The following is a 144,179-nucleotide window of genomic DNA, read 5'->3' on the forward strand; positions in this document are numbered from 1 at the left end:
ATGTGGCCCCTTGCTGTGACCAAAGTTACCCATCCCTGGGCTAGTAGGTAGGGCATGCTTTTATTCGTATTTGATAAACAGCATTGCTGAATGTAAAGACGATGCCAAGTTTGCCTTCTCTTTATCAAAACACGGGCCTGCATGCAGCCACAAGGCGGTGGTAAGGAGGGCTGTCCGTGTCACGTCGTCTCCGAAGCTCCATGCTGAAGAATCATTAACCTCTTACGGCCCCTTTAAGAAAGCAGCGCCGAACACTGACGAAATTTCTTCGGCCCTGCTCCCTGCCCGTTTCTGCGAAATCTACTAAGAGACCAGCAGGGTAGTGTCTGCAGCCTTCTGGCTTAACGGTGTTGATCAGGGGAGACCTCGCAACAGATAGGTGGACGTAACTGGTATACCAGCGTTTGCTTGCCTACCCCTCCTCGACACTCACCAGAAGACATTTAGTCGGTAAACAGAAACAAGCGACTACTGTCGGGATGGATGGACGAAATGAGCAGATTTCGCTGTGAGGCAGGCGTCACTTCAGACGTCCTGAGCAGCAGGTGTACACACGGATAAAGCAGACTAAAGGCAATCACAGTGTTCATGAAACTTTGCTACGATTTACGCGCTGGGTAAGAACACCCCCCCCCCCCACCCCATATTGTTTTCTTTAACATGCTGTATTTGTTGTGTAAGAGCTTCTTGTTTTTCCACGGCGAGCTTGTCTTTTTGGGGTAATCCAGAAATTATCACGTTGTGTCTCTGCTAATGTTACAGATACAATAATCCCCCGACCGTATGGAGGGGTTATTGAAACAGTATGTCGAGGCCTAACGTCAAACTGTTTGCGTTGGTTTTCCGTCCCCGACACAATTGCAACAACATAAAGGATACATTTGAATTAATTAATGCGGCGACACTTAGCTACCAGCTATTCTGTAAGTGTGTCACATTGAGAGGGAGTCATGGTGACGCTAATGGTCGCAGCTGTTAATAACGGGACGGATATTTTTCATCCTCTGTGACGCCCTACGCTGTTTTTTTTTTTTTTTTTTTGTTAAATTATCCAGGATTTTACTATCATAAACCTACTGTACCACGTTAGAATGAAAAAACAAACAAACCTGTATACACTTTCGGCTAATATTATTTTAAAAATGCATTTTGTAGAGCTCAGGTCTCATTGATAATCATTGGACTGAAAACTTTCGCAGAAACACAGGCTGTAGATGTAGAAAGAAATAAAACATGCTTCTCTTTTTCCTTTCCTTTTAAAAAAGTTGCGTAATGCAGACAGGAACGTGTATTCACGTTGGTTTGTTAATGGGACCATAGGGTGTTTAGTCAGCCTACTTTTGTAAAACAAAAAAAAAAAAGTGCTGTCAAACCACGTTTAGTTTCCGGTTGTATCTGGGTTAAGTGAAGTAGGAACAAACATTTGTTTCCTGCCCTGAATGTACATGCCATTTTCTTCTCGTGTTTGGTTAGCTTGGTTTCTCTTCGAGTTTATATAACATTATAGATTTGAAGGAGGCTGAGCAGTTGTTCAGGATGTAAATAAAGTGCCTTGAGTGCAGCAGTGTAATGTTATCAGCTTCTTAAGTTTCATCACAGCTTTTGATTGAATCTCAACTTGTCACCTGTTCCATGTTTTAGGCAATGCTGGTTCATTCAAGTCTGGATTAAGATGAGTGGAGGCCTGCTCTGTTATTGGCAATTGTTAGTGTCTTTACAAGATAATTACAACACTGTAAACCAGGGGTGGGCAACTGGTGGCCCGGGGCACATCAACCCTCAACGTGGCCCTCAGGTCAATTTTTTTTACACATCAATTAATCGGGAACATGAAAACATGACTAAATCTGCCATGAAATCATGAAAACCAGAAGTATGTCCATAATAATATTTGATCACTGGTATATGTTGAGTTTTAATAGGAGACAAAAAATTGACTGTAATCGTTTTTGTGTCCTACAATTTGGCCCTCTGGCAGTGAGAATTAAATGAATGTGGCCCCTTGCTGTGACCGAAGTTGCCCATCCCTGCTGTAAGCCAAGAAGAGTTAAGTCTAAAAATATGTAAAATAAAATCAAAATATTGAGTTGAGTTAAATTAACGTGTAATCAATTTAGGTTAAAAAAAAAAAAAAGAAGAAAAATGCCAAGTTCATTTATCAATTGCTTTGCATTTAGCAGATTTAACTGAAAATAACAACTCAAGTTTTCACCATCCGCTTTTAGAAGGAAACATGTTCACAAGATTTTCTAGATAAACTCAACTTATCAGTGATTACCGATTTAAAAAAAAAAAAAAATGCTTGCGGATGTTTGACCTCCCAACTTGAAGGCTTCTCCATGTATGAAATGCAAGTTCAGAACTGAAGAAGCCTTTAAGGGAGGAGAGGCTAAACATCTGCAAGAAATTCTCACTAAAGCCTGGCTCAGACTGCAGGATAATCGTGCCGTGAGGTGGTCAGTCCTCCATTGGGCACGATGATACTTGAGATAATCGAGAAGAATGTCTGTTAGGAGGATTCTCCTTAAGTGTGCTGCTATCCTAATTCAAAAATCGAGAAGGATTTTAAAAGTCCTGCCGTGTGAGCCAGGCTGAAGTGCTCTAAATAAAAGCCGGTGCTTTCTTTTTTGTTCCCACCAATTCTTTATTTGTGTGTCTCTTGACTTGATCACGTGTTTTGTCCCCCTTTTAGCCTGAGTAGAATGTGTCTAATAGGCCTGTGTGAAGTTCATCATAACAGCTCCCCCCCACTTCCTTCTGCTTGACCCCAACTGTTGACGTTGTAAAAGGGAGGCTTGTTTAAAAAAAACGTGTTGTTATTCATACTTGCGCCTAAAACAAATGAGGCACGATTGTTTTGTCCTAACTCTGAAAAGCACCGTGCACACTTTGTTTCATTACAGACATTTATTATTCATCTCGGCAGGAGCCCATGTTTTTTTTTTTTCTACTTCTGACCATCTGTTGCCTTTCTCTTGATAATCAATCCAGGAAAGTGAGTCATACAGAAGTTGACGCTGCTGTCTGAAACATTCAGGTCAAGGTCTGAGCAACATGATAAGAAGGTCATGTTAACATGTCTTATGAAACTTGTGCAGATTAGCTCTACAGGTGGGTCTCTTGCAGTAGTGAAACTATTGTTAATGTAGAGACACAAAGCACCATGGGTAACAATGACAGGATGGCCTTTTCTGGTTGAACTAAGATCAGCAGTATAAGGACAGAAGGTTACACTATCCCAATTATCACTGTGACTAATTAAAAATCATGCTGTAGGGCTTCAGAGCAGCTTCCTGAATTATTAACTGATATAATCTGAAACAATAACAATATGTTTTCAGCCACCGTAATATGATGATATTATATCTGCTGACCTTCTTTATCCATATCATCGAGAGAGAGAGTGATACAGAGAGAATTCCCCACCCCAGGCCAGGAAAGGATAGAGTTGCTCATGTGACCTCCACCAGCTTAGTTCCAGTTCTGGACTTTGTGTGTCATGAAACAGTTGCGCTAGAAGTGGTCCTTCCTTTCCGACATCGCAGCGGGCGCCACCTGCGATCTACTTCAGGCACACCCCCTCCCCCCACCTCCCCTGGACAATTTCTCCTGCTGTCCCAACATTCAACTCGTTCAGGGTGAAGATTTCTGTGCTTTTTCTCTTCTTTCTCCCCTCAGGAGACAATCAACGCTGCACGCTGAACAACGGCTGTTGTTCGAGGAAAATGTTGAAGCATTATTCCATCTCGTGCTGACATCAGTCTTGCGCTTGTGTTGCCAATTTTCTGTTTTCTTTTTTCCCCCAAAGTGGGGTTTGCAACCGTGCCTCTGTTTTAAAAAAAAAACAAAAAAAAAAAACTTCCCTCTGAGCCTGGATACCGCAGGCAGGTTTAACACCAGATTTAGCATGTGCACAAAACACTTGACATTCAAGTATCCCACTAACTGAAAGGCAATTGTCATATTAGCAGCATTGTCTAAAACGACTACGGGTATTTGTCTGCAATTCCCCTCACGCCCCCGATTTCCTGCGCTGCATTTGAAAGAGGTTTTGCAATGTTCCGGAGTAACACTGATATGTGACTCTAGTCTGCAGAGCATGATACGGCAGCTTTAAGTCATCTGTCACACATTTAAATCCTCTGTCTGTGACACTACCTATTCTGCTGTACACAAACTTTCCTCACCTTAAGCGTCACTGCTCTGTGTAGCTTTTGGTATGGCTGTGTCCAGAATGTAACGTCCACGTAGCCAAGTGTCTTTAGCATGTAACTAGATCCCTCATTCTCCACACCATTTTATGGCCGCAAGTCTTTGCACATGATGAACGTGATGGCTCGTGTAGTTCTCTTCACTCGCTCTGAGTAAGGAGGCAGCTTTGACAGGCTCATCGTGTCCAGTGTAGGCTGGTTTTTCTCAGTAGCACTGATCTAGCGTTGGCTTTGCCCTCATTGGCTAATGCTATGCCTGGACGGTGGCTGGTGAGGTGACCCTGCAAAATCGCCGTATTCAGAGTATTTTATTTCCACGCGGTACTCCTTTCAAACTCGACACGCGTTTGATTTTAAACACGGACTTTGCTTTCCTTATTCCTTTCTCCGGGGGCCTCCATCTTTTTTGTACCAACTTCTTCTTTCACGCTGACCGTCACCTCAATTGACATCACAAGATAAAAAAAACCAAACTTAACAGCACCAACTAGCGGACTGAAAAAGCGATAGATTCCATTGCTTCAGTACCGAAGACTTAATTTCCTCATATCTGAATCAATGAACGCTCTAATTAAGTTGTTATTCTTCTCAACCGACTCGACCCCTGTGCCACAACAGGCCCCAGGCCCCGGTCAGCTCCATTCAATCACATACTTAGCCCTGGATTGTTGTTGGTGACAACTGTATAACACCCCTCTGGCTGTCCTCCATCATTCAGCTTGGAAAGTGGGATAGAGGGAGATGCAATAAGACAGAGATTGATAGAGACAAACAGAGCAACAGCAGCAGTAGACTGATCAGTCTAATGTTAACATGAGCAAATGTAATGATGGTAAAATGGGGAGGACTGAATATGTTAATCATAGAGGTTGAAGTTGAGCAGCTCTAAGCTTCACTTTTACATTTATAATAATGATAATAGATGTAAGGCTGATGTTAATAGTTGTATTGTTTGAGTCGGAGGGGTCCACAGCAGCAAGGCCGTCCATCCAAAGGAAAGAGTATCATACCATAGAGGATCCGTATGACCCGCTTCATTGATGAAATCCTGATGATTTCCATCCCTAGTACTTGCATCCTCTTGATCAAATGCGCTTGTCTAAATCCAGTGTTTGTTTTTTTTTTTTGTCTTCACAGGATAGCTGTCCGCCATGTTAAGGTAAAGCCCAGGTGCGCGGTGTTGACCATGCTAAAGCGGCTGGATAAGATCCGCTTTCGAGGCCCCAAGACGAGAGACGACTTCTCGGATCTCGCTGAGTCACCACCTGCCTCTGACAACGAATGTGCCGACGACATGCAGCTGAAGCCCAGATCAGCTTTGCGTGACACAGAGGACCCTGTGAGTGCTCACTGTAAATATACACAGTATGTTTGTGCTTGGGCTTAGGGTTTGACTCCGGATATTTAAGGGGGCCGGACATTTTCAGCCGCGATCACAGCCATCTTGAAAGCAATTTCTAGAACATCTGTAGTCAGTATTTCTACCCTGTGAAAAGTACTGTCTTTGTCAGACAGGGGTACGATTTCAAAAGCAGATGCCACGTCACTTTAATTCTGGCATCTTCCGTCACTTCATCCACAAATGCTAGCACGCATTCTGTCGCTACATCCAGTTCTGGTAGGTGCTAGTCTGTAACTTTTTTTTTTCGGTTCCTGCAGTGATAGAACTGTTTCACAGGTTTTCAACATAGTCAAAATAATGGAAGATTGTTTTTCCATAACCTCCATGTATAGAGCTGTAAAAGTATAAAAAAAAAAAACACCGGCATTCAAGTTTCTCTCAGTGCCATAGTTGTTCTGGATTCAGGGCTGAGGCAGTCCTGTATTGGGTCTCAGGATGCATACACACTGCTGAGAGAATGTGGCCTAAAGCTGGATCTTAATACAACTTCGGTGCTTCTTGGGTTCATTCATACCTTTTTTTTAAATAGAGCTGTGCACTATTGAGTCTGAGTAAACAGGTCTGCTGTGTTGTGTATTTGTTGCGGAGTGTAGGGAATAGAAACAAAAGCATAACTTTAAAGCTCGACTGTTTGCAGGATGTGTGGATATGTGTTCATGTACCTGCATTGTTTTCCATATATCAGTGTACCTATTGTAGAGGGGATTTGTCTGTGTACATATTTAAAAAGGATACATCACATCATTTCCAGTACTTCATTTTTATAATTTTCCCTTCCTTATTGCGTGTGTCCAGACTCAAACTCGCAATGTGTCAAATTTCATGTAGAAAGACACAATTTAATTCAGTTTGTACACGAAGATTCCTCCGCTCACGAGCCAAACTCACGCATGTGGGAGAGGGGGAACACAATAATTAATCGGCTAATAATAGTCCAGAGTGACGTCAGGGCACGACCTACTTTTGGTAATCAGGAGGTTCCGACTGAGGGTTGACAACATGATTGAATAACACAAAGGGGAAGACAGGTATTGCCCTCGGACTGAACCATTAGCGATTTGACATTTAGAAAAAAATAATGCCGCCATATTTCCTCGTAGTGCATTGAAGTCTGTTGTACTGGTAAGTGTAATGCAGCAAAACTTTGTTTCACTCCCACCAACTGCAGTAGGCAGTTTCCTTTTTCTCTCACTGACACACTTCTAAAGCAGGCTCCTGTTTTTTTTTTCTGTCACATGCTTTTTTTTTTCCATTTAAGAAGCAACATGTAAGATATCTACTGAATTAAATCATAAAAAGACCTTATTTTAAAATCAGACATCAGGAATGTTGAAGTGCTGGCTTCTCTGTCAACAAAGAGTCCTTCTTCTTATTTTCGAATCCATTCCTGTGTGGTCTGTATTTGTTTTGACCAGAGAAGGTAGGCGGTTTTAAGACACCCCCAACAAGCCCGTTTTAGATGCATCCTCGGTTTGCCAGATACGAAAGCTGCAGTTACAACAGCAAACCAACAGGTGTTGCAGCGACGGAAGCTGGCAAGCGAACTGGTTTTCTAATAATAAGCTCCACGACCAGACACATGGTAAAACTATGATAAATATTGGAGACGCTTTAGAAAAATGGAGAGAGATTAGATCGCCGAAGGCTTTGAAGGCCGATGCATAACTGGCTAAACACTGAAGCTTCCAAGTCACCTACATGGCAACCTGCGTTTGTTGACTCTACGGAGGAGGGGGTGACGCCTCTCTCCAATGTTTTGAATTTGGACCGCAGTACCAATTTTAAACGCTATACCAGAGTTACATATTGTTCCTTTTATGGGACACTATCTCTCACCTCACTTGTCTGTGTTGTTTGGCTGTGGGCTCTTTCCAAAAAAAAAAAAAAAAAAAACAATTTTTCAGGTCGGTACCAGTTTTGTGCTCTCTCTTTCTTGCCTCTCTGTCTCTCTCTCTTTCATCCTCTCTGAGTCTGGCTGGCTAAATGGCTTCTGCCTGCGTCTTCTTTACCCCTCTGTTTCACGCGTTGCAGTCTACTCAGCCTCTGATACAGAACATGTTGTTTTGCTGTCAGGGGGAAGCTGCTGCAGCATGTGCGTGTGTGTGAGAGTGTGACAGGAGTTTTTTTTAAAGGGCCCTTGCTCCAATTCAGCAGCTATGCTCAAACTGCAGTGCTCATCATCCGCTAGCACAGCCGTCTCTCCTCTTCTCCGTTTTCTTTTTCCTTTCCTTTCCTCCATTACCTACTCACCCATTTTTTTTTCCTCACACGTGTGTCTTCATTTCTTTCCTCTTTTACAAAGTCATTTCTCAATTATTGATTTGTACTTTGTCCACCTACATGCATTTTGTTGCGCGTGGTGTGTGTTTTAGCCCTTTGTCAGAGGGACGGGCGTGAGTCATCACTGCTGCTGTAGTTGGGATAGGGGGGATTCTCCTCTTTTTATGCCTCCCTTTTCCTATCTCCCTCAAGCTGAATTTAAATGGAGAGAGGAAACATTAACGTGAGTCTTGGTGCAATGCTGATCTTTGCGTATGTGTTAGAATAATCTGAATCTTTCTGCTTGTGTTCTCTGCTATTTATTTATTGTACATTTGTTCTAGGATCGAACCTGTCTTTGCGTGTTTGTGTTTTTTTTTTTTTTTTTTTAAGTTTTATATTTGGGCCATTTATGCCTTTTTAATGAATAGGACAGCTGTTAAGAGACAGGGAATGTTGGGAGGAGAGAGTGGGGGACGACTGCGACGAGGATTATAGCCTCTGTACATGGGGCATGCAACATAACCGCTGGTCTGTCCGGTGCCCCCTTGTTTGTGTGAATAGAAATGTTCATGTATGGATTTGTGCATTGACCACTGCATGTACACTTGGGCACATGCTGTAGTCATAGACTTGTGTGTTTTTGTGCAGGCTGGTTCAGGGTCTCCCACCATGGCTGCAACCATCCAGGACTTCCAGAGATCGGACACAGACAGACTCAATGAAGTAAAAGGTCACCTGGAAATTGCCTTATTGGAGAAGCACTTCCTACGTGAGTATGCACATTGACATGTTCACTTACCCATAACACCTGACCTACGCTGTATCCAAGCAGAAACCACTGGTGTTGAATAATGAAGCCAATGCAAAATCCTGCAGCCCGTCGAGTGTTCACTTGAGACTGGCTGCAGAAGCACGTACACACCCATTCAAAAAAAAGAAAAGCCTGATTTTACAGCAGAAATTAATGTTTACAGCCTGGTTCAAAAATCCAAAACAGGTCTGATTAGCTCATGTCTCGACCAGCACACGTTGTACAGGGCGGCAGGCGATGTAATGGTTTGTCAAGAGGCTTAAAACCCACCTCAGCTCCAGCTCTTCTGTGCTCAGGGAGTGAACTGGAACCTCTCCAGCTACCAGACACATATCCAGATTTTGTCCCCAGTGACCCTCCAGTTCTCAACCCAAGTCCCTACAGACTTAGCTACTGTCGCCCCTGTTGACTTAAGGTTAGGTTGAGACAGTATTTCAAGAATGGTCATCACCATCAATGGGCTTCAAAGCCCCCTATAGTAACAAATTGGTGACGTCACTCAGGTTTTGTCTATTTACGGTATATTTACATTCCATGGCTCGATCACAGTGCCACTTCCTTTTCAGCGTTTCAAACATATTTCAATTCAGATGTCAAAAATGTAGGTAGATAAGATGCCAAAAATATTTCTTTAAGTTGCTTTGTTGTCGGGTGTAGATAGGCAAAAGAAAATATTTGCTGCATGTGCTAACGGTTCAAACTGAAACAGCTCTGGTCCGCTGAGATCGTGGCCTACAGGAGACTCTGGAGGAGAGAACTCGTCTTCTTTAACAGCATTTCTGCTGCCGTGACTCATATATAATACCCTAGCTGAACTTGCTAATCTGTTTATGCGTGAGTGTTTCTGTGTGTCACATGGGCTGTTTAATGATGCCGCCGATGGTGTATGCACGAAGGAGTGAGTGGGTGTGTCTTATCCCACCCAGATGCACTCGACCAAAAAGGCCTATTCTGTTGGGATTTTACCAATTAAAACATTTCGATGTTCATTTTTGACAGCGATGTATAACTGTTTTTTTCTGAAAGGTACAGCCTCCCGCTGTGAGGTGCATATGTGAACAGCCAGGTCGGAGAATTTAAGGAGCATTCCTGAAATTAACTATTTCAGGAATGCTGTGGGGGGGTCCAATAGTTGGGAACCACCTATCACAGCCCTTAAAGGACACTTAAAAGACCCTGGTATTTCTCAACCAGATCTATAGAATGGTCTATTTCTACTTTAAAGTTGGGCACTTTATATTCGGCTTTATGGAAATCGACTGGATTTGGAGAATGCCTCAAGTGGTAATGTAAGGTACTGCTGCTTTGGGCATATTTTAATGCCTTTTCGTTTTCAGTCTCAGTTAGTATTGAACTCAGACACAATTCTAAACATAAAACAATATTTGATAAAAACATTGACCTGAATTTTAACTCCCTCTCATGTTTCACCATCCTCTAGTGAAACCTTGTTGGAATGAACACGCTTGGCTCCTTTTCCTTGTGTCTGTGTACTTTATTAACAAGCTTGTCTAACCTGGTACCCATCAAGGGTTAATGGTTGTTCTATACTGTCTGCATTGAAAAATGCCACGGTGTGTAATCGACCGTGTAGGTTTTTGCCCCCTTCCTTTTTGACAATTAGTGTCTCTCTTAAAGAAAGAATGAGTAGGGGGGAGCATGCAAAAGAAGGAATACCTGAGGCTATGTCCTCTTTCAACATGCCTGAGCTAAAAGGGATTCATTGTCACTATGCCAGGATGTTTGCTTGATGATTTCTTCCTTCATAAACCTTTCTGCCTCTCTGTTTTTCTCTTCCTCTCTCCCTCATTTGTTTCCTTCCTCCCTTTCTTTTTAAAAAAAATATCCTGAAGATACATTGCCTTTTTTGCATTCCAGCTTAGCTTCCCTCTCATACTGTGCATATCATTCCCTTATTTACATTTCTGGATCAGTCACATCTCTGAATTCCTTTCATTGATTCTCTTTCTTTTATTGTGATTTTGATCTAAGAAAGATATTGGCCGATAAATCGGTATCAGATTTTTTTTTCTCTCACCAATATCAGTATCAGCCCTAGAACCTTCATGTTTTTTCTGATATTGATTTAGAAAGGCTGTACGTTTCTCTAGTTACTGTTCTTCAAACATTACCTCTTGCTCCGTAAATGTATTTCAACTTAATGTCTTGCAGCTTTCAGTTGATTGTTCCTTCCCCTCTCTGACTCTCAGGATATCCAATAAACTGAATGCCCATTTGGGAACATGTCGGCTTTCGGACAAATGTAAAAGGAGAGTCAGCTAATTTAGATGAGGCAATTTGTCAAATCGGCGCCAAAAAAGATCCCTTAGAAACGAGGAAACACAGAATTTGTATACGGCCTGCAAGATTACTTTGATTGTGACTTCTTTGATTGTGTTCTTTTATTATTTTCTAAACAACAATGTCATGACAATCAGTGACAGACAAACACATTCACTGTGTGCGAGCTGCCGACAATGGACAGTGCTGGATGCTGAAATAAAACACTGTCATGGCAGCAATAGGTAACACCAGAATCACCTCCTCTTTTGCCCTTGAGTCTGTCACTGATTGTCATGGTGGTGTTTTTAAGAAAAAAATAAAAGTCACTATACTCTTTCGGGCCAAATATTTTTGCTGGCGTCCCGCTTTGTCTTGGGGGCATACGCTGAATCACCACATGGGGAATTCCTTCACTGCAACAGCCCTACTAATAGATAAGTGCTAGGCATTCGTTAGGTTGGTTACCTTGAAGTTAAGAAGTCATATTAAGAACTGTCAAATGCAGAGCAACTGGCAATAACAACTAATGCCTGAACTGCAAATTTCTGAAAGGGGAATCCCAGAATCAGAATGTCGCCTATAGAAACTCTGATCAGAATGTCTTGTAAAAGAAGATTTACATCCCCCCCCCCCCCCCCCCCCGTGTACAAATGTACAGTATACTGTATGTTTACACAGTTTGCTATGAGGTCAAGCTAATGAGATTAGTGTGAAACAAAAGATTCCTTGTAGCGAGACATTATGGTTGTGTAATTGCTTTTCTGGATTATAGATACTGTAGGGAACAACAACATGACAGACTATGAGAGGACAAGCTCTAATCAAGATTCAAGATTACGTTTGTCATTTTCCTTATGGATCAAAATACTTTTAAGATAAAATGCAGTTCTCCTCAGAAAATCTTGGGAGGAGTAAAATCACTCCTTAAGTCTGCATATTGGAAAGAATGGGACATTTTTTTTCAAGACTTCAATCATGGTTTGTCAACATCCATGGTATTGATGGTGATAGCAAATGGTAACGGTAAGTTTGATATTGCAGACCCACAAAACTCTGGTCAGTCAGAAAACACTAGTGATGGATTTTGACTTCACGATTATAGTCTGAGGAAAAATCTCTGTTTCACGATTATCACAATACGTTACCAATAACTAATAACTAATCCATTCATGCGCATTTATGCTGATGAAGCAATTCAGGGTAAAGTGTCTTGCCCATCAGACATGTGGCTGCAGGAGCTGAGGATCATACTCCAGAACCTTTTGGTTTCGAGAAGACCGACTCTACAACTGAGCCATGTCCACAGAGTGTAATGCCAGAGTATATTAAGTAAGCCTTAATCGGGAGTTCAATCTTTATCCCTATCATAGTGTAGTGTCTAACACTGTGATTCTTTTACTGATAACCTTAGTTTTAATAGATCCGTTTAATATTATTCTGTTGATGTCCATCTCAGTCCATCGCAGGCTTAAGTGTGTACTTTTATGTAGGGTTATATGGTCACATCACTCTATGTAAGACTGCACTGTGATTGGTTTTACTGCTTCTTGTTCCACAACATTTAAGAGGGATGTGTGTTTGAGAGTCAAAGAGAGGCGACTCTGTTTAAGGTCAGGAATTGAAGGTGACTGCTCGGGATCAGGCCAGGCTTTTTTATACTACAGTGCCTGGAAGATCAATACAGCATCCTAGCTGCTGCCCTAGTTCACACTACAGTAAGCACTGGGTCACACATAGAGGCTACGCACAAGCATTCACTATGTAGCAACGGCTGAACTAGTACATTCACTGAATCGGATATGATGGAGCTTTAGGTTTGTGATGCAGAACTGACCAGTGCTGAGTATACCAACACAGTTCAGAATGAGTGCATGCCACTTACAGGTGCATGGAAAGCAAACAGAAATTCCTGCTAAGTTGCAGAGAGTCTTGGCCAAGCATTTTGGGCAGAACTGTCCAGATAACATTTTTAGTCATGCATCTTGAGGATCTTTATCATCACCAGTCTAGAACTGGTCCTCTGGCCACAAAGGACACATTGTGATCATGTTGACCTGCACATACAGGGTTTCTCCTGCAATAACAACTTGGAGGCAGCCTTCTCCGCCTTTATTGTGTACTGCCAACGGCTCCATGTGTGGGAAACACAATATGTAATATGCGACGATGATTGTTGTTTATTTTGAATACTTCCAAGCCGGACAGTTTGGCCATTAGTATGTTTATCTGCCAGACACTCACACGTGATACAGGCCCATAAGCCTGTGAATACCGGATGATGTAAAACTTTAACTGTAATACCCTACGTCATATGCAATATAATACTGTTACTGCAAAACGCAAAAAAGAAAATGTATATTATACGTCATTACATACTGCCACCACTATGACATCTCAATGTGGAGCAGCATATTTCTCTCTCTTACTCTGCACCGCTCTTTGTGTGTCACTTGCTGTCACCCCCTGCCACCCCCCCCCCCCCCCCCCAATCCTGAAATGAAAGGAGCCATTGTCTCTGACCCGGATTGAATAATTCACTCAGTACTTTCCCTTTGAGCTCAAGTTTGCTTGCTTGAATGAAAAGCAATTAGATTGGCTTGCGTATGTACAGTACTCCTGCACGCATTGTCATCACATTGTGTAACATAAGACAATGTCTTTATGTTTTTACAAAACCACTCAAAATAACCAACATTAACAAACAGACATTATGGGGTGTGAGTGTGTGTGTCTAAGAGCTCTAGAATACTCAGAAATCACAGATTCCAGACCTTCTTAAGCTGCCGGCCACCCAGCAAAGCTCCGCCTCTCTTGTAACTTTTCTGATTCTCCAACAAACTCAGACTAACTCTGGTCAACGACCATTTCTCTATAGTTATGTCAAGACCGATGACAACAGTCTCTGTGGTTGTTAGTGACAGCACCAAGGATCTTGTCTTTGACCGCTGCTTTGTCTCTGGATCGGACATGTAAGCATGGAGTACATACCAAGAATCCAATGGGCTATGAAAATCTTTAGGTCAGTAAGTAGTTGCTAATCAGTCTGGACTCGACCAGGAGTTACCTGAGCAATGGCTGAAACTCAAGGAAGAGCCAAGTCTGCCACACTGCCATCCCGTTCCTGCTTGAGTTTCCCAGAGACAGGCCAACTGCAAAGACGTACAGGTTCATGCAAGACGGAGAACTTCACCTTTGACAGCTTTGAGCTGCTTTACAGTGGAGCTGTCAATAAGATCAAAAGCCACAAAAGCAACCTCAATCTCAGTAAGTTTTTTTTCTGCTTCAAAATTAAGGAATTAATTGGCATTATTTTTGCAGACCTTAAAATAATGACTAATTGTTTGGCAACAAAACTGCACTGTATAGTCAGTATAATAATTTGTCAGGGTATTGGACAAACCTTTCTAGGTTTCTGACAGTGTACTTCTGTCAGGCTCATATGCGGGAACTGCTCTAAGCAACAACTTTGCAAAAGGATAAAGAAGAGTTCATAAACTTGGGATTCAAAGGAAAGTAAGAATAATTTTTCCTATGTAAAGAAGAGGCATTTCAGAAATGGTGTTTTGACAGTGGAAAAGTTAGTTACGTAATGTTGAATTTTACTTAGTTATTATGTATCACTGGTTAGTTGGTGGACTTATTTTAGTATATCTAGGTAGATCATTTAAAAACAAAAGTTTTAGTGAGTCCGCCGTTGGAGACTGTAGGTACCACGAGCAGGCCTGCATTTTGGGAGTGTCATGTTGTGGAGTGGTAATACAGCACTATTGGCTCTTTAGGATAAGATGGTGCCTGTCCACTAAGAGCTTTGTAAGTGAGAAGAAGGATCTCAGATTCCATTTTAGATTTTATAAGGAGCCAGTGCCGAGATGCCAATACAGGAGTAATGTGATCTCGTTTCCTAGTTCTGGTAAGTACACGAGCTGCAGCATTTTGGACCACCTTAAGAGTCTTTAGAGACTTACTAGGGCAGCCTGATCAAAAGAGAATTACAATAATCCAACCTGGAGGTAGCAAATGCATGAACTAGTTTTTCTGCATCATTTTGCGACAGGATATGCTGATTTTCGATATATTCCAAAGGAGAAAATAGGCTGTCCTTAAAAAGTGTTTTATGTGGGAGTTGAAGGACACATCTTGATTAAGAAACAGTGGCGCTGGATGCCAGATTCATGCCACCAAGGACAGTCATATCATCAGAAAAGTCTCTCTGAGGTTTTTTAGGACCAAGCATAATAACTCCAGTCTTGCCTGAGTTAAGCATCATAAAATAATCTGTACATTCCATCTGTAAATCTCTTTTTCTCACTCAGAAGCTGCCTTAACCTGGTGCCATATTGTGCCCCTTTCTAATTACCGTAGTTCACTGGCTTCTGTTCCACTATACTTAAGAAAACCTTACCGTCAATGTTCATGAGGGATATAGTCCAAAACTGGCTAAAACCTCAGGACTTCTTCTCCTTCAGAGAGAGGATTTCCCCTGCTGTACATCAAAAGTCTTCGTACTACTTGGTTATACCATACTATTAGTAGTAATCTACACAAGAATCTAAGTAGGTCAGGTGCACTTTTATAAAACCTGCAAAGGGACTCCATTTGGCCTTGGGGCTGAAGAAGCTGTTGCCTTACTACTGCCTCCATCTCCTTCCACCTTGGTGGCCTAATAACCATAGATAGCTCCATCTCTCATAACGGTAGTATATAAGGAGGAAGCCCCTTTTCTCCCCTGTATCTGAGTCTTCATTAAATGTTCTGCTTCTAGTTTTCTAGTTCTCTTTTCTTGACCAAACTTTATAATAGATCTCTATGTAGTGGTATCCATTCTATTCCTTTCTTCCTCATACAGTTGATTCGAAGGGCTCTTTGTTTACCTTGTGATATTGGGATTGTCAAGGGTTGAATATCACGCCATGCTTCAGAGCAATGAACACTGATTTCAGAGCTCCAGTTTAGCATTTTATCCAAGTTTTTGCTATTGAGCTTACTAACGATTGTTTCCAACAGAGCCACGCACTGGCACTGTTTGAAAACGCATCATTTTATTTTCTTACATGTCAATCAACATCATGAATCAACCAAGCTTTGTTGTCAACTTTCATAATTGCTTGTTTCTTCATTGTCTCTCTATGATCCCCTGACTGGGATTTAAAAAAAAACAAACAAGAAAATGCAGTGACCCCTGTAAATGAAAGGTTTTAGGTTATTGGCATTCTGGTTTTGAGACGCTGATATAACCTCCAGTGAGGGTGCTCTGCATGGCCAGGGGAAAATATATCATCCATGGCGCACACAGTTGGCCGACTGTTTGCATTCATAACATGTTCTATGTATCTGACACACTGAGCTGATGAAGCATGAGCTCCAAAGCAATCATTGGAGTGATATCCAAAGGGTAACAGTTCACATGTTGTCTTTAGTACTCAATGCATTCATACCTTTTTTAAAACATGTAATTTATCTGTTTGTGTTTAATCACTTTTCTGCTGACGGATTAGGATACTACCCGTTCATGAAACGTATATGGTTAAGTTTGGATAGTAATAAATCTTCGCCCTGTGTAGCACAGCTTGCTCTTCTGTTATTACCCCATTGGTGTGTAATAGAGTTTCCCACAGGTCCATTTTTTTCTTTAAGAGAAACTTCCCTAGCAATCAGATGTAACATTTTCATGTGGATGTTATTTTGTGAATGTTGTAATAAGAATGTAATCTGTCCCTTTTAGTGTGCCTCATTTAGTGTGGGTACATTGATGTATCATTTATTTGCACCTTTGCACTTGTACTTTAATTGCCTCCTCTCCTCCAATATTCATGTCCTCCATTAGTCATGGACAATAGATGATGGGATACACTAGTGCAACAAGCCAGGCTTTGAAAGCGCTGATACCTAACACCACTTGAGGTTAGGAGATGATTGACAATGGGGACGTTTTGAAGTCGGACCTTATGGAAATCCATTTTTATTCTTTCAAAATGAAAGTTATTTCTTTAATGTTTCAAGTTTTAGGGCTGGGACTACATGCTTTTGTCAATTATTGTAGTTTTCTTTTCCTTCTTAAACTAAAAAGTGGACTCATATTTTGGAGAGAGAGTAGATCATCATCATCATAAGTAATATTTCCAAACACAATGGACTTCACATGTCAGTCAGTCTTTGCTTTTATGCTGCAACTTCCAGGTCATCTGTTCGCACAAATTCGCTTTCTGTGATCATCTGGCAAGCGTGGCGACAAGAAGTCCCACCCCATCTAGTATTTGATTGGTCGCCTGGAAAAGCAACATCACCTTGCTGAAAGGTTGACACTTGAGTTAAAGCTTTATTAATAACGGAAGACTCGGGGCTTTGAGACAAAATCACTAATAGGGACAGAGCTGTACACCAGTGTAGCTTTAAAAAAGTGAACTTCTTCCTCTAATTTCACTTTCCTTCATCTTTGGTGGTTTGGCAGCATGTTTTCTGTTGAACTGGGTTGATATGGAGTCACTGCAGAAATGACAAAATGACCAGGTGCTGTACTTGAACTGTGTTCTATATGAAACACAGCAATCAGGCTTTGATGATGGCATGGGGCTGCACAAAAATGACATGTAGGCACTCACCTCCAATTTTTGAACGCAGAAAAAGCCCTGATGATAGCGTGTTAGCTTAGCCTTAGCATTGACAGTGAAAAGCTTAGCCTTGTCATAAATGAAACAACAAAATACTGTTTGTTGGACTTACGCACTGTATACAGCTTTTAATAAGACAAATGATGAATTTAAATCACATGGGCATTTTTTATTGTGCCATTGTATAGTTTTAGTTTTATAGATTCCATCCAATGCCATCCATCCACATTGCCAAAAAAGCGTTCAGTCCTATTAAAGTTAAAGGTAATATCAGATACTCATCAGATGAATTATTATCTAGGGCTCTATTGGTTGCAGAGTTTTCATATTAAAGTCTGAGACGCTGATCCCCCAGAATTTCTGCTGTGATTTCTAGAGGAGGAGCTGAGGAAGCTGAGGGAAGAGACCAATGTGGATTCTCTGCGGCACGAGCTAGAGAGGGAGAGAAGCAAGAGGATAGACCTGGAGCAGAAGATAAATGAAGTGCTCAAGACAAGGTAAGACAGAACCCCAGAGTGCTAACTGCATGACATGGGGGACAGGAAATGAGGGCTTAAACTGCGAGACGAGCAGAGGCGGTGTAACGACGGGGAATAATGACTTTGCACTTTCCAAACGTTTCAGTTCAGTTGAAATCGATTAAGTGTGATGGTGTGTGGGTGCGTTTGTGTGTCAGTCCCCATCCAAGTTTTATTTTAATAAAAGAACATGCCTTAGCAGTCAATGGAGGAGCATTCAATTCAGCATTTTGCTAATGAGCTCAGGAAAGAGAGTGGCTAAAAAAATGGCCAAGTCTATCCCATTTTATTAAGTAAAAGTTTTCCCCTGCAAGCATAGACCACATGTTTGGTGGTTTTCTTCCCACCTCGGAAAAAACAACGGCAGACACGGGAATGTCCACCACAACCAAAAATAAACAAATACATTTGGGAACTTGTTGTGGATGCCCTAATGAATTTTCGAGTCAATGCAGTTTGCAGCTCTCGCTCTCAACCCAGCCAGCATCACTAGCCAATCAGAAACAAGAGTAGGGCAGGTTTTAGAAACACTCGAACTTTTAGGGATCTGAATGAAAGCATCACTCATTCATGTTTGATGCACAGCTCGTTTCTGGTAGTTAGGATGGACCAACAGATGGCGACATTTCCCCCATTAATAACATTTCCTCCATTGATCTGCAGTTTCACATTTTTTTTTCCCAATAATAAATGTTTGTAATATGTTTCTGCAACTCTGACAATAGAAAAGGGAGGACACAGTATCACAGATGTTTTCTGTTAACCTCTCTCTCTCTCTCTCTCTCTCTCTCTCTCTCTCTCTCTCTCTCTCTCTCTCTCTCTCTCTCTCTCTCTCTTTCTTTCTTTCTTTCTTTCTTTCTTTCTTTCTTTCTTTCTTTCTTTCTTCCCCCCCCTAGACTGGAGGACTCTCCGCCACAGCCTCCCAGGAAACAGCAGTCACCCTCAAACAATGGAACAGGTGAGAGAATAGAAGGAGACAGACTGTGTAATAGAAGAAGAGTGGTTGGTTGGAGTCAGGGGAACTTCAAGAAAAAGAGTACAGCAGGTGTGTCTGTCTGTGTAAGAGGTCGAGGCTAATCCTGGGAAGTGGGTGAGAGCTTGGCTCTGTGGAGATGACACAGAGTGATAACAGTATGATCTGTAAGGGAGACTAGATAAACACACCTGGCCTGATCACGCTCTCCAGTGACCATGGTAAATGGACTTGAGCTTGTTTAGCGCTTTTCTATTCTTCTGACTATTCAAAGCGCTTTTACACCACATCTCACACCTACCCATTCACACACTGATGGCAGAGGCTGCTCTGTAAAGTGACCATCAGAAGTAACTAATCCCATATACATTCACACACCGCCGACAAAGCAGAAGGAGCAACTTGGGGTTAAGTGTCTTGCCCTTGCCTCTGTTCCCCTTGAACTCTGACAAATCTTTGGTGCGGTGTCTGCAAGCTCAATAAGAAGGTGATCATGAAGAAGTACCTTGTCACAACATTTGACCATTTCAACTCGATTCAAGCTGTTACAGTACATTTAGCATAAGAAGGGCTGAATCACTGTTTACAGATTTAGTTTTTATTCCCCGCAGCAGAGAAACCGCTGAAGGAGGTCTGGAGTTCACGCCTACAAAAGTGGCTTCATGAGCGGTTTGGGGTTTACATCGAAGACTTCCGCTTTCAGCCAGAGGAAAGCACGGTGGAGGCTGAGGAACCACTAAGTGCTAAAAGGTGGGTGACCATCAAGTCTTTATCCTGCGGTTGTTCAAGAATAAATGGAGTCGAAGAGACATGTTGCTTTCACTTGAAGAATAGAACCATATTTTATACTCTGATCCTGCATACTAGCGAATATAAATCAAAACCATACAAAGGCATATATACCTTTGACATATGCCAGCAATGTTTCAGTACATTAGAGTCGTTTACTAAAGTCAAGTGAGTTATTCCAGGCTGACGAACACATATAGTATATTTAGTAGCGCAGCCTTTGTGTCTGATCGTATGGTGTGTCTGATTTTCAGTTATGTGTTTTCCATCCAGGTTAACAGAAAATATGAGGCGGCTCAGTAAGTATTGAAAATACATGCACACAAAAAGAAACTGTTTGTAAAAGCACAGTGTGAATTTCTTTTCTCTCATGTAGACTTTTATTTTGGTAGCATTTCTATTACTGTTCAGTAGCCACTACAAAATACTGTATGATATGATTCTGTGTTATTCAATGTTGACAACCCCAAAAAATATGGATGTTGTACTAGTTTTAGAACCTGTTTCTGTCTTTTGTTTTTGCCTGATACTCCAATTAAATCTGCCTTTTTTTTTTTTTTTATGAAAGTAATCAAAGTACAATTTGACCACCAAACTCTGTTTTTCAAAGTAAAAACATTTCATTTAGAAATATATGATTTTCTTTATAATTCCAAGATCCTTGGCATCAATATTTATAAGCAGAAAGTTAACTAAAAAGGTCATCAAATATATCCCTGTACCTTTGTTTTACCAAGAGCGAGGAGCCCGGCCAGTTACCAACTTTTTAAGGAACCTCTCCGCCTTATCTAATTGGCACTCCGTCTACACCTCAGCTATTGCCTTCATTGTGAGTATCACCTTCATTGAACTGCTGCACGTTTGTGCTTATAAAATGACTGTTACACAGCCCAAATGGTTTATTAAGGACCTGGAGGTGACACCTATGGTAACTTATCAGATTTCAGGTGGGGCCCAGGTCACCCTGACTTAGCCCTGATACCGCCTCTGCTACTCAGTCAAAATGCCCATCCAGTTATAGAGCTCACCAGTATGACTGGTGAATAAATCTAGTAATATCTACAATATTATTTGCCGATACAGATAGTCACTTAATTTGCTGTTATCGGCTGGCCGATAAATCGGTCGAGACCCAAATCTCTTTTTGCTGTTTAAAAAACAGACAGATAATCGATCGAATTTTGTGGTTTTTAGGTGGTTTTCTTGTTTGTGTAAGCAGTGTTTGGATAGGCCTACCACACACACATTTCCTCTTACCACCTCCAGGGACAGTAGGGGTCATTGGTCTCTGGAATCCTTATTTTGGGGGTCGCAAGCTGAAAAGTTTGGGAACCCCTGAACTAGACTATACTAGAAACTGTCTAACTGTCTTAAGTGGTACCCTGTTTCCTCTTGCCTCCAGGTCTACATGAATGCTGCTTGGCATGGCTGGGCCATTCCCATGTTCCTCTTCCTGGCTATCCTGCGCTTGTCCTTAAATTACCTTATAGCCAGGTAAAACCATTTTTTGCTTATATTTCTCTAGTGGAGAAGCAGCCATTGTGCTGACTTTTTTTACTATAACTATACTGCCGAAGGTTTATTTAGAACTTTGTGGAATAAACCCTCTAAAACTTGACTACTGAGGCCAGTTTTGCTAACAGCTGCAGCCACTGCACAGCTTAGATGTGTAAAGCAACTTGAATACATTTATCAAATGTGTGTACATGTGACTTGGCAGTGTTTTTTAAAGGTTCGACAGCCCACAACATAAATATTATGTAAATATCCTCAAAATAATTTTGAGTGGGCAGACAACTCTCTGGATGTCGACTTTAAAAATGAATAACCTGGTCTTCTTAATCACAACAAATCCCTTTAAGGTTTGAGAGTAGTTTGGTGGTCTAATTTAATTAAAATAAAAACAAATTTTCCTATTTTTCAGAGGTTGGAGGATTCAGTGGAGCATTGTGCCTGAGGTCTCAGAACCTGTGGTAAGATGACTTTCAACTTTTTTTACATTTGCTTCCTGATTCTGTTCATAAAAGGAAACACATGTGTCAGTTTGAGGTAAACATTAAGTTATTTTGTAACCCTTTTCTATGTTTTATGCAGGAGCCTCCAAAGGAAGACTTAACGGTCTCTGAAAAGTTCCAGCTCGTACTAGATGTTGCACAGAAAGCACAGGTACGACACTACACACTGTCACTCGTCAGAAGAGTTTGTAAAGATATTGTAACGCTAATAGTTCATGCAGTGATTCAACTTTTCTCAACAGAACCTGTTTGGTAAGATGTCAGATGTTTTAGAGAAGATCAAGAAGTAAGTAAAAAAAAGTGTGGGAAGCGGTCAAATAGAAAAATAGTTAGATCTCAATTAATGATTGACTTGCATTATATTTTCTCTCTTTTCTTTGTGGATTTCTGTGGACAGTCTGTTCATGTGGGTTCAGCCAGAAAGTACCCGGAAACTTTACATCTGCCTCTGGATAGTCTTCATCACCTCCTGCGTCCTGCCTTACAAACTAATGGGCTTTTTAATGGGTAAGAGACGTGCATGCACACAGACAAAGCGTTTTTTTTACCTTCCTGACGCACTGTCAGTACAACATTTGCATTTATACAAAGTTAATACTTAGTCCACATGTGACAATATCCAACACGGACAAACAAACGCATTCATACAGCACACGTGAATCTGCCCCCCCTTAGCACTAGCATTAGATAGTGAAGATCACTCATGTCAGTACAGTCTAAGACAGTGTACTAGTATTTTAGAGCCAGGAAGGAAGTAAGTGAAGAGTTTTTGTTTTTGTTTTTGTTGAAAACCTCTTCTTCTGAACACACTGAAGCATACCCTGTGTTTGTTTTCTTTCCCTCTTGTCTGCAGGCCTATACGCGGGTGTCAAGTTCTTTATCATAGACTTCCTGTTTAAGAGCTGTTCGAAGCTGCGGGACAAGTACGACACACCTTACATTGTGTGGAACAATCTTCCCACGGACCCTCAGCTCAAGGAGAGGACCAACGCCACTGTGTCACGAAGGGTAAGGGGGCAGGAAGATCAATTCACAAATCTGTTTCAGCTCTTGTCTGCATTTACTTTCCCTCCTCTTCACTACCTCACCTATGTAGTATGTTTTTTTGTTTTTTTTTGAAATGCACATTTAAAAAAAAAAAGGGGTTGACTGGTTACTCAATGTGGTCAAAAATTATGTTGGGTGCTTATTGAAAACTGGAAAATGCTATTTAAAAGGGTTGGAAACCAGGCACTCCGAGTATGAACAATGTAAAAATGAGGTAGGAAATACTTAAAAGACCTTGATTTTAAAAGCTAAACATTTTTAAAAAGCCAACATGGTTTGACCATATAGGTTTTCATCAAGGCTGTTTGGCCACACCTACTGCATATGCCATCTAGAGCCAATGGTAGGCAGTCACATGAATCAAAGAAAGAAATGACAGGTGATAGCTTGGATTCAGAACAGACAACATTTTGGGGAAATTTAGGTTATTAGCAAATAATTAACCAATGAGCTGGTTTAAAAGGGGGAAAAAATGACAAGATCTCTTCAACTTAAAGTAAAATGTGAGGTGATGCATCCCCAAATGAAGGTAGCAAACATTCACACATTATTCATCTGAGGGTCAGGTTGCACCCGTCATGTTGGCAACCTGCTAGTGGCGTCAATCTGCCTCCCACCACTGTGGTAGGGCAAAGACACAGGAACCATCAATAAAGAGATCAACATCTTAATACTCCTGTCAGGAACACATTCTGCCCTCAATCTGAGGACACCACAAAGTGTGTGTTAAGAGTTGAGTATGTGCGCATGTATGTGTGTATCTTTTGCTGTGGCGGCAGTCACAGTTGTGCCCTGTTGTTTCTCTCTCTCAGCTCTCTGGCACTGAAAAGGTAGGGACTGTAGTGTTTCTCGCTTTGGTTCCTCTAATTCACCTGGTTGTAATGCCAGCTAAACCTCAAAGCGTGTGCAAGTGCAATTTGTAAAACCCCTCGGTACCCACCGTCAGTGTATGTAGACAGAATGGATCAAAATGCATTAAAAAAAAAAAAGAAGAAAAAAAAACAAAAAACATTTGCTGTACAATTTCATAAAACATTTTTTTTAGAGCTCGACCGATTAATCGGCCGGCCGATAATATCGGCCGATATCACAGATATGTGCCGATATTACTAGATTTATTCACTAGTGAGCACAAGCATCATCACCTTCTAGGGTGTCAAGTGGTGAAGATGCGCAGTTACTTTCCAGTCGAGTAACCATCTTGTCTTCATAGTATATCTTTTCCACAAATGTTTGATAATTCCATTTGTGGGATCATAGCAATTAATGTGTTTATCTATCTAGCCCTACAGATCGAATATACATCTAAGAAAGATATCGGCCAATATATCGGTATGGGGTTTTTTTCTCTCCCCCAATATCGATATCGGCCCCAAAAATCCCATATCGGTCGGGCCCTAATTTTTTAACGTCATTATTAAACATTCTTCACTTAACTTAATTTCATGAATGTACTAACCATTTGATTTGATAGATTGAAGACATTTTTGATCCATTCTTGTAAATGCTTTGTAAGAAATAGTGAGCTAAATAGTTCTTGTCCACATAAAGGCGCTCCTTAAAAGATTATGATTTTAATTTGAGCTCATGAGAAGTCATGTAGACTCCTAGAACGTGATTGATGTTAGGTTTGTAACTGCCTGTACGGTTACTGAACCCCTTGTATAGAGAGTACTGAAAAGGCTCCTGTGGCCTAAACAATATACTCTATGTAAATGTACTATAAACGAGTATTTCTTTTAACTATGGTCTTTTTCTGTCTGTTGAGTGATGGATGGCCTCACTCTGCTTTGCACGTTCCATCTGAGCCTGCTGCAAAGAAGTGCATATGCAGAGGAGCACCTGATGTAAAGCAAAAAAAAAAAAAAAAAAATCCGCTGTATCCATTTTTGCCACTTGTCTCAGTATCTCTGGGAATGTTTTTGGTTGGATTTTTTAATTTTTTTTATTGAATGGTATGACATAATGTATAGAAATACCTGATTTTATATTCTTCTCTCTGTCTTTTTCCTCCTCTCCTTCATTATCACCCCGTCTTCTTTCCCTCCGTGACTGTTTCCCACATTCCCATTTTGTCTTCTTCATTATGCTTTTTTTCTTTGACTTCCTTCTCCCCCCCATCATCTTGTCTTTATCGTCTATGTCTCTTTCTTCACACTGCGCTCCTGCCCCCCCCCCCCCCCCCCCCCCCCTCCTCCCGCCTCTCTCTCCAGGTTCAGCCAGTGGTTTCTCGAAGCAACCTTGCCACCGTTCCATGTGGAGCCAGCAGAGAGGAGGACACAAGTCGCTCCCACAGCACCAAAAAGGGTGCCTTTCATGAGATCTTTAATCTGCAGGAGTCAGAGCGCCCTCTAGCGGGTGAGGGGAACCAGAACACAGGATAACAAAAACATCCGTCTCTGTTATTTAGGTTGATTTCTAACAATACTTTAAAATGAGGTGTCCGTATTGTGAGCAACATTTTGACTCTTTTTCTGTCCTGTGTGTTTCTAGTTTGTGAGAATGGCTGGAGATGTTGCCTCATTAACAGAGACAGGAAGATGCCAACAGACTACATCAGGAATGGGATGCTCTACGTCACAGAAAAGTAAGTTGGGCATCTTCTCTGAGAAGAACATTTGTCAGCATTAAATCTTCATCCATCTGCCTGAGGGAAAAAGAAGGTACTTTTAAAAAGAGAAGCAGATGGGATGAGAAGGTTAAAATTTAGAGTTTTTGTACTTGTGCTCGAGCATTAGTCACCGTACCTTGCTGAAGCACACCTCGTCCAACTGTGCCAGGGCCAATCGGAGCACTCATACTAGTCAAACGAACTGGAGATTGGGGGTCAAACATTCACATTGCATTGTGTGAGTGTGCCCAAAGAGCTATCAATGTTTCCTTTCTTTCCTGTTTTATGTTCCCCTGGAGTATTTGTGATATGTGACTCAACAAGTGAAACAGCTTGTTGTGGGGGGGAAAAAAACCAGCAAAAGAAACAACAGTTTGTGTATTTGTACTCAGCTATTTGCATGTTTTTCTCTCCCCAATCAGTTACCTGTGCTTTGAGAGCTCAAGCTCCAAATCCAGCTCTTCAAAGAAGAATAAAGTGATTAAGCTTGTGGACATCACTGACGTTCAGAAGGTATTTTCTCTGAAATGTTAACTATTTCAAAAAAAAAAAAAAAAGGTCGACAAAGAAAATAATGAATTGTAATGAATGTGAGGTGTTGATTTGTTATGTGACTATTTGACTTTGCTTGTTTCTCTGAACCCCTCTAGTACAAAGTGCTGTCAGTCCTACCAGGAAGTGGTATGGGCATCTCAATAGCCACTCCCTCCACACAGAAGGTAGAGTATGGAGAGACTTTAAACTGTCAGTTTTCTGTGTATTTGTAATTAAGCTCCACCAAACAGCATCAGACTGGTGGAGGTTGCATATTTGATCAGCAGTGGTTTCCAGACTTGAACCGGTTGTACAGTAGATCATTGATTCACCCGGACTCCAGTTATTGTTTGGAGAATGTTGAATCTGACCAAGCCATAAACCAAGTTCTAGCTTTATTGTTTTTTTTAATTTATCCAGATTTATTAGAATTACATTGCATCCATCTTCCAACTCAGAGCTGCATTACCTTGCCAGATAAAGATATTAACTACCATTCATTTCTGTTTCTTCCAAGCCATTGGTGTTTGGTGCCATGATCCACAGGGACGAGGCTTTCGAGGCCATCTTCACCCAGTACATGAAGATCCTGACCACCACCAAACCACCGGCCAGCACGGAGCTCTAAGCAGCCTGCATCCCAGAAAACAATTCTAATCCAAGGGTGGAGAGCTTCCTCAGATTCAGCTAGGCCGGAGGATGCTTTTAAAGACGCCACACCTTTGTGTACTCAAGTCTTTGGTCAGATTTTTTTTTTTTTAAAGATCATCGGCCTGCTTTAGTGGGTTAGTGCTTGAGTATTTTTTTGAAGGAGGGTATGTGGACATTTTGGCTACATGATGATGATGATGTAATTAAGGGACACATCCTGGCTCTAGGAAGAATGAGGATCTGTGTGATCGAGTAACAATCAGAGCAAGGCTGGTGAAAAGGGCTGGTTCTCCTCTCCCACCTGACTGACTGACTGACTGACTGGCTAAATGTTTTCCTAACTCACTTGTTGATGTGCTGTGTGGGTCAAATGAGGCTCAAAATAGCATCAAGTTGATCATCCCCCCCCCCCCCTTTAGTCGAGTGAAATTCAGTGGTAGGATGTTTGAATTGCTCATCAAAGCTAAGCGAATAGCATATCAACATAGACAGATTAAAAAATAAATAAATAAAAAAGGCCCTGTTCAATATCTGTAGGAACAAATAGGTAAGTCAAATGTTTTTAAATCAGTGCAAAGGCAACCACTCATGTTTAACTATTCAACTGGCTAACTGGTGCCACCTGGCTTTGGCTCAGAGAATTACAGTATGAATGTGTGACGGCCAGTTTTTCTCTTAATGTGTAGTAACTGTGAAAATGTCAGATCACCATTTCACTGACATAGAGCCTTTTCTCTTAGTTTACATTGCTGCTTTCTTGATTGTTCACATCTTTGTAGACTATATTCATGCAGCAAAAGTTCATTTTAAGTCATCTTCAAACTGGAAATGTAGTGCAGCATCAGGTTTGTAAGTCTGCATATTGACACCATGTCATGATTAATTTTTTTTTTTTGTCCTTGTTTCTTTACCAATGTCTCTGAAATGAACTGCCTTTGGAATGAATACATGGTGGTCCTGGAGCTGCTGATTATGCCCTGAGACCAGAGCACAACTACTGTTAGATGGTGCAAACACTGACTGCCATTTAGAACTCGGTGACACACAGAGATGAAAAAAGCCTCCTGTGTCTCATCTTCTCTTTTTCAAGACACAATCTGTACATATACTGATGCTTTTTTCTTTTTTCTTTTTTTTTTTTTTACTTCAATGATAGTCTCCCTGCACTTTATCAAGACATCAACTGGAATCTCTGAACATTGTGTTGCAGGTAAAAGACTTAACAATACTCTCAACTTCAGCTGGTATCCATCATTAGTGTTGAACAAAAAAAAACTGATAGTTACAGAACTGACTGCAGACTATTTGAGCCAGCAGAGGGCACTCTTCCTGTCTTAAGCGAAGCACAAATAAGGTCTAGACAGAAACCTTGTTAATTGCTATATTGAAGTTTGATGCCGCAAACCAGACAGACTTCCTAAGATCCACAAAAGAAGGTACTTTGACTAGAAATGCTTACAGATTACTGGAAAAAGGCACTTTATTACAGTGGCTGGGAAGTGCCAAAATTGCACTAGTAAACGTGTTTCTCATCTTGCAAACTTGTTTTCTAAAATGTGTATTTGTTTTGTCCTCGGTAAGAAGTGTTTCAGTCATTTTGGTTTATGAAATGTTTTCCAAAATGTAAATTTGTCTCAAGCTTTGGAAAAGTGTTTCACACTTGGTAATTTCGGTTTGCACTTCCCAGCCACCGTACTTTATACTGTTCTGCAGTATTTCACCCTTTGAATTGTAAATCTTAAATATGAAAGATCTAATTTACATTAGGGGCTGCTAATCTGCCTGTATGATAGTACATAAGCAGTATTATTTAGTCTGGATATAATGGTGAAACCATTGTTTTGTTTTGTTTTAGTCCAAAAGTCTGGATTACAAGCTATAAAAAGCCGGTCTGTTTATCCATACTTGTTTCTCGCTCTGTCAAGCGACAGTCAATATAAACTGACGTAATGCTTTTCTTAACCTATTATCAGATGATTCATGTACATTTTTTAAAACATGAGTACAAAGATAAAGACTGCACAGATTTTTTTTTCAGCGAGCTTTATTTTTTAGAAGCCATAAGCAAGAATAAAGCAGGTCTTTCCTCTTGCATAATGGTGTGATATGTAGATATATAAACACAAAAATACACCAGACACTTGATTGTGTTCTGTTAAATGAATGAAGATATGAGATTCAAAAGATTTCTCAAGATTTTTTTTTAAAGATAGATAATATAGTAACTATTAAGGCCCGACTGATATGGGATTTTAGTGCCGATACCAATATAGGGGAGAAAAGAAAATCCGATACGCTATATCGGCCGATATATTTCTTAGATCTTTGTTCAATCTGTAGAGATAGAGACGCACATTTATTGCGTTGATCTCTCAAATGTGGATATCAAACACTTTTGGAAATGATTTATAACGAAAGAGAGTCACTTAACTGGAAAGTAACCACGCATGTAGGTGCGTCATGGTGTGACACTGCAGAGTGTAAGTGCTTGTTGTTATCTATATAGCACACTCTGCTGGTAACAGTCAGAAAAAGAACAACTGTGTCGTCCAACTAAACTCAAATTAAATGCTATTTGACTGGTAAATTTAGTAATATCGGTGCATATCTGCGATACATTAGCCGATACTGATAGTCACTGGATATGCTAATATCGGCCGGGCCGATATAAATTGGTTGGGCTCTATTTACTATTTCACCTTCCATGATTTCCTATTTACCGTAATGTAATGTCTAATGTAGAATAACATCTTAAGTGTGTATTTCCATTTTTCCACTGGATTTTTTTTCTTTTTTAATTTTCATAATCCTTAATCACACTTTTCTGAAGTAAACCAGAGAATGATTCTGTCATCTTCCCCACACATTAAAAATGTCAAGGTGTCTCTTTAAATCTTTGGATGTTCTTTTATAATAATTTCCTGTTAGAAGTATCTCAACTGGATATGAAACTGATCAATGGACTCGTTTTAAGAAATGTATTATTATTATTAACAGTTCAAAGATTATATAGTTTTTTTTGTTGCATAAAACATGCATAACTATGATTACGCCTCCTATAGAAAAGATATGGAGCCATGAACTTTTTAATTTGATTTGGGAATAACTGGATCCACAAACGGGGACAAACAAGTCAGATAATAGCGCGAGTGAAATCAGTGAAGACATTTATGTCATTTTTGTGCTCAGATGATTCAATGGAGTCATATCTCTTACCTGAAGCCTTCTGTAAGCAATGAACTGGAGATCAGCTCTTGGGCTACTTTGATAAACCTGACTGCACGCAGATCAAGCACAGAATGTATCATGTTTTAGTTTTCTATAACTGTAATTGTTTTTCTTTTGCCAAATGTTATATTTTCTGACTGCCATATACTGCCTATATTCATGTCCACAAAAGTTTGGTCAAATTAAATGTTGGTATCATTTTTTTTTTTTTTGTCATGTTTCTTCACAAGCTGAATTCCTTTAACTGACTTTGTAGAAGTCATGAAAACTTGATTGCTTCTTTTATTAGTGTCTCAGCTCTCATTGGCTCTGCAATACCCCCATGGCTACATTCTCTCGTTTAACTAATTAGAAAGTCAAGTCACAGTAACAAAAAGAGAGTCATGTTAAACCCCAGTGTTGAATATATAACATCACAGTACCTGACAACAGTGTTGTTCAATTCTCTTTTCTGTACTTATATTGGGAGCAAAGATAGTCAGTGGAATAAAACAGCAACATGTCTGTGTTTTTTGCATTTACTTAGTCCATCCTGTCTTACCAATTTGCAAAAAAAAAAAACAATAGGCTGAGCCCAAGGCTTATTTCTGCCTCTTATACAATTTTATCAGCAATTCAATGAAGAAAATCACAAAAGCAGATAAACTCTAAATTGTTTCTTAATACTTTTATGTTGTAATCATGAATTCATTTGCATTTTTACATGAATCTTTTTTTTTTTTTGTTAGACGTGTCTGTGTGTTTGTTGAGGCTAAGTTAAGTGGAACATTAATGACTTTAGTGGATCATTGTCTCATGATTCCTTTTTGTTTTCTCTGCCCCACCTTCTCACACATCAGTATTTGCTGATTTTAACATGTCTGACCTCCTCACAACGCCTTTCCCAACCCACAACCCACTGACAAACTCTAGGCTTTTTCAATCTCTTGACCTTCTGCAAAGATCCAGAAGGGGGCACTGTAGGACCTGCTAGACTCACTATGTTGACCAGGGGCCAACTTGCATGCTCAATACACCTGTTTCGAGGGAATCATGTCACCAGTGAGGGTTAGGTTATAATCAGTTTTTTTACATTTCTAATTCTCTATATCTGTAAGAATTTATCTGATCTCTATCTCTACCTGATTGTTAGAAGTGGATTGTTACCGAGCCCCTGAAGGGACATGAAGGAGAATGTTTTGCAGCGTTCTTGCGACATTTTCAGCAGTTGAGGTTCTGGTGAGAGAAGATGACCAGCAGGTAAGGTGGCTGTACATCGAGGAGCTCCACAAGCTTCAGCAGAAGGAGGGTCAGCGTCTAGGCAACAAATTGAAAATGGCACACATCCAGGGGTATTGTTTTAACAGAGTATTATGAGACGGGGCTCAAATCCCTAGAACCCATTTGGGGTGGGGGGATACAAAGCCCCCATCAAGCCAGCAAACAAACACTGTGCACAGGCCCTGTTAGAAGAAACAGAGTCACTTGTTTGTGGGCTCAGAATGACAGGACAGAGACAACAACACACTTGTACATGTGCACTTTACACACAAGATAAATGCCATTTATGCTTTCATTGCTTGTGTCAGAAGTGTGATGGCCATCTTTGAAGATCTGGTAGAGCCGCCAGCTTCGCCAGCAAGCTACCTTTAGACCTACAAACTCAGCCAGGACCCCTTGGAGCTGTTCTTCTGTGCAGTCAGAGCACATCAAGGTTTTAACAACCCCTCCTTGTGAGTCATCAGGTGAAAAGAGGCACAGGTAACCGTCTCCTATGCGACAACGCAACCGTCATTGCATCACCACTGCGTGCAGGCTGGATGTGGGGCCAGTTGAACTTCCTGTACCTGAGGCTGACAGTCTGACCTACTCCATGTTGAGAGTCTACCCGAGTACAAGGAGGCGGCGATTTCTTACATCACAGGCTTCATTGTCAAGAAGATGAAACGGAAGATTGCCTGCATGCCTCGCTCACAAGCACTGACCTCAGATGACTCCGTTCAATCGTTTCCTTTGAAGAAACAGAGGTGGACTCCAGAAACCATCATCAGACATCTCTGCAGTTTGCCATGTTACACAGAAAGATAATAACAAATAACAAATAATGATAAGGCTCCACAGGGAAGAGCAACACCTGCAGCAAATGTTACCCATGTTCGGAGAAGACTCTCTTCCCACGGCTGCACAGCCACATATTTGACGTGTGTGTTGAAGCCAACCATTTCTATATGTTTTGGCGTGGGATGGCTTCTGCATATCCTGCAAAATTAGATCATATCATCATATAGCAAGGAGATGGACGGGTAGAATAAAGAAGGTAACTAAATTATGCTCACTAAATGATTTTTTTTGTGGAGAATAAGTACAGGGAAGTTAATGTCTATCAGTTGTACATTTTTTGCCTCTTGAAAACTCTGTGCAGCACATCAGTTTCATGCTCTGTATTGCAACTATCTGTTAAAATGCATTGTCTCTATTAAATAAATTAATTCAGATTAAAACATTTAGCTGACCTGTTAGCCTCGAGCTGAATAGGCTGTCGGTGAAACATTCCGAAAGTGTTCACAAAAGAATTGAGTTTTCGGATGTATTCTGGTGAATGGAGGGTGGTGTATGTGTGTACTGTGTGTGGCACTTCTGAGCTACCATGCAGAGGAAGACAAGACAGCGAGTAACATTACTGGGTGTAATTACTTCAAGCTCCATTAGGAACACAATAACATCTGTGCTTAGCAGAAAACAAAGTCCAGCGTGCTCCCAGATGTGTTTGTACGTGTTCTACTGGGTTTTGTGTGTGTGTTCTTTGCACAAACAGAGTCTGCCTAATTAAGTGAATAACAAGTAATGATTAGATCGCTCCAGCAAAAGATTCCCTATTTGCTCACAAAGCCCCATCTGAGGTAATGACTTGTCACTACAAACACTCGCTTGGCAGTGGCCAAAAAGTGTCACTTTGGATTCAGCGAGTCCAGCGTGAACTGCACTGGTTAAAGCTACAAATGATCTTCTTCTAGCTTTCAGACAGGGGACTTCTCTCTATTCTCGTCCTGTTAGAGCTTAGTGGTGCATTTGACAAGATCACATCCTCTGACAGAGACGGCTTTAAGTTGGTTTCAATCCTATTTTTATTTTTTATTTAATGCTTAAACTGTAAGGCCACATTGTTTAAGCTTAAATAAAGATTAAGCCTAGACAGCCAAATAGTGTCACAATATTAGCTTTACATAAATTAATAATGTAAAACAATAAATAAAAAGAGAGAGCTGTGACTGTTCTTTGCAGCAAAATCTCTGGAGGTTGCCACATGTCATGGTAACTGCATCTGCTTTTATACAGCTGAAACCTTTGAAAACTTGACAAGATCCTATTGCAAATCATAACACGAGAAAATAATTTTCACATTTAATCCAAATATTAGATGGGCTTATGATAGTATGGATTTGAGAGCTCTCTTCAGGATGTCAGTATTATATCAAAACAGAGATTGCAGTTTATCACATTAACCGAGGCAGTTGTTGTTGATGAAATAACGTAGAAGATGTTTCACAATGGGGATAAACTTCCTGAGGTAATAATCACTAATCACCAGACTTCCCCTGGTAATACTTCTGCTGTCCTGGGAGGGCATTAGTCTGGTTTCAGTCTGCTCTTCTCCACAGCATATCCCTGATGCAGCGATTATGATCGCCTCTCTAGACCAGGGTGGAGGTTATTTATAATACGTGGGAAGACACAAGGGCTAAAGCATTTGAACTAAAGTGAACCATGGTGGGGGGAAATGTGCCAAGGCAGCGAAAGGATGTGCTAGCACAGCAAGTCTCAAGCTCTGCCCTCTAGTCTGTTGTTTACACACACTTTTCATTTATGTGTGCTCGGACCCATCTACCACTTGTGTTGAAAACTGAATTCTGCAGCAAAGTGACAGGAGGCTTTTTAGGATGGACTCCATTGTTTTTAAAAGTCCCTTCTTCATTTGAAGATGATGTTTTTCATATCCCAAAGCAAACTTCTAATTCACTCTGAGATATTCTGTGGGCTCCAAAACCACTGAGCTCCCAGGCGACATTGCTTGGTAACCTTCTCCACAGCAGGTATTCCTACTTGAGGAGTAAAGTCAATAATTCACTGTACCCACTTTGTCTGGTACAGTACGTCTGCCACCACTAGCCATTATCTCCAAAAAACTGCTGGCTCTCAGAGGAATCCTTGTCCTTTTTTTTTGACTGGTGCGACACATACTTCAAAATGTTAGTGCCAATGATGATGTTATCCTTTTGGCCAGCATCTAGCAGGACTGGGAGTATGCACTTAACGCCATATGTCAGTTCCATCACCATCATGCACTTTGGGCTCACCCGTTACCCTCCTCAGCCAACAACTATGGGCCTTATTCACCAACCACTCTTAAGAACACCAGTCCATAGTTTGGTTGTAGCCATTTGCATTTTCCATATCCACTGAGTCTCCACAGCTTCCACAAGCCACATCCCTGTGATCTGAGCCAACAAGGGAGGCTGGAATTTCATCAACATCCGAGGTAAAAAAAAAGTCAAAAGGTAAAGACAGCTCCGGTGCAAAACTATCAATCTGCCAGTTTGGGCATCCTTTATCCTCTACGCATTGATCCCAGATCTCGCTGATACAACATCATGAGGGTTTGAGTCCCATTTGTTAACGAGCTTCATTTTGCCTCTTTCCCCACAGTTGGCCAATAAAAACTCGCCATTGGAAAGCCCTTGACTTTGCAGTTGTAGAGTCTGGTTGGACATGCTTGCTCATCGAGGATGTGTTTCAGAGAAATCCATGAAACTTCACACAAGTACTGCTTCAACACAGAGACAAACTCATTATGGTCCAATCGCTATGTCATCCTGAAGCACATCCTGGAACATGATGTCAATAGGGAGACGTGAAACCGGCCCAAACATCAGGTAATGTGATGGTGTTGGAACTGACATATGGCGTTAAGTGCATACTCCCAGTCCTGCTAGATGCTGGCCAAAAGGATAACATCATCATTGGCGCTAACATTTTGAAGTATGTGTTGCACCAGTCAAAAAAAAGGACAAGGATTCCTCTGAGAGCCAGCAGTTTTTTGGAGATAATGGCTAGTGGTGGCAGACATACTGTACCAGACAAAGTGGGTACAGTGAATTATTAGTGTGAATGCTGAAAGCATTCACACTAATAATAAAATTTTTTGCAGTAGAATAACAATAGTGTGAATGCTGAACTGTACCCACTTTGTCTGGTACAGTATGTCTGCCACCACTAGCCATTATCTCCAAAAAACTGCTGGCTCTCAGAGGAATCCTTGTCCTTTTTTTTGACTGGTGCAACACATACTTCAAAATGTTAGTGCCAATGATGATGGTGAGGTTATTTTTAAAGTTATTTAAGTTTTTGTCCAAAATTTGGCCCCATTGAAATGAATGGGGAAATTTTCAACTTTTTCACGTTTTTACACTTTTTTCTCAGCCTCATAACTTTGGCTGTGTTCTGCCTAGAGACTCCATTTTTGCTTTAAAATGTTCAAACACTTGTCCTCTATTCATATTACTTGTCTTGCTACCTTTTATACTTTTCAAACTGTACCTCCAACTGTTGGGTGAAGTTTTGAACTTTTCTCACATTTTAGAGTGAGTGACATCATCTTTAGAGTGCGACAGAGGGAGTGAAATAGTTTCAAAATCTCCCGAACAAATTGCTCTCCTGGCCACAATCTTTACCCCACACACGTAAATTTATGTAGGAAAACTTGTCCTCTCTGACATATTGAGTTTTCAGGACAATTGGAGAAAAGCTTTTTCCACCGTGAGCTTCAAAGCGGCAGGCGATCCCGAGAAATCTCCACCTGGGCTAATGTTAAACTTAGGCCTGACTTCACTGACCACACCTCTTGGGACTAACTTTTTAAATCGCTGTGGTTTCCACATTTCTTGGACCCCAGACATGAAAATCACATCAACGCGTTCGGCCATTTGTCCTCTTACTCCTAATCTTCTACTTTTTCTTCATCTTCTGCTGATTCTTCTTCATTCAGCGGTGTTTTGCAAAACATTTCAGCCGTCAGCATTCACACGCATTTTCCGCAGGTAAATGCAATTTCTAGTAATAATTAGGCTTCTTAATCATTACTCTTATGATTGCACGTTGTGTAAATAAAAATATTGTTGAATAATTTCAAGCCTGGTAAGTATTAATAACATTATAATAATAACCGGATTTATAAAGCACCAAAACCAAAGTTACAAGGTTCCACACAGGCAGACATTTAAATACAAGGAGTAAAAACAATCCAAGCAAACCAAGACACTAAAATAATAAAGTAAATAAAATTAGACAGAACTCCAGTCATGAGACAACCCTCCTAGAGAAAGGAAAGTTTTCAGTTATGGTTTTCAGAGAGGACTCAGACTTTGCTCATGTGAGATTGTGGTGATTGGACATTTCTGTGGATTTTTCGTTGGGTGCATCCGAATTGTCCCTCCTATCTCCTTTCACTATCCACTTTACTTTAACCCCGGAAGCAGTTAAGTGGCGGCCATGATAAGAGCCGTTTGAATTCTCTAAAAGTTAAGGAAAGGTGGGTCAATGCTTCCTTTATAACCTCCTTTAGCATAGGATACACTGGACCATCCTTTACACCCGCCCTAGATAAACGAAAGTTTTCATTTATGGTTTTCAAAGAGGACTCAGACTTTGCTCATGTGAGATTGTGGCGATTGGACATTTCTATGGATTTTTCCTTGTTTGGTGCTTGTGTTTTTGTTCTTTCAGAGGCTGGGTGTGTCTTATTGGCTGCTGGATCTCTCCGATCACTCACCTGTTCGTCATCTGTAATCACCGGCTGCAGCATTTATACCCTGGTTCAACTCTCCCAAGCTGCCAGATTATTTCCGCCTACACCGTGGTAGATCGGCTTCTCAGTATCAGTACACTTTTTGTGCTTTGGCTACCTGTCACTAATTATTCCCTTGTCTTCTTTTTTCCCCTGTGCCTCCAACCACCGAGCTCCAGCGCCTCACCACCCAGCCACTCATTCAAGCCTCACCAGCCTTCACCATCCTCACTTCAATAAATACCCCTTTACCCACCACCCTGTTTTCTGGTCTTGCTTTTGGGTCCACTTAAAAACCTTTAAGAACCTAACAGAGATCCTCTGACAGGGGATTCCAAAGCTCAGGACCCTGAACAGCAAAAGCCTGAAACCAAAGTTTTAGTCAAAGCTGAGATTTAGGGACTGTAATAAAGTTCCTGCCAGAGGATCTCAAACGGCAAGTTCACGTTCAAGTAAAAAAAAAAAATTGGAAGTGTGTTTTTACCAAGCTACAACCTCCAAGTCTGAGAAATGAAGCCAGCATGGAAATACCAAAAACTGCAGTCTCTCAAGTGGGCACGTGTTTCAGCGGCTACTTAGCTGGCAGAATTTTAGCTAACGGGTTAAATGCTAATGTTAGCTGTCATCAGCAAATGGTTTATCACAAAATTGTCATACAGCAAACAGCATTAATCTGTAACAATGTTGATAGATCTTTGCCCTTTGGTGTAATGGTTGCTGTGGTTACGTGGTCTTCCAAACACTCATATTTGTATTCATTCAATTTCTGCTGTCTCTTTCATCTGTAGATTCCAGAATTTTGCATTAAGTTCTGTGGCTTTCATGTACATTGTGACATCAACAGAATGTACCAAACTGAAGGACATTAGGCTTCAGATTCACTGAGACCCTGAGAAGTGATCACTCTAGGTGTTTAACTGCTTTGTGAAACTTAGAAAAACTTTAGCTAAAGTCATGTGGTCAACCATGTTCAGGCGAGTTAAGAAGACGACGATGCCCAATGATGAAGACAATGTAAGTACAACAAGCTGTTTCTCCAAACTTTCAAAATATTAAGGGATGTGTACAAAGAGTTTCTGATTGCAAACTTTGCTAATAGTTCATAAAAAAATATGTGTCAAGTGATATAACTGGATGAAATATGTTGGTCTTTTAGTAGTACAAAATAGCCTTATTTACATTTGCTCATTGAGATGAATTCTTAAACTGTCACTTTCAGACATCTTGCTCTGCTGCGTTCAGTTTCTCTACTTGAACTGTTATTTTGCCCAACATGGTTCATGAATTTAGAAGTCTTCATATCATCAGCTAATATTTGAACTTATTGGTTATGTCATGTAAGCTACCGGTAAATGTTTTCTGAGAACTGAAGATGCAAGTCATTGTTTTGTACTTTGTGTATTTATTACTCCACTAAAAGAAAGTAGTCAATCTCAACTGACCTCAGTTTATTTATTATTTTTATTTCAGAGTGATGAGATCCACAAGAGACCAACTCGTTCTGGTGTGTACACCAGTCAGTCCAGGATCGTGGAAATACAACAGGCTCAGATGGAGGCTCGGCTTCATCAATTAGAGACTCAATATGCTGCAGACAGAGCTCGGGCTTTCGCTGTTTTAGAAAGACTTGGACTGCAGGGAGACTTCCCTTCACCTCAGCCCCCAAGTGTTGAAAGACAGAGGCCTGGAGTCAGGCCTGATGCATTTGATAAGGAGGAAGAGGACTTGTATCTTGAAAGGGGCTCGAACTGCAGCCCGTCAGTATCAATCTGCTCTGACGACACCCACAGATCAGTGGACTGCTGTACTCCCTCTGAGCTATTGGAAATCCAACACATCACAAGTCCACTTGATCAGTCGGAGTGGGATCAACCAGCTCAGGTGTTTCCTCCTCTCAGACCCTTTCCTCCTCCTCCTCGTCCTCCAGCAAATCTTCAACCAATGAGAAGAGTATCTCGCGTCCCTGTGATGTACATGAAGTACAGCAAAACAGGTAAGTTCTTGTAGACAAAATGAGTTGTCCTTTTAAGAAGTCAAATGTTTTACCTTTAAGATTTTACATTTTGATATATTGTACATAACTCCTAACTCAGAATCCAGATTTGTTGATTGATGAAGATGATAGAAAAATTAGAAAATGTGATTGATAAATATTCACATCTTATCCTGAACAGAAAAAGAAGTCGGCGGTGGATACAAACTCCAGACAGCTAAAGGGCAGGTTGAGGAACTCCAGAAAGGACTGGGGCTCCTGATGCAAAACATTTTCGTCAGTTTACCTCAACCAAATCCACAACAAAAGCCACCTGTCTGTCCAGCTCTAAAACCTACACCACCAGAGATCAAGAACAGAGTGGAGATCTTCCAACCAGCACCCCCTCCAAAACCTGCTCCGCCCAAGAAGACGGACACTAAGGAAGACTTCAAACCAGCTCCTCCGCAAAAAAAGGCTCAAACCAACAATACAGGAACTGATTTTGGAACCCCAAATCGCCCTCGGAGGACTGCCAGTAGAGGGAAGAAAACAGGAGGCACCAGCACACGGAAGATAATGGATTGCAACAACCTTGAAGAGCTGAGCCCCCTTAGTGATCCTTCAGAGAGTCTTTCTCTCTGCCTCCAAATGATCAGCGATGAAGACTGGTAAGACTTAGACGCCATATAGAATAAGAGAATAATAATAAGATTATTTACCTGCAGTGCCAACTACTTCTTAGCTTTGTAGTCAGATCTAATATGAGCTGAAATCTTCTTTTGGATTTGTTGGGTTAGTTATTGTCGTTCCGGGATGTGCCCGAAGATTTATGTTCTCTAAAAAAATTCTACTTTGAACAGCTCAGCATGCAGTCAGCTCTAATATCTTATCATGTAAATAACTGGCACTTAGTTGTGTTTAATATACATCAGGTTTCATGTGGCAACATTTGCAGATGCAGTTTTGGCTGAAAGTGATTAAAACCTACAGTGAAAGTAACCACTGTGTTTCTTTATCACAGGGAGAAGAAGACAGCCGGGTTAAAGATCGTCCAAGCTCTGGCGCAGCACCACCAAGAAGTTGTGGAAACCAAACTATGTGAATTGTGTTACGCAGTGACAGGAGAGGTACGGAAGTCGTTCTATCACTTTGTTTACATGTGTCAATTAATAATCATATTCCAATGTGTCTGGGAGAAGTACGACCACTGACTGGTGATGTTTGTTCTTGTTTTTTTTTAGGTTCCCAATCTGCGCTCGTCTGTGGCCAGTGTAGCGTTGGAAACCATGGTGTATCTTTATGTGTATATGAAGACAGACATGGATGTTCAAGTGGAGATGACAGGCCAAGCTCTGCTGCTGAAGATCGCACAGGCCAGTGTAAACACCTTCCTTCAGCAGCAGACCAACATAGCCCTGGAGGCGCTGGTGCAGAACTGCAGCCCAGGTCCAGTGCTGGCCGTTCTGCTAAATACAGGGCTGAGGTAAGTCCACGTTGATGATCAGATACTATGTATGAATATGTGTAGAAGTAGCATTTGTAAAGAAAATTGTTAAATCAAAATGACCAAATACCTGTCTTGTTTTTTCAGCCACCTGTGCCCTGCAGTGAGAACCAGCTCAGCTCAGCAGCTCCACCAGCTGGCTGACAGACTGGGAGCGGAGCGCATCTTGACCGCAGGAAGAACCTTCACCCATCGCTATGTGGTCGCTGTCAACAAGATGGCGGTGGACTCTTCGGCCAAAGTCAGGTGAGAAATGATGCTGTCCATTTAGTTCGAAAGGTTCAGAGCTGTGTGATCCAATGGCTTCTGGTTCTTTCTCCTTTAAAAAGTATCTCTGTTCAATCTTCTGCTAAGTTAATAAAGTACTAAATAAGAGGCGTATGTCTTTGCAGGCCCCACGGACTGGCCATTCTGCAGGAATTCGCTCTTCAGGACGGTTTCATGACTCTGTGGGGCAGCATTGTCGAGCAAAAGGATCGAATCTACCTGGAGAAGAGCCTGAAGAAGATGAGGAGGTCGTAGGCGACAACAAGAAGGAGAAGGAGATATCTCCCAGTTAAGTATAGCAAGCAGGGCAGCACGGGGGTGATCTGTGGTTAAGACTTTCCCACTCACAGAAAGAAGGAGCAGCTTTTCAAGCAGCATCTCAGCTGCTTGAAAATCTGCTATACTGACTGTGAGGACTTTTCTCCCCGTGACTGCGTGGGTTTCCTCCGGGGTGCTCCGGTTTCCTCCCACAATCATCATAGCTCAGGTGAATTGGAGATTCTAAATTGGCCAAAAAAAATTCAATTTGACTTCATGATATATTCATTTAATTTAATCTTGATTCTGGTTGCATCATTTTGCTCTAACCTATTAAAAACAAAAATCCATCTTAACAGTATCAGTGTATGAGTCTTTGTGTTCTTGGAAGGATGTTCTGTTTTTCTGTTTTTTTCTGTAAGGTCACTCCAGCATATAGGTGGGACAATAAACATTACTGATTAGATTTTATAACATTTTCTAAATTTACTAATAAACAAATGATTACTTATTTTATTATTCAATAATGAAGTTTAAAACTAAACTGTTTTTTGTAGGAAGCAAAAATTTAGGAGTGAAACCCAGTGAGGAAACCTCCTTTGATGTGACATCTGATCAAATTACCAACATTATTGTGATATTAATAATTAGGCTTCTTAATCATTACTCTTATGATTGCACGTTGTGTAAATAAAAATATTGTTGAATAATGTCAAGCCTGGTAAGTATTAATAACATTATAATAATAACCGGATTTATAAAGCACCAAAACCAAAGTTACAAGGTTCCACACAGGCAGACATTTAAATACAAGGAGTAAAAACAATCCAAGCAAACCAAGACACTAAAATAATAAATTAAATAAAATTAGACAGAACTCCAGTCATGAGACAACCCTCCTAGAGAAAGGAAAGTTTTCAGTTATGGTTTTCAGAGAGGACTCAGACTTTGCTCATGTGAGATTGTGGTGATTGGACATTTCTGTGGATTTTTCGTTGGGTGCATCCGAATTGTCCCTCCTATCTCCTTTCACTATCCACTTTACCTTAACCCCGGAAGCAGTTAAGTGGCGGCCATGATAAGAGCCGTTCGAATTCTCTAAAAGTTAAGGAAAGGTGGGTCAATGCTTCCTTTATAACCTCCTTTAGCATAGGATACACTGGACCATCCTTTACACCCGCCCTAGATAAACGAAAGTTTTCAGTTATGGTTTTCAAAGAGGACTCAGACTTTGCTCATGTGAGATTGTGGTGATTGGACATTTCTATGGATTTTTCCTTGTTTGGTGCTTGTGTTTTTGTTCTTTCAGAGGCTGGGTGTGGCTTATTGGCTGCTTGATCTCTCCGATCACTCACCTGTTCGTCATCTGTAATCACCGGCTGCAGCATTTATACCCTGGTTCAACTCTCCCAAGCTGCCAGATTATTTCCGCCTACACCGTGGTAGATCGGCTTCTCAGTATCAGTACACTTTTTGTGCTTTGGCTACCTGTCACTAATTATTCCCTTGTCTTCTTTTTTCCCCTGTGCCTCCAACCACCGAGCTCCAGCGCCTCACCACCCAGCCACTCATTCAAGCCTCACCAGCCTTCACCATCCTCACTTCAATAAATACCCCTTTACCCACCACCCTGTTTTCTGGTCTTGCTTTTGGGTCCACTTAAAAACCTTTAAGAACATAACAGAGATCCTCTGACAGGGGATTCCAAAGCTCAGGACCCTGAACAGCAAAAGCCTGAAACCAAAGTTTTAGTCAAAGCTGAGATTTAGGGACTGTAATAAAGTTCCTGCCAGAGGATCTCAAACGGCAAGTTCACGTTCAAGTAAAAAAAAATAATTGGAAGTGTGTTTTTACCAAGCTGCAACCTCCAAGTCTGAGAAATGAAGCCAGCATGGAAATACCAAAAACTGCAGTCTCTCAAGTGGGCACGTGTTTCAGCGGCTACTTAGCTGGCAGAATTTTAGCTAACGGGTTAAATGCTAATGTTAGCTGTCATCAGCAAATGGTTTATCACAAAATTGTCATACAGCAAACAGCATTAATCTGTAACAATGTTGATAGATCTTTGCCCTTTGGTGAAATGGTTGCTGTGGTTACGTGGTCTTCCAAACACTCATATTTGTGTTCATTCAATTTCTGCTGTCTCTTTCATCTGTAGATTCCAGAATTTTGCATTAAGTTCTGTGGCTTTCATGTACATTGTGACATCAACAGAATGTACCAAACTGAAGGACATTAGGCTTCAGATTCACTGAGACCCTGAGAAGTGATCACTCTAGGTGTTTAACTGCTTTGTGAAACTTAGAAAAACTTTAGCTAAAGTCATGTGGTCAACCATGTTCAGGCGAGTTAAGAAGACGACGATGCCCAATGATGAAGACAATGTAAGTACAACAAGCTGTTTCTCCAAACTTTCAAAATATTAAGGGATGTGTACAAAGAGTTTCTGATTGCAAACTTTGCTAATAGTTCATAAAAAAATATGTGTCAAGTGATATAACTGGATGAAATATGTTGGTCTTTTAGTAGTACAAAATAGCCTTATTTACATTTGCTCATTGAGATGAATTCTTAAACTGTCACTTTCAGACATCTTGCTCTGCTGCGTTCAGTTTCTCTACTTGAACTGTTATTTTGCCCAACATGGTTCATGAATTTAGAAGTCTTCATATCATCAGCTAATATTTGAACTTATTGGTTATGTCATGTAAGCTACCGGTAAATGTTTTCTGAGAACTGAAGATGCAAGTCATTGTTTTGTACTTTGTGTATTTATTACTCCACTAAAAGAAAGTAGTCAATCTCAACTGACCTCAGTTTATTTATTATTTTTATTTCAGAGTGATGAGATCCACAAGAGACCAACTCGTTCTGGTGTGTACACCAGTCAGTCCAGGATCGTGGAAATACAACAGGCTCAGATGGAGGCTCGGCTTCATCAATTAGAGACTCAATATGCTGCAGACAGAGCTCGGGCTTTCGCTGTTTTAGAAAGACTTGGACTGCAGGGAGACTTCCCTTCACCTCAGCCCCCAAGTGTTGAAAGACAGAGGCCTGGAGTCAGGCCTGATGCATTTGATAAGGAGGAAGAGGACTTGTATCTTGAAAGGGGCTCGAACTGCAGCCCGTCAGTATCAATCTGCTCTGACGACACCCACAGATCAGTGGACTGCTGTACTCCCTCTGAGCTATTGGAAATCCAACACATCACAAGTCCACTTGATCAGTCGCAGTGGGATCAACCAGCTCAGGTGTTTCCTCCTCTCAGACCCTTTCCTCCTCCTCCTCGTCCTCCAGCAAATCTTCAACCAATGAGAAGAGTATCTCGCGTCCCTGTGATGTACATGAAGTACAGCAAAACAGGTAAGTTCTTGTAGACAAAATGAGTTGTCCTTTTAAGAAGTCAAATGTTTTACCTTTAAGATTTTACATTTTGATATATTGTACATAACTCCTAACTCAGAATCCAGATTTGTTGATTGATAAAGATGATAGAAAAGTTATAAAATGTGATTGATAAATATTCACATCTTATCCTGAACAGAAAAAGAAGTCGCCGGTGGATACAAACTCCAGACAGCTAAAGGGCAGGTTGAGGAACTCCAGAAAGGACTGGGGCTCCTGATGCAAAACATTTTCGTCAGTTTACCTCAACCAAATCCACAACAAAAGCCACCTGTCTGTCCAGCTCTAAAACCTACACCACCAGAGATCAAGAACAGAGTGGAGATCTTCCAACCAGCACCCCCTCCAAAACCTGCTCCGCCCAAGAAGACGGACACTAAGGAAGACTTCAAACCAGCTCCGCCGCAAAAAAAGGCTCAAACCAACAATACAGGAACTGATTTTGGAACCCCAAATCGCCCTCGGAGGACTGCCAGTAGAGGGAAGAAAACAGGAGGCACCAGCACACGGAAGATAATGGATTGCAACAACCTTGAAGAGCTGAGCCCCCTTAGTGATCCTTCAGAGAGTCTTTCTCTCTGCCTCCAAATGATCAGCGATGAAGACTGGTAAGACTTAGACGCCATATAGAATAAGAGAATAATAATAAGATTATTTACCTGCAGTGCCAACTACTTCTTAGCTTTGTAGTCAGATCTAATATGAGCTGAAATCTTCTTTTGGATTTGTTGGGTTAGTTATTGTCGTTCCGGGATGTGCCCGAAGATTTATGTTCTCTAAAAAAATTCTACTTTGAACAGCTCAGCATGCAGTCAGCTCTAATATCTTATCATGTAAATAACTGGCACTTAGTTGTGTTTAATATACATCAGGTTTCATGTGGCAACATTTGCAGATGCAGTTTTGGCTGAAAGTGATTAAAACCTACAGTGAAAGTAACCACTGTGTTTCTTTATCACAGGGAGAAGAAGACAGCCGGGTTAAAGATCGTCCAAGCTCTGGCGCAGCACCACCAAGAAGTTGTGGAAACCAAACTATGTGAATTGTGTTACGCAGTGACAGGAGAGGTACGGAAGTCGTTCTATCACTTTGTTTACATGTGTCAATTAATAATCATATTCCAATGTGTCTGGGAGAAGTACGACCACTGACTGGTGATGTTTGTTCTTGTTTTTTTTTAGGTTCCCAATCTGCGCTCGTCTGTGGCCAGTGTAGCGTTGGAAACCATGGTGTATCTTTATGTGTATATGAAGACAGACATGGATGTTCAAGTGGAGATGACAGGCCAAGCTCTGCTGCTGAAGATCGCACAGGCCAGTGTAAACACCTTCCTTCAGCAGCAGACCAACATAGCCCTGGAGGCGCTGGTGCAGAACTGCAGCCCAGGTCCAGTGCTGGCCGTTCTGCTAAATACAGGGCTGAGGTAAGTCCACGTTGATGATCAGATACTATGTATGAATATGTGTAGAAGTAGCATTTGTAAAGAAAATTGTTAAATCAAAATGACCAAATACCTGTCTTGTTTTTTCAGCCACCTGTGCCCTGCAGTGAGAACCAGCTCAGCTCAGCAGCTCCACCAGCTGGCTGACAGACTGGGAGCGGAGCGCATCTTGACCGCAGGAAGAACCTTCACCCATCGCTATGTGGTCGCTGTCAACAAGATGGCGGTGGACTCTTCGGCCAAAGTCAGGTGAGAAATGATGCTGTCCATTTAGTTCGAAAGGTTCAGAGCTGTGTGATCCAATGGCTTCTGGTTCTTTCTCCTTTAAAAAGTATCTCTGTTCAATCTTCTGCTAAGTTAATAAAGTACTAAATAAGAGGCGTATGTCTTTGCAGGCCCCACGGACTGGCCATTCTGCAGGAATTCGCTCTTCAGGACGGTTTCATGACTCTGTGGGGCAGCATTGTCGAGCAAAAGGATCGAATCTACCTGGAGAAGAGCCTGAAGAAGATGAGGAGGTCGTAGGCGACAACAAGAAGGAGAAGGAGATATCTCCCAGTTAAGTATAGCAAGCAGGGCAGCACGGGGGTGATCTGTGGTTAAGACTTTCCCACTCACAGAAAGAAGGAGCAGCTTTTCAAGCAGCATCTCAGCTGCTTGAAAATCTGCTATACTGACTGTGAGGACTTTTCTCCCCGTGACTGCGTGGGTTTCCTCCGGGGTGCTCCGGTTTCCTCCCACAATCATCATAGCTCAGGTGAATTGGAGATTCTAAATTGGCCAAAAAAAATTCAATTTGACTTCATGATATATTCATTTAATTTAATCTTGATTCTGGTTGCATCATTTTGCTCTAACCTATTAAAAACAAAAATCCATCTTAACAGTATCAGTGTATGAGTCTTTGTGTTCTTGGAAGGATGTTCTGTTTTTCTGTTTTTTTCTGTAAGGTCACTCCAGCATATAGGTGGGACAATAAACATTACTGATTAGATTTTATAACATTTTCTAAATTTACTAATAAACAAATGATTACTTATTTTATTATTCAATAATGAAGTTTAAAACTAAACTGTTTTTTGTAGGAAGCAAAAATTTAGGAGTGAAACCCAGTGAGGAAACCTCCTTTGATGTGACATCTGATCAAATTACCAACATTATTGTGATATTAATAATTAGGCTTCTTAATCATTACTCTTATGATTGCACATTGTGTAAATAAAAATATTGTTGAATAATGTCAAGCCTGGTAAGTATTAATAACATTATAATAATAACCGGATTTATAAAGCACCAAAACCAAAGTTACAAGGTTCCACACAGGCAGACATTTAAATACAAGGAGTAAAAACAATCCAAGCAAACCAAGACACTAAAATAATAAAGTAAATAAAATTAGACAGAACTCCAGTCATGAGACAACCCTCCTAGAGAAAGGAAAGTTTTCAGTTATGGTTTTCAGAGAGGACTCAGACTTTGCTCATGTGAGATTGTGGTGATTGGACATTTCTGTGGATTTTTCGTTGGGTGCATCCGAATTGTCCCTCCTATCTCCTTTCACTATCCACTTTACCTTAACCCCGGAAGCAGTTAAGTGGCGGCCATGATAAGAGCCGTTCGAATTCTCTAAAAGTTAAGGAAAGGTGGGTCAATGCTTCCTTTATAACCTCCTTTAGCATAGGATACACTGGACCATCCTTTACACCCGCCCTAGATAAACGAAAGTTTTCAGTTATGGTTTTCAAAGAGGACTCAGACTTTGCTCATGTGAGATTGTGGCGATTGGACATTTCTATGGATTTTTCCTTGTTTGGTGCTTGTGTTTTTGTTCTTTCAGAGGCTGGGTGTGGCTTATTGGCTGCTTGATCTCTCCGATCACTCACCTGTTCGTCATCTGTAATCACCGGCTGCAGCATTCATACCCTGGTTCAACTCTCCCAAGCTGCCAGATTATTTCCGCCTACACCGTGGTAGATCGGCTTCTCAGTATCAGTACACTTTTTGTGCTTTGGCTACCTGTCACTAATTATTCCCTTGTCTTCTTTTTTCCCCTGTGCCTCCAACCACCGAGCTCCAGCGCCTCACCACCCAGCCACTCATTCAAGCCTCACCAGCCTTCACCATCCTCACTTCAATAAATACCCCTTTACCCACCACCCTGTTTTCTGGTCTTGCTTTTGGGTCCACTTAAAAACCTTTAAGAACATAACAGAGATCCTCTGACAGGGGATTCCAAAGCTCAGGACCCTGAACAGCAAAAGCCTGAAACCAAAGTTTTAGTCAAAGCTGAGATTTAGGGACTGTAATAAAGTTCCTGCCAGAGGATCTCAAACGGCAAGTTCACGTTCAAGTAAAAAAAAATAATTGGAAGTGTGTTTTTACCAAGCTGCAACCTCCAAGTCTGAGAAATGAAGCCAGCATAGAAATACCAAAAACTGCAGTCTCTCAAGTGGGCACGTGTTTCAGCGGCTACTTAGCTGGCAGTATTTTAGCTAACGGGTTAAATGCTAATGTTAGCTGTCATCAGCAAATGGTTTATCACAAAATTGTCATACAGCAAACAGCATTAATCTGTAACAGAGCAATGTTGATAGATCTTTGCTCTTTGGTGAAATGGTTGCTGTGGTTATGTGGTCTTCCAAACACTCATATTTGTAGTCATTAAATTTCTGCTGTCTCTTTCGCATTGTTGAGCCATACCTTGTCCTTAAAGTTGCACATAATTCACTTGATTATCTACCGAGATTTTGTTGGATTTGGGTCATTTTAGATAGAGATTAAATAAAGATATCTGCTCCCGCGTCTTTCTTTCAACATTCACAAAAACCAAAAACTACCAGGGTCAAAAATATTAACCCCCTTAAGAACTGACCTTTTTATTGAGCCATAGCACAAACCACTGTTGTGCAATGATGTGCTTTAACTTTGTAATGCTCAAAGCTTGTAAAATCAAGTTAAAATTGAGGGTTATCTCCCAATTTACACACAGTATGAAAACGTCAGTAAGGGTTTGAGCTGTCACTTGAGAAAGCATCATGCCAAAAACAACAGATATCAGTTTAGACTTGAGAAAAATAATTGTTGATGCTCACAAAGCAGGAGAAGGATATACAAAGTTATTACCGCGTTTCCAAGTGTCAAGAACTGGAGTGAGAAGTATCATCAAGAAATTCAAAGAGAGCCACACAGTACAGAACAAGCCTGGCAGAGGTAGGAAGCGAAAGATTTCAGAGACTCTGGAAAGAAAACTAGTGAGAGATGTGTCTAAAGACCCCAGAACGACTGCCAAGACACTAGTGAATGACTTAGCCAAGTCGGGAATTGTAGTCTCAAAGAAGACAGTCACAAGAGCTCTGCACAGGAATGGACTGCGAGGTTGCAGACCAAGAAAAACTCCACTTCTGCAGAAGAGACACCTTCAAGCCAGACTGAAGTATGCTAAGGACAACCTGAAGAAAAATTATGCATACTGGAAGCATGTCCTTTGGTCAGATGAGACAAAATTAGAGCTCTTTGGCCATAGAGACATTGCTTATGTTTGGAGAAAGAAGGGAGAGGCGTATAACCCAAAGAACACCGTCCCCACAGTGAAACACGGTGGTGGGAGTATTATGCTGTGGGGATGTTTCAGTGCGTCTGGAACTGGGAATCTCGTCTAAGTGGAAGGAATCATGAAGAAAGAAGGATATGTGAAGATTTTGAAAGAAAACCTCAAGCAGTCAGCAGCAAAACTGGGTCTGGGTCGTCGCTTTGTCTTCCAACACGACAACAACCCAAAGTATACGTCGCTCCTGGTGAAGAACTACCTCCAGAAGACCAAAGTGAACATTATTGACTGGCCTGCACAAAGCCCTGACTTGAATCCCATTGAAAATCTGTGGGGTGAACTGAAGACCAAGGTCCATGCCAGAAGGCCATCAAATCTGGAGGAGCTTGAGAGATTTGTTAAAGAAGAATGGGCTGGGATTCCTGGGATACACAATTGACTATTAGCATCAGGGGGGCTAATAATTTTGACCCTGGTAGTTTTTGGTTTTTGTGAAATAATTTAGTTTCTGTGTGCAAAGTAAAATAATGTAAGCATCCAAAATAAAACTTGGATGTTTGAAAAACCTGTGTTAAAATTCTTTGCTCTGTTTAATAGCACTTGGGAAATACTTAAAAAAAAATGAAATTTCCATAGGGGGGCTAATAATTTCGTCCTCATCTGTATCCAGTGTAAAGGATAGAAGGATGACTGGTGAGCATGTGAAACTGAGGGAACAGCTAATGTTAGCCTTCAACCACTTACTTGCTAAAATTGAATCAGCAAGAAATTCACGCCTTTTTTTGTTTAGTAGTTACATTCTAAAATATTAATATTAGAAATGTTGCTGCTTACTCAGTAATGTAGGCTAATTATGGTATTAGTAATGGTTTAAATTCTTATTTAATGAAAAAATACAACATTTTTGATAACACTTAAAGTAAATGTTAGCATTTTACATTAAACTAGCTTGGTCAGGTTAGCAAGGGCTCTACAGAAACAAGGAATCAACTACATGTTTCAGCAGCAACTTAGCTGGCAGTATATTAGCTAACGGGTTAAATGCTAATGTTAGCTGTCATCAGCAGATGGTTTATCACAAAATTGTCATACAGCAAACAGCATTAATCTGTAACAATGTTGATAGATCTTTGCCCTTTGGTGAAATGGTTGCTGTGGTTACGTGGTCTTCCAAACACTCATATTTGTATTCATTCAATTTCTGCTGTCTCTTTCATCTGTAGATTCCAGAATTTTGCATTAAGTTCTGTGGCTTTCATGTACATTGTGACATCAACAGAATGTACCAAACTGAAGGACATTAGGCTTCAGATTCACTGAGACCCTGAGAAGTGATCACTCTAGGTGTTTAACTGCTTTGTGAAACTTAGAAAAACTTTAGCTAAAGTCATGTTGTCAACCATGTTCAGGCGAGTTAAGAAGACGACGATGCCCAATGATGAAGACAATGTAAGTACAACAAGCTGTTTCTCCAAACTTTCAAAATATTAAGGGATGTGTACAAAGAGTTTCTGATTGCAAACTTTGCTAATAGTTCATAAAAATATGTGTCAAGTGATATAACTGGATGAAATATGTTGGTCTTTTAGTAGTACAAAATAGCCTTATTTACATTTGCTCATCGAGATGAATTCTTAAACTGTCACTTTCAGACATCTTGCTCTGCTGCGTTCAGTTTCTCTACTTGAACTGTTATTTTGCCCAACATGGTTCATGAATTTAGAAGTCTTCATATCATCAGCTAATATTTGAACTTATTGGTTATGTCATGTAAGCTACCGGTAAATGTTTTCTGAGAACTGAAGATGCAAGTCATTGTTTTGTACTTTGTGTATTTATTACTCCACTAAAAGAAAGTAGTCAATCTCAACTGACCTCAGTTTATTTATTATTTTTATTTCAGAGTGATGAGATCCACAAGAGACCAACTCGTTCTGGTGTGTACACCAGTCAGTCCAGGATCGTGGAAATACAACAGACTCAGATGGAGGCTCGGCTTCGTCAATTAGAGACTCAATATGCTGCAGACAGAGCTCGGGCTTTCGCTGTTTTAGAAAGACTTGGACTGCAGGGAGACTTCCCTTCACCTCAGCCCCCAAGTGTTGAAAGACAGAGGCCTGGAGTCAGGCCTGATGCATTTGATGAGGAGGAAGAGGACTTGAATCTTGAAAGGGGCTCGAACTGCAGCCCGTCAGTATCAATCTGCTCTGACGACACCCACAGATCAGTGGACTGCTGTACTCCCTCTGAGCTATTGGAAATCCAACACATCACAAGTCCACTTGATCAGTCGCAGTGGGATCAACCAGCTCAGGTGTTTCCTCCTCTCAGACCCTTTCCTCCTCCTCCTCGTCCTCCAGCAAATCTTCAACCAATGAGAAGAGTATCTCGCGTCCCTGTGATGTACATGAAGTACAGCAAAACAGGTAAGTTCTTGTAGACAAAATGAGTTGTCCTTTTAAGAAGTCAACTGTTTTACCTTTAAGATTTTACATTTTGATATATTGTACATAACTCCTAACTCAGAATCCAGATTTGTTGATTGATAAAGATGATAGAAAAGTTATAAAATGTGATTGATAAATATTCACATCTTATCCTGAACAGAAAAAGAAGTCGGCGGTGGATACAAACTCCAGACAGCTAAAGGGCAGGTTGAGGAACTCCAGAAAGGACTGGGGCTCCTGATGCAAAACATTTTCGTCAGTTTACCTCAACCAAATCCACAACAAAAGCCACCTGTCTGTCCAGCTCTAAAACCTACACCACCAGAGATCAAGAACAGAGTGGAGATCTTCCAACCAGCACCCCCTCCAAAACCTGCTCCGCCCAAGAAGACGGACACTAAGGAAGACTTCAAACCAGCTCCTCCGCAAAAAAAGGCTCAAACCAACAATACAGGAACTGATTTTGGAACCCCAAATCGCCCTCGGAGGACTGCCGGTAGAGGGAAGAAAACAGGAGGCACCAGCACACGGAAGATAATGGATTGCAACAACCTTGAAGAGCTGAGCCCCCTTAGTGATCCTTCAGAGAGTCTTTCTCTCTGCCTCCAAATGATCAGCGATGAAGACTGGTAAGACTTAGACGCCATATAGAATAAGAGAATAATAATAAGATTATTTACCTGCAGTGCCAACTACTTCTTAGCTTTGTAGTCAGATCTAATATGAGCTGAAATCTTCTTTTGGATTTGTTGGGTTAGTTATTGTCGTTCCGGGATGTGCCCGAAGATTTGTGTTCTCTAAAAAAATTCTACTTTGAACAGCTCAGCATGCAGTCAGCTCTAATATCTTATCATGTAAATAACTGGCACTTAGTTGTGTTTAATATACATCAGGTTTCATGTGGCAACATTTGCAGATGCAGTTTTGGCTGAAAGTGATTAAAACCTACAGTGAAAGTAACCACTGTGTTTCTTTATCACAGGGAGAAGAAGACAGCCGGGTTAAAGATCGTCCAAGCTCTGGCGCAGCACCACCAAGAAGTTGTGGAAACCAAACTATGTGAATTGTGTTACGCAGTGACAGGAGAGGTACGGAAGTCGTTCTATCACTTTGTTTACATGTGTCAATTAATAATCATATTCCAATGTGTCTGGGAGAAGTACGACCACTGACTGGTGATGTTTGTTCTTGTTTTTTTTTAGGTTCCCAATCTGCGCTCGTCTGTGGCCAGTGTAGCGTTGGAAACCATGGTGTATCTTTATGTGTATATGAAGACAGACATGGATGTTCAAGTGGAGATGACAGGCCAAGCTCTGCTGCTGAAGATCGCACAGGCCAGTGTAAACACCTTCCTTCAGCAGCAGACCAACATAGCCCTGGAGGCGCTGGTGCAGAACTGCAGCCCAGGTCCAGTGCTGGCCGTTCTGCTAAATACAGGGCTGAGGTAAGTCCACGTTGATGATCAGATACTATGTATGAATATGTGTAGAAGTAACATTTGTAAAGAAAATTGACCAAATACCTGTCTTGTTTTTTCAGCCACCTGTGCCCTGCAGTGAGAGCCAGCTCAGCTCAGCAGCTCCACCAGCTGGCTGACAGACTGGGAGCGGAGTGCATCTTGACCGCAGGAAGAACCTTCACCCATCGCTATGTGGTCGCTGTCAACAAGATGGCGGTGGACTCTTCGGCCAAAGTCAGGTGAGAAATGATGCTGTCCATTTAGTTCGAAAGGTTCAGAGCTGTGTGATCCAATGGCTTCTGGTTCTTTCTCCTTTAAAAAGTATCTCTGTTCAATCTTCTGCTAAGTTAATAAAGTACTAAATAAGAGGCGTATGTCTTTGCAGGCCCCACGGACTGGCCATTCTGCAGGAATTCGCTCTTCAGGACGGTTTCATGACTCTGTGGGGCAGCATTGTCGAGCAAAAGGATCGAATCTACCTGGAGAAGAGCCTGAAGAAGATGAGGAGGGCGTAGGCGACAACAAGAAGGAGGAGATATCTCCCAGTTAAGTATAGCAAGCAGGGCAGCACGGGGGTGATCTGTGGTTAAGACTTTCCCACTCACAGAAAGAAGGAGCAGCTTTTCAAGCAGCATCTCAGCTGCTTGAAAATCTGCTATACTGACTGTGAGGACTTTTCTCCCCGTGACTGCGTGGGTTTCCTCCGGGGTGCTCCGGTTTCCTCCCACAATCATCATAGCTCAGGTGAATTGGAGATTCTAAATTGGCCAAAAAAAATTCAATTTGACTTCATGATATATTCATTTAATTTAATCTTGATTTTGGTTGCATCATTTTGCTCTAACCTATTAAAAACAAAAATCCATCTTAACAGTATCAGTGTATGAGTCTTTGTGTTCTTGGAAGGATGTTCTGTTTTTTTGTTTTTTTCTGTAAGGTCACTCCAGCATATAGGTGGGACAATAAACATTACTGATTAGATTTTATAACATTTTCTAAATTTACTAATAAACAAATGATTACTTATTTTATTATTCAATAATGAAGTTTAAAACTAAACTGTTTTTTGTAGGAAGCAAAAATGTAGGAGTGAAACCCAGTGAAGAAACCTCCTTTGATGTGACATCTGATCAAATTACCAACATTATTGTGATATTATTATGATGTGATATTGTTATCCTACTGCAAAAAAAAGTTATTATTAGTGTGAATGCTGAAAGCAAAGGTGACAGAAGGTGACAGATTGAAAAAAAGATGCGCATGGAAGCTCAAAGGTGATGTTTGAAAGCTTCATACCACAGAAATATATCTTCCCCCTGCACTTGTTCCTGTAGTGGATGTGGTTATGATGTTAATATTCTTATTTTGTTTTCCTCTTTAGACCCAACTGCAAATGATCCTCACACCACACACAGAGTAGCCATTTGACTTTAAATAAAAGAATCATTGCATGTTGCCTTGACTGTCATATTTGTCAATAGTGTAATGAAAAATGCGCTCCAGGTACCATTTTTAAGTAGATTTACTGTTCTTGAGTACTTTGTTTGTCTCCTCCAATTTGACAGGGTTCTCCCAAGTTAAGGAATTAGTGGACAACAATAGTGTGAAGCTGGAAGGATTCACACTATTGTTATCCTACTGCAAAAAATTGTATTAGTGTGAATGCTGGAAGCATTTGTGGTGATCTTTGTGATGTTTTTAACTGCGAGCTTCAAAGCGGCAGGTGGTCCAGAGAAATCTCCATCTGGGCTAATGTTAAACTTAGGCCTGACTTCACTGACCACACCTCTTGGGACTAACTTTTCAAATCGCTGTGGTTTCCACATTTCTTGGACCCCAGACATGAAAATCACATCGACGCGTTCGGCCATTTGTCCTCTTACTCCTAATCTTCTACTTTTTCTTCATCTTCTGCTGATTCTTCTTCATTCAGCAGTGTTTTGCAAAACATTTCAGCCGTCAGCATTCACACGCATTTTCCGCAGGTAAATGCAATTTTTTCTAGTTGACTTTACTCCTCAAGCAGGAATATGTGAAGCTGTAGCAAACACTTATTGAATAATTGATGTGTTTGGATTCCCAAGCTTATCAACTATCAGCACTTCCATTAAGGCGTTGGCATGATTAATGACACTATAAGCCATATTAAATCCTTGCAAGCCTCTGTGGTCCCAGTGATAGGCCACAGTGCCAGTGGAAATCTATGTATAGCTATAAATGCTCATTTTTTATTTAAATGTTAAAACACAGTTAGGAACCCACCAATCACGTCAGCGGCGATGCACGTGTTTAAGTGGAGCCCCCTTCTCCTCATAAATATTCTTCCCGCGTCTCTTTACCCTATAGGGATTGATATACTACGCAATGCTCTTTGGTCTGTTGGCTGCAAAGTAAGGGAGGAGTATGAGATAGTCATAAAAGTCTAATTGTTTACCCATTTTTTAACAAATATGACGGCGGATTAATGATGTTTTCATTAACTAAGTTCAGACCTTTATTGTCCCTGGAAGAGAAGGGACAATAATTGTCTGAACTTCCGAACTAAATGCTTGGTCATACTAACAATTGCCCAAAACACACTGTTTTTTTTTTTGTGAAAATAAGTAAAGTTATATATTGCAATAACCCTTTAAATTCTCACATCTGGAAATGCAACATGTTTGTACTAACATATTTAAAAGGAATGGGTTTCAGTCACTCCTGCAAAAAAAACCCAACGACCTGGCCTAAAGTCAAACCTTGTTACTGACATGTGCTTCATAACTTTTCCATTTCATCATATATTTCATCCCGATGAAAACATGACATTTTACATTTACATAAAAATCGTATTATTGAGCTCCCACTCATGAAGTAGGAAATAAGTTAAGTGGCATAACAATAATAATAATAATAATAATAACATAATAATGATAACTTTATTTATATAGCACCTTTTAAAAACACAGGTTTACAAAGTGCTTTGACAAACAGCAAAAACAAGAACAAAGCAAACTAAACCAAACACAGAAGAACATTAATAACAGTAAGAACATAACAAATGCAAAATACTAAAAATAATTAAATACAATTCAACAGAAAAGAACCCAAAGTGCACGATACCCAACAGACATATATAACCCGACCATCACAAGAACCATCATAAGAACCCAGGAAACACAAGAACCCAACAACAAGAGCTGAGACCAAGAGGAGCAAAGATTTAAAAATATGTAAGAAACTAAAAGAGCTGAAAAAAAAGAAAAGATAACAGCAATAAGAAGGTAAGAGCAGTAAAATAAATAGAAACAAGTGGTTAAAGGATCAAAAAACCCAAAACTATAATATTAATAAAAATAAAAAGTAAATATAAATATGAAACATAAATAGACAAAGTAAGTAAGATAAGAAATTACCAAGTTAAAACACAAGAGGATTTAAGATATTAGCATAAATACGAGATAAGAGCATAAATAAAAGAACAGTAAGAAGTATAAGAAGATAAAAAATAGTCAAACCAGTAAGAAAAGACATTAAGAAGACGACATCACATAAAAGCAAGTCTGTAAAAGTATGTTTTAAGAAGGGATTTAAAAGAATTGAGGGAATCTGCGGGATCTGCGGAGTCTTACAATGAAAACATGCAATCCATAACACTCATCACACTAATCCTTTTTCTTTTTTTAAATGCCACTGCATCTTTTGAAACGTGCCATAATCTATGGAAGCCCATTTCCGCCAGTAAAAAAAATAAAAATGAAAACAATAAAGTCTCATTATTAGTCATTATTATGACTTTATATCTCATAATTTTGACTTTGTTATCTCATTATTATGACTTTTTATCTCATAATTTTGACTTTTTTTTTTTAATCTCATTTCGACTTTTTATCTCATAATTATGACTTTATTATTTTCATTTTTATTTTTTTAACTGGCGGAAATGGGCTTCCATAATAATCATATTAGGCTATATAAAATTAAATCGTTCAAGACGTTAATAAACCTCGCTGAACTATTAAACTGCAGCTTATGTTTCATTGTAATGAAACAATGGCAATGGTTAAAATCTTAATAGTTTTCTTTTCCTCATGTAGGCTACAAGCAAAAACCGTGGGTCATTACGTCACCACCTTCCCATGCCACCTAGCAGTGGATCTCACTTGTAATTTGCTCACAACGCGGAAGTGTTGTTTCAGCCAATCACAGCAGCGCTTTGCTCGTCTATTGGACACTATCAACATGGCAGCTTTCTGAGTTTTGGAGGAGGGAGCCTGGTGTAAATAAACATAAATTCCCAGTTGTACACAAAGCGACGGCATTCACCCGTGTATGTCCAAGACTTGTTGGACCATAGGAGGAAAATGTCAAGTGACGGAAACAAAAAACAATTCTGGAAAAGAAACGCAGCGAAGGTTCCCGGCAGGTGAGTGACGTGTTACCTCCTGTTAGCTTAGCTTTCAGCTAGCCTTTACTCAACCTGACGCTACACTGTTGAACTCCAAACACAACTTTCAGGGTGCAGAAACGAGCTTGTGTGTGGCACAACACAAAGTTCACGACAGAACCTCCAGTGTCTGTTGTGAATTACGCAGTTTACACCTCCCTAATGTGAGCAGACCAAGAAGAGCTGTGTTGCTAACATTGGCTAACAGTTGAGCAATTAAAACCACACCGCAATCACAGAGTCGTCACTTGTGTTGCAGCAGACATGACGTGAAACCGACTAGCTGTGGTCCTGCAGCAACTCGAAGTCGTTTTCATCACATTTGGTGGAGTGTTTTTAGTGTGACCTAGTGGTGTTTTATTCGCTTAATGTTCTCTGTACTTCCTCAGCATTCAGCATGTGTATGGCGCACAACATCCACCTTTCGACCCGCTTCTTCATGCTAAGTAAGTAAAATGCACCTTTTCTCCGAAGGTAAATGCCACCGTATGTTAGTGGAGAACACTTGGACAATTGGTGTAGTTTGCAATGAACTTTTTATGCTTTTACTTCAGTTGCAAAAAACAAACAAACTGCGTGACACTATTTGAAGTTGACTTTCCTTCAGCACAGCACAAAGGCTTATTTATTTATTTGTTTGGACATGTATGGACATACAGTAACATTGGTGCTGTAACATTTAACCATGCACTGCTCTTAGTGTTTATAGCGAAATGCTTATCTTCCTTCTTCCATCCTAATTCATAATGAGAGTCAGTAGAATACCTTCAGCCTCCTCCCAAACAGGAACCTGGAAGTGTTTGTTTTTCCATCTGACATTTGCAACACAATACTCTCACAATCTGTTATCTCTTCATGTTTTATAAATATATATTTTTATATATTTTTTATTTAACCTTTATTTATCCAGGAAAGTCCCATTGAGATTTAAAACCTCTTTTTCAAGGGAGTCCTGGCCAAGAGTGCAGCAAAAGTTACACAGTCACACTCACAACATACAGACAGCAATTAAAATTATAAAAAAAAAAACAATTGGCAATTAAAATTATAAAAAAAACAATTAGCAATTAAAAGTATTAAAAAAAAATTAGCAATTAGAATTATAAAAAACAATTAAAATTATAAAAAGCAATTAAAATGATAAAAAACGGTTACAAGTGAAGGAGGTTGTCTCAAGTGCTCTCCGCCTGGATTTAAAAGCATTCAAAGAAATCAGTTCAGTTATTTTTACAGTCTTTTTGCAGCGTGTTCCATGTAGAAGGAGCAGAGTAGACGAAAGCCCTTTTTTTCCCAGCTCTGTGCGGGCAAATGGAACAGACAGCAACAACTGATCATGTGAAACGCAAACCGTAAGAATCAACACTTCTCCGTGTGATTAGGTTACAGATGTAGGAGGGCAGTGAGCCCAAGCATAATATTTGACCACATAGGGTTGATTTTGATTTCATTTTTTTTGTTTTCATTGCAAATTTTCAGTCTATTTTAATTTCTCTGATTTATGATGGAAGAAAGCGAATGTTGCCAAGTCCCTTTCTTTGTTATTGTTTCCCTTATCAAAGCACCTTATTCTGTATCCATCCCATTGTCCTCCCAATCTGTTTTTTTCTGAAATACAGAAAAAAAAAAAAAAAATTGGCAGTGTTTCCCCTACCATTATATTTATTGTAGAGATATGATAGTGGATAGAATCCGTAATCAGGGAAAGAAGTCATTTAAGGATTTCTTTCCGATAGAAATGGACAGCTGTCATTAAAAGTAACGCATGAACACCAAGATTCCTTTCAAGTGTTTGTGTCGGCGTGTCCCCCCCGCCCCCCTCCAACACTGTAAACCTAGGGGAAACACTGATTGGGTTTTGCACTTGGTAGAGCAGGCGACCGATGTACAGAGGTTATAGTCCTCGCTGCACTGGTTGCTGGTCGCCAGGAGACACTGTTCTGTGCATGTCATCCACACTCTCTCCCCTCATTTCCTGTCCGCATTCACATGCAATCTCTCTCATTTACATGAGCTTTTTACCTAAAGCTGTGTTAGATCACCCATCAGATTTTTTCCGTGTTGTTTTGATTAAAAAAGGAGCGGTTTTGATTCAGGTCTTAAGATTAAAGGTCTGTAGAGATGACTCACACACACCTAAAAATGTTGTTGTCGCATTTTGTGTAATTACTTGCATCTATTTACTCACCTTTTCCTCTCTACTACACCCTTGCCCCTGCTCCCCATCATTTCTCTTCTTTTACTTGACTCTTATCTTCTTTCCTCATCTTCTGTCTTCTTCTTCTTTGTCCTGAAGCTTAATTAAAGCAGGAAACAAGCTTCCTCCAGCTACACCAAACAAGCCCAAGAAGGCTACCACCTTCCAGGAGTTCGAGAGCATCACGAGTGACGCGTGGGATGTTGGGGACGATGATGACGAGTTGCTGGCCATGGCTGCACAGAACCTTAATATTGAGGTGGTCATGGAGACAGCCAATAAGGTGAACGACGAGATGCTGCGGCTTGTAACAAAACATTCAAGTTTGTCAGTTTTCAAATGATAGGGGCCTCACACAAGATTGAATATGTCATCCAAAAGCAATGCATTCCCATGGATGTAGAGCTCCCTCATTCTTCAAATTTTTTTAATTCTATGTAGAAAATGATCTTTTCCTGACATTGTAAATATGAAAAGTTGTTATAAAATGTGTCCTAAGGTTTTTAAAATGTTTAAATCACTGCTTTCCTTTTGAGATATGTCAATACAGAAGGATGTTTCCCATTATTGATTATGGTCTTTTCATATAAATGTAGAAACATGGAAAATTTCAATGTTCAACTATATGGTTTGCATTTATCAGAAGAAAGAAATACACATCATTACATGTCTCATTTAGTTTATAGTTAACAGCAATCTCTTTTTTTTTTTCTTTTTTTTTTTTCATCCGAGCAGGTGATTGAGAACCACAGCAAGCAACAGGAGAGGCAAAGGCTGGATGACACATCAGAGCTGGAACAGAGAGAAGAGGACACTCAGGAAGAGGTGGCAGAAGAGGAGGAGGAGGATGATGAGGAAGAGGAGGAGGGAGAGGATGAGGAGGAGGAGGAAGAAGATGAGGAGAACAGGTCGGGAGAAGGATACGTAACAAGTCCAGAGGTGTCATTTGCCTCCCAAAGCAGCCATTACACTGATAGCCGCCTGGTGAAGTCCCACAGCGAAGCTCCAATAGGGTCACCTAAAGGTCAGTGAACACAATTTCTCAATGTCCCAAAAAAACGTTCTGGCTCACCTTACTTTTAGCATACCTGTGTATAGGGCCACTATGGAGAGCTGTCTTAAATTGATGGCAGTCCTCACCATTGGCCCTACACCTGTCCTTAAGTTTTACCATTAGTTAAGTTGTTTTCATGGCCTGAGCACCAACAAGGTTTCCAGTTGAAACAGATTACCATTAAATTGTAAATAAAGGTTACGTTCTACAATTTTAAGGACCGCACTTGAACGGGTACTTCATTGAATCCATCAAATTTGGTATGAAACGCCTTTGACTTATGAATGGTAATGATAATTTGGAGTTGTAGAGGGGAGTTATGTTTATATTCTGTGACTGGAGTCAATGCATAGACTCTATGCACTAGATCGCTACGATCTCCATGCACTTAATTAAACGGCTGCATTACGTTTTCTTTTCGTCAGTATGTTCTTCCTTGCTCTTATATAAAGAAATAATGAATACAAATCTTGTATAAAATGGGCAAAGTCTTTATTATATGAAAGCAGCTATTCATCAGCATCAATAAGTCGGGCTGCTCTGTACACACATGAAACAGATGGAGAAATACTCCAATTGAAATGCATCTGTTGCTTTGTTTTTATAGAGTCCTGACTTTTATTTCAAAAGAAATCCCAGGTAGACAACTGTGGAACTACGCTCGCTGTGTTCAGGTTCAGTAAAAAAGAATGTTGTTTACCTGGTTTATCCTGCACCAGATGCATTCAAGCATTCACATTAAACATTGTCAAAGGCTTCCCCTGGCCTCCTTCTAACAACTCTCTTCTGACCTTTCTGTTTCCTCTTCTTGTGTATTTATATGCTGTTCTTTTTCATTTGATATGCTGGCACAAGAGATGGTTGCTTTTTGTTACTTTCTTTTTCCACAAGTATATGATAGCTCAAAGAAGTTCTACAAATGGGTATAGTGGGCAGTTATTACAGGAGCGGTGTGTCTCTTGAACCCTTGAGGCTGTTGAGCCTTTCCAAGCTGTCTTTGGCCTAACTTAATGAAACACCTGTGATGAGATGTGCCCACTAAATAACTCTGTGGATGTGCTAGCCCGCAATGCCCAACTGGTTCCACTTTTGGGTAGAGAGGGCCATTAGGTGTCATGTGGTGGTGTCAGCATTGTCTGTTCCTGGAGTGTAGGTGTGTTGAAGGTGGCAATGCTGTTTTAGTTGTGATTGTCAGTAATGGCCATGTTTGAAGAGAAGATAGTGTCAGCATTGTCAATATCACTCAACGTGAATAAAGGTCATCATTCCAGACTATTCCCTTTTGCTTTCACACAATGCCTCAACCTGACATTATGCAAATAATGTACTAAAGGGCTGGCAGGAAAAAGTCTGCATGACTGGATGAACATATTTTGCCGTTTGCCTTGACACATAAACCACATAAATCCAGCCTTACACTAAATCCAGCCTTATGTCTCGTTTACATTTTTTACAATCATCTGAACAACCTCTGTATCTGTGATGGTGGTGAAGAGGAGGTAACCTCTTCTTGTGTACAAACATTTTTTGACTTACTTACTTGTAACTACAGATGCAGGGGATACCGGGAATGACAAGTGGAAATCACAGTCCTCCTTTATGTTCCTTATAGCTCCTAATATTTAGTTGAATTACCATTACATGGCTTATTTGTATTATGACAAAATTTTGAGTTGTCAATTTCCATTCCAAAAATAAAATCCCCTCACAGTGTGGGATGTGTGATAAAACACTTCCTGAAAATTTGAAGACCCAAATGTCCTACAATTGTCAAGAGGTCATATATGAAAGTGGCTCTAAAAAAAACAGTTACCTACAGTTTAATACTAGTTGTTTTTGTGTGTTTTATAGATTCGACTTTTAAAGTAAGACATAGCAGCTCGCTAAAACTGGAAGTGCAATTTTCAGCTTGCATTTGTTAACTACATTAGTAAACATGAAGCTAATGTTAGAAGATGATGTTGAAATACCTTTACCTTACTACTCATGGTTGAGGTCATTTATCTTTGAAGTATCATCTTAATGCTACAGTACATAGGGCTGTGCCCAAAAAACAGTACAGCAATTTTTGTTTCTGTTTTCATGATATAATATATAATCCCCACCCACATGAAACTTAAAAATCCTCTGCTTAGTATAGTACGCATGTGTGTACTCATTATCATGATTAAAGTATTTTCCATTTTTATTTGTTTAACCTAGGGATTTAAAATATCCACAAGATCCTGTGCAGCATCATTTGAAAGCCTTCTATTGATAGTGTTATTTTATGGAATCCTTCTGATTTGTCCCTAATCTTTGCACTCCCACCAGATGCAGCAGGTGAGCATGCAGCCCTCCACAGACAACGGTCTCTGCCCCACCGGCCGCCAGTAATCCCACTTGTTGCTCGCATGGCAGACCAGAACACATCTGGCACGCCGGCCATGACTGAGAGGGAAGCATCCCGTCTGGATAAGTTCAAACAGTTGTTGGCTGGGCCCAACACAGATCTAGGTAAGAGATACTCATCCTAAAGTTTTCAGTTATCTGGATGTGTGCTTTTGCAGAGTCTTGTTGTTTATCCGTTTCTTTGTCTCACTCTATTTATCTCAGCTTCTGTTAGGTGTTCTTTTCTTTTTTGCCCAGTTAAACTTTCCCTTTTTACCCCCTTGGGCCATCCCTTACTTGTGCCTCTCACTTTTAGCTCGACCACTCTGTCTCCCAGCTGTGCTGCACTTTTAACGATGCTGTGAGTTGGAAAGTCATCCAGCCATCTGGTCATGTAGATTACAAGGGGAAAAATATCACCAACAACAAAGCAAATGACAGGCCTTTGTTCAGACCAAACGACCGGTCTTTATTGTTTATCCAACCCAAGAGACTTGGTTTGTTCCCACTGGCCATGAAATCCTTGCAGACCCCCCCTCTTTAATTGACTTTGTGTCCTCTAAACTTACTTTAGTCAAGTTGATTCACTACATAAAGGTGGTTATCGGGTGAGTTAACGAGCTGAGCATGTTTAAATAGTCAAGTTGAATATTATGATCCAGCCAGCAACCTCTCCTACTAACAGAATGTGATGTGACAACAACAGATCAAGTCTGTATTTAAGTCTTTCTGAATCCATGACGTGCAACATTTGAACAGAGCTGGCTGTTTCTGTTCTGACATTGAGGACTGATTCAGTGTTAACGCAGAACTAGTAACAACTTGGATAAGAAATTGATTTCCTTTAGAGGTGAAAGTGACCCCTTTTATAACTGTTGAAAACAAACTGGCTCTCAAGTTGTCAAGCCAGCATTGCTTGCTGTAAGCTCGGGCAGAGGGTATACTGTATATCAGCAGTGTCTTGAGATGTCATCCCCCATTAGGGCCTGACATCTCAACCCCGCTGTCTAAATTTAGTTAAGTCTCTGTTCCATGATTAGATACCCCAAATTGGGCGAGCCACGCTCCATGCTGTTGGCAGCATGAAAGATGGACTTCATTCATGGGACATAATTAACTAAAAGCTTTGTGTAGGGGGTGATGAGGCTGATATTGGAAGGCAGGGGGGTAGATAAGATAAGACAAGATGGAACATTGAGGATTGGGCAGATGGGGATCTTATCCTGCAAAGTTCACTGTTCTGGAGTATGAATATTTCTTTATTTGTAATACTGATATATTTGTTTTCACAAAGAGAATTACACAGTTAACACATCACTCCTACTACTTCCCATAGCTACTAGTGGACAATTAGTAATACTTTTCAAATGAAGAAAGGAAAAATCCACAGTGATATCATTCTGTAGTGGAGTGGTTTGTTCGTTGTCTTTAAAAAAAAAAATGAAAATAATATACCACAGATATCTTTTGTGAAAGTTATTACTTGTCACCGACATTGGAAACCAATTCTTACCGTTCAATATGCTTTGGAAATGGTGTGTGAGTATGTGTGTGTGTGAGGGAGAGAGAGATTGTGTGATTTGATGTAACCTGGTCAGATACTCCTGAACGTTCTTCATATGAATTGGGTAATGGGAAGCATTAGAAAGCTGACTGTATTCAGGTCTGTGTGACTACACACACTTCCGCACACTTATTCTCATGCCGGTACTCTTGTCTATGCTACATGTCCCATCCCTGCCATCTGGGCCTTCCTGAGCAAGTATAATCCAGGGGGGAGTATTTTTTTACAAGTCCCATTAGTTTATGAGCCACCTGCTCCCTGTTGCCATCACGTTGTCCTTTTTAGATGAGTTCAACTTTTAAGGGTTCTCATAGGAGTCGAGGTGTATAGGAAGGGAGCATTTCGATACATTTGCATTTTGTGTATCCTGATTGTATTATTACTCTGACCTTAGTAACCAAAGAGCCTCAGATGACACTGGGCCAATGCTTGTAACAAAGGAATTAGGGATTGTGTTGATCTACCTTTCAAAGGGTTATATTATCATTTGTAAATGTCTCTCTGAGTCATGATTGTCAATGAGTGAGAAGCATGAGTCCCACCAGCTGTATTTGTTGTCGAAGCTGTGTTTACATCATGTTTACGTGGAAGGAACGGCCTTGTGTATAAAGCTATTTTAGTCAAGGACTAGAGAAAAGAAGAATAACAAATCCTACTCATTGCTTATTTGGATGTCACGTAAGCGTCTTTAGATCACTGTCATTCTGTGTCAATTTATGTGCAATATGAGGCTGAGTTAACCGAAGTGTGCTTCAGAATAGCGGAGGTGTCGCCAAACAGCGGTTTGTTTTGGTTTCATGCTGGTGTTCAAGGGCGACATCTACTGGATCAAAAAGTCAGACATTCTTCCTTTAATGGTTGTTACATCAATTATTTCAAAGACAGTACTGGCACACATTGTAATATTTGAATACATATGATATTTTTATGACTTTTCATTTCAAAATTCAGCATTTCAGTTTAAGCATAGATACTATCATTGTCATATTTAAGGTAAAAGATAAGATTTTTGATTATTGTGCCATGTAGGGTAATGTGAAAACCAATGTGGTGCGGTCTTGTTTTTGGAATTGCCGAGGCAGCTCCTGTTGCTAAATAAATAAATAAATAAAAACCTCAGATTTGGTAAGTTTGTGTGCGTGTGTTGCCAAGATCCTTGTGGTGTTTTGCCCCAGTGGTCGCGCTCCGTTTGAATGATGACTGAATAGTGCATGGCTACGGTCCGTCAAGCGTCTTTCCTCGTGCTCTCATCAGCTCCCTGCTCAGCCAGCACTGACTGACAGCACATCTTTGCTTCTCCCTGTCTTTTATTCTTCTCCGCCTTCATGCAGAAGCAAGCACACAGGCAGGTAGAGTGAGTGACGGGGCAGGTAGACAGGCAGAAATGAAGGAAGTGCAAGCACAAACTTTCACATTTACCTTTCATCACATGTATGCACACTCTCTTGCATACTCAGTGTTAATGTTGTTCCCTAACTTAACTGCTAATACTGCATGGTGGTTTGTAGCAAGAACCTAACTCCTTAATTCCACCAGATGCGTCTTCAGTCCGTCTCTGCTTTTCTATTGCTGAAGGGAATTAAATTAAGAAGCATTCTCCTCTGATTCAAATCAATATGAGGATGAGAATAAATAGGCTAGACGTCTGTCTGTCTCAACCGGCACCTGCTGGCTGTGTGAGAGTGAGCAGAGAGAGGCGATTGTGCTCAGCTGAGAGGAGCCTTTAGTGTTTGATAGATCCAGAGGGTCACTGGAATGACAAGCTGTGTGAGGAAAACTGGAAAACATGCACTTGGATGTTTAGTATCAGTAAATGGACGTTCACACTTTAACAGATCAGCGTTTTAGTGCGTGATGCAAAAGTGCATCTTTGGGTGCATTATAGAGCAATACCGTTTGATAAGTAAAGTGAAAATACAAGTTAAAAGTGGCTCAGTTGGTATAGTCAGTCGCCCCTCAACTGTCGGGGGTTTGATCCCCAGCTCCTGCAGCCAAATATCCGATGTGTCCTTGGTTAAGACACTTAACCCTGAGTTGCTCCCGCTGCTTTGTCAGCGGTGTATGAATGTGTACGAATGGGATTAGATACTTCTGATGGTCACCTTACATAGCAGCCTCTGCCATCAGTGTGTAAATGTCTGAATGGGTAGCTGTGACATCTGGTGTAAAAGTGCTTTGAGTTTAAAATGGTTTGTTGGTGTTAACTGTATTCTCTGAATCTGAAGGGGACAGCTTGTCCCTTGTTACCACAATCTCAGAAATGTTTTTTGGCCACATTGTAAGAAGTACCTGCTGAGCATTGACCACAGATTTGATTTTGAAAACGTCATAAAATGCCTAATTTATTTCAGTTGATATAGGGAATGCCTGTCTCATTCCAAATGCACAATATGAGCCCTGGAGAGTCAAATATGTTTTCTGAGAGGTGAGCAAGCATCACGTTAATGAAATGACATCCGCAATCTAGCCTGTAAGTCAACGATGATCATGTCATCCTGTATGTCTGCTCACTCTGGGAAATTTTTTTTTTTTTTTTTTGTGCTTAAAATGGATCTCTGAGGAGTTGGAGCTGGGAAACTGGTGGCTGTATCGTAAGCATAAAGCCACCGGGACGCATTTTATTTCAGAATGTGACATGCAGTGTATAGGAAGTATAGGAACATTTACCATTTAGCATTTGGTAAAAACTGCAAATACTCTGTAAGGACTTATTGAAGTTTCTGCAAAATGTTTCCTTGGTGAATCTCAAATTGGACCCTCTTGTGTTGTTGTTTTTCAGAGGAGCTACGGAAACTCAGCTGGTCGGGAATCCCAAGACAGGTCCGACCGATTACGTGGAAGCTGCTTTCAGTAAGTTCCCTGTATATCAAACACCGCAGCACACATACTGCACTGGGTTCTGTTAAACAGTCGCCGAAACATTCCCATACAAACACACTCAAACAACAAAAGATTATCTTACACGTCGACCTTTAAGTGAAAACAGATTCAGCAAAGTAACATATGATGGAATGATCATACTGCACGATGATGCAAGGCACACACGCACACAAACTTGTTGTCAAGTTATCTTGCCCAACCCCCTCCTTTAAGACAACACTCTGCTTTTGTTTGTGTGATTTCAAAGTTCAGTTGGTAAAATGAATGGCAAGGCAAAAATAATGTATTCATGAGACACGCAGTTTGTTTACTCATTAAGCCATTGTACAGCTTTTAGTCTGTAGAGAGAAGACTGTCTCTTTGAACGGCGTGACTCTCCCATTAATTACTGCACAGTAGCTAATGTGGCGCAGAAAAGATGTCATTAAGAGTGTGTGTGTGTGTGTTTGGCTGTGTTTAGTATTTGGTGTTGGTTTTGATGCTCTATTGAAGTAAGGGCTCAAACTGTTGTATGAAGTTGCAGAGCATTGGCTTCAGTGTAGGGTAGAGGTTTGATTCTTTGCCCCCCCCCCCCCCGCCAGTCTTGGGGTCAACAGGGTAGCAGTCCGTATTAGTTTGATTGTTGGTAGTCTGACAGATGCATAGATTTTGGCTGCTGTGTTGGTTAGATCTCGAAATGTGGTCGGAATCACTAGAATCAACATTTTTTTAGCCATGTCTAGCATGAGTGACAATATCAGAACATTAGTTGTTTAAATGACTGATGATGAAAAACACACTTACAAACAGGCAGTCAGCTTAAGTGATATATCAGAGAAGATGTGCGTAGATTTGTAATATAGACAGGTGTGTTGCATAGAGTCATCATGCTCTCATAAGAAGTCAAATCTATGGACATTGCAAAAAGTTCTGGATGTTTTTTGATGATACTGGTTAACATATACAACTTTTTGACTGTGTAGAAACACAATATCCATATCTAAAGTTTACTCAGCCCCACTATTATTGTTTTTTTATTCAATTTTAGTTTCCAGAGTTTCATGCAGCCTGAATTATCCCTGGTTGAGATTAAGGTGAATTGTGGGCTGTGAGATGACAGCACTCATATCTTCTGAATTGCTATTACACTTGACTGCATCCTCTGTCCTGTTTGAGGTATGATTTGGCTGAGAAATGGATAGAAGGGATCAAGCTTGACAAAACATATCCTTTGTCTGGCACCCACACGCACACACGTATACACACATTCCGGCCCACAGCCCACACTGTATTCAATAAACTTTGCAGTGGTACCTTATAAAAAAAAAAAACACTCCAATGGTGTCCCCGGTGCCCTTCTGCTGTTCGCCAGTGAGACCCAACTTATTTGATTTTCCCTCCCCTCCAGCAGTCACGCTTGAGCCATGCTCTCTGACAAAAATGAGGAAAGAGTTTGCCCCACTGAGGAAGGACAGAGCTTGGTAATGCTCCTCCAAATGGCCCGTGTTTACCACCACATCCCAGAAATGTCCATAACTGTCTCTACCACTATTAGCGTTGAATAAAATAAGTAGGCGGACAAAAGAAGAAACCTTGCTGAGAGGAATGGAGCCAATTCTTGCCTCATTGGGCATTTCTCTTCATCATATTTTCTGGCACTCTTGCGCCAGCAGTGTGCACCAAAAGCCGTCTGCCAGGCCAGCTCGCCTTATTGTTTGTTTAATTTTGCTCGAGAAATGGAGTTACAGCAAAGTCCCGGGGAGCAAACCTCAAAGATTCCCCCTCCACTTCTTTCAACTATGCCGCCCAGCCAATTCCAATCCCAGTAGTTGAAGCGCCCAGACAGGGAAAGTTGGTTGGTGTCATAGTGAGGATATGGGGTTAAGTGTGAGCCATAGGTGGAAACGAATCCTGGCCTCCTTCGCAGTGGATTCCACCTTCCTTTTGTAACCGAGCATCCAGGACAGTGCGGTGGATCCTAACTGTCGTTCCTGTTAGCTCCCCACTGAGCCTTGGCCTACTGGATCTATGTTTGAGCACAATTGCCCGCTGGATTGTGTTGGATGTAAAGTGGTGGGAGAGGAGAAAACTAACTGGCTGTGGAAATATTGATTAGGCCAAAGGGTAATTTGATAAGTATCAATCAAGCTGTTACTTAGCAATAGAACACATAATTACATTTCTTGACAGAACATTTCAATATATATTTTTTTCTCATATGAAGGAGACCACATGCTCAGGGTGGCAGCATACAGTTGGTAAAAACATGTGTTCATTTTCAAGTGTGTGCATCTTACATGAACACATCCAAAGATCTTAGAAGTCCCATTCGAAGCTGTTGCCATTGTACTGAAATCTTTGGTTTGTAAGTCTGTGGAAAACACATACTCTGCATTTAACTTACTCTACGCGACTATTAAATAATGGTTTCCTCAGAAGTGGAGTTTAGTGCAAAGCAGCTGCGCAAACTGCTTACAGGGCAGAATCAGTTCCTCCTTCAGATTACAGAGCAGACTGTTACTGTATAACTGATTAAATGTTTTCCTTTCATTTCTTTTCTCAAACTCTAGGGCCTTGATTGCAAAGCATTCTGTAATGGAACATTCTAACCATTCACTGCATTCACATGGGATGATGAATTCTGGTTATCATATGAGCTCAGCGGTTCAAATGTAATATCAGGATCAGAAGAACTATCAGAATTTTGAACTCCACAGGGTGGCAGTCTTGCTCCTTTGGGGAAATCTTATTTAGCTTAGAGCCTGTTCTGCATGTTTCTAATTAATTGAACTGTTAATGGTCGAATGTCCAAAGTTGCTTGGCTGTGCTCAGCTCAATAAGATAATTAATCTGAACTATTCATGGATTGCCCAAGTGTTCATTAAACAAATATATTCCAGTTTGTTAGAAGAATGATCTGAAACAAAACAAATGGGGAAGAAGTTTGTATGGCCTTCAAGACGAGAAGCAGCTCTCTGTAGATAAACAGATAAAATGATGCTGAAAATCGATTCCTAATTTCTTGTGTCCTTTTCCTTTTGTCTCTCACTTTGTCTTAGGGTTACCTACCAGCTAACGCAGAAAGAAGAGAAAGTGTCCTACAGAGGAAGAGACAAGAATATTTTGGCTTCATCCAGCAATACTATGACTCGCGCAATGACGAGCACCATCAGGACACATACAGACAGGTAAACCCCCGCGAGACACACAAAGCCATGCTGAAATTTCACATAACTTGGAACATAGACAGATGCAAAACAAGGCTTAATGTCCCGAACAGAAGTGATTGTTGTTTTTTGGGGCTCAGTGGTAGAGTCGGTCCCACAGCTCTCACAGTCACGCGTCAAAGTGTCCTCGGGCAAGACACTGAACCCCAAACTGCTCCCACTGACGCGTCAGCAGCGTGTGAATGAGAATGACTGCGGTTAGTAAACACTGATGGCCACTTTACATAGCAACCTCTTGCCATCACCGTGTGAATAGGTACGTGTGACCTGCGGTGTAAAAAGTGCTTTGAGTAGATAGATGGCTGGCAAAGCACGATACAAAGTAAAAGTCCATTTACCATTGACCTTTTTTTTTTTCCACCCATCAAAGTCAGGACACATGGCTTTCTATGCATGTTTGTGTATGTTTGCTTCGAATAACATGTTTTTTTTTACAGGATTTGGCCTGGCAGTCAGGATAACTCAAACCAGTCATGTACCCCAGTCTGTCTTTTGGTCTGTGTTTCTGTCTGTTATCTCCCCCAAAAGTTACCTTTAATATGAAAGGAGAGAACTTCTCATATAAACTATTCTTCACTGTGCAAAAGAGCTGGTGTTATTTTGATGACATGGCAGCACATGTTCATATCATTCTCATGTTTTGTCTTTGTATTGGTCTTTGTTCATGTGTGTTCATCTTGAGACCGTCTACACACTCCGTCTTTCTCCACCGTTTGTGTCTCTTCTCCTATCTGTCCATCAGTCTCTTTCATATCTCTGTGACTGCTGTTGGTAACTTGCCTAAACAGCTTGTGTGCGTAAACATTTACATATGGATGTAGCTTTTGTAGGAGACCCAGCTTGCACGGCAAGCTTTTTGAAATACTGCTGCCTTTCTAAACACACACACAGATTGAACGTCTGTAAACAGAATCTAGCTTTGCTCTATTTTAAGCTATCAGAAGATAAAATGAACGTCCTGGTAGTTTATTGGTTAAAACAGGAGCTGGAGTTGTGATATAATTCTACTGTAAAATCTTCATGAAACCATTTGCGGCCACCAGAGGGCAGAACAACTTCAGAAATAAAACACATGTACATTTACAAGAGAAGCAGATCATGATGGTGTTAGGTTGAGAAGCAGCGGCACGCTAGCAGTAGATACCTGCTGTTTCATTTGGGATAGTAGGAACTCGAAACACAACATTCAGCAAATTAAAACAATGGACTAAATGCGCCTACAAAGTGCAGGGTATAGAGGGAATTATTGTGGCTGTTCTCACTGACATGTTCCTTTTCCACCTGAGGCTTCTGTTTACTAGCTGACATATCTGGCCAAAAGAGATTTAATGAAGAACATTGAGAACAAGTTCATGAAGGGGACATCTACATTGGTACTCTTGTTTTAGTGTGTGTGTGTGTGTGAGATGTGATTGTGTGTGTGGGTTAGTATGTATGCGTTTAACACATTTTTCTCCCGTGTTGCTGTCAGATCCACATAGACATTCCTAGGATGAGTCCTGAGTGTTTGGTGCTGCAGCCAAAGGTGACAGAGGTAAGGTGGACAGAGCAGACAGTACTGTGAATACAGTTCCATCCCAAGTACTGTCCGTCACAAGCCACACACGCTCTAAAGACAGTCTGCCAGTCCCGTCTGAACCACTTTAGCTGGCTTTTGCTCCAGCTGCCGTCGTGCATCCGTCTGACTCCCTTCTGACCAATCTGCCTGCCTGTCATTTGTTCATCTGTGGGGTAGACAATCTGAAATGTTGTAAGTGTGGTCCCACTCAAATATACTGTCTGTACTTTCAAGCAAAGAGAGCTACAACTCAGTCTTAACTGGTAAAGACGGGACCACACCTACTATCTTATTTCAGAAAGAGTAACCCCTGTCTGCCTTCAATCAAGGACACCAATCCACTAACTGTTGCTCTTCTCAGCCTTCATTACTGTCTGTATTTGCCAGATCTGTGCTAACCTGCCCGTTGCTTCAGTGTTTGTCTTTTTTCTCCCTCTTTCTCTCTCTGCAGATTCACATTGACATACCGAGAACTAATCCCCTTATTCCTCTCTTTCAACAAGCTTCTGTCCAAGAGGTGAGACAACCCCCCCCCCCCCCCTTTGCACACGCACACGCACACACATGCACACTATTTGGGTCTAGATGCAAGTAAAATGAGAAATCATAAAATTAGCTGAAAAAGGTAAGTGCTGTTTGAAAGCGTGTGTAAACTGTATGTTTTAAACATCCATCCATGGGGAGGGAAAAAGATGGCTTCTGATGTTGTTCATTTATTTTTCAACCCAGTCAGAAAAGTTCCATAATTAGGTTCAGGTTTGAGCCCTGGAGCCTCTGACCAATAGGTGAAGGCAATAACACACATGTACACTCCTGAGAAAATATAACATCATGTGTGCGTGTATGAACATGAAAAAAGAATACTCTGCAGTGCAATACACACAAGTCAACACACACCTACACACACACAATTCAAAATGTAGAAGGGTGCCTCCTATCTGAAGTCTGTATGTATTGCTTCTGTGTACGGCCGCTGTATTTCTCCTCATCTCTTTTTTCCCCCCTTCTTCTCTATCTCATCCCAAATCACCAACGTTTCCCTCTTTTGCATGCTTGATAAATGCTTCCAACATAAATTGAAATACTCCATTAGCTTGCCCCCATGTATTTAGCTATGGAACAGACGTCAATGCACCTAAAATAGAGTATTGAAGTTTAACAGTTATACTTTATGTTGCGTCACCTTGTATACATATTCACTTGTCTGACTGCGACAGCTTGTTTGCTCGATGGGGCTTTGATGAGGAAGGAGGTGTGAGATTGAAACCAGGAGAGAATTAGACGTTTTCAAACTCGACTGCCTAACATTTTCCAAGCGATGCAATTTCTGTGGCCGTGATTTCTTTTAGTTTAAATAAAGAAAAATAGGTGTATTAAATAATTGACAGAAAACATGACATACCCTCCCAAATAAGGAAGTGTTGTAGCTCTGTGGGTAGAGCAAGGTGTGGGAGAGTTTGTGGAAGTTTATGAGGAACTCTCTTTGATCCCCAGGATAAAGAAACAAGATTATTCAAACCTCCCCTTATTCATTTAGGCTTACAACATTAACAGCCATCCATGATGGAGTTTATCGCAGTGGCAGCCGGCTTGTCAAATAAACACAGTGGTTCCCACACATAGACGATACTTGGGCTATGTTTCCGACCTGTTTTTATTAAATTTTTTCATTCATTCATAAAATTACTGCGTGCACAAGAGTGAGAGCGGGCGACAGAGACCTCGCAGAGTGCTGACAGGCGAGCCGTTTTTTTTTTTTTTTTTTTTTTTAAACTTCCCTGTCGACTCCTGTGGAGGGATAAAAGTGCAGAATCACATCAGCAGAGAGAGAGACAGAGGGAACGATGAGGTCCACTGTCCGTACATCCCTCTTGGATATGCACCGCTGTTGCGGAGAGCTTTGTGCAGTGACATGCGCACGTTACCACGTTAAACAAACAACAACAACCTAATTGACATTTAAATGGTTGGTGATTTTAGCAAACGTTTAGTGTTTTTCTAAACATTTAGCGTTTAAACGTTTAGAAGTCACACCTCTAATCAAGATTTATTTGAACCCCAATTCTAATGACATAATGAGGCCTTATGTCACTTTAAACATGCATGTTTGTTAGAGATCCTTTTTTGAGGGAAATGTATTGTCAGTTAATGATTCTTTCATTTAAAGGGCATTTTGACTAATTCAAAGATTGAAAGTTATTTCATTCTAAATGTTGGCTTACTTTTCTCCTTCTTTGTTTCATATCACTGTTAATCGACTGTGTAGTTGTGGGTAACCTGTGTAATTTATACATTTTTTTTATGTGTGCAAACTGCTGTTTACACACTATGTTTCTGTGTGTTTGTGTGTGTGTTTTGAAAGATTTTTGAGCGCATCCTGTTTATCTGGGCCATCCGCCACCCAGCCAGTGGCTACGTGCAAGGCATCAATGATCTGGTCACGCCATTCTTTGTCGTCTACGTCTTTGAGTACATCGGTGAGTGCCATCACTCTCTCCTTCTCCTTTTCACTTAAAACAATTAAATGTTTCCTTTGTGATATTGATTCAAGGATCAGTCAACATTTTTAAATGCACATGTATTGTAAGTGCTTCTATAGCAGTACATACCTTTACAGCTCCTAACACCTTGGGTCCAACACTATCTGAAGCAAAAATACTTTTTGATATTCACTGGGAACTCTTTAACCATTATTGGAATCACAATACAGGTTCAAAGAAGCTGAAAAAATAAACAAAAGCAGCCTTACATCTGTTTTATTGATGATGTAATATGATTGAAATACATATTTGACAATATAGGAAGGACATTCCAGGCTGGATTAGAACCTGGCAGATCATGTCAAGAAATGTACATTTCTATTTTCTCTTTCATTATTATCTTTTTACCGAACTAACATGTTTTCTCTCATCTAATTGAAATCAGTTGAAGGCCAAAGGATCTGTACAGTAGCCTTGGAAACGTACAAATTTATGAGCTCATGTTTTATTTAACAGATGTGTCTGTTTTTCTCAGACAGATGTCAGGCTGGTCTGATATCTGTAAGTGTGATAACAATAGTGTTTCATCACTGATGACATGTCAAATGACCATGGATGATATGGAACTAGAAAGGAAAAAGATGGATCTTTAAAATAGCCGGATCTACTGTACGTTTATTTTACTCTCAAAGAAATAATCCATTCATTTGAACATTTGAATTTGTAGCAGTGGTGGAAATAGGTACCTAGACATTTTTACCAAAGAAGAAGTAGGAATATGAAAGTTTTTTGTAATAGTTATCCCACACATTAACAAAAAGGTACGATACCCTCCTCCGTTATCCATTGAATGTGGCGACCTTCGGTGTTAAAAAATAAAGCCGTTGCAAAAGTTCAAAAACCTGCAGTTCCTCGAGTGTCCACTTGAGGCCGGCTGCAGAAGCTCCAGAAGTCACATACACACCCATTCAAAAATTGCTATTTTTACAGCAGAAATACATGTTTACGGCCTTGTTCAAAAAGAAAAAAAGACACATACACAGGTACTGTTGTACAGAACAACCTAACAACCTTGGTCTAGCATTGCAGGGCTTGTTCAGCTGCCATGCGCTCCATTTACTTATTCATTATGCAACGTGGAGTCATGGCGCAACGTATTTACCACTCCGACTTCTCAGCATTTTCCTTACTTCCCCCTTTTCTTTCTGTCACAACTTTCATTAACACCTGAGTGTTAATCCAAATTGAAAAGTTCCAATTGAAAAGTTCCTATCGAAAAGGTCTTTTGATGCTGTTGAAGGAACAATGCCAGTAAAGTTGTTTTTGTATCCACCTGGCCCGTTAAGCAATCTAGCAGCCCTAGCTTGTGTCAAAGGAGGAATTGATTTAGTGAGTCTGTCCGTCTTGTTCTCTAACTGTTAGGCATTGCTACACTTTTGTTTTCTCCCTATCTCCCAAAGTGTTTTCCCTCTCCCATTAGCAGACAATAGAAGTGATCTAATCAAGGGAAAAATGGGCCACGACTGGCCAAAGATCTAGCCAGTCCTCCTTTAATTTGGTGAGACTATTGATCTTTGAATGGATCCATAACGTAATCTGCATGCCAGTGTCTTAAGTATGGATCCACTCTGAAGGAAGATGAGAACGAGGGAGCGAGCTATTGAAACAGAAAGGGAATCAAATTGTGTGTGTAACAAAATTCAGAGTTAAGTGTTTGACAACTAGGCATGGAAGAGATCCACTGCTATACGACAGATATAGATGTTAGACAGAGTATTTCTTAGCGGATTCAAAGGAAAAGGGATATGTCATGGAGAATGACAGACTAAGAAATGGGCAAAACAAAATTTTAAGTGAAAATGGACCAGCTGTCAAGGTGCAACATTGCCCAGTCAGGCCTTCCTCTTCCTATCCACTAAGAGATGAATGGTCTATCGCTATATACTTGCTACATTGTACTGCTCAATTTTATGACAAATCCAGCAATCAAGTGTTTCGTGTGTTTCTTTAAATTCCTTTTTACAATCTACTTAACCAAATTTTCAAATACCGGTACTCTGACTCAAGGAGTGACATTTTTGTTCTAAATTTCTGATATCAGTTTTCTGACATGTAGAACTTCACCGGGATAGTTTTTTTTAGTAATTGACTAATTGGTGTTTTTAAGCCTTATAACAACAAACACTTCAAATGTGCTTATTTTCAAACAGGAAGTTAAGTACCCTTAGCTTAAGACAGTCAAAAGTCCAAAATAAGAGCATAACGAAATCCTTTTTTTATTATGCCTCTTTATAACATAGGTCATATGATGATGAGTGGTGACAGGCATCACAGATCTCAAGGCTTGGAGCCCCCCCCCCCAAAAAAAAAGAAAGAAAAGAAAACAAACAAATTTTCTTTTTAGTATATAACTACATTTCCCTACTACATACACACATTGATATACTTCCAAAAATCAAATACAAGCAGTTCAATAAACCTGAACTCTCTTTTTATTTAATACGTGTTTTTAAATATTTTAGAATGGGTTGTAGGTCGTATTTTCGAATAATTTGTCCTTTATTATTAATTAAACCGGGAGGGGAAATTCAATTTTACACTCTGTCTAATGAACATGAACACAAACATAGGTCGGAATTTACACACATGCACAAACAGGATCCTATGGACATGCATTAATGGAGAGGTTTCAGAGTGAGGGGGCTGCCCACAGCGAGCGCACCAGAGCAGTTTTGGGGTTCAGTGTCTTGCTCAAGGGCACCTCGGCAGTGCTCAGATAGTGGACTGGTACCTCTCCAGCTACCAGACCAACTTCTGGACTTGGTCCGTGCCTGTACTTGAACCGGCGACCCGCCGATTCCTAACCCAAGTCCCTACAGACTGAGCTACAATCAGTAGTGTCTAACAGTAGATTACATTGCATTATGTACATCAAGCCTGATCTTATTCACATGTGTTACCACAGAATCTTACGTTCCTGCTGAAAAAAAGCAACAGCGCTCTGAACTGATCAAGAGAAATCGTTCTGTCAAAAAATTATTAATGTTCTGTGAATAATTGCAGGGGTTATTGAATATTTTTAGATGAAGTTAATTACTTGACTATATAAGGCAATCAGTTGAATCTCTTCAAAGCTGAGAGACGCCTCAGCTTGCTCCCAGCTTCTATTTATTCTTCTCTCTTTTTGATTTTGGGGGGTGGGGGCCGTTTTATCAATCAGTCACCAGCAAGATGTGTTCCGCTTTGACCTGATGCAATTGGAGGCAATTGAAACTGTCATCTTACCTGCTGCTGCAATGGCGGTGTGTTGGGTTACATCATGACTTTGTGTACTTACATGTATGTACACGCATGCACCAAGTCCCAGGCAGACAATAAACATAGCACAGACCCCTGCACACCTCTCAGATATGTTTGCAGGTTTAAAACAATGAAGTCATAGTCAGACGTAATAGAAAGGCTTTGGAATACCAAAACATGTTTTTGTAACAAGGTCAGACAATATGGTGTCTCTCTCACCACTCTCTATTATGACTGCTGTGTGATCAAATGTGTCAGCTGATGCTCATAATACATATCACTGCTCCAAATGTTTTTTCCTGCAGCCAGATTAAACACTGATAATTCCTACGATGCATCACAATCTGGACGTAGAGGATTCTTCATCGATGCCAGGACTAAACAGAATTGATGCTGAGCATGGTATGCAATTAGCATCTGCCTCCTTCCAAATGCTGGTGTTTTGTGCAGTGACACCATCTTTGTAGGCAAAAGGCCAAAGAGGAGGGGGTTTCTGGAGATACCTGTTGCTGCTGTGATGGTGCTTTGCTTCAGCACCAGGCGCTGTCTACTGTCTGCAGCGCTGCTCACACACTGTTCAGTGGCGGGAATGTTGGTGTCCCATACTGATTATCATGTCGTTGTTGTTAAGGACATAGTAAAAGAAATATAAGTGACAATTGAAATGATCTTGCAGGCCAGATATTAACCCCTGATTCACAAAAAAAAAAAAAATGCGGAAAAAAAGAAAGAAAAAGGGATGGTGAGATAATACTACATTCTGCGCTAATGAGCCACCCTTCATTATCATGGTGGGATTTCTTTTAGTTGCTTGCGTCTCATATTGAAGGTGGAAACTTGATTGTGACATATTTGGATTCTGCACACAAATTGAAAGTCATTCAATTCATTGATTTACGGTGAACAATTTCTGTAAATGATAAGCAATTGGTGCAGAACTTCATGTGATCAAATTGCCTTTGGATGGTGAACTCTTGGAGTTGAAACTTGAATCTTTCTTTTCTTCCTTCTTGTGATTTATCTAAGGCCAACAGTGAGTTGTCAAGCAGGACTGTTTTTTATTACAATTTGCTCTCTGCAAAGACACTTGATACACACACACACACACACTTTCTGATTACATCAGGCTAAACTAGCTCGTTTATCATCTTACATCACATTACCTTGTGGCCCATAGTGGAATAGGGCAGATGGCAGCGCTGGCACGAGTTTGTCATGTGTACTTACACACATGCACGCTCCTGTGTATGTAGACGCCTGCACTCGGTCTCCGGAGGTGTAACCCTGCTCGGCATTGCCAAGCTGGGCCAAGTGCTCGCAGCTGGCAGCGACCAGGCAGTTGGTCTCTCTGGACAAGTTGCCCCCTGCGCCAGGACAAACAGGAAATAAACCCTGCGGCCTGGCAGGAAACTGGCTCTGTAGCCAATGGGAAGGGAGGTGAGAGAGGGGCAGAGGAGAGGGAGGTAATTGTAGCGGAGTTGTGAAATTGCTGTGTAGGAGTAGTACAGGGATCAAGGGGAAAGGGATACAGATAGAGGGGGTTAATATTAGTGCACCAAAAGAAACTATCAGATGAAAGTTAGAGAGCTGGAAGTGGATTATTAAGTGAAGAGAGATGAAGTAGCAGATGTCAAATTATCTGTGTGCTGTCCATGTGCTTATGCCAGTTTGATCACTACATTCCCCTCTGCTGAAGCCTGTGTTGTGTATACACAAGTTTGTGTGTCACTAGCATTTGGCTGTTCAAGACTGAATTTGTTTAAGAGTAGTTTTTTTTGTCATCACGTCCCCAAAGGGCCACAGGGGGCACTGTTGCTTTGTCAACAGGCAGCACTGAGGATAAGCGTTCCCTGCTGCATGGCCTCTCCCCTTCTTAGCCCTTCCTCTGCCGTGTCCTTGCTATTGTGATGAGCTGCGCCCAATTCCAGTACAACCACTGGAGTCCTGGAAGTTGCCCCCCTCTAATCGGCCCCCGAGTCGAGGTCAAGGTTTTGAAAGCCGAGCCCGTCATCAAATCTTTAACCGAGACAAAAGACTTATTTGAGACTTTGATACACTAAGGGTCTCCCACAATGCCACAGCAGAAGCACTCTCACCAGCTTGTTAATCAGGAAAGACACCATGTGAATTGCCAGTCTGCATAGTTTGAATCAGTTCAAGTATTCATTTAATGACAGGATTGCTGCCCAGAGCTGCTGCATCCCAGAGAGATGTGTATTATTGTCTTCTGCATTACTATGGAAGAGCCATCCAATTTAATGCTGTCTTCAAATTGGTCATACGCTGGCCGTTCTTGTATCTGCACTGATAACATTTTCTCCAACAGTACAATAAGTTTACTTGATTATAGTTGACATCTCCACATCAGCCAAGCTAACTTTTTGAGTTTTAATCCCACCAGCCGTCTCACTTTTAGCTATCGTTGAGAAATTGAGAATATATCTGTATTTTTTTTTTGTGATATTATCAGTTATATGTGGTTTGAAGCCATATTACAATATGCTATTTGATTCTTTCCTTTGGTAACATGGCTGGAATGTTGTTATACATACATCACAATCTCGTGTGAGCACACATTAGCACAGGCCTTTCCCCTTTCCCTGTTCCTTTCTGTTCTTCCTTTTCTCTCTCTCTGTTGATCATTGTTAATCAGTCCTTGCCCATCTCCTCTTCACTGGCTGTCAGTGGCTTGTCAGAAAGCCCGTCATAGCTCATGCAGCCCGTTACACGCTGCTGCCATTAATGACATCGGATGACACCAGTCATTGAAGTTACCGGCTGGTGATGACTGGGAACTCAGTGCGCTCTCTGCTTTTATATAATTTCCTCTGTGCGGTCTGCTGCGTTTTTATAGGATATACTGTATCCAACCACGGTCTAAAACCAACTTTATGGTTTATCTGCCAATGGCAGGTCAAGCCAAACAATTTTACTGGACAAAATATTTTTAATCAATCAATCTTTATTTGTATAGAGACTCATGTTGAGCTGCCATCTGCCAAAACCAGCAACAAGACCTACATACAGAATCAATAAAAAAAAGTTATAGAAGGTAAATAAATACTTTTAGTTTAGTACTGAATTTAAGTTGACAGCATGAATTTGAGGTTATTGTACTTGATTCAACAATAGAGATGTTTATATTGTCTTGGGTTCAAATGTGTCTTTTTTTTATGATCATGCATTAGTCTTTTTAATCAGGTATTATGAATGACATCATTCTGGTGACTCAGCTCTGACTTCCTTGTTCCTGTCTCTCAGTGATGGTCTTATGACGTAGACGTACCATGTCTATAGATCTGGATATTCTTTCTGCCTCTTTGCAGTTTTTGACTTCACCACAATGCTTAAAACATATTCTCTCTCTCTCTCTCTCTCTCTCTCTCTCTCTCTCTCTCCTCTTTTCCTTTCTCTAGAGGAGGAAGTGGAAAACTTTGATGTGTCCAGTCTCCAGGAAGAGGCTCTGAGGAACATTGAAGCTGACAGCTTCTGGTGCATGAGCAAACTGCTGGATGGTATCCAGGTAAGCATGAGTTTTTAATTTTTTTTAGATCAAATGTTGAAGTTTGTCTTTTCACGATATCTGATCAATCCAGTCACAAATAGATATACACTTTTATAAAAGACGGCACAGTGTATTGTTTGTATCACATGCACCACACACACACACAAACAACTCTCCATTCTGATGTACAGCCTAAACATGATTAAGTTGTTATTTATTGAAGTTTTTTTGAGACCAGACTCAGTATTTTTTTATGCTCTAAGTCTGATGCTGGTTCCCCATCTGTTGTACTCTTGCGATGTCACTCAAAGGGATTTTCCAATGCATTTTGTACTGTTGCTCAATATGTGCATGCTAGCGTGACATGCTACTGCAGATAATCATTTCCATGCACATGACTGAATGTTACTGGTTCATGTGCTCTGGCCATTCATACAGTTTGTAAAGCCTGCAGGATTCCTCTCCCATTATCATCATTACAGGTGAAATAGCTTTAATGATGGAGTTTAAGAAAAGTGTTTGTGAAGCATATGCGCTCATTCTCCACATTGATCTATGTCTCCTCCCTTCTTCTATTCATCTGCAGATCTGCAATCTGTCATCTTTAAAAGTGGCTGCTTAGGCCTCAAAAGAAACTTTAAAAAAAAATTTTTTTACCATCCTCAACCTCTGAATTGGTCTTGAAGTATTTTACCCATATCTTTCTCTCAAGAGTTAAAAGACAGATTGATTGATTGACAAAAGAACAGCACCTACTGTAGATGCTATTTGTGCTGTCAAAGAGGTGTCACAGATGCTTTCTCCTCATTGAAAAATGCCATCTGTCACTCAATGCAGTCATTCTCTTAGTGATATGATAGCTCTCTAGAAACAAGAAAGAACACCCTCAGCCAGAAATTGTCATGAATAGGGAAATTAGCTACAGAAAATACTGACCTGGCTATCAGCATGTTTTATTCTGCTTTAGAGGAAGGGACATTTTTGGCACTTACAAGTTGACTTCATTTTTTGGCTAGAGAAGTTTTTTTGTCTCTGTCAGAAGTAAAACATGGTTCATTATGATGAAATAACATTTAAGTAAGACGAGAGGATTGTGGTTAAGGTTTCCTGTTAGTTGTCATATACCATCCCCTAAGCATGTTTTGTTGATGAAAGGTGAACATCCATTAATAATGACCCATTTTAAGAATTTCATTTAGAAAATTAATAGACGACGTGCCGTGTTACCCATGAGAGCAAAACCGACTGCAAAGCTTCTGAGCAGAGGTTGTAAAGGAGTGTGTGTCTTCGTATATCCTTTTTATATATGCAGCAATGTTGTTTCTTCCCCCTGCTTGTGTTTGTTTGTGACCTTGCCTCCAAACTAATTATGTGCAATGTGCACCAGGGAAGCCCATGTTTCCCCCTTAATGCTTTCTAAACAATCTGATGGAGACAGAGTGCCTCTGCACTGTAATTAGTTGGTGACCCTTGTTTTGACCTTCTCAAACCCACTCACGTCTAGTATACACTTTAACACTTAACTGAGGGCCTCAGTGTGGGGGGGGGGTCTGGGGTTAGAGAGAAGACGGTGTCTCCTTGCAGTATTACTTGCTCACTGCCTTTTAAAGCTACTCATTTATCCAGGTATTCCTGAGGACTGGATGCCACTTATTTTATGGTTAAAAAAAAAAAAAAAAAATGTGCATAATAGTTTAATTGCATCACAATGTACAACCACAGCATGGTAGTTAAATTTTTAATGAAAAAAACAACTTTCGGTTATCCCTCTATAAACCACACTGCCCCCCCACCCTCCCCAAACACACAATCTCCCAGTGTTGTAGAACAGTTAAAATTGCCATTAGGTCAGGTTTTAGTATTTCTATGCCCTGCCTCTCACATAAAATTGAACAGGCAATTTGGGCTGTCAGTTCACTACAGCTGATTCTCTATTGAGTTGTTGCTTTAATTGCTTGCACAGTAGCCTCCATATCCCAGGGAGCAGGCTGAGGTAGGTAAGGCTGGACTCAGACAGCAGGACGATTTTCACTCGATTTCTCCCTTCCCCAAAACCAGGGAAAGGGTCTTGTTTGGGCCCTTGCCTGATGTCTCCCCCCCCCCCTCGACTTTTTTATAACATGACGGCAATTTTAAACCAACAAGTATCTAGCAGACTCATTGGCGCTGTCCCAGTAGTTTTAATGCTTCATTTGTCTTACAGCAGGGTGTGTTTGACACTATTGTTGTAGTCCAGGCCACACTAACTGATTCCAAGACATACCCAAGACCGGAATGATCCGAGACCAAGCTAAGACCAAGACTTTTAGGGACCGAGAACAAGTCATGACCAAGACAACGACCTCTGCAGTAAATATTCAAATCCTCCTTATTAATTGTAATATTTCACAGGTGTAGTCATCTGAAAATACCTCCAGCTGCTGCAGTCAATATGTCCTGTCTATCACTGTCCACACACAGCCAGTGAGCCTTATACCTGTCTGACCCAGAGAAGAAGGTAATGAAGTCAAAAAGTTTTAAAGGGCCATTATTCCACCAGCACACCCACGAGGCCCCTTACCTTAAGAGCCAGCAGATGAAAATCTGCCTTTTATGTTAATTCTGCCGACCTGCCATTTACAGCACGGGCTCTCAAATGTATTTTCAATTCTAGGACCTAACTTTTAGATATTAAATTAGGCCCTGAGATCCATATTATTATATTTCAACAGTTGTCTTGGCACATGAAATTGTCACTGACACTTTTTTTTGGTTTGTATGCCTTTTTGTTTGATGAACTGTTTTGTACCACGAGTCACTCTTATGAGGAAACTGCTGACATGACAAATTTTAATCTACAAATGTAATTCCTTGGTCATTCTTTATTGTGCTAATTTGCAAAAATCATTCACAAAAATATTGTACATTTTGCCAGACGTGATGAACACGTCAAAACTCACACCCGTTCTGTACTCAGACAAAAAGATTCCTTGCATTCCTAGAGAATGTCCTTGCACTGATGTCGGTGCTCGGGCCCTCATCAACAGCACTTAATAAATGTAAAATGCACAATCATTAAATGTTTAATAGATACTTCTGGCTCTGCAACATGTCTGAGCTGCCTACAGCCCCTTGCACTCCTAGCAGAGTGTGCCTCCTTATTGTCAAGGAAACCATCTGTTTTCACTCTGCCAGCTAAAGATGGGGTCTACCTCAAGTGGGAACAGGGGTTTTCGAGGACCGACGTCGAGCAGACGGTACCCATACCAAACCAGACGCCATGTTGTGGTTTGGTCTCCCCAAGGGCTTCCTACTGTCACCTTGCGCTGTCACTCATTCCAACATCTAAACACACACACACACACACACACACACACACACACACACACACACACACACACACACACACACACACACACACAAGGCCAGATGGTGTATCTGTTATTTGTTACGCTTGACAGCATGTTTTTATGTTTTTGTATCTGTCTCCCCAAGCCTTATTGATGTTCATGCAAATGAAAGCATATAATGTTTGGGAACCACGAAGACCTTAACTGCCCCATAGCCCCTCATCTTTTTTTAATTTTTTTTTTTTTTTTTACTTTTGACTCTTAACATTCTTTTCTCTCTTCATCTCCCTTCTTTTACATATTTAACCTATGTTAACTTATTTCATCCTGTGACACCTGTTACCTTTCTGTAGTTCGGCTCCTAAGCTTCAGCTAACTTAATATAAGCAGACATCTGTTATTATCACACAGTTGACTTGTTATTCAGTATTCAACAAATGACACTGCGGATTCCATAATAACTGCTTTAGTTTAAACATGTAAATTCTAATTCTTTATGAACTCATTACTCTTCCTCCACTTATTATGGCACCTTTTAACAGATCAAGGAGGATAAATCTCACAGTGCTAAGCGCTTTAACAAAGTCATTCCGGCTGCGCTCTACAAAGGAAGTAGGATTATGAAATGATGCAATTGGGAAGTGCGCTAGTTCAGGCCAAACATTAGGTTTATGCTCTATGGTCTACTTCAGAACTGAATGTAAGTAAATGTGAGTGGATGCTCCAACATTTTAAAAACACACATCGTAGTACAATGCTAATTTGTTTAAAGTTGCAAGTTGGAACAGTACCACAAACAGGTCTGCACTACTAAGCTTGCTTGTGCTACAGGTGAATGCTCAGGGTTGTCTTCCTCGGTTGTTCCACTGATTTGCAATTGAATTTTTGATGGCTTTAGTGAGAAGCACACAGGGCCTGTCAGGCTAGTGGTATACACAGCTGCAGCCATTTCACAGATCAAGAAAAATTTAATCTGACCAATCCTTCTGTAGTACTGAAGAACTGTAATTGTCTACACTTCTTTCTAAATTTTATCTCAACCTTTAATCTCTCTCTCTCTCACACACACACACGCGCACATACACACACACACAGTACACATACAATAGAATGACAGATCATTGCCCTGTCCTTCAGTTTATTGTCTACCCTTTATCTCGACCTGTCATCTCCCTCTCTTGCTCTCTCTCCCTCATCTGTTTGACTGTCTCTCTTTCTCTGCCATACGTGCACACACCGTTTCAGAGCTGTTGTGTCGGCTCTGTCCAACTTGTTGATCGACATTCCGCGCTACAATAGGAGGCAATCTTAGTCCAGTGTTGAAGCCATTGTTATCACTAATAGAACGGACCGAGAGGTGAGGAGGAGGTATTGATTCAGCTGACTGAATGACAGGAAGGGAGAGAGAGAATGAACAAGGATGACTAGAATGAGAGACTGTTGACACCTGGCCGAGAAAGAGAACGAGAGAAACGAGTGTAATGTTTGTGCGTTCTATTCCTTTTGGTTCATGTTGCGGCACTGGGATAGTTATACTAACGTTCCTCAATGAGGTATCAATGTTCACAGCTTGCCCAACAAACCACAAAGAAAATGTCCGATATTCCTGTAATTACAAGATTTTCTTTATCTTCCCAGCCGTTTTATCTGCTCTGCCCTGACCTGGTTCCCTTCCCTGCGAGCTCTTCTTCATGTTATTAACATTATTCTGTGATCTGTGATGTTTGAAGCATACTTCATTCCTGTATTTTCTCACAGTAGAATAATAAGTGTAATTAAAAGTGTACAATCACAAATTACATCTGATTTTTCCCCCCCCCATTCTTCAGGACAACTACACATTTGCCCAGCCAGGCATTCAGAGGAAAGTCAAAGCCTTAGAGGAGCTGGTCAGCAGGATTGATGGTGAGTCATTAAATGTACCTCCACCAATCCATCCTTTCATCCATCCTTAAAGTGCTCTCTTCAAAGGATTTTCAGATGTGTTCAAATTTATGCACAACTTTTTGGGGGGTAAAATCAGACAAAGAAATCTTATTCCAGAAGTGGTATATTGTTCAGACATTGACCTTTGCCTGCAAACACACGAGAGAAAAAAACACATCACTGTGACACATGGGGCCTTTAAAAGAAAAAAAGGATAGATGGCATTTTTTTAAAGATTGAATTAAATGCCCTTCTCCCTAGGCAAAAAATTCAAAGGCAAAAGAGTCATCTCTTCAGAGTTTTCTTCATGAAGACCCCCCCTCTTAATTTGTCTTACAGTTTTCTGAACATATTCATAACTGTCTCCCTTAAAAAGAAAGTTTATATATCATACTGTTGTGTCAGAACCTTTGACAGAACTGAAATGTATGAAATAATTTCTCATTCCCCCCTGCTGTCAGAAAAATTCCTATGTATTTATGATAATTAGCAAAAAAAAACTAAAGCTATCTAAAGCACTCTGAACACCGTCAATCATACTTACAGTGAAATTTCACTTACAATGCAACTTCGTGTGAATTACAGAGGGTCCTTTGTCTTTTCCATCCACCCTTCCTTTGTTCATGAAGTCAGAAAGGGAGCTTTAAAATGCATTGAATGACCTTTGTCATTTTACGACGACGGTGGACTCCATAGTGACCCACCATGGATTGTGCAAAAACAAGCCTCTGTACAATTCTCATGGTCGCAGCTAACCTTGGTGCTGTCCGAACCATCTTGTCACCCGCTCTGTCAGCCAGAGGAAGAGGAGGATGCACCCTCTGCATTTCAATGGATGGAGAGAGAGTGCATAACTGTGTGTGTGTGTGTGTGTGTGTGTGTGTGTGTGTGTGTGTGTGTGTGTGTGTGTGTGTGTGTGTGTGTGTGTGTGTGTGTGTGTGTGTGTGTGTGTGTGTGTGTGTGTGTGTGTGTGTGTGTGTGTGTGTGTGTGTGTGTGTGTGTGTGTGTGTGTGTGTGTGTGTGTGTGTGTGTGTGTGTGTGTGTGTGTGTGTGTGTGTGTGTGGGGCGTGTGAATGTCTGAGAAAGTTGGTGTTGTATGCAGACCTGTCTGTTTGCATGCTGAGTGTGAGAGTGTTGATGCATTTTTTTTCCTGTGTATACATGAAGAAAATTTGTTTTTTTCAATGTTTCAACCCTCCCTCCCTTTAAAAAAAAAAAAAAAAGTCCTGAAAGAGAACCACAGTCCTTAGAGTCCTTGGAAAGACATAAAAAATGACTTGACATTTTTACTGTATTTTTTTTCTTCCCATAAGTGCCCCGTCATTATCGTAGGGGCAGAGCCATTTTATAGCTCGCTTAGCTTGACATTGCCACATCTAATGAGATCAGAGATTTGTATCTTATGTTACAGGATTCTTTTTTCACCCTCGATAGAGCATCTGTTTTTTTTGTTTTTTTTAACAACGGCCTCTCATCATCTCTCCCAAAATGACCCATCAGTGCTTATCAGACGCAGGGGTCAAACACACTGTTGTGCAGTTAGATAAGAAGTTGTGTTCAGTCTTTGCTAGCTGCTAGATACAGACACCACTAAGACAAGTGCAATACTGATAGAATGCCTAAGTTGTTGGAGAAAGTTTCATGAGAATTTGTTTGTTTTTAATGGCTTCAATAGTTTTGTTTCTAGCAGGGGTTCCCAAACTTTTTCGCCTGTGACCCCCAGTATAACGGTGCTAGTGACCTGGGACCCCAGAGGTGCTATTATATTCAAACACTGGTATTAGAACAAAATACAGCAGCCTAAACACTATACAATTATTTATTGTAAGAAACGCTAAAAGCAGAACACATGCAATCAAAATCAATAAATCAATCCTATAAGGTTCTCTGTGTGCGTTGGCCTCCACCAGAGCTGTCCCTTGTCTCTGATTCTGTCTGTGATATTCATCAGGATCTCAAGTGACACATTTAAGTGAGTTGGGTCATTTGGATGACTTTGTAAAAACATATTGCAGATGCATATCACCAAGAGAACAGCTTACAAGTCAAGAGGAAAAGAGAGGTGGGGCGGGAGAAACCGCTGCTGTTGCTAAGCGAGGCTGTGGGTTGCAGTGTGTGTGTGTGCATTTAATATTTTTTGTTCTTTCATTCTTTTGTTTTCAGTCATTTTCGACGTATTCTTCCTTCCTTTAACATCCTTGTTCTTCTCCTGCTGCAATGAATAGTCCTGACAAATGGCTCTTCCTTCCCCTCAGCCCGCTCCTCCTCCTCCTCCCCTCTGTGTTTTGGTGATGTTGCTAATATTAGCCGCAGCAAGTTCATTAGTGTAATTTAACAGTGTCTAAAGTTGTTCATCTCTCCCCCGCTCTGTATGGTAGTTAGCTAAGATCTGTCACCATGATGCATTTGCCGTTAATGAGCTCGCCTTGTTTATGCTTTTACAGCAGCATGTGATAATTAAACAGCAGAGCGGAGTGTGAAACACTCACTTTGTGTTTCCTCTACACCGAGCTCGGGCTGCCGAGTCTGTGAATGATTGTTTAACATGCATGTGTGAGCATAAAGACAGATGTCATTCAAGTGCTCACTGTGTGTTGAGAATGATTATTTATGTGTTCTGATTTCTTAATTTAAACATTTAATGAAGCTGTATAGTGTGTGTGTGTGTGTGTGTGTGTGTGTGTGTGTGTGTTTGTGTGTGCATGTGAGGTAAGTCAGCCCTGATTAGGAGCTCGTAATGTTTAAGAAGTGAAGTCTATAGTTCCTTTCTTACAGGCTTTTCTTATAGCTTCTCTGACAGCTTTTTAATTACAGCTCTATTATGAAGTGTGTGTGTGTGAGAGAGAGAGAGAGAGTGTCGTTGGTTTGATGACCATGAAAAAGGAAGTTGCTGAATACTGAGTGGTACTTGAATCCTTTGTTACGTTAAGATGCACAAAACAAACATTTATCAAGAGGAGAGAAGGAACAAAGGCAGCCACACTCAGTCTTAAAGCCCCATATGCATATTTGTTACTGCTTATCCAAGTTTACTTCCATTATTATCTCCCAACTGACGGCCCAGCGTGTGTGTGTGCATTCAACCACCAAAAGCAGCCCCAATCTCCAACAAACAAACAAACGTCTTTTAACTTACCATTTCTTTCTTTTTACACTTTCATAAGACGCTCTCATGATCAGACTTTGAACACTTTGAATTTTAAATCAGATCAGAAGGACTCGCAATAGCATGGCACCGCATAACAGCCTGAAACAAAACATATGCTGCTTCTTTTCTCTGTTAACCTGTACATAGCAGTCCTAAAGAAAGTTGCTTCTCTACAATCTTCTTCTAACAGTCTGTGCTTGTTTTATTATTTGGTAACCAGTTGAAAGTTCATTGAAGTATTAAAATGTATTCTTCTTTTTTTAAAATATGGATTATTATTCTTTTGACAGAGACTGTGCATCGTCACATGCAGCAGTACGAGGTCGAGTACCTACAATTCGCCTTCCGCTGGATGAACAACCTCCTGATGAGGGAGCTGCCGCTACGCTGCACAATCAGACTGTGGGACACCTACCAGGTAAAACAAACACACACACACACACACACACAGCAGGGCTAGTGTTAAACTGTTTTCACATAGCACTCCTGAAGAAAAAAAAAAAGTATAGGCAGACTGCCACTGAAATTTTCCTGTTATATATACGGTTTATTTCCAGTCTCAAACAAAGGCAAGGAATAAATTATTTAACAGTGTTGTTGCTTTGTCGTCACTTGACAGTAATCCAAGTACATCTTGTACCTGTAATTCATCCTCTAAATGTTTGATTTGTTACAAAGTCATCTTGATCACGGCCCCTGCTCTTTCAGACAATACAGAAAAACACACATCCAACTTTTTCATCACAGCCCCTTACCTCTAGTCATACCCTGAAATGAATATTAGACTCTTTCCTGTTATGAAAAACTTTGTTACAAAGAACAATATTGTTCTTGCCTTTTTTCTTTTCGCATTCCTTTTTGGTCCTTTTTAAAAAATATATATTTTTGGGCTTTTTGTGCCTTTACTGTGGAGATCGGAAAGTGGATAGATTCTGGAAATCAGGGAGAGAGAGTGGGGAAAACGTGCGGGGAAAAGCGCCACGGGTCGGATTTGAACCCAGGCCGCCCGCCTGGAGGACTTAAACAGCCTCCATACATGGGGCGTGCACACTAACCCCCTATGTTGCCCCTCCCATAGTAATTTCACTAATAGCCCTCACATGAATGGATAGTCCACAACATGGGAGTGAAGATTTAGAGATCTTTCATTTTTTGAATTTCTCTGTAATAGTTGAAGTGTACTTGTGTCTGTCTGTGAGTATGTGTGCGTGTTTCAGGGGGGATTCTTACCTGAGTGTCTCAAGTGGGGTCCTCTCTCTGCAGAGTGGCCATCTGTTCAGTAGTCTGATCCAGCACAGGGCAGCTCTTCCTCTGTCTTCCTCTCTGTGTCTGTCATCTGTTTGTCATCTCTTTCTACCTGCAGTCTCTTCTTTTCTTCTTCCTTTAACGAGTTTATCATTTCCTGTTTTAACTCTGTCTTTTTTCAATTTTTATTTTCAATTTTCCCTTTAATTCTACTTATTTTTTTTACAATAAATATAAAGAGGTGAAAGAAGCACCAAAAAGACACTGAAGAATGATTTAGGGCAAAAACACACACCTCTCCTTACTCGTAGTCAGTCAGACAGACGGAGAGGCAGAAAGGGACCAAATTATCTCTGTTGCTTGGAGCATGAAATTAGCGCGTAGCTCAGTGTGGCAGCATTAGCATGGCTGTTAAAGGGATACGGTGACATTCTCATGCTGTGAAATATGACCCTTTTCCATATGGATGTTTGAATTTTCCAGGCAGGGAGCTTTTAAGCTTCCTAAGTGACCATGTTTCAGACAAATCTTTTAGAACATGATCAAATGTGTCAATTCCTGGCGTAAACAATTGGATATTTATTCCGAGACGGGTCAGAAAATGAGCAAAGATTTATTAGAAGAACACTGACTAAACATATTGTTAATGTGTTTGTGCTTCTTGTGTTTTGTCGTGAGGTTTTAAGTTGCTGCCAGAGCTGCGGGTCAGTCCTTAGTTCTATTACTGCTAGACCTGTCTGCTACCTTTGACACAGTCAACCATTAAATCCTCCTATCCACACTCTCTGAACTTGGCATCTCAGGATCTGCCCTCTGCTGGTTCGTGTCCTGCCTCTCTGGGCGATCCTTTAGAGTGTCGTGGAAGGGAGAAGTGTCCAAAGCGCACAGCTTATTCACAGGGGTACCTCAAGGGTCAGTGCTTGGTCCCCTTCTCTTCTCCATATACACAAGCTCACTTGGTTCAATAATCCGCTCTCATGGCTTCTCACACCACTGCTATGTTGACGATACCCAGCTCTTCCTGTCATTACCGCCAGACGATGTTACAGTCTCTACAAGAATCTCATCATGCCTTGCTAATATCTCTGAATGGATGAATGAACAGCACCTTCAACTCAATCTTTCAAAGACTGAGCTCCTTGTCATCCCAGCCAGTCCCTCTATGCAACCACAGATCAATATCCAGCTTGGAACAACCAAACTCATGCCCACAAAGTCTGCCCGGAACCTGGGTGTCATGATTGATGACCAGCTAACTTTTAAGGTTCAAGTAGACTCGATTGCCCGGTCATGTCGATTTGCCCTGTACAACATCAGGAAGATCAGACCTTACCTGTCAGAACATGCTACACAGCTCCTGGTACAGGCTCTTGTGATATCACGCATTGATTATTGGAACTCTCTACTGGCAGGTCTTCCTACATGCACTATCAAACTTCTGCAAATGATACAAAATGCAGCTGCATGACTGGTCTTCAACCTTCCTAAAAGAGCACATGTCACTCCACTGTTCATCTCCTTACACAGGCTCCCATTTACTGCTCGCGTCAGATTTAAAACTCTGCTGTTCGCTTACGACAAAAAAGGCTCCTCCTTACTTTAACTCTCTCATCCAGGTCTACACTCCCTCCCGCCCACTACACTCTGCCAATGAAAGGCGTCTGATCCAACCTTCACAACAGGGTCCTAAGTCTCTGACTAGACTCTTCTCCTCTGTTGCCCCCCGGTGGTGGAATGAACTTCCAAACTCCATTCGATCTGCACCTTTAAGAAAAAGCTAAAGACCCAGCTCTTTCATGAATACCTACTAACTTAATGATGATGGTTTCGATATCATTGATGATGATGATGATGGTTGTCACGATTGTTTTTGTTTGATAACGATGACTTATAAGATGGTTTCTATACTGATTAGAGCTCTCAAGAACTGCCGTCAATGTTGTGCTTTGCCTCTGTGCAATGCCTGTCAGCACCTGTGTGTCCAATCGGACTCAAAGCTGATCATTTGCTCTTACTGACATTGTTCCCATTTTTTCTAGATCCTTGTTTGTATTGTACTTACTCTCTGATGTACGTCGCTTTGGATAAAAGCGTCTGCTAAGTGAATTGTAGAATTGATTCAGCTTCAATATGTTTTAACAAGTACAGGAATAGTGGGGCAGCAGCTCAGCCTGTGGGGACTTGGGATGGGAACCAGAGGGTCCCGATAGAGAGCCCTGGTGCAGACTTGAACGGCAAGAAGACATAAAGTATGGAGTTGGTCTGGTAGCTAGAGAGGTCACACTCTCCCGGGTACTGCCTTGAGCAGGGCACCGCGTCAACCGCTCTGACACGCTCCCTGTGTAGCAGTGTGTAGCAGCTCCACTCTGACATCTCTCCATTAATGCATGTCCACTCCACAGGTCCTGTTAGTGTGTGTGTGTGTGTGTGTTTTAAGCCTATGTGTGTGAGATGCATGTCTCTCAATAACAGGAATTAATAGAGAAAAAACATCCTTACTATTTAATGCTTTTTCTCTGCTACATTTCATTATCTTTATTTTACAATTTCACAGTGAAGACAACTTAGGAAGCTATCTTGAAATTTGAAGTCATTTTTAAGGATGGGACTATCCAAACAGCTGACGCAGCACTTTAAAGACACAGTGACATTGAAATACTACTTTACACTCTCACTCTACATTTCCCTCTCCTCTTAGGTTTAACTTTACCCTCCTACCCTCTCCATCTTTCATGCATCCCCCTAGCTATTTACTCCTCTCCGTATGCTTCCTCACCCCACATCACACTTTTTCCTCACTTTGATCAGCGGTGGCTCTTATTAGTCAGCCTCCCTCGTCCCTCACAAACATGACGATGGAGGGAAAGTAAAGAAAAGTTTGTCAATGTCACCTTGGTTCCCATGACAAACTTTGTCGTGCAATTCATTGTGATGAGGACGACTTCAGCTGAAGAAGCAGGTCAGGGAGGGGTGTCAGATTTGAGAAGTAGAGCCATGGGGGTCGTCAGGATACAGAAATCTCCTGCTCTAGAATTGATTTCATTCATACCATATCACATTCAGCCGTTACCACACACACCCCACCTAAACGATGTCAGAAGTGCCGGCATGTGTGAAGGGATTTAAGAGTGCAAGTGTGTGTCTGTGTGTTTTTTTCCACTCGAGAACATTCGCTTAACAGGTAGCCCTGGACATTAAAAGAAGCAGATCCATGAGTGCATTTCTACAACACAATAACTAACATCACTTGTAAGATGAATCCCACCTTTATGGGGTCATGTACTCTTCATTAACTAGCGTTTAAAGGCCTGGTAATTATCCTTCCTGTGACAGGACTCCAGAGAAAATATGAAGAGACCAAAGAACATCTCATCCTTTTGTCTGCATCCCTCTTTAATTCCTCTGCTCACTGCCTAGTCATAAAAAAATGTGCTGGAACAAAAAAAAGTTGAGTGTGCCCCGGAAATGTAATTTCTGGATTGAGACAGAATTTTTTTTTATTGTTCCTCTTTTTTTTATCCTGCTTCTTTAAGATCACATTTTTGTGCGGCTTCTGACCACTCCTCTCCCTTTTTCTTGCTCATGAGAAATGAAGCTACACCATAATCCTGAATACAATGGCTTCCCCTATCCAGGGTGAATCACCTTGAAGCATTTGATGCTGCATATTCAGCCCTATTGCTTGTTATTATTTAGTTGTTTGTGTCATTTCAATGAGCTTCAATAATGTTTGGGGCCACGGCTTCTGAAAGGGCATCTGAGTGAGGAGGGTAAATGTTTGGCAGCTGAGATCAAATACAAGCAAACTTACCCATAATAGTATACATCACCTTCAAGCTGCCGCCTCAACAATACAATATGACGTGTCTTTTTTTTTTTTTTTTGATGTGTTTTTTTTTTTATTCTGTCAATGTCTTTGCTAAACACATTGTGTCTGTATCATTTTAGGCTGAACCAGAGGGCTTCTCCCATTTCCACCTCTACGTGTGTGCGGCCTTTCTGGTGAGGTGGAGGAAAGAAATTCTAGAGGAGAAGGATTTTCAGGTAATGTGCACGAGACATGGGGGGGGTTTATCTAAGTTTGTAGACAACATCTAAAAGTCAACCAGTCTGTTGTTGTAGAGCTCCCTATGACCTGCATCTCTCTCCATTACCCCCACTAATCATTACCTGTGAGGCTCAAGAATCATTGTGAGTGCATTAGCAGATGACAATAGACAGCTGCCACAAGGTGACATTGGATGTCAGGTCTCCTTGGGACTTATATACAGTAGCAAACAATTCTAATTTTAACACATACATTAACCTTTTCTTATGCAGTTTTGTGTTGTACAGTTTTTCAATGATCTACTGTCTCTTCTGTTACACTTCTAATTCTGGTCTTTTATGGAATTTATCGACTTTTCTGTGTTATATTTTTCTGAAATTGAATGAGAAATTACTAACTACTTCAGAGGTCCTGAGCATTTGAGTTTCTTTGTAGTTTCACTAAAATGGTTACACCAACGGATAGAGAGATAAAAACAATACTATTACAACTAATACAAGTGAGCCCCTCCCCCCCTCAGTTTGATCAATCAAAGTCAGAAGTCCTCAAAAGGTGATAGTAGGATAGGGTTATGGTTCTAAAGAACCTTTGCTTTAGATGGAGGCCAGTTGATTAAAGCTGATTCACCCACTGAGTGAGACACTAGAGGCAGATTGAAGATGAGACATCAACTGATCAACAGATCCAATGAGCCTCAGAGTTAAAACATGAGCCTGCCACTTTTCTTAAGGGCTTGCTGAGCAGCTCTTATCTCCACATCGTTTATCCAACAACCATCATGGCATCCCCTTTCTCTCATGTCTGTCTGTTTCTTTTCCTGTCTTTCTCTGACACGCTTAAGGCTGCACCATTCCCACTCACTGTTTTGCTTCTCAGTTGCATCATTTGTTGTGTTCGAGTGTTTCACTGTCCTGTTTTTTTGTTCTTTTTATTTCATTGTGTATCTCTGTCAATTGTGTTTTCTTTTCGTTTCTTCCCCTTCCGCTTTTCTCACACTTGGCAGTTAATCATTGACATCCTGAGTCGAGGGTTTCTACAGATTGCAATGTGTGTCAGTCAGTTGGGCCACACCTTTTGTCCAAACTGAAGGCGTAAGGGGCGGCTGTGGCTCAGTTGGTGGAGTCTGTCGTCTCTCAACCAGAAGGTCGGGGGTTCGATCCCCAGCTCCTGCGGCCTCATGTCCGATGTGTCCTTGAGCAAGACACTTAACCCCAAATCCCTACCACTGCTCTGTCGCACCTTATACAATTTTATGAATGGGATCACTTAATTCTAATGGTCACTCTGCCATCAGTGCGTATATGTGTGTGTGTGTTTTTCCCCCCCCTGTTTTTTCATCCTTTGCCAATCCCACCCCTGATAAAAGTGTGAGCTTGATGAGGTTCATGTAGAATGTACAATGTGAGGAGTGTCAGTGTATGACAAACTGCCGGGACAGATACATGAGTGTAGTTCTGAGAGGGAACACAAATGATGAATTCATTGTGATAGTTTTAATTAAAAATGAAAAAGAATAATTCATGCATTTTTATCCAAAGAAGTTATGGTCAAAGTGAATCTACTCTCCTGGTTGTGGGATTGGATTTGTTAAGCTGCTAAATGAAAAGCAAGAGAGTGTGGCACTCCCCAAGCAATTTGCCTTCCTCCGTTCCACCTCAGGTAGCACACTACGGCTAACGGCAGGCCTGGAAGTAACACACACACACACACACACACACACACACACACACACACACACACACACACACACACACACACACACACACACACACACACACACTTATTTACTTTCAAAGCTATGCAGACATAGAAGGATCAAAAAAAAATCCCTTCTGACACTGTAAAATTGTGTTAAAACATTTTTATTCAACTTTGTGTGCATTCTGTCACATGCAGTACAGAAAGAGAATGGGAAGCTATTAGGTACAGTAGGTATCTGTCAGCTGCTTTTGTCAGCCATGTGTCCTGTTAGTCTTTTCTACTAGCACACACTACCAGGGTCTAGTGTTGTAGTACACGAAATCGGTCTTGGTCTCGTACTCTGGATTTTAAGTCAAAACCACCACTGATAGGCTATTCCTGGTGTGACAGTCTAAATGATTGACACTGCACACAAGATGATAATTTTTCGTTGATATTTATGGTCTTGGTCTTGACTCGGTCTCGGAGCACTCCGGTCTCGGGTATGTCATGGTTTTGGTTATTGTGGTCTTGACTTCAACACTACCAGAGTCATTGCAAAACATCCTCTCAAAAAACACAGACTCTAGACTCTTACATGTATGTTGATGTGCTCGACTGTGAACCTTTATCTCTTACTTAAAATGTGTGAATGATCCAATCTGCAAGGTTTAAATGCTCCAAAGTGTTGTGACTCTGAATGCATATAAGTGAATGTTTGTCATTGGCACCAGTCTACCAAAAGCATTAAAAAGCTCAAACCCAGCATATTGGAAGAGAAAAAAGTGAATTGCCCTAGGATAGAACAACTGGAGTGGCTCTGTCAGCTCATAAGATAACTACATACCCAAAATAAACAACAATATCGACCCATTTGTAAGGGAAAAAAAACAGGCCCCAGGAGAAGAAGAGTGAGAAATAGATTTTTTTTTTTTTTAAGTAAAAGACAAAGAAGGAGATTTATGCAATTGGTTGTTTCATGAGCTGAGACATAAGCATTGAATTTTACATTCAAATTCACAGTTGCATAGTCAAAGCAAGAGCTGGGGAATTTTTGCTTTTATGTTTTTTTTTTCACAGATTGTGAAGTAAGTGGTAAATTGATCAATTTAAGTTTTGATTAGGGTGGCATAGACCTTTGTAGAGGGTGACGGCAGTGTTAAAGTGTTAAGGCATTCTTTGTGGGTTGTTTTTTTTAGTGTGTTAGAGGTCGGTCCTTTGAATTCCAAAATGCCCATTAAACTGTACATTTGCCCATTTATTTCAGCAGGAATCAAATATAAGAAGCAGAGTCTTTTGGAGAAAGTGTCAAGGATCCCAGCATGACCAAAATAGAGTGTGCAGACTTGTCTCCAAATCAATCAATCAATACATTTTTATTTGTATAGCGTCAACTCATAACAAGTGTTATCTCGAGACACTTTACAAAAAGCAGGTAAAATACCTTACTCTTTGTCTGTTAACATTACAAAAGAGCAGGTAAAAAGACCTTACTTATTGCTATGTTACAAAGATCCGGCCTATCCATCATGATCGTATGAGAAACAAAAACCCATTAGAGGACTTCCTTCATTGTAATCCTCTGCCAGAGTAAACACATTCAGATTTAAAACCAAAAAGTTCATGTTTGTCTTCCTTTGTGACATATTAAACACTGACCATTTCACCGTCTTGTTTTCCTGACATTGACAAGAAGCTAGCAGTCAAACAATGCAAGCTTCCTGTTTTCTAGATCTGGTAAGAAGCCATGCCTAAGCAGCAGCCTGTGTGGCTGCTTCAACTGTGTAACATTACAGGAAAAGCAAGACATTTACAACTGTAATAATCATCTGAGCTTTTTTAACAGTCAACATTTTGAAAAGACAACTTGGCTGTGCCATCCCATGTCAGCTCTTAACTCTACATGCTACAGTGCCCCACTCCTACATCAGAACCCACTGTTTGCGAGATTGCCCATTTTGTGTAATTATACAAACTACAGCAAGCTAATGGCCCTGACAGAGCAGTGCCTAGGCCCATTACACCTAAGGGTGCTGCAAAACACCATTACCACCACTGGGGAGCTTGAATGTTTGTGCACATGGGTGAGAGTCTGTGTGTGCAACCTCACCTTTTTAAGTGCGCTCATGTAGATGTGTTGGTGGCAGGAGGTCAAAGGCGGAAAGATTCATGTTAAAGAAACATAACAGTTACAAGTCTAGCAGTTGTAGCTACACGTGTGTTGGCGTGTTTTTTTGCACCTGTCATTCCTCTCCCATTAATATCTCCAGGGTTTTCACTGCTTGTTGCAACAAACTGTAGTTGACACTTTAGAAAAGGTAGCAAGACAACCTGCTGGACTTTGGGCACTCATTGTACTCGCCTCACTAAGCACCCTCTAATTGTGCCAGCAGATAAACCCTTTGGATCACTGAGTGTGTGTTTTAGCTGCCCTTTGTATGTATATAAAAGTAATTTAGGTAATATTTCTACAATATGTCGCTCTCATTTAATTATTTTCTTTAACACTTCAAACTAATTGTACTCTTCAAATCATATGTCAATTCAAGAGATTTCATTTAAGTTGATTCCAACAATGCTTATATCCTTTCTCCAAAAGTGTATTGGAGATATGCTTTCAAAAGTGAAGTGAAGAGTATTTAACTATTCACACAGCGAGCATATTTCACTTGACCGTGGCTTTGGCTCTTGGCGTAACCATTTTGTTAAACTACAGACTTTCTGAAGGAAAGCCCGAGCACAGACTCTTTAGAGCATCCACAGCCATTAACTACTTTAAACCTCGCCAAGTGTAGGAGATCGAGAGCTAATTGCCTGTACTGTAGTCAGAAATGGCAGATCAGTGGTTTGGATTGCATTGCTGTGTAACTTATTAGTCATGCCTGATGATAGGCCAATACACTGATGAACATACACAGCAAGGAAAGCTACAAAAACACCAACGCATCTTCATGCTTTTGTGTTTTACTTCAGTTTCAGTTAACTAAAACATCCTTTGTTAGTTTCTTAAAAAAAAATACCTACAATGCATGCATCCTGGATACACTTTAATTCAATCTCCATTTATTTTTCTTAAAGCTTTCACAGCCTTTCTCAACCCCTGAACATTCAGTATGCTACGTACACACACGTTGAACTTCTTCAATTCCACAGATCCTTAATGATTATCTTATGCGTACTCACTAGTTTCCACAGACACTTGTGTCCACTCAACGTGGAGCCTATCCACCTGTGTGCAGCCAAGTGAGTGTAGAATTCAGCGACTGAAATCTATGCAATTAAACCATACTAAAGTCATTAACCCCGACAGAACTGAGAGCCAGCAGATGGTTAGCATGCAGAAACATGCTCTTAATGAAGCTCCTCAGTCACGATGGGTTTGTACGCATGGTGGAGCATGATGGCGTGCACTTGTGTTTCTGCTGTCTCTACATGTCTTTGGGTATGGTGTCTTAATTGTTTACCATACAAAACAGCATATATACATAACTCCATGTATTGTCTGTCAAAAAGGCCACTTTAAGACCTATCCATTTGCCATTTCTCTAAACAATTTCGCTTTCTTTTTCCCACAACAGGGTCTGATGATCCTCCTGCAGAACCTTCCAACAATGCACTGGGGAAACGAGGAAGTGAGCGTGCTGCTGGCTGAAGCCTACAGGTTGAAGTTCGCCTTCGCCGATGCGCCCAACCACTACAAGAGATGATCAGCGGAATCTCTTTGTGCAGCTGCTGCTCCCCACCTCCACCTCTCCCGCCCTGCAGTCGCCTACTGAACTTGGAAGGACCCCGTTCCTTACCTGGAGGGACCTCGTTTTTCTTAACCTCCCTATCCCCCTTTCAGCTACTAAGAGATTTAAATCAAAAACAATGACTGAGAGGACATGCGGTGTAGCATTCTAACATAACGATGTTGAGCCTTTCTTTTCTTTTTTTTTTTTTTTTTAAATTATTGTTCTCTGATCACCTCTGAAATTTGCACTCCTTCAGCTCCATACAGAGCCCTTGTATCACTGAATTCCACATGCTTTTGTTGGAGTTTGGTGAGCTTATACTTAAATGTTCTTTTCTGCTTTTTGATTTTTATCTTTAGTTCTATGCCTTCTTCTTTTTTTTTTTACACAGAGGCAAAGATGTTACCCTTTCTCAGTTTAAAAAAAAAAAAACAAAGGCCATGAAAGATGGCAAAAAGGGTACTGTCTGGTTTAAATATCAGAGCCCTCTCCTCTCCCCTGCTTTGGTTTTCTCTCTTACCCTATGGGTTTCACCAAGGGGAAACTAGAACTCTTCAGAGAGAGATCATCAGTCTTTGACAGGAAGGATTGTCTGTCTTTTTCCCCACAACTCCTACACACCAATTCAACCACCCCACTTATTCTGTCCTCCCACCCAGGCGGCTACATCACAGTGTTCAGGTGAAAGCTGTACTTATGGAAAAACAAGAAGCAGGAAGCCATTAGGAACTAGATATCTACTTATTACCACTCTCTAGCCTTAGATCTGCTTATGAAGGGCCAGTTCTTTCTTTTTAAAGGAAGCCATGACTACCTCATAACACACATTAACAAACCAGTGAAAATTAAAAGTCCACTCAATAACCAACAAAGCACATATCACATATTTGCTGTTTGAATCAGAAATTGACACATCCCCTGTGGACAGTTTTTTTCCCCCTTCTCTTTCTATCATGTGGACTCGAGTTCCATGTGTGCACAAAGCCAACATGAACTACAATGACAGACAACTTTCTAATATGTTGGCTAGAAAGTGGAAAGAGCTTTTGACACTTTGCTATGAATAGGATTCTGTAGTCCTTCCTTTCAAAATGAAGGCCTTCAATGCTGTTCATTTATTGCCTTTTTTTTTTTAAAACATAAGAAGCAGCAGGTACGGGGGGGGGTTGTTGTTGCCTCTCTCATAATATCGCATCATTAAAAAGAAATCGCACATTGTTGATCTACGTCCTGCTAATTGTATCATGTGTATCCCGACTACAAAATTAACAAAAAAAAACTTGGATGAAAGTGGGCAATTAGAATGAGTCTGTATCCAGCTCACCACTTGATCCACTGTGAATCATTAGAGGTACTCACTCATTTACATTTTCTAGTTTTTAATCACTTTGTGCTCCATTGCCGTATTATTCAGGACTGACCTGTTTAACACTGCTAATGGGATCTTTGGATTAATCCCATCTTTGGTACATACATTGTTCTTTCACATGAAAAGTCTTAATATAAGGCATGACATTTAACAATGCTGCTAATGTCTCCTGTCACCAGAACCAATCACTGTCAGCCTCGTCCATGAAGATGGTGTGTGGGTGTGTGAAGGAGAGAGGGAGTGGGTCGTGTTTCAGTTCTTTTTTTTTTTTTTACTGAGCTGTCGGCCTTTGATCAGACATTGGGATTTTTTTTCCTCATATCAGAATATGCACCAGTGTCACAGACTCCTAATCTCCCATGCTCTCTGACAAGGGACACAATATATTCTCTCTCTCTCTCTCTTTGGGATATATGCTTTCACTCGTCATTTTAAAGATGTCTCTTGTTTCCTTTTCTAGTTTTATTTTTTTATGCTGTTTACATTACACACATCTATTAAGTTGTGCCTGACTCTAAAGACATAATGCAACATCTCGGTTATGTTTTTGACTTCAAATGAACTTTAAAGGGTTTATATTTTTTCTTACTTGTAAAAGATAGAAATTAACGTTTTGTGCAAATTCGTTTTTTTTGGGGTGTGCTTGTTACCATAGTGACAGCATTTAACAGTTCTTACTTGCAAATTGGTGGTTTTCTTAATCCACCCTCGATAGCGACTGTTATAACTAGGCACAGATGGCTTGTAGTGCTCTGAATTTGCCCACATGTTGAAGCAGTGTGAACTGGCCTGAAGGGATAGTCAACATTATACATGGTTGGATTGTGGTGACCCTTCCAATCAAAACTCCCCAAATTGAATGAATGGGGATAAGCATTAACTTAAAGTTGCATTTGTTATGTCCAGCCAAGTTAATATGTAATAACAGAGTTATTTTCAGAGCCAAAGAGAGCCTCATTAGCCAACAATGTCATGTTTCAGATGAAAGAAAAGCAAATGATGTTTGAGATTATCATCGGCTGTATTGTGTGTGTGTGTGTGTGTGTGTGTGTGTGTGTGTGCGTGCGTGCGTGCGTGCGTGCGTGCGTGCGTGCGTGCGTGCGTGCGTGCGTGCGTGCGTGCGTGCGTGCGTGCGTGCGTGCGTGCGTGCGTGCGTGCGTGCGTGCGTGCGTGCGTGCGTGTCAGTGAATGATTTGATATTTTGGAAATTTGATTCAAATGGCTTATTAATAATCAAAAACACTGGTTCACATGTTACCATGGTAAAGTTAGCCTTCCTTTATCTCACTGTCACTCAACACTTATGTCTCCATGGTAACAAAGGCCACGATGATAGCTGGTTGGAGCCCTTTTTTTTTTTTGATCATCTCACACCACACAGACAGAGACACACTTCAAACATTCTTTGGAGCATCTTCAGAAGCTTACCCTTAAGAAACCTTTTCAGTTACTAAAATGTTTGTCCTGTTTTTTTTCACTCTACTTCTCAAGACAGGAAAATTGTGTTTGTGACAAAATTATCCCCCCGTGTCTTTTGCCTCTTGAGTCCTCAGAAAATTCTAATACTTCTACAGATTGTGGGTGACTAAAAGCCCTGGCTGTTGAATTTAAAAATGTGTACAGAGAAGATTTTGGAACATAAATATGTAAATACAAAGTGTAAATAAATCCTATATATAACATAATGCTTTGAGTGAGGTGTCAAGTGTGTTTGTGTGCTTTTTTTTTCCCTCCAAGTTTGTGAACTCGATGTAGGGCTGTTTGCAGCTCTCACTGAGTATTTATGAGATATGCTGAGGGTGAAAATCAGCTGCTCAATCTCTTCTGTCTCTGCTAGAGGTCCCTTTTTAATAGTTTGACCTGCATAAGGCCGACGTCGGCTTCACAGCAGTCTCACAAAGGCGCTTGAGTCTTAGTTTTCTCCTCAGAGTTATTTGTAGCTAGCATGCCATGATTCTAAAACCCTTATTGAAGCAAGGAACAAACGTGCTGCCTGGGTGATCGGATCACAAGCTTCGAGTGTGGCAGTTTTTCGCCAGGCATGAGATGCCTCAAGTGACAACAATCCAAGGGCTGTATCAACAACCGTGTAGAATATATGACCACAGAGATGCTCAGCCAGCCCAGCCCAACCCACCCTGAACCCCCAAGATAAAATGAATACATACAAAAAATACAAAAAGGGAATATATATATGCGCTTATATATATACACAAAGTGCTTTCATTAGATTTCAAATGTCATTACTTATGTTTGTAACAGCTGTAATTTACTTGCCACATGAGGAAATGATGCAGTTCCTTACATTTAGTGTAGTGTCTGCATGCACGTCAGCCCTGTATGAATGCAAGTGTATCTGCTGTCACCAGTGGAACAGGTAAACACTTCTTGTCTGATCCCTCTGGAGGAATATGCAGCATTAGGTTGGTTAATGAGACTTTGTGCGTAGGTGTGTGTGTGTATGTGTGTATGTGTGTGTAAACATGTAGCAGCTGCCTACAAAAGAAGCTCCCTCGCTCTTGTTAGGCTGACTGATGTTCTCACAGGCAGCCATTTATCGAGTACCATTCACAGAGGACTGACGTTACTTCATGGGAAATTAAAAATACATTAAAGCCGACAATGAGAAAGCCGGTCCTGTGTGTGACGTAATCTCGTCAAAGCACACCGGGAGTGGCTTCTCGTGCACATGCACAAGCATCACAGCAAATGTTTTTGCTTGGGCATGTGAACACGGTTTCGCGCAATTGCAAACACACACGGAGACAAACACACAGCGAGCCGAGCAGTTAGCGTTAGATAAACAAAAACGGTGAAGGCAAATCTACTTTTCCGAAAGTTTTATAATCATTTTAAATTATTTTTTTCTGCCTTCCACTTCTCTTTTTACAGGTCCAACGATTACCATTTTCAGCGTGCGCCCTTTTCACCATTACATTCTGGGATCACGTCCAAGAAAATGGGAGACGGGCTTCAATTGCAAAGTGAACTCGCAGACGGGGACTCCAATACTACGCCGACGCAGAATCAATATGAATGTACAAAGAGGTGATGACGGCTGGGCTTAGCTATGGCACTTTTAGGGGGAAAAAAAGCAGTCTCGAAAGTGCTTCTGTGAGCCCCTGGCCCTTAGTGGGAGTAAAAGGAGGCAGCCCTCCCCACTCAGGCACACTTTTTCTAGTGACCAAGTGACAGAGTGTCATAGTAAGAGAACCAACAGACTTTCAAAAATACTTTCTTTGGCTTAAAAAGAACATACAGCAGCCAAATTAACTTTGTGATATGTAGCAGGATGATATGCCTCATCCCTCATTAATACATGTGAGCCTCTCTTTCAACGGGGCCCTCGTTAGTCTAGCTCTTCACTGGGGCACTCTATGGGAGGCCGTGTCCGTCTCCTCTCCCTCTTGCTCAGTAATGACCGCCACCACAAGATGGCAGCAAACCGGCCGTAGGAATCGGTCTATACTGTCATAGCAAACAGAACCCTGGGATTATCCTCGTCTAGCGCTTCCAGGCGTCTGCTGCATAATTGCTTGCCGTTTCGGCATGGCGACGCGTCGCTCTCTCTACCAGCTCGCCTTGCTCGGTTCCAACGCGTTCTTCTCCGTGTAGGACGACAGTTCTATGTAACACAAACACGCGACAATAACTCAACAGACTTTGTTACAAAGAACAACAGGCAGCAGTAAACAGTCTCTCATCCAAACTACCAAGAGGCATCTCACAGTTCCAAACATTTGTCCTTCACACCTGCCCGCCTCAGCTAATCAAGACGGTGGCACCCCAACCATTGGCCGTACGACTAGGCAGGAAGGCCCACCTACTTACTATTTTGACAGCCATGCAATACAACCTATTACGGACAGTGTTTCTGTAACAATACCTTCAGAACATGAGAACTTCTCTCTGTTAGTCCCTAGGATTCACAGAGGAAGTCAACGATTACAAAACGCTAGAAAATATGACTCACAGCTGTGAAAATACTTGGATGTGAAAAAAGTGACAAAAAAAGTTGTCAAAAATGGAAGTTTGTGATAAAGTACAGCTGTAGCGATATTTGAATTGATGAAAAAGTTAAAGCTCTATATTGTTTTGTTTTAAACTATTAGTTATACACAATATTTGAGGAATGGATACACAGATTAACTATCTGCATATGTCTTGTGTATGTCTGTCATATCTGGTTGTTTTTTGTCGTTCACGTTTCAATCAGTGATTTACCAAACTCACATTTGTTTAGCCTTGGTTGGATATGACCTTGATTAACTGTTAAATATCAGACATCGCCACAGGAAATGTAAGCCTTAATGGTAACTGTATGAACGAATGATGGCATTTAAAAACTGCTATTTTAAAATGTGAATGATTAAAACAAGTGTCTGTCGCCTTAGGCAAGGTGTCATTTTCAAATTGAACTTAGCATCAGCTAAGCTGCTCCAGAAAAAAACACATTATGGATGGTGGAACTGATACCACACATTTTCAGATCTGGGCTTCACAATGCACCGAAATAAAAGAGCTGTCCCCTCCCAAGCACATCGCCTATGTGGGGGTGGCAGGGACGCATCAGAAGTAATCTAATTGGAGGGAATTACTGTAACCACCGGGAGGTCACACAAACCCTGGTCCAATATACTGTATGCTGCATTGGCTCTCTCTTTCAAACACACACACATACACACCTTACTTCACCAACATTGCACAGGCCTTATTGTTGTTGCTCGAAAACATCCCTGGAAATAGAATATATGACTAGAAATAGAAACATCTCTTTCCTAATCAACTCAGACCGACTCAAACATCATTCAGCCTTTTGCATAATGAAAAGAACAACCAAGGCCGGCATCATAAAGTGAATAAAAGCATGGCTTACGACAGTTTGAAGAGGTACAGGTTGCCTTGGTGTGGGAGTTTAACCTTCAGTTTCTGGAGGACCATTGGAGGAGCATTGTTCTCCAATGGTCTGAAAATGTGTCTCGGAATAAAGAATGGTTTCTTGCTCATTCTGTTGGAGATTCCAGTACAGTTACAGACACCACGGCTTGTTGAAAGCAGTGCGTGCACTAAGAAAAAGTCGGGACAGGATCATGTTTACAACTCTGTAGCATCCCTTGTTGTCTTTGAGCTATTTTCACTACACAGAACAACAGAAACTGGTGTTTTAAATAAAGTACTGAAGTAGCAGTCTCTTTTTTATTTCTCCCAATCCAATGGCAATTTGTAACCTTTCAAATAGCCATGACTGCATCCAGTGCAACTACATTTTAAATACTGCATTTGCTATAGATGCTTAACAGCCACTAAAATAAAATGTGCATAGTTTCTTTCACAAGTTTTATCCAAGAAAAAACTCAAACAGAATGTTGCCTTTTCAAAAAAACAAACAAAAAAAACACATGTTTACCCTCTTTCTTGACAAATGCAGACCCCTTAATGCTGCTACATGCTATTCACTTTCTCTCTTCCTGTATTTAATGTCTCTCTTCTGCTTTCCAATAAGGCACAAGTTTGCAATTGTCACCAAATACATTCAGCTTAGTCCTTCTCCTGGATAAGCCAGCTACTTTCCCAGCACCTACAGTGAAAGTTGCTCTCATCCCTTCGATGCTGCGTTGGCTGTTTTGGAGGTGATTGGGTAAGAATAGCTTTGAGCAGGAAAATAGAGCATTTGAGGCCCACATCAATTTGAAAACTGCAATTCCAATGTCTTAACCCTCATATGGTTGGGTGTAAGTGTGTGCGCTGTGCAGCCGTGTCTATGCGGATGCGTGCACCACCTCTATCAGAGTTAGGCCACCATGCTGCTGTGTAAGCTAAAATAGCTGCCGACCCCGCTGGCCTAAGCCTAAGTGACTCCATAACGATAAAGACGGAGTGGTTAGCGATGACACACTCAGGATATGTAATTAACTGGTGTGTACATTTGTGTGTGAATGTGTTACTGTTATTCTTACTTTGCTATTTGCAGTGTAACCAATTCATTCAGATCAATAGTGGATTCATCTACAAAAACTTCCTATTAGACCTTTGCTCAATTAGTTGTGGGTAACTGATAAATTAAATTCTTCCTTTTATTCCTATCACTGTGCTCCAGCACTCAAGATCACTTTGGTTTAAAGTGTGAGTATACATTTGTATGCATCCGAGTACTGTATGTTTATCAAGTGTCTGTGTCGGGGGTTTTACGTGCTCAAACACAAGTGTTAGTGTCGTGCAGAAGAGTTGGATCTCCTTGGTTTAATCCAGTCTTGATATTTCTACTGCCAACACTAACAGTTAACAGAATGCCATTCTGCACCGCCTTTAGTACCACAAAACCTCATGATGCTACTTTGTGCCACCAGACATGTTAGCATGCTGTGTGCATATTGTGTGTGCATGTTTGTGCTTTACTTAATAAGAAGGCTTATTTGAGTTTTTGTGTGTGTTCTGCTAGTGTATGTGTTACATGGTTCAATGCTGCATTTTCTATGGAGCTATTATTGTGTGGATAAGAGAAATGAACAAAAAAATCCTTTGTTTAAGAAAGCTGCCTCATCATGCTGTTGATAACAATTCCTCCATAAAACTTGTTTTCTCTATCGCTTCCACTCATTTTTTTTCTTCCGCTGTTCAGATTTATTTCTGTCTCCCGACTGAGTCTTCAGATGAATGTGACGGCAGCACCCATCAGGTGAGGAGGTCAGTGCAGTGCTTATTTGAGCTGAGCTGTGTTAGATGTGGAGTGCTTTAGTTTCCCCACAGGGAGGATCATAACTTGGGCTTGAATGGCCTGTGTAGACCAGAAATGTGAGCGAGAGACAAACATGCCAAGTCAGCACAAACAAACAAACAAACACACACAGACTTGTTTGACGATGTATTTGGATTTCAGTCTGGTTGTTGAAGCAGCAAATTTACTCAGTTATCAGGCTAATAGGGCCAGGAGGGGGCGGGACTGAGCAGCTTTATGTATTCTATTAATTATTTAAAGGAAAAATCACCAGGATATTTTCCTCAGCAATACTGGACAGAACTCAAAATAATGATAGAGGTTACTATTGAAGAACTGTATTAACATTAGAGCCCGACCGATCTATGTTTGATCTGTAGAGACAGAGAGATGTAGATATGCACATTTATTATGCAGTTATCACACACTTGTGAAAAGATATCTAATAAAGAAAAGATGGCCACTCAACTGGAACGTTACTACGCAAGTACATGTCTTGACACTCTGGGGAGTGACGATGCTTGTTGTAATCCATACAGCACACTCAGCTGGTGAAAGAGAACTGCTACTGAAATGCAATGATACTCAAATTAAATGCTATTTGATGAATACATCTAGTAATATCGGCATATATCTGTGATAAATTAGCCGATACCGATAGTCACTGGATATGCTAGAATCGGCAGGCCGATAAATCGGTCGGGCTTTAATGACATATCAGAACTTAAAATAGCCTCTCTCGGCACCAGAATGTGTTTATCATTGTGGGTCATTTTATATATTTTTTCCTATCTGTCTGAGTGGCAGGAGGAGTGCCTTATGCATTGACAGCATTACACAACAGAGTGAGCGAGTTGGCTTGTTACATCATGACAACATGATTGCAATTTTGCAACAATAATGTGCATAATATGTATATACACTATAAAGTATATTTAAAAAAAAAAGAAAATAAACAATGATGACTGTAGCAGGCTACAGTTCAGCGCCTGTGGCTATGTGATTCTTTCTCAGTATAAAAACTGCTGTATTTGATTAATTGTATTCTAAGGTTTGCATCTATGACGATGGATAGCAGAATGCCTTTCTGTTGAAATACTACAAAATTAGGGGCAACCATCATACCATTAACCTAATATATTTCTGATTCGTGGCTACAGTTGAGTTGCAAGGTGTATTATTGAGAATCGTAGCATCCCATTACACATGCCAAGAGCATCATGTAGCTAGAACGAGATGACAAAGATTGACACGGTCGCTCCTGTTTCATGACATTGTTTGAGTGTAAATGTAGTTTTACAGACACATAATGTAAACACATAAAACATGGACTATAAAACTTTCAATGACACTCACTGTATGTCTTCAACCTCCTCTTAACCCGTGTCCTTCCCTTCTCTCTCTTTTCTCATTCTCCTTCCTCTCTTTTCAAACTGCCACTGGATTGCTTCTTCTTAAGAAACCTTGTTTGAAGTTCTCATTAATCTTCATTTGAATTTTTAGAATGAGGCAGTTTTAGGGATTGGCTTGGATTTCAAGATCGTTCAAACATGCATGACGGAGTACCAGCCAAGAGCATATTACATACTGCTGCCTAAATTGCTGACAGTATACTTTATTCTTGACACCAAGTTTTTTTTTTTAAATGTTTCCTCATGATTAAACATCCTTGTACTTGATCAAGATATTTGAAGTTCCTGTTTTCTCGTCTCTCAGTGAACAACACACTGAACTCTGGCCTTCAATACAAAGATAAAAGAGGGCTCACCTTGAGGTTTTTCTGGTATGCTATGACACATGGAGGCAATTCAATCAAAAAAGTCAAATATTTTGTGTTTCTTATTTTTTAATTCCATACAAATTCTTGACACTGTCTTGACAGTTCAAGGCTTGCAAAAACAGAGAGAGTGGCTGGAGTTTTTGGCTCAAGTGGGGGCTGTAGCAGAAATCTAACAAGAGCTCCCTGAGGTAACGCCTGTGTGGGAGGAGGAAGCAGTGAGTGAATCCTGAGCCATGCAGGTTTTTCTGGAGTCAGAAGTGACCACTGGGTATTTGGACTTTGCAGGGTGCACTGGAGAGTGGTGAGGGTTTTTTTTGCAAACAGGGGCTTATCATGGCTGTACAGTCTGTGCTTTAGGGTAATTCATGTGCTGGTGAAATTAGATATTGACCAGTTGTATTTCCTACGCCCATGAAGTTGTTTATTTATTACACTAAAGAAGATAAGAGCTTGTGTGCTATAGAGTGGTTTAATTCCAGGCGACCCAACATCTGTGGTGGGAGAGAAACACGGCCACATCCTGTACCAGGTAGCATCAAATAACCATTCTTGTCCGACCATCATCTCTGAGGGGAGAAGCCAATTACTATTGTGACTCCAATGCAAACGCTGCAACATGTAAATTAATTTACAAGAAACACTAATAGCAAACTACCAAAGTACAGTTAGCACATCCTACAGACCCTGAAAAAGATACAGAATGGAAGTTTTTTTTCCCTGTTCTTATCTTGATAATAATGAGGATACGGCACTGGGGTTCTGTAAAACCTTGATTTGATGCATTTATTCAGCTCTTCCAAGTAGGCTACAGCTTCAACTAAACAATTAACAAGCAGCTGCTCAAGTAAGCATGCCAACTGTTGTTTAGAAGTAAAAGGCTTAGTTAGCTACATTTTGTCACAGGTCCTCTAATTCCAATGTGTGCTTTTATGTTTTAATAATTATGTATGATGCTTTGTAAATGAAACAGAATGGAGGTTGTTTTTTTTTTTATAGAGTGGATTTACAACGCCTTGTGTTTGATACCTCCAAGTCTTGCTAATTAGGCGAGGACTAATGCGTTCTTCATCTTCCTCCTGTAGCGGCTCTGCTTGGTGCTCTCTTCTACATGAAAATTAAAACCGGCGTTTGAGAGGTTACAACTGGCTCCCACCTGGCTGTCAGTCGAGAGATGCTGAGCAGCAGCTGTTAACAGAAAAGTCAGCGTGCATGCAGAAACACATGATGACGGCACATGCGTGTTTTCTGGCCACATCTTTGTTGTTCACTGTCATCTCACCATATCATTACGAATAACTTGTATAACTTCTATACTCTAGTCGTAAAACGGATGCAGATCACCCCCACGGTCAACATGTGATCAGCAGATTCATTCTAAATGTGACATGACGGGGGACTTGGAGCAGAGACGGACCGAACATGCATCTGGGGGAATTCAGCAGTCATTTTGTGATACACTGCTTTAACTTGAAAATGTGTAACATAACTGGTATAAATTAGGATGCATGGGCGAACACATGGACATTCATCAGCGTTAGAATGTGTTGCTCTGCCCCCAGAGTGCATCTAACTTCCAGCCATTGCGGTGGTGCACTGTGTTGTCATGTGGACGCATACACTGTGTCTTCTGTTCTCCGTAGGGGGTCCCATAAATGTTGCATGCAGAAACATGACGGTGGGTTATACATTTCAGTGCGCTGTGTAAATTGTGGATGACTGGAGGGAGGAGAAGGAGGGAAGTATGGGAGGAGATCATGCAAAAGAAGCTGGGGAGATTTTCGACACGACCGGTCTAGAGAAGCAGATGACACAAAGGGAGGAAGCACAATGGAGTCAGTGTGAGAGAGCAAAGGGTAACCAACAAGATTTCACAGCCGCTTGAAGTGCTCAACTCGACTCAGCACACTGACACTTGTACTGAAGATGTATTCACTCAGGGGACACATTTCTACAGGGTTGGACAAGGGTTTATGGCAATTCACATCTCTAAAGTGTCTCTTTACCTGCTACAGGTATTTCGCCAGTGGTGGTTAAAAATGGTGGAAGGGCTAGCCCGTGCGGCGTGGATGTATTTCCTGTCCCCTGACAGACGTGGTGGTAGAGCAGGATCCGTGATTGGTGGTCATGCCAGTTGATGCTTCCCAGAGTGAGATAAAGAGCGAGGTTTGAAAGGGAAGTACCGTTACCACTTGACCCTTGTAACTTTGGCAGAAATCTGTGTTTTGTTGCCCCCCCCCCATTGCCCACACTTTTTTTTTTTTTTTTTTAATGCTAACCAAATCTTTAACAATCAATTTACAGCACCTGCAAGGGTTCATGTGCTCTGCTACTGAATGCGTGCTTAAGAAGTATGCCATTTATTCAAGTTGGAGTTATTGTCATCAAAGCAGCCCTTTAGTCACCTGACCTTTCTGTAATCTCCAGCGCTAATTGTGCAAGTGTTTCTTCTGCCTGTCTTCAGAGCTACAGTACGTACTGCAGGCATTTGTCAGTCTCTCTGTTGGCTTGACCTCCTATCTATCATCACCTGCTACGCTTCTGCTGTTGTGCTTTTCTTTTCCACACCAGGTGTCCAGCTCCCTGTACAATTGTCCCTCTCAATGCAAAATTGAAATTATTAGTTAAGCACTATTCCAGCTCACCAGTTGTCCTTCTTAAATATACTGTACAACCTATCATGCACTTACTTTCTTTTCTTAGTTTTGAATTTGTGGTCCGAATGTAATGATGTGCAAGTGGCTGGAAGGTGAGTCAGTGTGTGATACCTGTGGTTTACTGCTCATTTGCACAGTTTACTCAATGTGCTTCAAGAAAGAAGGAGCACATGGGAAATTAGAATGTTTCAGAAATGTAGACTGCCAGTTGTCATGGCAATAGAGCCATGCCAGCACTTAATCTTTGACTCCATTATTGTAGAGATTGGCATTAATATAGTGTTGGAAGCGGAAATGTCAGTACTGAGAACAAAAGAGCATGTTGAGTATAGACCTTGGTGTTCGCTGAAGCCGTGTAGCTGTCAGAGGAGCTGGACACAGATTCTGTCCAAAGTTACAAAGCTCAGCCAGTGTTTCTGCGGGGAAACAACAGTGTGTGGACTGCACAAGAACACAGGCTCATGTAGGCCACTTGTGTCTTTTGTTTCAATAGCTCAGTCTTCAAGGTCTTCATTGTGTAAATTTTCATTTCCTGTGAGATATGTACAAGCATAATGGGATGAAACTGTGGATTTACACCGCCTGTTACAAAGTTTGTAATTGAAAGCAGGGTTGAAGGTATGTATAGTGTATGATTGGGAAAAGTTTAGTTGAAAAATCCCAAATTCCAGATGAGAATCACATCCCTGATACATTTTATTAAATGCTTTTAGAGATCAACAAGAAAGCTTGCCAGACAGACTGTAGAGAAAAAATCAAATAACTTCCTGTTAGCCATAAGAGGAATCCCACTTTACTATTCCATTAGTCCTGCCATCTGTTTTTTTGGTAACACTTTATTTTGATAGTCCGTCTGTTGACACTCAACAAGCTATCAGTAGATATTCAACATAACCTTTTCAACAGACAAGTAACATACATTCAACTAACTATTAGTAGACTATAAGGTGCATTCAAGTTGTTACAACATTTTACAACAAAGTGTCTTCTGACTCTCTTATATTTTAAAAAGGTTATTGATAGACTTTCAACTAACTATCTGTAGATTGTCAACTTCTTGTAAGTTGACACTCAACTACTCTGAATCAATCTGTCAGTTGAAAGTCAACAGTATCCCTCATCAAATGACTGACTGTTGATACTTTGTTGGTTGTCAACTACAGATTAGATTAATTGACTATCAATAGATAAGATACTAATTTGTAGTTGACTATCTGTTGATTGTCAACATATATAAAGATGACTATCAACAGACTATTAGTAGACATTAGTAACTAAGCATTTGTAGACCTGTGTTAGGACTATCCAATTAAAGTGAAAACAGTTGAGAACAGTACAAACTCTATAAACTATCAACAGAGCAAAACAGAGACAAGTCAGCACAACTGCATATCAGAGAAGGAAAGCTCATTTATTTGAACTACAAAACGCACTCAGCAGGCACACAAAATGACGGCAACATTTCAGTCTACTTATACTTATTCTTTCCCCAAGACAACTGTACAATTGTTTTCTTAAAAAGGTTCCATGAGGGAAACCAGAGGCAGCTTGACTTTGTCTTATCTGTGGTAAGCATTTCTTACGTCCTTTAGAAGTCTTCCAAGTACATCGTGTTTATGTTTTCTTGCTAACCAGTAGGTCCACATGAAGCAGAGCTGTTCTTTTAAGGTCTTCTCAGAACGATTCCCCCTCATACGCCAACTTTCCCTCTCTCAATGTGTTGAGTGTGTAGTCCTGTTTGTGGATCTACATAATTCTGACTGTGGTTGACCCTGACATGCCTGTAGCCCTCATGGGAAAGATTGGCAAGAGTCTTCTTGTTTCTTTTCTTCACAAGGCGAAGAATGGGACATCTGCTTGCAGCGCTGATCTCTAGTATACCAAACACCCACAATCTTTTTCTTCTCCAGGTGTTACCAAAGCGTCCTCTTCTATACTGCCAAAAGACAGTATGAGCAGCATTACAAAACAAACTCTTGACTCTATATGATTTACTGTGATTATCTGAGTATGCAACTGACAAATACATTACAAGCTCAAACATACAAATTTCTTGAACCCAATGAAAAATCTCTGTCATGGTCTATCTTTACACATCACACAGATGGAAAACCTTGAAGTCAAAACAATATAAATATCTACTCATTAAATAAAACCACTCAATGTATTATTACAGCAGTTAACGTTTGAAATTTGAAATGTAAATTTTTGAAAATGAAATATTTTTTATTTGGGTACTGTCGACATTTAGCAACAAAAACTGTAATAGAAACATGTTTTCAAGTTTTCTTAGGTTCAGGACAGGTTTCAAACTATTCTGGTTAAAATGAGTGATGACTGGTGAGGTCTTGAATACACAGACGGACGGATGCACAAAAATGTATAAATGTAGCTCAGAAGGTAAAAAAATATTATACAATTATTATAATACTTAGAATAAGGAGTACAGCTTTAAGATTGTAAAAGGCTCAATGAAGTCAATAGAAGTTTCAACATGATTTTTGTGAACTGGGAAAAATTCCTGATTTTGGGTGTATTAGCATGGAATGACCCCATATTTAGTGAAGGGTACTGCACATGTAGATGAATTTACCTTGCGTTTATGGCAGAACTTGCTCTCATCAATGTGAACGAGGACGTTAACTCCTCCAACTTTCTGCTTCTTTCTCTTTTGGTGCTTTTTCAGACTTTTTACACAAATTCTTCTGAGTTTCTTTGACATCATGGAAAGTGTAGCTGTGCTCTTTGCAATGCCATCTTGAAGCATGTCTACTTGCCGTCGATGTAAACCCTGTGCAAATCTACAAAGGACAAACAAAACAAATATAAATAAATAAGGACAGTACATTGCCACATAAAAACATGTGTGCTTGATCAATCATAAAGCATAATTTGTATGATGTGTTTTAGCTAAACAACAACTGTTGCACAGTAGCTGATTCAAACGATCGCTCCAACCAGCATTCATTATTATTTTACTCTTTTCTTTTTTCACTCAAAGATGGATAATTTGTCTTCATTTAACTTTCATTGACAAACTTTTTCATGTAAGATGAGATTCTAAGCAGGGCAACGAGAGTGAGTGTTATCAGATGGGGCCCCCTTTGGGAGGTTTCCTACTGCCATTGCAAAATGTGCACATTGTGAGGCAATGCTGTGGTTTAAAGCTTGTCAGCCGTTTGGGGCCCCCTACAGGCCTTGGGTCCTGCATTTCTTGATTGCCCGCTTTGCCTGTTGACAAGCAGCGCCTCTGATTATAGCTGAATAACAACTTTAAATATCTCACCTGTATATGTACTTCATCCATGTGAAGAGACTGCAGTGTGATTGTGAGAAAAGTGACTTTGCTCTAACACTTCTCCTCAAACGTCCACATCTTTTACGTCTGCATTCCCTGGAAATGGCAGAGAATTAAATTGTTTTATTATGTCTTATAAACACTCTAATATAAAAAATAAAGCTGTTTATGTAAGTAATCCTCATTGGTGACAATGTCATGACCTATATTATGCTAAAACAGATATATTGTAATTTACTAGCTGGATTAATCTCTCTATACAGGTTTCATCATTATTTTTGGGCACCAAATCCTAATGGCCCCAAAAAGGCTAGAACCGGCCCTGCTGTGACAACTGTCAGCAGCTCAGCGGGAAAGACGCTTCTGTAGCGGCGCTGAAATTAGAAAAAGCGAGCAATAGATTACCGTGAACCATCCTCGGATAATCGGAAGAATGAATGGAGGATGGATAGATGAACTTTCTAATCTAACAGCCAAATCAGATTCAACTGTCAGAGTCAGGTCGGCCTACATCCCTGCCACATAATCAAGACACACTTTCTAACAAACAACAAAATAGTTGTTTATAAATGGAATAAGCAGCGCGATCGTCATCCACACGAGTGTACAGAATTGATCAGAGATGTTTATTCATTCATAAATTAATCTTTCAATGATCGATTACAGCAGAAAGCAGCGTGCGATGATTATTTAGTGTGAACTCATGCACCACACACTTGAACCAGGCAGATTAAATAATTAAAATTAGGTGAATTTAACAAAGGAGAGGGTGTGTGTGTGTGTGTGTAAGCTACATCGTAATAATGTATTGAACTAGGAACACCCGCGACACAACTGTTTTTTCCTCACGGCACAAGTGGCATTTGGAAACCACTATGGGCATAACTTAAAGTACTGCAGAAGAATTAGCAAAAAACGAAATACAGGCCTTTAAGATTATAATAATTTATAGTGTTACTTACCAGATGTAATGATCCTTGCACTGGGAAGAGGCCAACTTCATTCTGTGTCCGCAGTTGTTGCATTTTACTTAGCGTTTCAACACGCCTTGCTTTTGCATCCATTTTATTCACTTTAAAGTGCTTTTTTGTTTCTTTAACAGTAACCTTTCTAAGAAGTTGTCTCTGCAGTGAAGCCACAGAGCCAGAGGTCTGACGAAATAACTGTTCTGTTCACCTAAATGTCCCGGAAATAAAAAATCTGGCGCACTTTGATTTGATTGGTTTAAGAAGTAGCCCAGAGGATAAGTGTTTGTAAAGTTGATACGTGACCACACCGCCAACTGCTCAGGACGGCGCAGGACTTCAGAAATTCAAATGGTGAGCCTAAAACCCCTCCAGAAACATTGTGTTATTTAGACAGCAAGTGTCATTACTTGTGTGTGAAACATTATTGTTATCTCGCGTTTCTTTGCGGCATCAACAAGCCATCTTCAAACAGTCAAAATTGCCCCTCACCTGGCAATATGAGTGCGGCGGGTAATAAGCACTTTTCACGGGCTGCAGCTCGACGCGGGGATGACGACGGAGACGAGTCGGAGAAAGCGGAGAGTTCTGTGAATAAATTACCAATTAAGTTTACTTAACCTTAATTTATATTTAAGACATCCTGAATAATGTTATCCAGACCAAGCACTAAATGTATTAACTGTAACTCAATTAGCTGTAGCCTATTCGTTAGCTAATGAATGTGATACACATGTTAACTGATGCTAGCTAAACAAAACAGGTTTTGGCTGTTTGTTGGCGAAAGCAAATTTACGATAATATATAAATAAACGTTAGACTCAAGCGGGAAGAAAGCAAGGCTAGCAGATCCCTAAGAACATACTAATAGATGGTTCATAAGTATGTTAGGCTACACTGGCGGGCAGAATGTCAGCCAAGATGGGATTGATAAGGGTTTAAGTTTAAATTTCCATAAAAAAGCTCCAGTGTCAATATTATCATTGGGTGTCCATAGCATAGGGTAAGTGGTGGTCAGCTTTATCAGAGGATTTTATGGTAGCACATGTGATTATGATTTCAAAAAATAAACCCTTAATAAATACATCTGCTGATTCTGAATTATGTTTGAGAATCGATCTTATAATGAATTTGCATTTAGCAACCATAGTAATATATGTATGCCTGTCAGCACATATTTCTGACAAAATGAACCAAACTACATGTGGCGCCTTTCTGGAAGAATGAAGCCAATGAGAGGCTGAGGTTGGGCCTATTACCTTGTCTGACGCGCTTACAAAAAAAAAACAAGTTTGATTTTTTTTTAATTATGGAAAAAATGTCAACATGCATTAACTCATAATCAGAGTAATCACAGTTAGCCAAAAACAATAGCGATCAGCAAAAAATATGGCAGCCCAGCTCACCCTGTGTCTTCTGAGAACAAAAGGTGAACAGGTGAGTTAAATCAAAACAATATCTCTACCCACAATAAATGACATAATAATCAATAACCCAAAACAGCAAAAAATTCAATAAAATAGTAACTTCAAATATACTTAAATGTATCCATGGCTCCAACGCTACGGGTGTGGTAACACCCTGGCAAAGCTGGCAATACAAACCAAGGTTGAGGTTTAAAGTCTGTTAAGTTACTTGATTTCAATCTTAAGTTATCAAGAAATGTTCATTTTATTCATGCATATAATAGACGCAGGTCAGGGTGGGCAAAATAAATAAAACAATCACAAGGGTGGCTAACATATCTATTTCATACCTTTGTAGTAAAACACGTTTTTTGATGCATCGAGTGGTAGCATAAATAACCTAATCAAACTGACATTTTACCAGAATTAGATTCAAAGTAAAAATATTGAGAATAACTCTCTCTCTCTGAGATTTATAACCTGGCAGATGCAGAATAATGAAGTTGCTTTATAAACAGATTTTCATTGCTTCTATGAGAGTGAGTGTGTCCAGTTGAGTAATAACCACTCTAAGTTTTGTTGATTAAATTGTTCACTGCAATAAAAAACCTGTAAGCTCTGCCTCAAAGCTTTGACCCGTCTACTCTACCCACATGAATATTTTATCTGTCACATTATATTTTGCAGCCGGTAACATGGAAAGTCTCAAGCCTGGAAAAGATCAGAATATCTGGAAAGAAAAGGCTGCGATGCTGCAGTCCCATGTTGCTGAACTGGAGGCAGAAAACAAATCACTTCAGCAGCTACTGCAGGAGAAGTCTGCAGCAGAGCCAGGTTCGTAAAGATGTAGCAGAGCTTTACATGGTATGTAAAGCGAAATGAAATCATGTTCATGAAATCATCATGTCAGGATATGGGATAGTTTTAGTTCGTCCAGGAGCTGCAGCGCTAAGACGACCGCTTCACGAGCAGGACACACTACTGTTTTAAACAAAACGTGGTACGCCCAAACTGTTGGAAATATCTTTCCAAACTAGAGCTCTCTACCCGATGTCCCGGTCGGTCTTTAAACTAGAGCTCAGTAAAGTGAAGACACCATTTATTGTGATCTGTGATCTGTGATCAGAGGTGACGTCAGGGAGCGCTGCGCTCAAGTAGAAAATGTTTTAACTTCTGCGCAGCCGCTCAACTCGGCGGCGAGGAGACACACAATACACAATGAATGGGCTTGACAGCGGCGCAGTGCCCACCACGTCAGAAGTTGGCAATTTGTAGCACAGACCATAAAAAATTCTTCTTCTGTTTTTCACAGATAGGAACTGACACTGGATATGAGGCCATCACCAGCACTGAATCCAGCACCAACTCCAGCACTGACAGCTCTAACAGTGACTCCAGCAGTGATTTGCACTCAAGCTCTACCTCCTCTGAAGAGAAAAAGAAGAAAAGGAAGAAGTATGAAAAGAAAAACAAGAACAGAAGCAAAAAATCAAGCCAAAAGGCGAAGAGGTCAAAGGGCAAAGGAGATCGAGGTACCGATGTATTTTTTATTGGCTCGCACTGACATTCGTACGTGTCTATTGACAGAGGAAGATCTCTGTCTTTGTGTCTCTCTCCTTTAAAATTCATATCCAAATGTAATATATGGTCATTTGTACCCAGTTTCCAAAATATGGGATCTGACTGTAGACAGCTCCTTCTCTCTGTGCTGTATACTGTTTAGTACCTACTATTCAGTAGGCACGCACTTCGTTTGAGTCATTCAGTTTGGAAGTGGCGTCGTTAGCCCGCCTCATGTTATCGACACTCCAACTCAGATGTGATTTGCACGATGGCTCAGTAAATAATACAAAACTTCACATTGCAGGAAAACAATTTAACATCTTAACATTTGAAAGGCTCGGCACCAGAACCGGCCGAATCCATCCTCCGTTTGTTTTATTTTGGAGGCGCACGTGAAATGATGTTTTACGTTTAGTTTTGCACAGCATGGTGGGTGTTTAAATACAATTCATTTCCTGAAAGGAAGCATCCGAACCATAGTGCACAAAACCAGTCTACTGACACCCCTTACTGAAAAGTCTGCACTCCATACTGAACTGTGGCTTTTAGGAAAGGGCCCAAATCTACATTCTCTCTTCCTGCAAAACATATTAAATTATCTGATGACTCATCAGCGTTTACTTGTTTTGACCAATAAAAAAAGATCCAATCAAATTCATCCCAAACATCATGTCAAATAGAGACAAACCACACACCTACAGTGGAGTTTACACCCACACATTGTTGCTATTGGTTAAAGCTGCCATTCCATCCCTTCAAAGTGTACCAAAGTTGAACTTTGGGCCATTACCCTGCAACTAATATACACCACAACAATCTTTAGGGAGCAATAACCTTTTTTCAAATGTATGTTTTACAGTTGTAATTTGTTTTTGTTTTTTCAGTGTCAACCATCGCAGATGTTGTGAGGCGACATCGGCGTGTCGGCGTTCTCAACTGTTTTCACTTTAATTGGATAGTCCCAACACAGGTCTACAAATGCTTAGTTACTAATGTCTACTAATAGTCTGTTGATAGTCATCTTTATATATGTTGACAATCAACAAATAGTCAACTACAAATTAGTATCTTATCTATTGATAGTCAATTAATCTAATCTGTAGTTGACAACCAACAGAGTATCAACAGTCAGTCATTTGATGAGGGATACTGTTGACTTTCAACTGACAGATTGATTCAGAGTAGTTGAGTGTCAACTTACAAGAAGTTGACAATCTACAGATAGTTAGTTGAAAGTCTATCAATAACCTTTTCAAAATTATAAGAGAGTCGATAGACTCTTTTTTTGTAAAATGTTGTAACGACTTGAATGCACCTTATAGTCTACTAATAGTTAGTTGAATGTATGTTACTTGTCTGTTGAAAAGGCTATGTTGAATATCTGCTGATAGCTTGTTGAGTGTCAACAGACGGACTATCAAAATAAAGTGTTACCGTTTTTTTTCTATAACCTCAAAGCCAGTTTCATTTTGACCTATCAGTCTTTGTACCTTGCTGTTCCCACTCATCCCTCCTTACATTTCCATCTCTCTCTCTCTTTTGTTTTTTGTCCTTTCTGCCCATCATAAGCATTGAAAAAAAACATCATTCATGGAGAGCTTGAAAAAGCATCTTGAAACAGCTCGACAGCAGAAGAAAAAACTAATTTGGAGTCCACGACTTCAAACGGCGCCTCACCAAGGCAACCGTACTCTTCTGCCAAGGGTTTGCCTTGCTCGCTCTAAGATAGCCCGTGAGAAGAGTTTCAATAAGCAGAAGCCCATTTGTGTAACGAAGAGGGGAAAGTATAGCTGTTTTTAATCTCCATGTCATTTCAATACCGATTGTGGCCTGAAAATGAAGTTAGTCCTGAGAGCAAAGTGGAAGATGGAGCACCAGAACCAACAGCAGATAACAGATTTGTCACTTGATTACACCACAAACAAAAAATGTACATCACCAAAAATGTCTGGAGCAAAAAAAAGTTTGCAATCTGGTCCAGCTTGATTTTGTAGAAGACAAAAAGGAATAGATTGGCTGGAAGTGCTTTACACAAGTCTCCACTGTATTCTGAAGCTGAGTGCTTGACTTTCTGCATAAGATATATGCCTAAGAAATGTCAACAATTACTCCTGTCAGCCCATTTCCTATTCCCCTGTTTGCCTAGGAGACTATACCTTGCTATTATTGATCTGCAGCATGTAAAAGGTCATGGAATTGAAGATGACAGCAGCCGCAGTTGCCATGGAGACTTCCTCCCTCTGTCTATATGACCTAACACGGTGGAAGTCAGTGGGTAAAAGTTTGATGCTTGCTGATTTGTGGCTACAGCCTATGTTCAAATCCGACTTTGACCTACTCCAAACAAGACAATGGTGGCTATATGTAGCATGTGGGCTAATTGTGCATTTAAGTCAAATTTAAATTAGGAAGAAATAGGGTAGGTCTCTTGGAGCTCAAATGTGAATACCAACAAAATCCAAACACAGGTAAATTTAAATAATAATTATTGTATTTCACATAAAAAAATACATCCAATATAACAGTTCAAATAATATAAGTTCAAAGAACCAACATAAATATCCTCTTAATCAAAAACGCTTCTTGGGTCCATCAAAAACCCCAAAAAAAGTCATTGTCTTTCGATCCGTGTTCGAATGTCTTTATAGATCCTACCAACTTGTAGGCAGGGTAGATCTCGTAGGTTTTAGCTCGCCATCGGTGGGTACTGGTTGTGCTCGGGGCTTTCTCGCTGCCTTTGACACTGCCTGGATGGTGAAGGGCTGGACACAAGGCAAGAGTCCTCTGGAGACACTGGCTGAGAGGGAGAGTCTCTACCGGCTGCTGCTTCAGACCACCACGGAGAACATCAGTAAAAACTTTGAACAGTACTCTATTGATCCTGGCACCCGCCACCCCAACCTCAACTCCAGCTGTGTACGCCCACATCAGGTGTGTCTCTGTTCATTGATGGCCAGGAGTCCTTGTGTCAGCTGGAAGTAGGAGGATCTCGACGTAGATCTGTGAACTTATCCAGAAGAGACTCTGATGTGCGTCCTGGCCGGCTGCTGACCTGGTGTCAGAAGCAGACTCAAGACTACAGGGGGGGTCAACGTCACCAACCTCACATCCTCCTGGAAGAACGGCCTGGCCCTCTGTGCTCTCATAGACCGCCAGAGGCCAGACCTCATTGACTTTGACTCTCTGAACGAGAAAGACATGGCCGAGAACAACCAGCTGGCATTTGACGTGGCCGAGCAGGAGTTTGGCATCCAGCCAGTGACGAGGGGAAAGGAGATGGCTGCAGAGGCCAAACCAGACAAGCTGCTGATGGTTCTCTACCGCTCCAAGTTCTACGAGACTTTCAGGAACACCACAGGAAACAACAACGGTTCAAGGCAACCAGATGAGAACAGCGAGGAATATCCAGCTAAATCAAATAAGAAGCAGGCTCAGCCCAGGAAGAGGATACTCAGGGACGACAAGAAGCTGGAGGAAGATTCAGGTCACAAGAGACGGCGGAAGGGCAACCACTACCTCACAGAGCTGTCTTGTCACAGTGCCCCACCTGCTGGTAAGGGTAGAGAGTTGCGTGAGAAGGTCCGCTCCATGGCAACTCAGCTGCTGGCTAAGTTTGAGGAGAACGCGACAGGAAAGACGAGCAACAAGTGCGTGGTGCGTAAGGATTTCCCTCCCGGCCTCGGTGGCAGGTGACATTTGCCACTTCTGCACCAAGCGGGTGTACGTGATGGAGAGGCTGAGCGCTGAGGGTTACTTCTTTCACAGAGAGTGTTTCCGTTGTGATGTCTGCAACTGCACCCTCCGGCTTGGAGGGCACACCTTTGATTCACAGGAGGGGAAGTTCTACTGCAAGATGCACTATGCCCAGCGTCAAACCAGCACTAACACGGGGAGATTCAGAAGGAGAATGATAACTACTGAGAGTGCAAAATCCTCTCTAACATCGCTGGATCTGATTCCTAACTTCTACAATGAGACAAGCAGGACCACAAAGGATGGAGACGGAGTGGTTCAGGTGCTCGATAGAGTTGATAAGGAAACTAATAATGAAACAGGAGAGAGTCATCTTTCACACACTCACATGGAGCTGTCTGGCCAGTGGAACTCAGTGGATCACGAATGCATGGTGGACGAGGACTGTGGTGATCTGAAATACTGCCTGTATGAGATAAAGGACTCCAAGTGCCTCCCCTGCATACCAACAGATATGCCCTGCACTACAGATGAGGAGTGTTGCTCGGAGCAGATGTGTGTGTGTGGGGTCAGTGTACAGTCAATGCTACCCAAGGAACAGAGGGAACTGTCAGGGTCAAAGTGACTGCAGGCCTGACCTCTGCTGTGCCTTCCAAAGAGAGCTTTTGTTTCCAGTGTGTAATCCCAAACCACAGAAAGGGGAACCCTGTCTGAGCAACCCCAACCTGCTGATGGACATGCTGGCCTGGGACCCGGAAGGTCCGAGTGACCACTGCCCCTGTGCCGACAATCTCCAGTGCCAACCTCACGGACGTGGATCTGTCTGTGGAGACTAGTACTGGAGATGGAGAGGAGCATGAGGAAGTTATACATAACCCTGATCATGAACTGCACTAACATCCTTACAGTGCAAAGAGCAGCCCTCCTGCTGAGCATCAGTTTATTAAAGAACAAAATGTTTTAGGGCTGGACTTGCACTGTACTATTTATGCCATACAATATGTTTACTTTATATCTTTAAGCCAATAAAAGACTTGTTTTTAGTTAGAAAACCAAGAAAATCTATATTCTGGAATACAAATATGTAATACGAGGGTATATCTCTGCCTCTCAACCCATGACAGCTGGATGGAAATGTTCACTCGACATGGATGGATTCTATTTTTTATTTTCTGAGTAAATGAAAAATCCCTCCCCCCAAAAAAAGTCATTGTCTTTCGATCCGTGTTCGAATGTCTTTATAGATCCTACCAACTTGTAGGCAGGGTAGATCTCATAAGTTTTAGCTCGCCATCTCCACGCTGTAAGGTGCATACACAAAAACCTGACCTATAAAAAAAGGGTCATGAACAGTGAGTCCATTCATTGTGCATTCATTGAAATATTCATTATCGGATCTCATTGAAAACCCCATTACTTACACATCACACAACATAAATATACCATTAAATTTAGGCTATATCCAATTGGATGGAATTAATCAATCATCTACTTATATATCTACAACCCGGGATTAACCATGGGATTTCCTTATGAAATCCTGCAGTGTAATCAAATAAAAGAAATACATGCCACGGTTTCCAATGACAAGGCCCCGTACACGGCCGTGGCTTAAATCAGGGGTTTTCCCAAGGGGATTCTGCATAGAGATTTCTCCCGCGATTCCCGCAGAAGAAAACAATCAACCACATTTATCACTCATCTAACATAAAAAAATACACACTATACAATATACAATATACAATATACAACTCACCGCTGTGTAAATCATAAACTCGTTGTCACGTCTTGGGCAACCAAACAATTCTAAATAAATAAATACAAAATAAAATGAAAACCAATTATTCTTACGTTATGGAGGTTCACTGAGGTCACTTCCTTCTCAAAAGGAAAAAAATAGAGGGCTAATATTTAATTAAATTTAATTAACCTGGGTTACATATAGGCTGATATATATATATATATATATATATATATATATATTAAAAAAAATCTGTAGAGCTTGCCATGCCCTCCACATGAATCTATAATAGCACTAATGGCACTACATTACATTTCACATACAACATAACTGTCGGTGTTTAAAAACGTGCTCAGTCTAAACAGCATTTCATCTTTAAGTCTACCAGGCAGAGTGTTATATCAGTGCGGTTAGAGCTGTACCTTTTACATGTCTATATTCTCCTCTATATAAGAACCAAAGCTTGCACTGAGGTACATCATTTGATGGTGAGTTTCTGCAGCTTGCTCATTATTTTTGTCAAAGTTTGGACCTGCTTCTTTCAGGTTTCACTTTGGAACCTGTTGATAGCAGCATTTTTATTTTCAGACTGGATGATTGAAGAAGCATGAATGCAGAACATCAGCCGTATTACTTTAGCTTGTGTTTGGAATGTAAATGTTTCTTTACATGGTAATTATATGTTATGCTGATACACAATCTCCTGCAGGAAAAGCAACATTAGCATAGTAGCACAGGTAACTCCATGCTCCTGAAATGAATAAAAGCCACAACATTGAGTACAAACACTGTATGTGTGTATTTTTTTAAGCAGTTTGTGTGTTTGTTTGCACATGATTTTATGGACTCAATGAGGCACAGGAGGAGTGCGAAAAGAAGACTTCTAACTATGTGAACACACCACAGTTAGGTGCCACTATGCTGAGCTGTGCTGGGTGACTCGACATGGTTTACAGTATAGACCTCGCTGCGGGAAGCATTTAGACACACACAAACACACAGCAGGTTCCAGCCACAGCTCATTACTGCTGGTTGAAATGAAGCGCAGCACACACACTGGGATTAAATGGCTGAACAGCTCAAATAAAGCAGTGTGTGAGCTGGCCGGTTTGTTGTGTGTAAACGTGTATAGGCAACAACAGCACACACACATGTGCCTTCACAGGACAGCTCAGAGGTCGTGAGAGATCACAGTACGAGACTACACACACACACACACACACACACACACACACACACACACACACACACACACACACCTCAGTCACTCCGTGTGTCAAAGCTGGAGGTTGGATATCTATATCCGCAGTGGCACAGAGCATTCCTCACACACCAGTGAGCGATAGCCACATTATACAGTGCAGAAAATCCTGTTCCAGCTTTATCAATATCCGGCCCTGCAGCCAAAAAACCCACCACAGCCAACAGAAAAAAATATGACTATGTGCAGGAGACAGAATATTCATCATTGCTGGGGAGGTAGGGTCTGCTCTAGGGAAACTGCAGGTTGTTTGTTCTAGCCAGACAATGTTGTGTTTGTTTATTGTTGAGGTTTCTGGCCAGCTGGCTTCATTGCCACAGGACAGGAATAATGGACAACCTGGCAGCTGGGGTAAAATAAACTACTCTTTTCCTGTGCTACCCTCCTCTCATACGGGGTTAGCTTGAGCCTAATTTCTCCTTTTTTGCAGCAGCAGCAGTGCTACGCTAAATGCTGCCACACACATTCACAGCTGTGAGCTGCCCTTTGCAGTAGCAGTGTTGTGCTGCTGGCCTGAGTACCGCTCCAGTGGAGCTGCTGAGGGACTTTTTTCACCTTTTTTTCTCACCTTGATAGAAGCAACAAGGGGAGTGTTGACAAGATGCTGTTTATGTTTTTTACTAGTCAAGATTTCGTTGCATTTCAAGCTGGTGAGTCTTTTCCTCACAACACGTGTTAAAGGGCGAGTTTAGTGTTTAGTAGGCGGGGTTACGGCATGGTCAGAGAGATCATTCACTGACAAGAAAGTCAGACAGCTCAACTCTGCCTGGTCTACACCCAAGAGCTTGAAAAATCTACGATATGCAAGGTTTTTTTTTAATAGATGGATATCTATCTATCTACATTGATCTTCTATCAATATTGTTGTGCAATGTAAATGTAAAATACTGCACTCGCACGTCTTGCTCTAACAAGTAACAAGACACCACTGCCTCCTCAAAAAGTTCACATCCTGAATTTTTGTTTCCCCGGGATGCATATCAAGTTGTTTAAATCCATGTTTACAATAATGCTGCGTTCATGTGGTGTTGCACACGTCGAACAAACGACTTTCAGAGTTGGAAAATGCACATGAAGAACAACTGGGAACCTTGGGAATGAATTTGGTGGACTTGTGGTCACATTCCTCATCAGCGTGGTGGCAAAAGATGTCTTGTTAATGTTAAGAAACATTTTATTAATTCAAGTGTTGCACATCCACTCTTTGGCTTTAAACTCGGTGACATTTCACACATCTTCTTCGTAGCGGCCATGTTGATCCTTGTCGTTGTTCTTTCAATTTGCAAGGCGAGGATGTTGTAAGAACTTGGACACACTGAATTCAGAAGAGTGAGTCTAACTCAGAAACCTGCCATCATCAGAGGAGCACATGAATGCAGCATAACCCCAGAATGACATGCCTTTGTTTTGGCACTACAGCTCTCCAGGGTGTTCTGCATGCTGCTCACAGCTGGAATCATCAAAAATGCATTCAGTGTATGTTCATCACCAAGCAGCAACTATCCCTGCTGAGTGGTGAGGGCATGCCAGTCTCAAGATGCAGTTTAATCTCTAATGGCTACTAAATGCTGGCTCATAGGAAACTCATATATGCGAGTCTCTCTCGGTTGCTACCATCAGTACTAATCCCATTCACACACATTCATACAAAGCAGCGGGAGCATCTTGGAGTTAAGTGTCTTACCCAAGCAGACATCGGACATGTGGCTGGAGGAGCAGAACCACCAACCTTCCAGTTAAGAGACGACCGACTCTACCAACTGATCCAACGCTGCCCGTAAAGAAAGACAGTGGTGAGTGCAAGCTGTGTTGTGAAGAAACTGGTGAAGGTTGTTTGAATTATAAAGAAAATAAAGAATGTGATGATTAAAGTCATTTTTGTGAATTCCAGAGGTCTACATACATGCTAGCGGCTCTTTAAGACAATATTTATAGAGGTTTTTCTTTCTTTTTTTTTTTGGGGGGGGGGGGGGCAAAATGGTATTTTAGTATGCTTACAATGACAATACAAAAATGCTGATGTTTAACTATTAACATTTTATTTTTCTGAAGACCCCTACAGTATGTTAGCTTATTAACTCACTCTGATTAACATATGCAATCTTACTCTGTTAGCACAGTCAGAAAAATCTTATTTTATTTTCTATGGTCACACAAAGGTACAAACCATACTCACATGTTTTCAAATATTTACTCTAGAGGGGTATTAACTGCAGATTAGAGGAGGCACATGCACAGACAGAGTGCTGCTTCATTACTGCTGGCATTTAGCAGGAGGACCCCTGCACCTTATCCAAGACAAATGCCAGCCTGCGCCACACGGTACCACCCATTATATACTGACATCTGTGGAAAGGTTAATACAGTCTTAAAGTGGAGGCGATGCCCGGCTGCTCTGGATGTCTTTGGTTTTTCTCAACTTTCATTGGTCCATGGAGTGTGAAAGGTATGCACAGGGACAGCTTCACTAATACCTGTTTGTTCATCTGGGTTAATGTTGTGTGACAGCACCGGTTTTCAATGTGTTCGACGGCACATTGTTGTTTTTTTTTCCCCTACACTATTAAAATGACAAAAGGGAATTTTAAAAAGGGAAAATAAAGTTTGTATTTTGTGTAAGATTAAAAAGGAACCCTCCTTAGAGGAACAGTTGATGACAGGAAATAGTGCCGTTTAATTGGATTATAGTTATATTCAAATTTCGCTAAGAAAAATGGGATGCCAATGTGTGGGTAGTTGAGAGAAATTAAAATAGAACGCAAAGAACAGAGAGGTTGTGGGTTTGACAAGTGAAGGTTCAAAAAGGTTGAAACACATGCATATAACAACCACACAAAAATGGACAAAAATAGATCACCCTGTGATTCCTATATGCTCTAATTTGTCAGTCATTTAACAAGTTGCCCCTTTGATACAGAGAGCCTGCAACTGTTCACAGTATGCCCGTGTTGCCGGAGCATTAGAGTTGTGACATGTAATAAACAAGGCCAGCTTCACACACAGTCATAATGCTGACCTGTCCTGCTGGCCCCGGTCATTTACACAGCGGTGGATTTGGTTCTGTTAGGACCTCACTGCTGGCATTACAGCGGAATGCCCTCCCACATCCATCTGACCTCTTCAACTTCAGCAGAATACCAGACTAATCAGAGAGACATTTCCATAGGATAAACTTGATTTCTGCTGTATGTGTAAAATGTCGCGTCAGCACACAATATAGGTCTTGGTAAAGGATAGATAGGAGAGAAGGAGAGATCCTGGGGTCTGATTTAAAAAAGTTCCATACACACAAATCCAGCACTGCACAGTACGCACATATAGCCTAATGTCACTTGAATCTCCTCTAAAATGAAACTTGTAAAACTACTTACAAGGGCCTAACCAGCTAATTAGAGCTATTAGGAGCCAGAACTTCACAGCATTAAATGTCAGATCTAAAAAAAAAAAGAAAAAAAAAAAGTTCTTGTACAGTTAGTCAAACTATTGGATTTTGTTTCCAGTTGCATTGTGCTGTACAAGCTACGAACAAAAATGGGCAAAACCTTTCAACGTATTTTGTGGCACTACATGTAAGTGTGTGGGCTGCTATTAGAAAAATGTTTTTCAAACATAATTTCAACATAGTAGGCGTAGGCTGATGTTATGCTTTAAGTGCACATTTCTATCCTTAATGGACTAGATATGTGCAATCATTTAGAAAAACAAAAGGTATCAGGTATCTGACGCACTTCTTGCTTCTTTTGCTCCGGTGGTTTGGTGGTGTCACTTGGAATCAACTGTAGCAGCACGGCACAACATCCTAAGGGACGTGAAAAAAAGAAAAATCTGTTGAAACTAAACCAGGCCTGTTCCTTCCTTTTCTATTTGAAATAACAACAAACTAGTCTGTCTCTGGTGAGCAGGGGAGACCCGGAATGAAAGAAAACACATCTATAGGTTAAAGATTCAATTAGGTATTTTTACAGTTAACTGTCTGAGTGTAAGCTATAGGCTCGGAGAAACTTTTATTTTGAAATTTAAGTATAATTTTTACATAAAAATATGGGTGAAAACTGCAAGACCTAGCAAAACCCAGTCCTCTGTTAAAGCATCCTGGAATTTCCTGGAGGGGCTGATTAATGTTGGATGAAATCATGTCTAACTTGTTTGTGTCAACGGGTCGGAGGAAGTTAAAGTTGCATGACTCTTCTGTGATGTTTGAGCAGGGAATCTGATTCAGCGTCTTAATCATGCTTCCCTGGGCAAGACCCCTCGATACAGAAACAGCCATCCTCTTCTTCAATGCCTTCTGTTGACTCCTCCAGTTGACAGTCACACCAACATATAGATGCACGGCGGGGGGGCGTTGTAACACAAATTCCCATACACGGGTGGATAGACATGAAGGCAGACGTGCACAGAAGCCTTGAAATGCGTCCACTAAAGGGTGCTCTCGCCACACACGCACACACACACACACACACACACACACACACACACACCGTGCCTCATTTTCCCTCTAAATGATTTATCTGCTTTGATTTGGGAGAAACGATTCCCCGTAATGAAACAGACAGAGGAGATGATTTTTTTTTTATTCATCTCGGGACAAAGTAGGCCGTGGCCTCTTCTCTTCATCGCAGACAGATTGTATAAACACCGCCAATGAGTTTGGAGTTTTCCCATTACCCCCCCTTCACACCTTCTCATCATCTCCAGTCTAGATTGGGCACGTTTGGACAGAAAGTCTATCTAATGGAAGCCTGCGAATGCTCGGCGCGATGCCTCAAAAGAACCTCGCAGATATCTTTCTGTCGCCATCGTCGCCTTAATCAATTTACAGGTCGTAAGCTCAGGGCTTAGCTCGATGATTATTGTTACGGCGAAGCGGGCATGCTTGTCGCTCGCTTGTCTAACCCCGCTAACACCTCCAGAGCAGGCGACCAGATTGAACGATAAAGTCGTCTCTGCAAACCCATCCTGATTTAGTGCCCCTCGTAAAAATGATACTTATTTTTCTCTTCTCTGGCGGTCGCTGAAGTGCGAAATCATAAACTGCTCCTCCTCTCTCTTTTTCCTCCTCCCCCCCCACCCCGTTTCTCGATTGAAGATTTAAAGCTCCGGGTCACAGGGGTCACCGAGCAGGGCTCTCTCAACGTCGGTGATCATCAAGCGACTGCCTCTGAAGTCTGGAATTCTATTTGGCTGGCGGGGGTTGACTGACAACCCAGGTCTGAGTCGCTGGCAGTCCCGAAAAGGAGAACAGTGAAAGATCCATGGCGTGGTTTCTTTGAGTGCTTTGAACAATTTTCATTTTCATGATACTTAAGTGGATATACGGGGCCTCGTGACCCCACCTTCAAATCTCTTCTCTTTCTGTTCCTTAGTCTCTCCGCTGCTCACACACGGGGGGCCAACACTAACACATGGGAGATAGGCGTTTTGCTGCACTGTTATTATCTACCTCTTAGCAAGCTGGTTATATGAGCTGCAACACCAGAGTGGGTCAAAAGCGCTCATTCCTCTCCAATGAGATTGACAGAAAGGTGCACATAAAGGACTATACAAGAGAGCTACATTGTGGCTGAACACAAAAGAACAATTCATAGGTAAAAATGTGGGAACAAGTACTCCAGAAAGCCTTTCCTGTTATATTATATTTGATATATCAGAGACAGGTAAGGGGGCATTCATGGGTCAACAAAATTTGAGTACATTTAAACTAAATACTCTGGTAAAGCTCTGCAACAACTCCAAGCTTTGATTTGTATGAACCAATCAAACCAATCAGAAGATTCGCTCTTAAAAGCGAAGGAATCTTTTTGAGTGTAAGTGATCAAAAATTGGCTTACATCATTGTGGACAAGTTAGCACGTTGCACGTCAACCGCCGCAATCTTTGCATGAATGTGCATTTGAATTAGTGGTGTAGCATGGGGAGTAAAACTCGTTTAGTGGTTGGACGGGCTTGAAATTGTCCATGAGTGCATTCCATTAACCATTCTTTCTAGCAACCACACTCCCATTGGGCGAGTGTTTTTGTGTCATGGGGAGGACGTTTGCATGTGTAATGCACTGAAAAGGGACGTGACCTGTGTTTTACACTTGAGATCAGGAGGGTTTTTGGAAGAGGCCTACTACTTCTGAATGAATCTTTATTTAATGTGACCACTTCAAATTGCCTAGGTGGGTCCTGCAGCAAGTTTGTGGCAAAGTAATAATCCCTGCTGGGATCACAGTTCTGAAAGTTAGCACTGAAACTTATTATATATTATTGACTACTTATGGCTGTGCAGAAATGTATTTACTTGTCACATCAAATGTTGTGATGAATTATTTTGGCTTATGTGAAGGTAAGTCATTATTTTTGCTTTATTTAGTATATTATGCAGATAAGGAGTATCTTGTGCTGGCAGACATAAGTCATCCACAGCCTCGAGAAATTTTGCAAAGGCCCAGTTGCTCATCACTTATATTGCTGGTAAAATCAAGGCAGGATTATTTTAGAATTTATAAGCATGTGTCTTGCCCGTAGAGATGTGTGTGTGTGTGTGTGTGTGTGTGTGTGTGTGTGTGTGTGTGTGTGTGTGTGTGTGTGTGTGTGTGCATTGCCTCTGGGCGACAACAAGTCTTTAACTTGGGAGAACAAGAACAACGGGAGCCTGACAATTGAGAAACCACTGACTTCTCAAAGTGAAAAAGGAATCCTGTAATTTCTTACTCCAGCATGACCCTTTCTCTCCAACTTCAACTGGAATTGAAACAGCTGGATTTATGTGTCCTACCAAGCAGAATGAAACCTGTAAAACTATGGAATGGACTACTAGATGAAGACTCACTGGTTGCTTTTTACACATCCCAAACATCACAAATAACGATATGAATGAAAGGAATGATTGGGTGTTAAAGTTACACAACCCTCTTTGTTGTGAAAACAGAGCTATACTAGAACTAATGCTTTATTAATTAATGATCTCAAGCTCACTCCAACAAGGAGTTTTGCTTGCCGTTTCTGCCTCTTTAAGGAAGTTTTTCCTTGCCACTGTAACTTAACTTGCTAAATGTTGCTAGGTGCTGTGCTCACGATGGCTTAATGTTGGGTCTTTGTAGAGCATATTACAGAGAAAGGTATTTTACCTGCTCCTTTGCGAAGCGTCTTGAGACAACATCTTTTATGAATTGGCGCTTTACAAATAAAGATTGATTGAATGACTAATTTCCCCCAATCAAACCTTCATCTTTACTTGTTCTGACTTCATTCAGTACAGCCTGATGTGTTTTCATTTTTTTTGGTATTCCTTATATCTTTTGCTCCTCCTCTCTTTTTTTTGTTTCTTCTTTGCTTTTCTTCAGATGTCTTTCCCCCCCTCTGTCTCGATCTCATCGTTTGTTTGGGGCTTGGTGTTTCAAAGCTTTTGCTGAAGGGAGAAGACAGGCACATTTTGCGTAGTACAAAGCAGCATGAGCCTTGCTCTGTATGAAATCTTAGGGGCTTACTGAGCAGCTTTGTGTTTTGACAGGGAGGAGGAGATATGTTTTGCTGAGGTGCTTGGCCTGGGCAAGTTGGTTTGAGGAGAGACATGGGAAACAGCAACTCTTGTTTTGACATCAGTTTCCTGCAGGGACCTTTTCCCACTTTCAGACTTCTTCTTGAAGGTTAGATGAAAATTACATTGTTATAAAAATATTTGCATTTCAGTTGAAAACTGTCCCATTTCATATTGTTGAAAAATGGCCTTTCAACTAGACAAACATTAGGCCTAATTAAAAAAGGCAGTTTGAGAAATATGCCCTTATGGCTTCTATGTTACAGTAAGATTTGAAGATCAATAATCTCAATTTACAGATTCTACTTGGAAAAAGTTGAATCTGTACACATGGGACCAGACTTTGATGTGAAGTGTTCTGATTTCCATTTGTAGTATATTTTTGTAGTCCAAGCTGACCCATACCGTTTTAGCAGCCATTAATGTTTGCAGGGAAAATAGACCACATGGAGAGCAAAAGCAGGCAGAATACAATCCACAGTAATGACATCCCATTTATCTCTAATAACATGTCTCTATCTGTATCTATCAATCTCTACAGATCGAACATACATCTTAGAAAGATATCGGCTGATATATCGGTATCTGATTTTTTCCCCTCCCAAATATCGGTATCGGCCCCAAATATCCTGTATCGGTCATGCCCTGATTAAAACAATATTTATTTCCCCCTTTTCGTAACTTTTTTCCCAGCTATATCTCACCAGCAGAGTAATATTTAGATAATGCTTTGTAATACTAACCCCAAGAAGCCGTGGAGGCGGACTTGAGGCAAAGGAAGGAAGAAATCAATATGGAGGCGATGAAACTATATGAGCAAGAATAGAACAGCTGGCAATATTGTCACTCATTAAATGCTTGTAAATTAGCCTGCGGACATACACAGTTCTTTTCATGCCTCAACTGGACTCAAAGCATACCATGCAACACTTTTGGAACATTGCATTTTAAATATAAAATATAGCATCACAAATACAATACACTCTCCTCTGCAGAACCGATTAATGCTTCATCATCTTGCAATAAGGTATCCATCAACTCAAGAGATGAGATGCTTAAGTCAGCATGGATAGAAAAAAACATGGCGATGTCAACACTCGCAGAGGGCTGATAGAGATCCCTGCAGACCAAACCTAAATGAACACTTTGAGACATGATTTGCTTTTGACATGATGAGAGTGCCAAGCAATTACAAACAACATTAAAAATGTAATGAACCATATTTGCTTCTGGGCCAAACGAGCGTTAGAGACTGGTGTGAAGGATGGAGAGAGAGAGACGAGCAGAAAGAAACACACGATACAGCGTGTGAAAATTGGTACAATCTCAGGTAGGAGAGCGAAAAAAAGAAACTAAATCAAAGAAGTGTGAAGAGGAAAAATAACTGGAGGGGAGAGAGCAGTGAGAAAGACAAAGATGAAGAGATGTTGAGAGATTCCCCTCTGCGCTGTGAGGTTGATGTGTGTAGTCTACATTCAATGCAAGGGCCTTCAAAGGGCCTGCAGACACTGTTGAAAATTGGATTTTTATGGCAACTTGTCAGATATAATTAAAAAGTTTGGGATATACAGAGCAGGACTAGGAGGAAAAGACAGGACAGCTGGCTTTGTGAGTAAGTTAGAAAACACCCTGAACAAGCAGCACCATAAATATTTATCGTTTGGGTGATTTTGAATTTAATTTGCTTATACTGGATGATGGCTGATCTGGCCATGTTGGTTAAACTCTAAAAATGTACCTACCTACTTCTTTTGAATGAAAGTTATATGAAACACCAAACTTGAGGGTTTTTTTTATTGTTTAAATTAAAGAAGATGAACAGAAAGGTTGTGAACTGCTTTGAACTGAATGGTAAATGGACATAAGCTTATATAGGCGCCAGGTTGAGCAATATCTGTTTGAAATATTACCACTCCCATTTGTCTTATGGCTTGGCGGTAGTGGGCGGGTCCAAAAATACATTCAGTGACCAAGGTTTGATATATGGCCTACGGTTAACAAAGTGCAGTGAGTGGATACAAGACAGCAACAACTGTTGTCCTTTGTATAGAGCCCTGAAATCTTCTTTACCTCAAACTTTTGCTTTTTTGTCCTAAACAAACCACAACCATTAAAAAAAACTCATAAAAAAAAAACAAACTCTGTGCTGCCAGCTGTCACTGACTAGTAGTAAGCCCACTCACTCCCAGTCAGCCTTCCTTTCAAGACTCCTACTTTGTGTTTGAGAAGGAGCTTGAGACACCAAAAGTTGAACGGTAGTTGAAGGTAGTCCCCTCAACTTGGAAAATAGTTCTCACTGGCTGATTATACAGGTGCCACTTATTTAAGCCTTGCGTTGTTGAAGGACTTCTTAACCTCAAACTTTGCTTACAGGGAATCACTACACTTCAAAGAATAATTCAAAATACTGCTCAATCTGCAGGCAAGAAAAAGAAGAGACAGCAGAACAACAAACAATATGGTGTGTATAGAAAGTATCCCTCTTTACTTTCCTTTTTACCTCTTCTCCTCTTTAACCACTCGACTTCATTTAGTCACTTCCTTTACTTCCCTGCCTCTCCTTCTCTCATCATTGGTTTGCTCTTGTGTGCGCCATTTGTCACCCCTCATTAGCCTGATTTAGTTCACCTGAAAAGATATTATCTAAAGAAGGCCTTGCACTCACACTTTTAAAAGTTCACATGGGATGGCAGTTCAGTAAAACTAAGATTTTTTACATCTCATTCATGAGTCTATAAGCCAGACGGTCCTATCGAGTGTTTCAGATGTCAAAATCCAATGTGTTTTGTTTAGGGCCCGACCGATATGAGGGCCAATACCGATATTGAAATTGGGGAGGAAAAAATTCTCGATACCATATATCGGCCAATATATAAATAATTAGCGACGTTTGAATTTTTACATTCCGATTAATAACAAGAGATACTATAGTATGCAATAACAATGTGGAACAGAGATTCCACCTGGAGGACTATAGCCTTTGTACATGGGGTGCGCGCACTAACCACTAGACCAATGGCGATCCCATACTTAAAACTTGAACTGAAGAAACATGGTGTGGCTAAAGAGGCCCTGGTCGTGTAGCACTAGGTGTTGAACATCATTTCAAAAACAAATTTTCTATGACACTTACATGTAGCAATGTTAGAATAATATGAAATGAAATGAGACACCGAAGAGAAACGTGTAATTGCAATGTTTGCATGTGTAGAAAGGAAAGATTTGAAAAAAAAGAAATTGACTTCACAGACAATGAAACAACAGAGGGAGAGAGCATGTGTCAAGGATGTAGAAGGAGAGAAAACGAGATACTTTTCCCCCCATTGGATGACACTCAGATCTCATTCACTCATTTGTCAGCCACACAGACAGCATTGCTGGCTAATGGACTGGGAAGGCATGAGAGACACAAGCTCAGGGAATCCCTCCATTGTTATCTGCAGCAGACATTATCAGACCTACTTACTGAGAGCTGGCTGACAACAGCACTGACACCAGCAATGGCACTGCTGCCAGAACTGATGGAGAATATGGCCCGTAATTTGGGAATCATAGATAACTGTATTCTCATGATGGTATGGTACAAAAAATGGAACTGCCCTTGAACATGCTTTTAAAGCCAGCTTCAGTAGAAGTGCTTGGGGTTCAAAAGAGAGCTGTGGTTCTGCTACACATGAGTTAAAATCTATTTGAAAGCCAAGAAGGAAATAAAAATGTTGCTGCGTTGAAATCCTAAAGATGTAATTGAAGTGTTATGTGATACCTGGTTAACACTAGAGGCTATTTGTAGGAAAAAGAAGGCGATATCTTTCTAAGTTCTAAGGACGATCAGTCACTCTTTGCAGAGTGCGATTCTGCAACACTGCCATAACAAAGCTCTGGCATCATTATGTCTTTGGATAAGAACGATAAATCGGCCAGCCGATAATACAGGCCGATAGCTTATCCAGTGACCACTGGTATCGGCTAAATTTATTACAGATATGTTCCTATATTACTAGATATATTCACCAGTCGAAAAACATTTAAAACTAGCCCTTCTCTTTCACCAGCAGAGGGCGCCATATGGATAAAAAAGTATTAAAGTAAAGTATTATCACTCTCCACGGTGTCAAGCGGTGATGCATGTGCAGTTACTTTCTAATTGAGTGACCATCTTGTCTTCATTATACTGTATCTTGTCCACAAGTGTTTGAAAACTGCATTTGAGGGATCAACGCAATAAATGTGTATCTATCTTTATACCTATCCATCTATCTATCGCTAACGATTTAACATAGAGCAAAGAAAGATATCGGCCGATGTATCGGTATTGGATTTTTCCCCCCTCCCAAATAACAATACCGTTATCGGTCCTAATGATCCCACATCGGTCAGACCCCACTTTGGACATCCTTAATCATTCCTCAATGGCATAAAATTGGTGTTTTTAAATCACTTCTAATCCTTAACTGCATTATTTTAAAAGCCCAAGAAAAGTGATGACCAAATGGAATTATTCTCCTCCTTGGATATTTTGTTCTACTAGCTTTCATCATGTTGTACTTTTGTAATCCCTTTGAAATACTACAGAATTCAAAGTGATTGAAGTGAAATGAAGGATGGGTGTTTAAAAAAAAAAAAAATTAAATGTACTTTAAACATGTAGAATGAAGGAAAGCCCACAGGAATATGAGTCACGCTGTGCAACACATTACACAAAAGGGATTCGGTCCCTGCTGTCTCCATACACACACAAGTTGGAACATTTAGCAGAACTACACAAGCAAAGCCATACTGATTGTTTGAATGCTATCTTGCTGTGAGGGAGATTCTCTTTATATTTCATTATGTGCTATATGATCATGTGGTGATTTCATTCTGATCAAAGCATTATGGGCTACCCTTATTTTGTTAAAGGTCAAGTATCCTTCTTTAAGGAGAGCATGTTCATCTATTCTTCTGTATCACCTATTCCTTTTGTGTGTGTCTCTTTATGCTCTGTTGGTGGCAGGTATATTATGAACCCAAGAGGAGCTCTGCCAAAGAGTGTTTCAGATGAATCACCTGCTGGCAGGGGGTTATTACAGAGGGAAAAAAAAAACACTGAGGTGTATAAATCTGAAAGAGATAAAGAAGATTGATGCTTCTCCAGGAGGCACACGTGTGAAAACATGCCAATGACTCTATCACCTTTAAAGGTCCCCTTCTCTTTCGCTCTCCCACTGCTCTCTATTTCCTTCTCTCCACTCCTTGCAAGCTAACCATCATCCCACTGCTTCTTCACATCTTCACTCCGCTCCTCACTTCTAGTATCTGCGCTAATAAAGCCCATTTAAGCTCTCGCTGCGACCTCTCCATCATCGCCCGCGACCATCTTAAAATAACACTGTGGGAACAGAGAGAATGGGGCTAGTGTGCAGGAGCCCCCATGCCGATGTTATTAATTGTTGAAAAGATGAATATCCCATTACAGAACGTCTGAGGAATGGAGATGGAGCGGGGGGTTATACCGTGATTAATGCTAAATTCATGCAATGCATGATTAATTCTGAAGTGCTAGTGGGTGTTTAATCAAGGCCACATGCGATATGATCAATTACAGGGTGAAGAAAAAAAGCTGGGTGATTAGAATACCTTTCAGAGAGTGGAACATATGTCATATGAGGTTTAGTGGCTTCAGTTGTAATGTAGGATTACCCTGATGGTAGAAATGAGGAATATAACCATTGAGGGCTGGATTACACAGTTGCTTTTGAAAAGATGGGAGGGTTAAGCTATATTGGGCTCATCCAAGTGTGAGCTGAATGTGATCCTGGCTTTCTTACAGAGAGAGCAGCAGGAGTGCATGACATGTAAGCACAACCTGGGGTATTGTATGACTCCACCTGCAGTGTGGACTGTGTTACCTGACTTCCTTCTTATCCCAATACCAAATCTTTCACAACAATAAGGATCCTTTAGGCAGACAACTGACGGACAAAGAAAGACCAAATGCTAAATGAATAGAACTAGAGTTATCAAGATGTTTTTTTTTATAATATAGTTTTCATTGTTTTACAACTGCTCATCTTTTCTCTTATTGGAGAGTGTGTATTGTAAAGTGAATCACATCTGTAAGACAGGTTTCTGTAATTTATATATATATTGTGTACAACACTCTTATGTTATCATATCTAACATAAAGCGTAGGTGGGAAAGAGGCGTAGGTTGTGATAGGTGGGGGCCGGCAGTAGCTCAGTGGGTAGGGTCTTGGGTTGGGAACCGAGAGTTTGCCGCTTCAAGTGAGCTGTTCTGGTGACTGTAAAGGTGCTACTGTAAATCACATCCAGAAAGTAAACATGAATAGTGTAATAGTTCTGAATAGTGTCAGTAAAAAAAAGCATATCTCTAGATGACATAGTGTAAAACAGAATTTCCCCTCAGAATTAATAAAGTATGTACACTGAAAAAAACTTTTTTTTAGTTCTGACTTCTATTTTTGTAACTAGCTGATATTTATCCAGCGTACAAATTAAGGAGGTTAACAAACCACATATTCAAAGACTAGTTGTCAAATTCTGAGGAATAAATTCACAACCTGCTGCCAATCAGAATCACATATTGAGCCAGACCTACAGCACAGTAAAACTTGAAATAACATCCCGAGGTTAACAACTGAAGTTTTACGACAAATGACTAATGGTTGGTTAGTCAGTCCTGGTAAAAAACAAGTTATGAAAAGTGTGGTGCTATTGACAGCCCTGAGGGATTCAGGTAACTATTTTACCAATGGTATACACCGTCTCACAGTAGATTACATACTTTTGTCATTTTAACACTGAAAAATGATCTTTATGTGCAATGTTTTTAATCAAATCCACCTTCTATCAAAATGGAAGCAGGAGGTATCTCAGGATCAGATTAGAACGATGTGGCCAGCTTTCAACGGCCATGTGCGTGGGGAGAACCACTGATGTGAATGTGCCCTTAATACGGCCTCTGTAAATGCTTCTGTTGTGCCATGCCAGCTTTCAGAAGAGGGGCACAGAGACAAAGCAAAATAGCCCAGAGCAGGACATCATAATTCAGGAGAATAATTGGGGCATTTAAACCAAACCTGGAACTCATCCATGCCAGGCAGATACAGATCACAGCCTCTGGCCCACACAGGAGTTGGTTGGGGTGGGAGGAAGTGACAAGGAAGGTGACGGGTGGAAGTAGTAGAGGGAAGACATCGGAGGACGAGGGGGGGGGGGAGAAGATGTTCAAGAGAGCACAAAATGAAGGTAAACACAGATGGATAAAAGAAAGAAAGCGAAGGGAAAGAGCCAAGCTAAAAAGAGAGGAGCGGGGACTAATCAGGAAGTCAATAGCAATTATTTCCCTGCTCAATGCTGTGTAACATCATCTGCTGGGTTTCTACAGTCTTCTACAAGTTTGAAAGAACTGATACTGAATACAAACAAGTCCACAGGAATGTCTTCTTGTCTTGAAGTAAATGTTGGAACATTTTTCTCGGCATAACACCAACGTCTTGTCTTTAGCTTCCAAAAGCTTTAGGAAACTAAAAAAAACAATGACTCTGCCCAGGCATCACCCAATACGTTTAATCCTTTGTAAGGAGGTGTATAAAGGTGCTTCTTTTAGGTCTTTTATTAGTGCTGGACGTTTTTTTTACACTTTAATTTGACATCAAAAAGCTTAAGAATAAGGATTGTTGGGAAAGTTCTCTTATTGATCGTGCTTAACAATCAGGTGTTTAATCAATTCTCCTAATCAGTTCCATTTAATTACTGTGCAAGACCATAAAGAAAAAGAAAAAAAAAAAAAACATCTTTGTTTGTTTACCCTTCACACTGCCAGATTATTTTATCCCACACACATTCAAACAGCTAGTGCAATGTAAGCAGATATTTTCAGATTTTGGCAAAAAAAATAATACATTGGAATAGAACAATCCTCACTTGTTACTTCATTAATAGACATGAATGCACCCCCCCTCGTCCTGCCCTCTTCGTGTATCTCCTCCATAATTCAGGCAGTGAGACTGCAGAGCCTGTTACAGACGAGGAGAATTTGCAGAAGACAAAAAACAACCTCACACACGGGGATTCTTACATGAGTTTGTGAGACGTCTGCCTTATGGACTGTGCCACAGCGGTCCCAAACCTCAAACCATGGCCATCTGGCAAAGTAAGGCAGGCTAAGGCAAACAGTCAAACTTTCCACGTGGAATTCAATATCACTACAGAAGCCCTAAGCCTCCTCTCTCTTCCTTTCACGCACACTCACAGAAACACACACCGCCCAGCATCACTCCTTATCCTTGGGCTTTTTTGTTGGATGTGTTCTACTGTAGCAATTCTTGGCTCTATCCTCGGCGAGCACTGTTTTCATGTTCCTGCTTTGTAAACACTACAGTTAAAGTCCAATGAACCAGTTATTTCATATAGAATTCCAAAAAAAAAAAAAAACACCCAGTTTTTCTGACTGTATTCCCAGCACGCTCATCCCACAAGTTTCTCTCTGTAATTATTCTAAGCCTCAGCGATTATTCAGGCTGACATTTTTTGTTTGATTTGTTAAGATTTTAAACTCCTGCTGAGATATTTCCACCTACTGTGTTTTTCTAAAGCTGTCTGCCAAAGCGTTTTTTTCCACTCTGAGGGTTTTGAAATTCAAAGGAACACAAAGCACAAACAAGGAAAGAACAATACCAAAATCTGCATTTTAATCACGCCTAGGCCAAAACCAATTAAGCTCTTTTTAATCCAGGTTGATTTAGTTTATACTTTGCCTTCACCTTCCCTTTTGTAGGCAAGATGTTTTTTGAGTTCTTCTCTAAAAGAAGTTTAAAAAAGGAACACAAAGGGCTCAAGTGATAGGAACTCATGCAGGCTTACAGGCTTATTTGGTAGAGTAGGTTTTTAATTATTGTTACTCAACTTCAACAGCAATAACAAATCTTTTGTTTGGACTACAGCGCTTAAGAATACATTTTGATGGAAAGCGCTTAAAGGCAGGGTTGGTAATTATCGAAAACTAGCATGATTTGGAAAGCAGCATTCCAAATCTTCAATTTGATCATCAAAATTGTCTGTTATGGTAAGCTGTATTAAGGGAACGCATCGTGTTCTATATCAAAATGTGTAAAGCCGTGTAGTTTGATATTTGAAGCATCAGTTGGTGATGAAAAGGCCAAGACCTCATTGCTTTGTCATACATCTGCTCAAAGGGGGTGACAGCACTCTCAGTGTGTCAGATATCCAAACCATGACCCGTTTCAATGACCCTTTTTTTTCTGTTATTGCAAAGTGAGTGATTATAAGGGCAGTTAGGGGTTATTCCCTGCATTTACAGACACAGATGACCTGTAGAATGTAATTATACAGAGGTATATAGAGGAGCAGGGGTTAATGGTTTATGTAGGCATGGACATCAGTGTGTGTGTGTGTGTGTGTGTGTGTGTGTGTGTGTGTGTGTGTGTGTGTGTGTGTGTGTGTGTGTGTGTGTGTGTGTGTGTGTGTGTGTGTGT

General features: G+C 40.8%; 2 protein-coding genes and 1 pseudogene across 8 annotated transcripts; all 3 read left to right on the plus strand.

The window, feature by feature from the left end:
• The first annotated feature begins 236 nt into the window (after nucleotides 1-236).
• Nucleotides 237-30,143, plus strand: gramd4a (GRAM domain containing 4a). 3 transcript variants are annotated; one of them, XM_065951361.1, is made up of 19 exons: nucleotides 237-617; nucleotides 5,349-5,550; nucleotides 8,524-8,644; nucleotides 17,954-18,074; nucleotides 18,992-19,053; nucleotides 19,683-19,818; nucleotides 20,131-20,156; nucleotides 20,595-20,686; nucleotides 21,260-21,351; nucleotides 21,782-21,830; nucleotides 21,952-22,023; nucleotides 22,115-22,158; nucleotides 22,270-22,379; nucleotides 22,726-22,880; nucleotides 25,133-25,277; nucleotides 25,413-25,506; nucleotides 25,953-26,043; nucleotides 26,181-26,249; nucleotides 26,582-30,143. In XM_065951361.1, exons 1-19 carry the CDS (start codon nucleotides 589-591, stop codon nucleotides 26,690-26,692), a joined length of 1,821 nt encoding a protein of 606 aa, XP_065807433.1. In that variant the 5' UTR covers nucleotides 237-588; the 3' UTR covers nucleotides 26,693-30,143. The 3 variants fall into 3 exon arrangements, with proteins under 3 accessions (XP_065807433.1, XP_065807432.1, XP_065807434.1); XM_065951360.1 differs by having other exon boundaries at nucleotides 240-617; nucleotides 19,680-19,818; XM_065951362.1 differs by lacking the exons at nucleotides 237-617; nucleotides 5,349-5,550 and adding an exon at nucleotides 7,656-8,116 and having other exon boundaries at nucleotides 19,680-19,818.
• A 27,106-nt stretch (nucleotides 30,144-57,249) lies between these two features.
• On the plus strand, nucleotides 57,250-103,767 carry tbc1d22a (TBC1 domain family, member 22a). Of its 5 annotated transcripts, XM_065951371.1 has the most exons (15): nucleotides 57,251-57,471; nucleotides 57,882-57,938; nucleotides 59,786-59,969; nucleotides 60,422-60,710; nucleotides 63,054-63,236; nucleotides 67,454-67,524; nucleotides 70,593-70,721; nucleotides 72,232-72,294; nucleotides 72,770-72,835; nucleotides 74,681-74,795; nucleotides 81,515-81,621; nucleotides 86,762-86,837; nucleotides 90,297-90,424; nucleotides 95,200-95,295; nucleotides 100,558-103,767. In XM_065951371.1, exons 1-15 carry the CDS (start codon nucleotides 57,410-57,412, stop codon nucleotides 100,684-100,686), a joined length of 1,755 nt encoding a protein of 584 aa, XP_065807443.1. In that variant the 5' UTR covers nucleotides 57,251-57,409; the 3' UTR covers nucleotides 100,687-103,767. The 5 variants fall into 5 exon arrangements, with proteins under 5 accessions (XP_065807444.1, XP_065807443.1, XP_065807447.1 ...); XM_065951372.1 differs by lacking the exon at nucleotides 57,882-57,938 and having other exon boundaries at nucleotides 57,250-57,471; XM_065951375.1 differs by lacking the exon at nucleotides 72,770-72,835.
• A 15,116-nt stretch (nucleotides 103,768-118,883) lies between these two features.
• On the plus strand, nucleotides 118,884-125,062 carry LOC109997745 (F-actin-monooxygenase mical2b-like; annotated as a pseudogene).
• The last annotated feature ends 19,117 nt before the right edge of the window (nucleotides 125,063-144,179 follow it).

Source organism: Labrus bergylta, chromosome 23 (assembly GCF_963930695.1).
Source record: "Labrus bergylta chromosome 23, fLabBer1.1, whole genome shotgun sequence".
NCBI classification, from domain to species: domain Eukaryota; kingdom Metazoa; phylum Chordata; class Actinopteri; order Labriformes; family Labridae; genus Labrus; species Labrus bergylta.

Coding starts and splice junctions, on each gene's coding strand:
- gramd4a (XM_065951360.1), top strand. CDS start 589: ATGAAACTTTGCTACGATTTACGCGCTGG. Junction 21,352..21,781: donor TTAAATTACCTTATAGCCAG/GTAAAACCATTT, acceptor CCTATTTTTCAG/AGGTTGGAGGATTCAGTGGA. Junction 26,250..26,581: donor CCACTCCCTCCACACAGAAG/GTAGAGTATGGA, acceptor GTTTCTTCCAAG/CCATTGGTGTTTGGTGCCAT.
- tbc1d22a (XM_065951371.1), top strand. CDS start 57,410: ATGTCAAGTGACGGAAACAAAAAACAATTCTGGAAAAGAAACGCAGCG. Junction 70,722..72,231: donor ATCAGGACACATACAGACAG/GTAAACCCCCGC, acceptor TGTTGCTGTCAG/ATCCACATAGACATTCCTAG. Junction 72,295..72,769: donor TGCAGCCAAAGGTGACAGAG/GTAAGGTGGACA, acceptor CTCTCTCTGCAG/ATTCACATTGACATACCGAG.